The sequence below is a fragment of the Anser cygnoides genome, chromosome 1 (genome assembly GCF_040182565.1).
Source record: "Anser cygnoides isolate HZ-2024a breed goose chromosome 1, Taihu_goose_T2T_genome, whole genome shotgun sequence".
In the NCBI taxonomy this organism is placed as follows: Eukaryota; Metazoa; Chordata; class Aves; order Anseriformes; family Anatidae; genus Anser; species Anser cygnoides.
The window spans coordinates 75,041,581-75,185,759 of record NC_089873.1 but is presented as its reverse complement, the minus strand read 5'-3'; the positions used below and the strand labels follow the sequence as shown (position 1 = coordinate 75,185,759).

General features: G+C 40.4%; 1 protein-coding gene and 1 long non-coding RNA gene across 36 annotated transcripts; one reads left to right on the top strand and one right to left on the bottom strand.

Annotated features, from left to right (window-relative positions):
- Nucleotides 1-36,892: 36,892 nt before the first annotated feature.
- SHISAL1 (shisa like 1) lies at nucleotides 36,893-119,512 on the bottom strand. 34 transcript variants are annotated; one of them, XM_067000291.1, is made up of 14 exons: nucleotides 119,050-119,278; nucleotides 118,044-118,106; nucleotides 117,154-117,237; nucleotides 115,724-115,795; nucleotides 109,848-109,926; nucleotides 83,455-83,553; nucleotides 80,515-80,913; nucleotides 75,192-75,405; nucleotides 72,357-72,522; nucleotides 69,502-69,609; nucleotides 68,977-69,094; nucleotides 67,955-68,284; nucleotides 52,271-52,437; nucleotides 40,664-41,278 (listed from the first exon to the last, which is right to left on the bottom strand). In XM_067000291.1, exons 11-13 carry the CDS (start codon nucleotides 69,051-69,053, stop codon nucleotides 52,290-52,292), a joined length of 555 nt encoding a protein of 184 aa, XP_066856392.1. In that variant the 5' UTR covers nucleotides 69,054-69,094; nucleotides 69,502-69,609; nucleotides 72,357-72,522; nucleotides 75,192-75,405; nucleotides 80,515-80,913; nucleotides 83,455-83,553; nucleotides 109,848-109,926; nucleotides 115,724-115,795; nucleotides 117,154-117,237; nucleotides 118,044-118,106; nucleotides 119,050-119,278; the 3' UTR covers nucleotides 40,664-41,278; nucleotides 52,271-52,289. The 34 variants fall into 34 exon arrangements, 29 of the variants coding, with proteins under 29 accessions (XP_066856279.1, XP_047910524.1, XP_066856392.1 ...); XM_067000296.1 differs by having other exon boundaries at nucleotides 69,502-69,593; XM_067000267.1 differs by lacking the exon at nucleotides 69,502-69,609 and having other exon boundaries at nucleotides 119,050-119,279.
- On the top strand, nucleotides 51,456-58,816 carry LOC136791217 (uncharacterized). 2 transcript variants are annotated; one of them, XR_010832708.1, is made up of 6 exons: nucleotides 51,456-51,844; nucleotides 53,575-53,723; nucleotides 53,925-54,020; nucleotides 54,140-54,261; nucleotides 57,648-57,781; nucleotides 58,700-58,816. It is a non-coding gene; the product is annotated as an uncharacterized lncRNA (long non-coding RNA). The 2 variants fall into 2 exon arrangements; XR_010832709.1 differs by lacking the exons at nucleotides 53,925-54,020; nucleotides 54,140-54,261.
- Nucleotides 119,513-144,179: the final 24,667 nt, after the last annotated feature.

Genomic DNA, 144,179 nt, shown 5'->3' with positions numbered 1-144,179 from the left:
GAGAATGGGAAATTAATTCTATTTTTTTTTTTTAAAAAAGAAGTTAAAAAGCACATTATCTCAAACCTGAAAAGATGTTTATAGAAAACTCTTTCAGAGCATTGCTTTTAGATAGTAATTTCAATTTACAGGACTGCTCTTCATCCCAGGTACAGGCTAAGAGGGAAATACAGATGAAAAATTATTTTAAGTATTAAATCAGAATTTCATTTCCCAATTTTTAATTGGTAGTTAAATAAAACTTTGCCAACAGCCTCAGCACCAGATTTTCAAATCCCTTTTCGAGTAACACCTTTACCAGGGAGACTTATTTAGCACAAACTGTCATTATGGAACAATATGAATTTCATTTTTCCACCTTTTGCTTTTAATACCCACTGCTGCTAACACAGATGGCACCCATGTGACATAATAACTTTATATACAGTTTAATAAACAGAAGACTTCTTTTTTTTTTTGTGCTTTCTCCTGCACATCCACCTTGAGTTCACACAAAAGAAGACAAAGGCTGCATGGCAAAGCCTCAGTGAATGTAAAGCTCCACCAGGTTTCAGTCTGTCTCAACTGAAGGATGGTGCTGGTGGAGCTAGGACAAATCTTGCTCATCTCCAAGCTGGAATGCAAAAGCATTGAAAGCTCGCATGGATACATTTGCTCCAAGCTGTCAGTGCTTCGGTGCCAAGCTTGCCTGGCTGCTGGGCTTCATGCTTCACTGCTCCTGCTCAGCTTGTGTCCCCAAGGACTCTGCCTTCCCAAAACACCTTTTCCTCCTGTCCTTTCCACAGGAAGTGAGTCCTGATGAGGCAACAGTGACAGCTCACCACTGCAGTATAGGCAGCGCACTTCCTCTCCACTTACCTTCATTGCTGCTGATGGTTAATTAGCAAATCCTATCCATGGTTTGTCTACTAACTTTCCTGGCTTTTTTACACTCATAATTTTCTTTTAATATATGCCATCCTTCATATCTTGGCATGCATATCCCCATCCTAAAAGGAGCTAGAAGAGCTGAACTCATCTGCTTGTCTCCCCTTGTACAGCTTCTCTGCAGGGGTAGGAACAGTGCACAGCAATGCTGTGCATATAGCCCTATGTGTATACCTTCTTCTGTAGGAGAGATGGTCACCTCTTAAAAACATTTGCTTCCTAAGCTAGCCAAAAGAGGATGATTATAAAACCTTAAGTACCTCTGATGCTCATATAGCACAGAAGAGGATGGTTTCTTGCTTGCTTAGTAAATTTCTTGTCTCATTTTAAAAGATGATTATTTTGATAGAGAGATATTAGGTCCAGTTCAAAATATTTCTTAGCAAATATGGATAAACCTTAATTTTTCAGGTGAGATGAATTATGTTTTTAATGAAGTAAGAGAGGTAAGATGAAAAACACATAGGAATTAATAACTTTTTTTTTTTTTGCTAAAAGCAGGGGACAACAAGTTAATGGGAGGTGAGAAGTGGATCTGGATGTATTGGTTAACCAGAGGTTGTTGTAGCTGACTGTGCTAAAAACGATCCAAAGAACACAGAAATACCAGTATTCTCCTTCAAGGCCATTGAAGACTCATTTGAAATATCGTGTTTAGTCCTGGTTCCTCATGTTCCAGAAAGATGCACTTGAACTGAGACAAGCGTGAAGAAAAAATTAATACGGAGCAAGGTCCTAGGCTGACAAAAGCTGTTGTGCATTTAGCTTGGGCAAAGAAATGCTGCAAAGGGTTGTGATGCGTAGTACTAAGACATTCAAATACACTGTGAGCATCAAAAGTGATGAAGAGCTCTAAGTTGTTACAGACAAGCAGCAAACTTGAAAAGTTAAGGTAAATTTTAAATTAATGGTTTTATTGAGTACAATTTTGGTCAGAGGCTATAGACAATGAGGTGGTTGGACCAGTTACTTGAGACTAGAGCCTGACTGCAGCAGATTTAGCAAGATTTCCTAGATTTTCCCCTCTGGGAAAAGGACATGAGTGGATGGGCAAGAAGATCACTTTCAGCCTCAGAGGCTCTGACTTGTGCTTCTTCAGCTTAAACTTGTCTAATGTGCACAGAGCTTATGTCGGAGACAGCACACGTGTTCAGCAGTGTTACATGCCAAGTGTTCTCTAGCATGTTATGTGAATTTCATCACTTTTAGAAATATTTGTAGCTGGCTATTAACAATTTTGGACTGTTTGGGTTCCTACTGAAATTTCTGTTATTTTCAGCCATCAATCAACAGGTCATTCACAAGTGAACAATTGTGTTTGCTCTTTGTTGCACTTGGATCACTTTGTCTGGATCCTCCTGACTGAGCTGTTTCGGGTGTGCTCTGCTTTAGGGAATGGCTGCAGCAGCCTACTGGGGATTCTGCTCCTTGCTCCGATTTTCTTTATTGTCTGCATCAGTAAGAAAGATAGTTTCCAGCACTCTAAGAGATGGACTTGTGGGCAAAAAAACCCACACTGTAAATCTCTGAGAACAATGACCCAAGCTAAAGCTTCACAACCTTACAGAATGGATTTTGTAAGACAACAGCAGAATTCATGCAAGCAGAAAATAGAGCTTGTGGTTCACATATAGGTATTTCTAAGGGTCTTTAGAAGGAGACTGGGTTGCTGGTTGCATCATGTTGTTATGATACTAATCTTGTGCCTCAGGGCTTCAAATGGCTGCTTGCCAAAACTAAAAAGGAATTTTTCTTATTTGGCTATAACTAAATGCAGGAGATGGTGGTGGTTTTACATCTTGCTCAGTGAGTCAGAGTGAAATACATCACTGCCTTCAGAAACTGAAAGGCTAGTTTTCTCAGGTGAGTCTGTCAAAGACTACACAGATCGCTTTTTGGCTTTCATTTCTAAAATGGAGTGTGGTTCATCTTGCTTGTTCTGTGTTGTTCTTTTCCTACTATTACAGAGACTTAGGATATTGGTAACATTATTGAGATTGCCTAATCTCTCTCATATCTGCGCAAAGTAAATGGGTGCTTTCAATCCTTTGCTACAAGCCTTAAGCTTATTTATTGCCAGGCACTGCTGTTTATTCCAGCCAAGTGTTCGGATGCTCTCATGCTATGTTTTTCTCGGCTCTCTGTGCTCCCATAGCTGAGCCTACATCACTCTTTACTATTCTTTTTCAGTCATACAACTATCTTTGGATTTCCCTTCATGAGACCTTTATGCATGACCTGCACTGGGTTTTGTATGTGGGAGAACAGAGAGACTTTGTATAGGAGGATTTTCATGATGCTAATAGGAATACTATTAGTATTACTGTACTGTGCTATTATAGGAGCTGTTGACTCTGGAGCCACCTTAATGTTTTGTTTCAAATTGCACTTAAAGCCTCTTGCTATTCACTTGAGGGAAGAAATGCCATGCTTCAAACATAAGCTGATTAAACTTCAAAATGGGGATGATGATTCTGTTGATTCACGGTCTGATAATTTACAATGGATTTTGTAAGCACCTGTGGCTTTCTAGGATGCTGCACACAACATTTATAGGGCCTTTGTCTTAAGGCAACAGAGAAGGCTGAAGCTGAGATTTGGCAGTATGTAAACTCTGTGTGTCTCTGGGGCAGTTGAAACACACAGATTCTTGGATGCCTTCATCTCTTTGGCTTTTGTGATTTTGTACCAGTAATATTGTTATGTGCAGCCTTTTGACAGCCAAGCTTGTGTACGGGCCCCTGAGCTGTGCTTTGCCGTGTCTGTTGCAGTGTGTCTGCTGGGCTCCTGCTGATCTCATCGGCTGATCTCAGATATAGGTTTTTCTCTATGACTGAAACAAAATCCTGTTGGAAAAGGGCTGAGCCCCAAACCTGGGATACCAGTGCAGCTATGACCCAGTCATATAGATGCTCCTTCTCTGTCATGTCTGTGATAAACTCTTGGTCCACAGACCTATTGAGAATTCAAGGTTTGATCTGAGTGTGAAGGCTTAGGCCATCCTTAATTTTTCTTCTAGGTTTAAAAGCAACAAATTATATTCCCAGCATTTACATTAGCTAGCACAGTGACTGCTTTTTTGTTGTTGTTGTTGTATTGGTTGTGGAATGCATGCAGCTGTAGATGGATTTCTGAGTCTAATAAAAATCCTCCCAAATAATGGCCAAATGAGGATGATTTAACCCATGATCTGCAATAGCACTGCAGACCAAGACTTAGAATGATGCAAGGAACAACAGGATAACTGTGAAGGTTGTCCTGGTTCCAGTTAGGACAGAGTTAAGTAGCTCATAGTAGCTGGTAGGGTGCTATGTTTTGGATTAGGATGAGAAGAGCGCTGATAACATGCTGATGTTTTAATTGTTGCAGAGCAGTGTTTACACCAGGCCAAGGACTTTTCAGCTTCTCGCTCTGTCCTGCCAGCGAGCAGGCTGGGGGTGCAGCAGGAGCTGGGAGGGGACAGACCCAGGACAGCTGACCCAAACTGGCCAAAGGGGTATTCCATACCATCTGACGTCATGCTAAACAATATATAGGGGTGGCTGGCCGGGGTGGGGGGGCCGGCTGCTCGGGAATAGGCTGGGCATCGGTCAGCGGGTGGTGAGCAATTGCATTGTGCATCACTTGTTTCTTACACATTATTATTGTTAATACTATTACCATTATCACTATTATTATTATTATTGTTATTATTATTTTCCTGTCTTAATAAACTGTCTTTATCTCAACTCACAGGCTTCACTTTCCCGTTTCTCTCCCCCATCCCAGAGAGGGAGGGGGGAGGGTGAGCGAACGGCTGTGTGGTGTTTAGCTGCCAGCCGGGTTAAACCACAACAGTCCTTTTGGCGCCCAGCGTGGGGCACGAAGGGTTGAGATATCGACAAATCTGACCAGAGTGTGTTAAACTAAAATTGGTATAAGTATTGGACCTGCTTAATAGTTGCTAGTCACGATGTTGATTGCCTTAATCTCCAGTCTGCTGTACCTGTATTCCAAATTAAGTTTTATGGTGCGTTACTTTCTGTATGTGCTCCCTGTTGCACTGTTTATCCTTTCCGGGCCCTGGTTTAAGATTGTTATGATACTGTGCGGTGTAACAATGGCTTATGAAATGATGAAATATCTGGTCACGACTTTAACCTGGTATTTGTACTCAGCACTGACGTCGACTCTATACTTTGGAAACCATATCTCGGAAACTATTAGCAATTACACCTATTGCCTGTTTTCGTTAGGGAGCCAATCTGTGAAGGGGACAGGGGAAGACATGTTTCCCTACCTGTTCACTCTCCCTTTCTCCTTCACCACCACCCTCTTATCCCCCGAGCTAGTTACGGTGGTTCTCCGAGATGTTGAATATCCTTGGGATACTCAGACCAGCCTGCTCTTGTTGTTATGTCTCCTGAATGCGCTTCAGGTTTTGTTGAGGGTTAAACAACTACTTAGGAATCTCATCCGGAGATCTGTCTTGAGGCGGGATAGTTGCGAGTGGCAGGGAGTGTGGGAGGATATGGGCAGGTTTCTAGAGCAGTGGTCACCTCCAGTGTTTTGGACATTCACCCCTGAACAACTGCAAAATCCTAAAAAGCTGGCAGAATGCTTGAAAAAAAGGTGTCATGACTCTGGCAGTTCCAAAGTGACACAAATCACTGTAGCGTGCTGGGGTCTGGCTTGTGCCTATCGAGCTGCAATTGATGCTACTAGCAACCTAGCTCCAGCTCCTGCAGCCGCTCCTGCTCCTGCAGCCGTTCCAGTTCCAGCTCCTGCAGCCGCTCCAGCTCCTGCAGCCGCTCCAGCTCCAGCTCCTGCAGCCACTCCAGCCCCTGCAGCCGCTCCAGCTCCTGCAGCTGCTCCCACTCCTGTGTCTGGGTCAGAGAAACGAGCTGTAGCAGTGCAAGTTGACCCCGCAGAGGGTATTCCAACCCCTGTGGCAGACCCTGTGTCTGGGTCAGAGAAACGAGCTGTAGCAGTGCAAGTTGACCCCGCAGAGGGTATTCCAACCCCTGTGGCAGACCCTGTGTCTGGGTCAGAGAAACGAGCTGTAGCAGTGCAAGTTGCCCCTGTAGACAAGGTGAAGAAATGGTATAGAGGCTCAGGTCGTTTAGAACGCAAACAGTCTTCTGCTAAGTCTGGGCATAGTGAAGACGAGACTGGGCCATCAAAGGTGCAGGAGACTGAAGATGAGGATGGGGATGTCGAAAAATCAACAGTAACTACCCGGACTCTATACCAGCGTGAGCTACGAGATGTGCGAAAAGATTTTGGTTGCTGTATAGGTGAGCAGCTTGTCACCTGGCTGCTCCGGTGCTGGGACACTGGAGCCAATTATGTGGAATTAGAGGGCAAGGAAGCCAGGCGGCTGGGATCCCTTGCTAGGGACGCATGCATTGACAAAGCAATTGGAGATGGAGCACGATCTCGCAGTCTCTGGAGGCGTCTCCTGTCAGCTGTGCAGGAAAGGTATCCCTTCAAGGAAGAACTTGTATGTCTACCAGGCAAATGGACCACCATGGAGAAGGGAATTCAGTACCTGAGGGAATTGGCCATACGGGAAGTAATTTATAAGGACCTAGACGATGCACAAACATCCGCAGATCCAGATGCAGTCTGGTGTACACCACCCATGTGGCGGAAGTTTGTACGGAGTGCACCATCATCATATGCCAGCTCATTGGCAATACTAGCCTGGAAAGCGGAGGAGAATCCCCCAGTGAATGAAGTGGCTAAATTACTCCGGCAGTACGAAGGAAATCTCTCCTCTTCCCTACAGGCCTGTGTCTCGGCTGTGGAGAAACTCTCTGAAGAGGTCCACCAACTTAAAGAGAATTTATCTTCCCCTCCACCTGAACGAACCAGTGTCCACCAGCTAAAAGAGAATGCTTTGGAGAAACTTTCTGAAAAGATCCACCAACTTGAAGAAAGATTATCTTCCCCTCCACCTGAACGAAACAGTGTCCACCAGCTAAAAGAGAATACTTTGGAGAAACTTTCTGAAAAGATCCACCAACTTGAAGAGAGATTATTTTCCTCCCCACCTGTACAAACCAGTGTCTCAGCTATTAGGGGTAAACGTTCATCTATGCAAGGAAGACAATATGGTGGGCACACACACCGCGCCACCCTGTGGTTTTACCTACGTGACCATGGAGAGGACATGAGAAAATGGGATGGAAAATCTACCTCAACCCTAGAGGCACGGGTACGTGAATTGCAAAGGAAAACAATTCGGAAAAAGGAATTCTCTGAAAAGTTTGCTGCTCCAACTTCCAGCAGGAAGTCCTTTAGACATAGAAACGAAGATTCTGACCAGGACTAGAGGGGCCCTGCCTCCAGCCAGGGGGAGGAAAGGGACAATCGAGTTTATTGGACTGTATGGATTCGATGGCCTGGCACGTCAGACGCACAGAAGTATAAGGCTTTGGTAGACACCGGTGCACAATGTACTTTAATGCCATCAAGCTATAAAGGGCCAGAGCCCATCTGTATTTATGGTGTGACGGGGGGATCCCAGCAGTTAACTGTATTGGAGGCTGAAGTCTAACCGGCAATGAGTGGCAAAAGCACCGTATTGTGACTGGCCCAGATGCTCCGTGCATCCTTGGCATAGACTATCTTAGAAGAGGATATTTCAAGGACCCAAAAGGGTTCCGCTGGGCTTTTGGCATAGCTGCCTTGGAGACAGAGGACATTAAACAGTTGTCTACCTTGCCTGGTCTCTCAGAGGACCCTTCTGTTGTGGGGTTGCTGAGGGTTGAAGAACAGCAAGTGCCGATCGCTACCACAACTGTGCACCGGCGGCAATATCGCACCAACCGAGACTCCCTGAGTCCCATCCATAAGCTAATTCGTCAACTGGAGAGCCAAGGAGTGATCAGCAAGACTCATTCACCTTTTAATAGTCCCATATGGCCAGTGCGAAAGTCTAATGGTGAGTGGAGACTAACAGTGGACTATCGTGGCCTGAACGAAGTCACGCCACCACTGAGTGCTGCAGTGCCGGACATGCTAAAACTCCAGTATGAACTGGAATCAAAGGCAGCCAAGTGGTATGCCACAACTGATATCGCTAATGCATTTTTCTCCATCCCTCTAGCAGCACAATGCAGGCCACAGTTTGCTTTCACTTGGAGGGGAGTCCAATATACTTGGAATCGGCTGCCCCAGGGGTGGAAACACAGCCCTACCATTTGCCATGGACTGATCCAGTCTGCGCTGGAGCAGGGGGAAGCTCCTGAACACCTGCAGTACATCGATGACATCATTGTGTGGGGTGACACGTCAGAGGAATTTTCGAGAAAGGGAAGAAAATAGTCCAAATTCTTCTGAAGGCCGGTTTTGCCATAAAACAGAATAAAGTTAAAGGACCTGCACGAGAGATCCAGTTTTTAGGAAAAAAATGGCAAGATGGATGTCGTCAAATCCCAATGGATGTGATCAACAAAATAACAGCTATGTCTCCACCAACTAGCAAAAAAGAAACACAAACTTTCCTAGGTGTCGTGGGGTTTTGGAGAATGCATATTCCAAATTACAGTCTGATTGTAAACCCGCTCTACCAAGTAACCCGTAAGAAGAATGCTTTTGAATGGGGCCCTGAGCAACGACAAGCCTTTGAACAAATTAAGCAGGAAATAGTTCATGCAGTAGCCCTCGGGCCAGTCCGAACAGGACCAGATGTAAAGAATGTGCTCTACACCGCAGCCGGGGAGAATGGTCCCACCTGGAGCCTCTGGCAGAAAGAACCTGGGGAAACTCGAGGTCGACCCCTGGGGTTTTGGAGTCGGGGATACAGAGGATCTGAAGCCCGCTATACTCCAACTGAAAAGGAGATATTGGCAGCATATGAAGGAGTTCGATCTGCTTCGGAAGTGGTCGGTACTGAAGCGCAGCTCCTCCTGGCACCCCGACTGCCGGTACTAGGCTGGATGTTCAAAGGAAGGGTCCCCTCTACACATCATGCAACTGATGCTACATGGAGCAAGTGGGTTGCACTGATTACTCAGCGGGCTCGAATAGGAAACCCCAGTCGCCCAGGAATCTTGGAGGTGATTATGGACTGGCCAGAAGGCAAATACTTTGGGATATCATCAGAGGAGGAGGTGGTTCGTGCTGAAGAAGCCCCACTGTACAACAAGGTCCAGATTCCCTCTGCACTCAAAATGACAACAGTCTTTTTTTTAACTCGGCACATCTTATGATTTACAAAAGGAAAACTGCATTGATGAACACAGAGGCTGTTTGAAAAGCTTTGAGGCAGACACAGATGCATATCAAGGGTCTGAGAAGGGATAAAGATGCCAATGCATAAGGCTTGTCAAGCTTTTGCAGATATCCTGAACAGAAGTAATTAACTCTTCATGAATAGTTAAATTTGGGGAGCTAAGAGGTGACTGCGTTCCACAGCCTGCTTAGCAAAATAACTGCATCATGTGGGCTTTGCCACAAAGTTAGCTGAATTTGGAAAACAAGTCCCACAGTTCTAGTCAAGCTGTGCAAATACTCTGAGCACATTTAATATATGGCAATTAAATTAATGTTAAATCACCGTGTCTCTGTGGTAGTGAATAATACAGAAAAAACAAATGGGATGCACAGCAAATGGCAGTGATCCAGCTCTCAGATCATGCACACAAAGATTTCCCCAAACTCTTCTCTAAATGGAGAGATTACAAAAGTGCAATTTTACTTAAAAGAACAAATATTTAATAAAATCAAAATTGGTGACATTATTATGTTTCTTTCCGCTCAGTCCTGCAGTGCTCCGGCTTGAGCTTTAATGTTTGAGCTTGATAATTTAGTTTTCTAAAAATAGGCTGCCAGAGTATGCCTTACATTTCATTATTTTATGAATACTCCTTTGGACATTCCAGGCCATAAAAGTCAGCCCCCAAACTTGCACTGTCAAGCAAATATTGTTCTTTCCTTGGGTGGATGAATTATTAATTGAGGCTGGGCTTTTTTGTGGCAGGAAGTTCTGATGAGTTCAGTTTTGCAACAAGGGGTTTAATCTTGTATCTCCAAGCTCTTAGTGCAAGCAAGTATACATAAAAATGATTAATTATAAATATTTTTTACTTATGCTGCCAAACTCTGAGCTAAAGGAAAAGGTGTCTGTTCAGCAGGACATGTACCTTGGGTCCCTGAGGGCCTGGTGCACAGGTTGAAGCCCTGGTCAGGGCTGCGCCTTTGCCCTGGGTTTTGTCAGCAACAGAAAGAGGCTCAGTTTTTGTCAGGGTTGGCTGTAGGTGTTTTCTGTGTGTTTTTTTTTCCCCATTTATTTATTGTCTTAAAACCAGTTGATACTTTAATATTGAAGCTCTCATGGGCTTTTAATGGAAGTGGGTATAGAAACGAGAGCATGAATACAAATGATTCCCTTTTGTTGCTTCATAGAGAAGGCATATTAAGCTAGTGTTGAATAGAATGAAAAATAATGCTGTCTCCAGGATAATTTTTAAAAATAATGTGTAGCGTTGCTGTTTTACGCATTTAGATGGAAGGGAATTATTGAAGTGTGCAAATGTTATTGTAACCGAAGGCCAGCAGTAATCAAGCTCTGAAGGGCTTTTTCCCCTAGAAACTTATTTGTGGTGCTTCCATGTTTTAAAGAAAAACTGTCGGACAACAGAGAGTATACATAAAAAAACAAACAAACAAAAAAAACTTTTACGTATCTTTCTTGTCCTGCAGATACACGGTAGGACTGTTCAGGGAAGGAGTGGTGTTTCTGCTGGGCCCAAGAATTGTTTGAACTTTTGTGTGTCTGTGTGGTCTCTTTGGATCTGCCTCATGTTGGGGGCAGCCCCTGGACCTTTCAGCACAGTGTGGAACTTCGGGAGGCAGGAGCTGATAAATAACATTTTACGAAGCTGTTTGGGTAAAAGTTGTGGTCTTTGTTGTCCGGTGCCCTCTGCTTTCCTATCCCTATCAGGGATGACTCCAACAGACTTCCATGACCGCATGCTTCAGCACCTAAGGTACTGGGAAGAGTGGTGAGGAGGGTAGAGGGGAAGGAAGAGGGATGAAGCCGTAGAGGAGACATTGACTCAGTCTGCATGCCTGGAGGACACACTGTAATTCAAGGCAAGTCGAATGGCATGGAGATTTTAGAGCCAGTGACATGCAGCTCGTCTTTGCACAGAAAGGCTCTCCCCTTCCCCTCGCTGCAGAGCTGATGTGTCTCTGCATCTCAGAAGTGAATTAAACCCAGACTGGCAAATTATGGGATGACAACACGGCTCTGGGTTGCACAGACAGTGCAGCAGCCTAGGGAAGCAGCCCCACATTGCTGCTTTAACCAGATACCCTTGAAATACTTTGCAGCCAAGTCTGCTGAAAATGTCAAAGCTGAGATAGGCCCCAGTTTACATCCAGAGCAAAAAAACCCTCCCAGTTTCTGCAGCTGCTGCCCAGCTTCCATGCTTTTGGCTGTTATCACTTTTTGTATCATGCTGCCACACAGCTATTGTTCTTCAGTGAAATGGCGTGTGCTGATGAATAATGCTTTCATTACTCCTAACAGCATCATGCCCATTCACAGAGCCAGGAGACATTCATTGTCTGTCAATTGTTTATTAGGTGACTAGTATACATAAACGAGATGTTTTTGTAAATGTGTCCAGTACAAATCTATGCCCAAATGATCTTTGTTACAATAGTTGCCAAGGGACTTCAACTGCAGTGAGAGCTCCCCAAAGTCAAGTGCAACCCAGGACTGTAATGAGGCAAGAAGGATGCCTCCATGGTTAATTTAAATAAATTAGAGAAGAGGGAAGGGAAAGAGATAAAATGGGCTGTTTGACCTGGTGTCACAGCAGAGACTATCAAAGGAACTGCTTTCTCTCAGAACATGCAGTTTTGTGAGGTTCAGATTTTCTTGGGGTTATGCCAGCCTTTGTCAGCAGGAGCAGAGGAATTAAATCCAGTGACACCTGTGTGTTTGCTATGCTCACCTGTTCAGGAATGATTGTACTGAAAAAGTTTGGCATGCAAACATCAAATTACTTGGAAGTTTGTGTTTTACAAGGACATTTTGTGTATTTCAAAGATAACACTAGAAAACGAAGTAGAATCTAAAATCTGCAGCTTTCTCCCTTGGGTGAGCCACACTTTTTTCTCATCAGGTTGTTGGTAAATCACAGAAGTATGAGCCCAGGTTCTTCAAAACTTAGCCCTTCACATGGGAACAAAAGCCTTTTTAATCCTTAGCTTTGCTGAGTGCCCATTTGTTATTGCTGATATCAGGCAGATACACTTTTAAGTCAAAAACACTGTGTGCAGGCATGCTATGAGACCAACCATTTCGGTAGAAAACCCTGTCTTGGTTTTCTGACTCTGATATAAAAAGTCAGAACACAAGAAATGTGCATGGTGAGGAAGGCAGAGCCAGTGTTGCTGCTGACACTAACTGCCCCTGAAGTGGGGAGATGTGTCTGGATCCCCGTTCTGGTGTGGGATGGTGGGTGAACAACTCACCCGGATCAGGGATATGTCACAGAAATGCTGGTGCGTTCTGGCCCTTGATGAGCTGGGGCTCCCACTGAGCATCTCCCAGCCTAGATTTCGCCTGGTGCCTCCAGCTTCCCTACTGTCCTGTGGTCAGAGGGGCTGTGCCACATCACCCTGAAGAAACAAGGTGCAAGGTGAATGATGTTGGTGACTTTTTAAGGCCAAGGAGAGCATTTCACCATAGAACGCCTCTTGAAATTTCTAGGTATTTTTGTTTTGATTTGCTTTTGTTTGAATTGTAAAATACATATTTTAAAATTGTAAAATGCAATTATTATTTTTTTTCTCCTGAGGTCCTAATGTCCATTTCCTAGGGTGGATCTTCCCCAGCATGATGGATGCTGTGGGAGCAGTGGTAATACCAGTGGGGAGATCTCCTTTGCTGACCTGAGCATCAGTACCAGACCTGCTGGCAGCCATCTCATCACATGGTTACTGGTGTCAGTGAGTGAGAGGCTTGGGATATTTCTCCCCCTTCAGGCTTTGAGGACTGTTTGTGTGTGTGGAAAACCACTTCTTTTCATGAGCTATCATTGCTTGGTTGTCCAGCCCTTTCTGAACAGCTGGTGCTGCTCTGGCTGCTGAGGACCTTTGCTTTGAGCTGGCAGTGATCATGAAACCTGGTTTTGGCAACCTTCTAGCTTAGCTGGAATGGAAGATGCCCTGGGGTTTGGTTATTTTAGTTCTGTGGACTATATGCAACATGGGTGGGAAAGCAGTTAGACCTCAAGAGAACCCACTTTTTTGATGCTTGAAGCAAATAAATAAAATTTGAGGTACTCTGTCACTTTCCTTCCTCCTTTCTGCTATCTAAGTATAACTGCACTTGAAAGGCTTGTGTGACATAAGAGCAAACAGCAAATTTTTCCTTTCAGAAATGGGAGAAGGTACTTAAATGTATTTTTAAGTTGTGTCCAGATTCATTCCTTTGATCATGAATTGCAGCCTGTCTGTTACCAGTATTATTTCATACTTTATCTTTTCTCATCTAGTTTCCTTTTGATCTTGCTCTGTTACTTCTGCCAGTTGCGCTACGTGAGGAGAATATGTATACTTTAGATCTGAGCTGGCGCTGAAAGGCACATCTCTCTAGCGAGTAAATTACTTGTGTTGGACGCCTTGGAAGTTTTACTGGGATGCAAAAGCTTAGCAGCTGTGCTGGATGGCAAAATGAAAAGTTTGGCATCATCTGTGGAGCATTCCTGGTGCACTTGGCTTGGTTTGGTCTGGTGTGCTGCAGTGCACATCAGGCACACACATACACAAAACCTGAGCTCTCAGGAGCTAATCCCAGGGAAGACTGGGGGACTGGGGAATTTGGTGACTTTTTTTTTTTTTCCCCCTCAGGGTCTCTGGAAGTCTGAAGGTATAGATTCTTCTAACTTAGAGATTAGAGAAAAAAAGTTAAATGTTTCTCTGTGAAACCCGGAAGTCAGAAAGAGTAAGACTATGAAGGCTCTTCTTCCTCCGCACTGATTCTGCAAATAAACCAACTTGGCCTCTTGAGGAGAGGGAAGAGCTTGCAGCTGCACGGAGCGGATGAAAAGAGCTGGGAGGCCCATCAACCTTGCTTGGCTCAGTGATGTTCCTGATGGACATCTTTCAGAAGCTTTTCCAAGCTCTCCCTTCACTGGCCACAGGGTGTCTGGAAGCATATCCTTTCAGGGTGAACCCTATCCCATTTCTCCAGGTGTCCTGGTTTCAGTTAGGACAGAGTTAATTTTCCTCCTAGTAGCTGGTAGGGTGCTATGTTTTGGATTAGGATGAGAAGAGCGCTGATAACATGCTGATGTTTTAATTGTTGCAGAGCAGTGCTTACACCAGGCCAAGGACTTTTCAGCTTCTCGCTCTGTCCTGCCAGCGAGCAGGCTAGGGGTGCAGCAGGAGCTGGGAGGGGACAGACCCAGGACAGCTGACCCAAACTGGCCAAAGGGGTATTCCATACCATCTGACGTCATGCTAAACAATATATAGGGGTGGCTGGCCGGGGTGGGGGGGCCGGCTGCTCGGGAATAGGCTGGGCATCGGTCAGCGGGTGGTGAGCAATTGCATTGTGCATCACTTGTTTTCTTACACATTATTATTGTTAATACTATTATCATTATCACTATTATTATTATTGTTATTATTATATTCCTGTCTTAATAAACTGTCTTTATCTCAACTCACCGGCTTCACTTTCCCGTTTCTCTCCCCCATCCCAGAGAGGGAGGGGGGAGGGTGAGCGAACGGCTGTGTGGTGTTTAGCTGCCAGCCGGGTTAAACCACAACACCAGGCCAGCACACTGGTAATGCCTGTCCTGTCCTCTGGTCCTGTGGCAGGGGACCACATGTGTAGAGCACAGTCCCAAAAGCCTGTGGCTCAGCAACCATCTGAAACACAAAAACCCTAAACACAGGATGGCATTTGACTTGTCTGACTTTAAAGAGGTTAAAGGGCCATTCCTGCCTAGACTTGCTGGTGCTTTTTTCTTTTTCTTTTTTTTTTTTTTTTCATTTTCTTTAATTTTTAAATCTCTCATCTCTTTTTGTGCTCCCTTCTCCCCATTCAGGTCACAGACTGGGAAGGAACAGATGCATTTCTGTGCATTTCAGAGCCACTGCAGTGCTTAGGTGTATTGATTTACATTCAGAGGAATTTCCAGATGTATGTTGGTAACATATTGTATGAAGCAATGACATATATTTGCAAATCTATTTGGGCATAAATGTACCATGAACTACTGAAACTTTTATCATATAACTCAATCGGTTCAACAGTAGTTTTTTCTCCTTCACCTGCTTTTTGAAGTCCCATCAGCCAAGTGACTGCTTGAGAACTTCAGCTTTCATTTATTAAAAAGAATTCTTCAACTCTCATAATCATAGGTGGACGTTTGAGAAACGTCTCCTAAAGGATCCAGGAAGATAAAAGCTTAAGAGGAACTGAACATTGTTTGCTCACAAGTAATTACTTTCAAAAGTAATCTTCTGACTAGCTGGATTTAGCTTTTTTAGGTTTCAGAGTGCCACAGGCTGTCAATACCTGTCTCCATTGAGAAACTTTTCCTAATACAAGCAATTTTGACTGCTGTCGTTTTTAAGCCTAATCAGTCTAATGCTAACCTAGTTTTCAATTCATTTTGCCCTTGTTTATGCAAGATAACAAGATGTGTTCCACGTTATGCTACTAGTAATCTGCAGTTGTTGCATTTTCCCCTTCATGTGTTAAGAGTTGCTCAGCGTAGACAGGAGGGCTGAGATACGTGTATATTGCATGGGGTTCGCAGTGCCTGGAGTGTCCATAACAGGCTGCTGTGCCTTCTGTCTTTACAATTCTGGTTCAGGTCTGGCCTCCAGTCTGTGGTGACTGAAGTGCCCTGCTGATTTCTTTTACTCTTTCAAGCCAGTGTGATGATGAGACTTGATGATACATGGACACCATTTTTGCAGTCTTGTTTTTTTTTTTTTTTTTTTTTAACCCCAAAACCACCAAAAATCCTGGCTGGAGTGGATTTCTTTACTTCCCATCAGATAGTGTTTGACCCCATCTGGCCCAGGTTTTTGAGGGACCTTGCTTGGCTGCTGTGACGCAGTGAAAACTCAATAACCGAAGTTATTAAGCAGGTATTCTTTATTATGGTGCCGGGTGTGTGGGGGAACACTCCGCCTAACACACACACCAAGGGTTACTGGCAGTGTGCTTATATTAGTGGGACAGATACATATTCATTTCATTTCCCATAAGTCTCTTGCATATTCATCAAGTCTCCGAAGAATCATTAACATAGTTTCCCGCACCTATTTGCACGCATAATGTAGTCCTTGGGTGGTCGTCTGGTGTACTCTGGTGGTCTTTTGCTGAAGGCCAGGAGTCTTCTAAATTCCTGACCCTTCCTTTCTTTGACAGACTTCAGCAGTCAAGCCAGTTCTTTCTGGTTCCATTATCTATGCATACAGACTTTTACTCCCTTATCTTTGGGGTCGTTAACATACAGTTGTGCTAGCTAAGACCTATGGAATCAACATCCTTTATCTTGTTCCCTGTCTGAGCTGCACGCCATGCAGCTTGAACTGGGTGCTGCATGCAGGCAGCATTTTGTGCCTCTGGCAGCATAGCAGATGGCTAACGCATGGTGACTTCCTCTGTGTGAGGCTGTGAGTCACCATAGGGCCCAAACCTTCAGGAATGAGTAATGGAAAAGTGTGGCAGGGGCTGAAAGGAAGGTTTGACAGAGGGAAGCGTGAACTTTTCTGCTTCGTCTTTAAAAAGTAGTTTTGTTTGTTTGTTTGTTTTTAACAGGCAGTGGCTTAACATCTTTAAACAGACTTATTTTCTCTCCTGCTTGTGGAGTGTCACTATCTGTTGGCGGTAACTGTGAATTTGCACTGTACCAAAAGGGACTCTTTTGCCTGGCTCATTCAAATGCAGTAGTCATCCTTTGGAGTGTCTGATGTGAGCATCTCCATCCTGCACTTGTCTTCTTCACAGCTGTGCAGTACTCCCCTGGCAGTGGTGGAAATCTCTTGTAATGTTGTGTTGTGGTTTAACCCGGCTGGCAGCTAAACACCACACAGCCGTTCGCTCACTCTCCCCCCTCCCTCTCTGGGATGGGGGAGAGAAACAGGAAAGTGAAGCCTGTGAGCTGAGATAAAGACAGTTTATTAAGACAGGAATATAATAATAACAATAATAATAATAGCGATAATGATAATAGTATTACTAATAATAATGTGTAAGAAACAAGTGATGCACAATGCAATTGCTCACCACCCGCTGACCGATGCCCAGCCTATCCCTGAGCAGCCGCCCCCCCACCCCGGCTAGCCACCCCTATATATTGTTTAACATGACGCCATATGGTATGGAATACCCCTTTGGCCAGTTTGGGTCAGCTGTCCTGGGTCTGTCCCCTCCCAGCTCCTGCTGCACCCCTAGCCTGCCCGCTGGCAGGACAGAGCGAGAAGCTGAAAAGTCCTTGGCTTGGTGTAAGCACTGCTCTGCAACAATTAAAACATCAGCATGTTATCAGCGCTCTTCTCATCCTAATCCAAAACATAGCACCCTACCAGCTACTAGGAGGAAAATTACCTCTGTCCTAACTGGAACCAGGACATGTTGGTTGCAGCCAAGTGTTGGAAAAACATTTTACTGATGGCCTTTGCAGCTGCGGGAGGCACTGGCCAACAGCGGTGTCAGACCAGCCTGGTTCCCTGGGTTTCTCCAAAGTTGTTCACTGCCCATCATGGTTGTCCCAGGACCCTTGTGGGAAGTCTTAGATAAGATTTTCTCACTGGCATTTGGTACTTGGCGACATTTTTGGTCTTCAAAATATATGTTGGGCTTTGCTGCTCAGAAACTTATTCCAGATTTGATATTTTTAAGAAAGGTGACACATAAACCTGCCCTTTCTTATAGGTGTTTTAGCTTCACAGCTGTCTCTTTGCTGGGATAACAATTTGCAAGAGTTGTCCTTTGCCCCATGATGATTATTAATATGGAGCACGCCAGGTCTCTGCAGAGCAATATGGATATGACTGACGCGGGGTGGGTAAGAAAAGCAGAGGTTGGGGCCTCACAGGTTAGCATGAACAGTGCTAGTCATCTGCAGACAGAAATGGGTTTGAATGAAAATTGCACGGCATTTGAAATGAGCCTCCTCTCTACTGTGAATTTATACTTCTGAAAACAAAAACAAAACAACAACAACAAAAAAACAGCCCTGGACTACATTTGCCAGCTGTTTGATTGATTTAGCTGAGCCTTCACAAGTGTTACCACTCAGTGTCTGTTTGGGGAAGCCTTTTGAGCATGCTGGACTTCTCATTTGTGTTTGGAGACAGGCTGATGAACACCAGCAGACAGCTCTGCTCGCCTTGCCTGGCCAGCGGGATTAAAGAGTGAGTGGCTCGTGAAGCTCACACTTGGTAGGGTTTTGCTTTTTGAAAAGAGAGCCCTGGCTGATGGCTGCTCAGCAGACTTAAATGCAAACACTTAAAAGAGCCAAAGTTAATGTGTGAAGACCATCACTCTTCTGTTTTTATAAAGCTTCTGTTGTTGTCCTAAGCAAAAGCATGCCCCTTTGCACAGTGGTAAAGTGGTAAGCAGTGGGGCTGTAGCATTCCTGTGAAGGCTGTGAGGTTTTCTGATTAGTGATGATTACAAAAAGGAGCTGCTGTCTCTAGTCCCAGGTAGAGCTCTGCAGGTTGCTAAACAACAAAAAATAAATATGCAAATAGAAAAGTTCAATTGCAATATATATCTATTTGGAATCAGGGAACTTTCTGAACAATCTCATAGGTGCAAAAGAAAGTCCTTGGGCTATTTTTGCTGGGGTGGGTGAGCATGACAATAGCAAACCTGGGAGACCGAGGCTGCTCCACAACTGGAAGTCTGTAAGCACAGGTTAGGGCAGCTCAGCAGCTTCTTGGTCCTGCTTTGTGCCCTGGAAATGGATGAGGCAACCACTGGGGTTTCTGCTAGCACTGCTTCTTGTGATTTGATAGTTTATTAATGTTCTGGGTAATCTGGGCATCTACAGTCGACGAGACAGAAAGACAAATAGGGTTTCTTTGCAGATCTGCCTGCATGTAAGCCTGCTGGAACCTAATTGTGTTACAGTGGAAGCAGAACAAAGCAAACAGAACAAAACAGGGTGCATGTAACTCTTTTAATGCTGAGAGGGGACAAATCTATTCCTTTTGTGTAAGCAGTTTAGAAGCTGCAGCTGATCTGTATTGTGTTTTTTATTGTTATTCTGGGGCAATAGTAATTTATGTGTCTTTAGCCTGATGCCTTATTTTTCCTTTAAAATGTAATATAATCCTTTAAAAGCTTTGATACAGCTATGTAATTGAGGAAAGAAGGTAATAAAGGGGAAAAAAATGAAAAAATGAGTAAAGTTGAAATCAAGTAGATAGGAAAGCGAAGGAGATGACTTATTTCCTAACTCTGTCAGCAACCTGGTATGGAAAGTCAGAGGAGATGGCCACAGCTCCCTGGCAAATGGAAACCCACACCTGTGGGCACCTTTGTACCCCTCCCAGGTCTGAAAAACCCTCAGGAGCTGGGGTATTGCTTCCACCCCAAGTGATGTGGGTGCCACTGGCAACCCCTAAGAGGACATGGGTGAATTCTCTTCAGTCTCTTTTCTCAGGTGACAAGTGACAGGCCGTGAGGAAACGGTCTCAAGTTGTGCCGGGCAGGTTTAGATTGGACATTAGGAATAATTTCTTCATGGAGAAGGTGGTTCAGCTTTGGAACAGGCAGCCCAGGGGAGTGGTGGAGTCCCCATCCCTGGAGGTATTCAAGAGATGTGGATGTGGCACTAAAGACCATGGTTTAGAGATGGGAATCAGTAGGTCAGGTTGGTGGTTGGGCTTGGTGATCTTGAAGGTCTTTTCCAACTTAGATGATTCAATGATTCTGTGAACTGAGGAGGACAGCTTCCACTGCTGCTGCTGCAGCTGGGCTGCTGGCCAAACTTGTGCACCACTGAAGGCAACAAACGTGGTGGTGGCCAGGCCACCACTCAGGCGTTTCTGAGTGCCACAAGCTTCTCAACAGCTTGCTTGTTTGGCAGCATCTTATTTTCATGATATGAGGCTTTTGCTGTGCAAGTGAGCACCACACCAGCCTCTGAGGCAAACGCCGCAGAAGGTTCTCTATGTTGCTGGAAAATAGCCCTACAAAATAAACAGATGCTGTCAATAAAAATAAAGCAGAAGGAAAGCCTGCTAAATAGAGCTGCCTCTGAGTAAAAGAAAATGTCTCATGCAGCATACATTGTATTTGTTGGGTTTTATTTTGGTAATTTTGACCTGCTTGAGGTAGGGTTACTGAAGCCCCAGTCATGTGCTTGCTGCTGCCATGCTGGGGAGGGCTGTGGACCCCACGCTTTGAAAATGCAGTGCCTGAATTTTTCAGTGATACCTCAACGTTGGCAGAGTGCATGCTCTGACTTTTTAGAGGAGCTGTCTCTTCAGTTTTACATGCAACGAAAAATAGTTGAGGCATTATATAGTTTGAACTCAGGAGACCCCAACTATTATTTTTTTAACTCTTATTGGAAGAGAAGGAAGCTGCTCCTTATGGAGCAGAAAACTTGCCAAGATGAAATTGGTAGAAGATGTTGAGAGTAGGCCAGTTGCAGGGGGAATGCTGAAATGGAAACTCTTCTGCTTTGGGGCAGCCTCAACTCTCTGGAAGTAAAAAGGGATGAGGACAGCATCAGCCTGTGATACTTCCCGAGGATGAATGTTATGGTAGTTCAGAGGAGACAGTAGAAATGCCTCCACAGACTTGGGAACAGTTTCTCAAGGGAAGTCAAGAAGAGCGGTAATCGTCCTTTGCTCAGTGGTCTACTGACACAAGCCAGACTTCAGTGTTATTGAGAAGACAGCAAATGATTTAGTTCATATTAAACCTGCCAGTTTTATGGCTATGTGGCTGAATTACTGCTTTCCCTGAGGGATGCAACAGGGACTATTAATGAGCAGACAGGGAGGAGGTAAAGTTGGTATGGTAGCAGGGATCCAGGAACAGCACTAATAGCTGAGCCTATTTTCAACCCCCTCATATCATGTCATTCCTAGTTTTAGCTTTGCTGACATCTTATTTTGTCCAAGACATTCCCATTTTAAGGTCTTGCACTCTGTGTAATTGCTTTTTTTTTCGGAGGGGGGGGGGGGGGGCGGAATTTTTTTTTTGTTACTTTCTAAAACAGATTTCGTAAGATAGACTGCGGTTAGCAGTCTATTTGCCAATGAGGTGCTTGGATACTGCAGTGCTCTGGCACATCTGGGAATGTGTTTACCTCTTTGCACAGCTTTTTGAATAGTTCCTTACGAGAGGCTGGTTTGGATGTGGTTGGGCTTGTGCTTTCATAGTTATCCTACAGGGAAACTTGATCAGGCCCAAAGTCCAGCAAACAAATTCATGTTTTAAGGTTTCTCTGATAATTGCTTTTCCAGATGTTAGGGGAATTCGTTCCATAACTTCTGTGAAGTTTGAATTTCCCATTCCTTGTCAGCACTTCAACCTCTTCAGAAGTTTTTGATCCTCCTGAACAATTTTCCTAGTAAGCTGATGTTGGAAAATCTTTCCCTCATTATTTTAAAGAAAAATGAATTAATAAACAAAAGCGTCGTATGCTATAACGTTGAAGGCTCATCTTTTCACAACTCCACAAAAGCAAGGAAATGGAAAATGGCACGCCATCGTGGTTCATGTTCTAGTTACTAACAGAGGGAACTCCCAACCTGAGAGTATGAACTTCTTCAGCTGGAGTTAAGCTTCCCTTTACCTCTGACAGATGTTTGTTTTCTATGGATCAGGGCAGAGAAGGACCTGAGCAGCTAAGGGTGTATCTGTGCTAGTAGCTCTGATCAGAGAACAGATCATTTGATCCTGAAAAAAGCATTGAAATTTTGAGGGAGCTCCCCCTCCTCACTACAAATTAAGCATTTCCAGAGACTGTGCAAGTGACAATGACTGACATGTGACAATGCATTTTATTTCCATTTTAGACTTTAGAAGAAAATGTAATATAGTACATACAGCTTGAAACTGAAACTGTATGGTTTATTTAAATTCATGTTGGAATATTTTTTTCTGAAACATTTGTGTCAGAATAGGGTCCAGCTTCATTTTCATGAGGTTATTTCTCTATACTTTCTTCCAGTTTTGGTAGAATTGAAGTGGCATTTCCCACTGAAAAGCTGTTAGTAAAGAAACCATCATGTTTCTGGCCACTTCCTGTGTGTGCCCCTACCTGTGGACCTCCTGGGAGTTGTGGAAGAGGTGCTCCTTACTTGGTGGACTCAGCCTTGTCCTCAGGCAGGGCAGCATTCCTTCATGGCCTTCCTTGAACCATGCACAAACCTTCTCTGTTGTTCTTGGTGTTCCTCTGGACAACTAGCCTTGCCTCTGTATGTTTTCCATAAAGATGGAAGCAGGTTCACTGTAATCTCAAAATGTGAAATACCTTTTATCATGGGGCCTTTGTGGATGTTGTGACTACTGCCAATGAAAAAGTTGTTGTTGTTGGTTAATCAAACATGGAAGGACCGTAACTCTGCTATTAAAAGTATATTTCTTTTTCATGAAGAAGAGTGATACTTATAGTTACCATTGCCTAGCTATGTATTATGAAATTCGTTTGCACTGAAAAAAAAAATCTATATAACGAGTACATAAATAAAAGGTTATAAAAAAAAGTTATAATTAAGTTTATTTAAGTTATAAATGAAAGGTTATAAGTAAAAAAATATTAAGTTAAATACACTTAAATTATGTTTGACAGTGCATCAAGGAATCCAGGAAGGCTTAGAAAGACACCTTAAAAACTGGCATGTCGAGGCCAGATCAAAGTATATTTTTGGTGCCATCTTGATGTTTTTTATGCTCTTTGTTCTGGCTAAGGATGTTCTTCCTTAACTTTTTAGCTTGGATATTTGCATGTTTATTTGTTGTTCTTTTTTTCTTTTCTTTTCTTTTGGAGAATATATATATATATATATATTTCCTAGATATATTTTCTTGCATTAACCTTCTACAAGGTTCCTCCAGTTCAGCTCAAGGGATAGCAAACATCTGTGTCGTGTTTGCTGGAGCTCATAGCAGCGCTCCTTGCTTCTAGTACCCATAGAGAGGAAAGTGCCACCTGAATATCATTTTTCATCTTGGCCTTTTATTGGGATGTAAAGAATTCTGTTGTTACTATTTTATATGCTGAGCAGATGGCCTCGCTGAAGCATGCACTGGGGAAAAAGTCATTTTTTTACAAAGTTGCTGTGGGATTTAGGGGGGTTACTTTGATTCTCTGGTCCCCAGATCAATAAACAAACATCTACTTTCACAGTGGCAATCATTTCGAAATGGCCAGGACCCCAAATGAAGGTGGCAAGGTGGTCGGCTTGTTTCAGTGGTGGGAAGCAAGTCTGGATCCCCCTGGCTGCCCAGAAGCTCCTGCAAGCCAAGCCCCTGCCTGAAACCTTGTCATCAGAGCGAGATGCTTCCCAGACATGGAGGGGGTACCATGCTGTGTCCCTTCCCATTTTCTGCTGGAGGAGAGGAAGCCTGGCACAGAGGTGCTGGGTGTCACCTGGGTACCAACATGCGTAACCCCTGGGGGTGAGGAAGGCAGGCATGGGCAGCAAGATCCACTCTGCAGCTCCACATCGCCTCCCACCAGGGCCATAAGGAGATCATTGCCCTGCCTCAGCACTCACAGATAGAAATGCAGGCCCAGTGATTCAACAGACTGAAGCGAAGTGTGCAGGTGTCTATGGCAGGGTCCGAGAGGGCTGCTGGTACGAGGTGAAACCTTCACTGCTATTGGTAACATCACCTACAACACTGATGCTATCGCTGCCAATACCACACAGGCTATCAGCAACCTTAAGCTTCCAGACATTAAGCCTTTTAACCTCTTTGTATTTTAAGCAATGTTACAAGTTAGCAGAGTTCCTTTTTTTTTTTTCTTTTTTTTTCTCTCATCTCATCTCATTTTCCTTTGGCAAACAAATTCGATTCACTTTATTCTTCTCAAATGAAAGGCAATGCCATGGGAATTGTGTCAGGATTGAAATGGTGCTTTTCTGCTAATATGTTTTTGCCACTAGTTGTTTGCTCAGTGTGTTTTAATTTTTGGATAAAAAAGAAAAGTCCAGAGACAGCTGGATATACATTAAACTTAGCTAGAAGCTTGTTAGCAGATTAACCCTGGAAGGCAGAAAGGATGTGAACACAGCTGGAATGAATGATTGTTTTTTTATTTCAAAGGAATATCCATAAACCTCTTTATTTTGGGGTCTCACTAATAGTATTACAAAATTCTCTCTTTTCCTTTCTTCAGACTTCCCTTTAGAATTGTCCCAAGACTGACTTACTATATACATTTATTTCCCTTGAGCTGTTGAAATACTTTCCCAGAATCCTCCCAATCCCTCTTCCACACTATCAGTGCTAGCTACAATTTCTTAAGGATTTTTATCTGTTTATGGTAAACTTGTTGTGAATCCATTAGCTGTAAGACTAAAATCTAGTATCACCAAGCATACGCATAGCTTGGTGCTTGTGTCACACTACTGTATTAGTAATCTAGTTTCCTAAAAAGTGCATCTGTCAGTGTTTTTGCCTGGAGGGCAGCCAGAGTCCTCTCTGGGGTACGAGCTTCAACTACTAACCATCTACCACCACCAAAGAGTCAGAAGTAAGATGCCAGAATTTCATCTTGGAGGCAGAAACTGAAAATAGATAAGAAGAATAGTGTGAGGGATTAAAAAACAACAACAACAAAACTTTAATATTTGAACAAAACCTTTTGCTCTCCAGGTGTCATGATATGCATGTGCAGATGTACTATCCCACCCAAGCACTTGAGGAGAGAAGAGAAGGGTCTGATTCCTCTGCCATGCGGCGTCTGCCCAATACCCTGCCTCCACCAGGCAGGAGATGATCTTGCTTTCATGTTGACTTTATATTGGTGAATTGGACCAGAAACCAAACCCAGATTCACTCAACCCCAAGCTACCTTTCTGATTGTTTGGTTGGTTTTGGCAAGTACAAGCTCTTGTTTGCACTAAAGTTTGCACTGTGCTTATGGGCAGACGATCCCTCCTTCTGTGCTCAGTTCTCCTCCTGCAAGCTGGGGGCACAGCAATGCTTCCTTTGGCCCTTTCATATCACCAGCTGTCTGGTATCGAAGCTCACACTGTGCCCAGTGCTAACTGTGGTGGGACAGGTGAAGAATTGCTGCAGTGATATCCATGAACATGCAACCTTGCAGAGACTGCCACGTTGCAGTCACTGCCATGTTGCCACTTTGATCCTGAATTTTTCTACCTCCCCTTTACACGGAAGTGGCTTCTGCATTTGAGTTGGCTTTCAAAAAAAAAAAAAATTTGGGTTGGCTTTCAGAAAAAAAAAAAAAGCTCATCGCAAAGGAGCAATTCAGTTTGTCTGGAAAGGGCAGGTTTCAAGTGTCAGCTAATGACACTGGACTCTAACTGCTGCTGTGCAGGCAAAGTGCGCCGAGTACAGTTACAATGATGTATGGACTATGTTTTTGCCATGACTGACGGATGCAGCACTGAAACATGAATGTCGCAGTTCGGCTTGGGGACACTTTGCAAGTGGAAGGGGAGCAGACACTCAAAAAGGGCACGCCACCTACAGAGACAGTTGCTCCTTTAGCAACTGTATGATATGGGGGCCCTGAAATGGTAGGAGAGGTGAACCAGGGAGCCCAAGGGCTTGCAGACAGCCACTAACAGCCAAAACCTGACCTGACCTCCCACTGCATGCAGACATCAGAGCCATAACACCTGCCTGCATCATTCATGATGGCAGATTGAATCCTGAGAAAATATTGCAGGGTGGATTTGGAGACGGTAATTTAGATGAAAGTGGTATTAAGGAGTATTCTGAGGCAAACATCCAGTGGTGACTTTTGACAAATCGTTTATTAACCTGCAATTTTTTTTCTACTTTTCATTTGGGGAAAAAACAAAACAAACAAACAAACAAACAAAAACAGGATAATCCAAACCTCTAAAATTTTCAGTGCCCGTATGACATCAAATTTCCTGTTAAGCTAAGGGTTTTGATGAGAAAATATTGCAATTACATTTTATCTGATTCTTTAGCGTCATTTTGGTAGGGGTTTACCACTGTTGCTGGCTGAGGATGCATGTGCTTGAGCTCCCTGCTTTCTAACAGAGCTGTAGCCACTGCAGCTCATAGGGGAGGAAAAGTTCCTCTGTTTCTGACAATTGGAGCACTCTTTGTTATTCTAGGGCTGAAAAATTATGAGAAAGACTGATGGCAGCAGCACCGTGGGTATCCCTGCAGCATCCTCCCATTGCCATGGCTGCTGCCTTCCAGGCAGAGTACACCAGGCACCTCAGCTGGCTGCGTCAGTGCCTGGGGCTGGAGGCACAGGTGCTGCAAACTCCGTACTGAATTTCTGGCAAAGAAAGAAGCCTTCCCTCTTGTTCATTTATCAACATTATAAGGGATAACTCAAGCTCCATGGGGAGGGGGACCTTAGTACGCTTCTATAATAATGTAAGCTCATAATGAAATTTTGGCTTTGGTTTCACGGTAGGCATTTATCTCCTTTGTGCATTTCAATTTGGGGGAAAAAATGGAGAAAAATCTCAGACAATCTATTTTATTCTTTCCTGGGGTTTATTAATGACCAGAAAGCAAGCAATACTTTCTATAGAAAGTGGTTATTATTGTTTTGTTTTTGCTTATCATATACATTTTTGTGAGGTGTCCCAATCTTCTGAATATGTTTGCACTAAATCAGTAGTTCTATTTTGTTTATTAAAATGAAGCTCTTCCTTATTGTCTATTGTTGTAGAATTAATTACCACCCTTTTATTAAGTTCCTTTCTTTTTCAACAAGGGAGCATTTAAGCAGTAGACACTGAGGGTACATAAACTACAATGGTTTTCATAGAGTTCTGACTTGAATTGTCCATTTTGTTGTGCACATGAGTTGACCTACAAATTTTATGCATCAAGGTGTTAGAAGAAAACCCTTATATTTACATTCAGTAAGGCCCTTCTAGGATGACCTGAGAAGAAGACAGTGCAATATTTTGCAGAGCAGGCATTTTCTCTGTTTCCTCCCTCTGATACGGCTGATGGCAAGAAGTAGCTTAACCTTTTTCTTTTTACTCTCTTCTGTGAAAGTCCCATGAACTGCAGCACCATGCTGACCTGTTGTGTCTGGTTGACACCAATGTGGTACACCCAAGCTGTCTGCATTATTGTCACACCCTGCTTTGGCTTTTTGGGACCAGACAGCACGTAGAAACCCATGTGTACTTCTGCTAAAGCCAATGGTTTGGGGTAAACCAGGGTATGTTTTTTTGGCTGAGAAACCTGGCTACTTCCCTGAAATGGCAAACCTTGCAGCTGCTTTGGCAAAAGCCTCTTGTTTTTGCAGAAGCCCCACCAATGCCATCTATGTTTTCCTGTGACTTCTGATATTTAGCAATTCAGGAGGTATTTCTGATATGCAGGTTGGAACAGCAGGGCAGAGCGGGTGGCTCACACTGAGAGCTGGCACAGAGGAGGTGAGTCCAAGCCTTGCAGACCCAAGCCAAGCAGACTGAAACTCTTCGTCCTCTACAGGCTTGCGTCAGATCACTCTTAATGCTTTCAGATGCATCCCTGGTATGTGCTGACACATACCAAGTGAGTGGGTATACCTTTTGATCCGAGGCAGCCTCTGAATATTTGACTTTGCAGTGGGAAAAGGAGCGTGGCTGAGGTATACCGCTGTTACTTACATACATGTAAATAACCATGCTAACAAGAGGAGTTTGGGTTCCCTCTAGCTTAAAGGGTCTCAGTTCATAGTGAGTAGACATGCAGTTTGGCCTTCCTTCAGACTCCACTATTTTTACTCTGCTCTTCTCCAAAGTTTATTTGCCAGTTGCCAGCTCACTGAGATTTGTCTCCTCGATTCATCTCTGCAGAGCCTGGGCAGTAACAAACCCACAACTTTGGTATAAATGGGGTAGCATTTGGGTGGTAGAGCCTGGTTTTGAGCTGCAAATGCAAGACATGAACTTGAAAGTGTTTTCTGTATGAACAACTGCTTGCTTCCTTTGTATATGCACATGTTTCTGTCCTAAAGAATAAACAAGGGAATTGCATTGCTGCCTGCTGATACAGCAAGGTCCACAAGCCGTGGTGGGGTGAGTGAGGGCTGAGGGCTGGAAAAAACAACCTGCAACAAGGGGGGGACCTGGCCAAGGCAACTGTAGAGTTTCAGGAATAGGGCCTTTGGGGAGACGACAGCACTAGGGGACCCTGGACCAAACCACAACAAGCAGTGTAGAAATACAGCCCAAGCATACAGCTGCAAGAGCTCATCACAGCTCTGGCAGAGTCTCTTTTGGGAAATGCTTGGTCCAGAAGCATGCTAGACCTGCAGCACTGGTCCTGTGCTGCAGGCTCATGCAGGAGGTCTTTGCATCCAGTGACTGCAGATGTGGGCTTGCAAGGACTGTAGGGGAGAGCAGGCTTTTAGCACCAGCTGGAGAGAGATGGTGAGTGCAGACCATGATCTAGCCAATGTATCCTTCATTTAACTGTCAGGGAGGAGAAATGAAGTAGAAAATTAATTTGCCCAATTTGTCCATTCCTGCTGAAAAGGAATGTGTGTCTGTGCATAATGATGATGGAAGATTTAATGCATACTTCATTTGTGGGGCTAGAAAGAAGAAGAGGGGATAAGAAAAGAAGATTTCTTAATACTGGTTATTCTGCCCTGCAATACCATGACCTGATTTCCTGTTGTCTAAGCACTGGGAAATGGGAGGAGGAGTTAAGAGGAAGTTGCAGTGTTCAAGTAGTCCAAGTATTCCTATTTTATTTCAGCCCTGAATCAGTTCCATTTTCAGGCACTTCTGAGTGTCTGTGGTACCTGTTCCCTCGCTGTGAGGTTGAAGTTCTTTGGGAAAAGGAACAGGACTGCAAACAAGTCCAACAGCAGTTGATGTCCTGGCTGGAAAGGGTTCACATGCAGCTGAGGAGGGAAAATGTTTTAGCAGACAAGGTGGTTGGTTCTTGCAGCTATGTGTGTAGTTGTTCAGCACTAGGAGGCATGGCTCTGCCTTGTGGAGGGTGGGGAGGTTGGCAGCATCTGCAGGTGGGTTTTCACCCCCCTCCCCAAAAAAAGCACTTACTGCTACAGTTAGAGCAGGAGCTCATTGTATACAGGCAGTGCTGGAAAAAGATGTGGAATAGAGGAATAATGACTACACAGCATGAACAACCAGAGTCACCTACCGTGCAGCTTGGCTGCAGCCTGGGGACTCAATAAAAACTTGACTGTCGGCCTATGTGGTGCTTTTTATTCATCTGGCATTTGTACAAGTAGTGTTACAAAATATAAAGTCTGTAAGACTGCCCGTGTTGCATGTTTCCTTCTCCTAGGGCTTGGGGCTTTTTAGTTACTCTTTTTAATTTTTTCTTTTCTTTTCTTTTTTATTTTTTTAATTAGCTAGAGATAAGGTGCTTTTAGAACCATCCAAGTGGTTAGCAAACACAGAAAAGGGAAAGGATGTGAAACGTCTTGGAGCTCCTATATCAGCATAATAATAGCAGATATAGCACAGGGATGCTGTGTCTCTTTGCCAGATAAATTCCCAATTGACTTTTTCTGGTGGGGTTCATTCAGGGAAGAGGAGGTGTACTATGTGGTTACAGTGATGTGGGAACTTGTATAGCAAGTCGTAGCTATCACATACTCACCAGGGGTGGTACTTCCTGCCAGGTTGCCACCTACCCAAGCAGCACTCTGCAGCATAGAATTTCCTAACAAAATTGGTAATGCTAAATGTAATATATGGAGTAATAATTCGTGTCAAGAAGATGGTTGATGTTAATAAAGAAGGGGGAGATGTAGGAGTGTGGCCATGGGGGTCGACAGGCCCCATGGTTGGTGATAACATCAGACTCTTAACGATGAGGCCATCAGGAATGTAAAGAGTTTAGAGGGAACAAAGAAGGGTGATTCAGGAGACGCCATGCCGTCACGGGTTGCTTGTTCTCCAGCCGTTAAGGCATGGAAGTTGCTGGGGGTTTGCTGGTTGCCGGGCAAAGTTGTTTGACCAATGAAGAGTTAGCGGAAAAGGACTGCTGTGGGGCGAATGGTATAAAAAGGGAAGCCTGTCCTCAAGATGAAAATGCAACATGATATAATGAAGTTATGTCATCAATGAAGAAGTAGAAAAAAGGAATGAATAGGGAATGGCTAGAAGAACAGGGACCAGGACAGGAACAGGGACATTGATCGCCTCATGAAGATACGTTCGGCCAAACTCAGCAAACCACTCAAAGAAGCTCGTATAGAAAGTTGCTAGAAATAGGCGTACTGGAGCTGGAAGGAAGCTCCAGCTGAGAGAAGCGGACCCGTGCACACAACTGCCCCTCGCTGGCTGAAGGTAAGCAGTTGCGCATTATGGGGAATCATACGTCCTTAGAAACAAAGACTGTCCTGGTAACCTTACAGCTTATTCAGACAGTTTATGATCCTGAAACATGGGACCAAGGTCAAGGTGTGGGACTCTGCTACTAGAGACGACGGGGTTGCGGTGGGATTTCTTGGCCCCTGGCGAGCAATCTCTGAGGCCTTAAAGAGCCATGTGCGACCACAATCAGAAACGTGTGGTTTGCCAGATAGTGAGGGAGCTGTGGGCTCGTTCACTGATCCACCTGCTACACCATCGGCCCCCCCCGCCGCTACTGGCATCGCAGGCCTTTGCTGTTATGCCCCCTGGTGACCTGGGCGTTCCTTTTGATCCAAGCCCTATAGGCCCTGAAAAGGAGCCAGATCTGTTTCCCTTAGATCCGGGAGGAATAGGATACATAAGGCCCGAAGGCTGAGTTGCTTAACAACTTAAAGCGAGACATATTGTACCCATGACTAGCCCTGGAATTCTCCGGTGTTTGCAATCAAGAAAAGGAATGGAAAATGGAGACTGTTATATGATCTGAGAAAAATTAATGAAGTCATGGAAGATATGGGAGCACTTCAACCAGGATTACCAACTCCAACTATGCTCCCTAGTCATGGACATTAATACTTAATAGACTTAAAGGATTGTTTGTTAAACACTTGCCAGAATTCAGAAAACTTTGCCATGTTTATGTTTCAATTGATACCTTTTCTGATTGTACATATGTATAAGCGTACTCGGGTTTCTTATGAATATGTAAAAGCAATGTTCTATATATTTAGAAAGTTCAACGGTTGTGTGTGCGTGTTGGTAGAGCGTAGTCTCCCCGCGTACCCAGCGCTGTTTACTTGCCTTTTATAAATATTACTAAATTCAGATTGAGTTGTATCTTCATTTATAATGCTAGAGGAAGCTGAGTTCACAGTGCACAGTTTGATATTGTGTAGTATTAATTATCAATGACATAATATAACTAATTTCTAGGCCAGCAAATACTGGAGAAAGAAGCTAGTATATCCTCTTTTTTTCTTTGGTCTCCAGCAGGTGTCAAATGAAACATAGCTTTTTAGTTGCTTAGATAAAGAAGCAGAGAGATGGTCGAGAAGTATTACGTTCATATCCCTAGCTTAATAAATAAATAGAAAAAAAATGGCTTGCACGATAGTAGAGGCAAGTATGCAGGCACACACCTCACATTAAAGTGTGTTGTTTTAGTTTTTGTGATGAGCACAACTCACTGGGGAGATGTGAACTGCATTCCTGCTGAAAAGCTGGGAGAGTGTGTGCTTCAGGAAAGATTTAGTCCTAAGAGTACTGTCCTGCAAAGTGGGGATGCAAAAGGGAAGTACAGGTATCTCTAATGGTAGGCTTTGTCTGTAGCAGAGCAAATCACTTTATATTTTTGTTGGAAAAGTACATAAAAAGAAAGGTGCAAAGGCTAGCTGATGAAAATATATTGAAGAGAGCCACAAGAGTTTCCCTCTCTTTAGGTGACCTTTCAGTTCTTCATAAAATCATTTTGATTTCTCATTATCCTCACAAATAAAAAACAGTGATGGGATTGCACTTAAGGATGGGATGATGAGCAGAAAATTTAGAAAAGCTTGAGGCTCTGTACAGTCCAGCAAAGAACGGTCAGAATTCTGATTCAGAAATTCAAGACATTATATGCTTACACATGAATGCCCACACATGCCTAAAATATTAGTGTCTCCCCCACAATCTCCCTTTTATGCACATATTATAGTAAGTGTTGAGAACATCTTGAGTGAGATGGACAGGAGTGTGTGTTCCTGGAAGTAAATATCAACATTGAGATAGGGTTTCTCTCCTTGTCCTTTGGTATGTGTGAATGACAAGCAGCTCAACACCATCTTTGCTAAGATTGATCTCTTAATTTAAAGGAACTGAAGCTCCTGTTTGTTTGTGTGTCAGTGATAATGGCTTGGTAATGTCAGTCTCTAAGTCACTATCAACATCCTAACATCTTCTGTGGCATTTTCAGAGATACTTAATTTGCTTGCTTGGTATATAAAAGCTGTTCCTGCTGAGCATAATGTGTTGAATATAATGCTTACTCAATTACCAGAAACATGCTGTAAAAAATGCTGAAATTTGGTAAGGGAGCCATAACACACCCAATGTATCAATTTATTTTTTTCTTCTCATTTGTCTGACATTGTAAATGTATTTATGTTCATAATTGTAAATACAGTTTGAGAAGGGAAGTGGGTTGTGATTGTTTGTAGCTATTTTTAAAGTTGTCTTTTGTCCTCTCTTTCATTCTGCAATATGTCTCCATAACTCTTAGCACAGTGGGATGTAATGGTAGTCTCTTACAGTTGCAAGTAAACTAAGAATTATCGAAGTGTTGCTTTAATGAAAATGATCTTTCTCCATTTTTGAGCTGACGTGTGTAGTTACAGAAGCTGCAGGAATGATCTGTGTTGCATGCAGTAACTGGCATTACAAAGGATTTCTCATATATACACATACTTTATTTTGCTTTAAAATTCCTCTACATTTTTGATCTTTTAGTTGTATTCCTGCAACCTAGTCTCTAGTCTGGGGCTAGTTACTACCTGATACTATAAACATTATTTTTTGTTATAAGTGAGACCATACAAATTTCTTGGTCTATCAGAAATATTTTATTAGTTAAGTAAGCAGGCACAAGCAAAACAGCGCCGGGCGGCTGGGGAGTCTCCGCTCCACCACAGCACGCAACTTTCCCTTTTCAGTGTCGCCGTTTTATAGCATCCAAGTTTCGGCTTGTCAGGACTTGTTGAACCTTCTGAAGCTGCGCAGTTCGTTGTTGGGGGTCGTTGTTTTTCTTTCAATGATCATGCGTTGTGCTCGTGTTCAAGGGGGAGGGTAGTGAAGCAGGAAACAGTATTTCACAGAGTCTTTGTTTTACCAAGGATGTTTATCCAACACCCCCTCCCCACTATCTACTTGCTTAGTCTTCCAGGCTAGACAGAGGACAACAGCTTAGGAAAACCTACACTTGGGAGCTGTAGGACAGAGAAGAGCAAGAACAGCTTCTGCCTAGGGAACCAGAGGCAAGAAGGCCCCCATGACTCTCCCTCCTGTCCATGTGTTGTGCTAGGACCTAGGCTCACTGTGAATGTTACTGCAGATACCAGTGAAATTTCTTGAGGATTGGGTGGATGAAGGAGAAACTTTACAAGGCTACCAACACAAAACAGCCGTTGCATTTCTATTGGTGTGTTTGTGGAATCCAGGTGTCACAAGTGTCCCATTTTACTAGTTCAAAAGCTGAAATTTCAGCTAGGCATGTGGAAGATTTTTTTGGAATATTGTCAGTGATGCTTCTGAAATTGTCTGTTACAAAGGGACTTGAGAGCACCGTGTGTTTAGTAGGTCTAAGCCTTTCTGGAAAACACTGTTGCCTTCAGCCCATCAGAAGAAGAAAAATATAAGTCCTGCCTTTGTGAGCTGTTGATCCTACCTTTTTACAAAGCAAGCTGAACTGTATTTGCCCCTGCCTCAGCTGGGTAGGTGGAGCTGCCATCACATACATGTGTGACACTGCATCATGTATGGAAAGCAAAATGTTGCATTCTTTCTTTCTCCTTAGTTGCACATTTGGCCTTCTCAGCTAATATTGAGAAGTGGAAAGGTGATGTTTATTTCTAGCAGTCTTTGTTCAGCATCCCACATTTCCCTCTTAAGTATCCGGTATTAGCATCTGGTGGAAATGTGATGCAGACTAAATGGGCCATGTGTTTGTTGGCAAATAGTACCTGTGACACCAATCCAATGACCTTAGCCTTTTTTTTTTTTTTTCCTTTTCTTTTCTTTTTCTGGTTCTTCAGGTCCAAGCATCATTCTTTGCACTGAATATACTTTCTTTCTTTCCACCTGTATGAACTATAGAGTATTGGTATCTAGGGATTTCCCTGCAGATGGAAAAGGAAGACAAGAAGTCTGAAGCTACTGAAAGAAGTTGGAAACTCAGATCTATAAAGCTATTCCAGAAGGTCTTGAAACATTAAAGCAAGTTTTATTACAGATATTGGTTTATGTTACACTCATTTATTAAAACCTAAGGACATCTTTATAAAAACTACTGTATATAAAGACAAGAGCAGTGCAATAGCAGTGTAAAACACATTTTTGGTTTACTTGGCAATCACTTTAGAAAGACAACATGACTCATAATATGAAGTTAGAGTATGCTGCAAAAAATAGGACAGGATTAGATCAAAAACTAGATTAGCAAATCACTGGACACTGGCACGTATTGATTTTAAACATCGAGTGTTATGTAAACAGTATTATTGTCAATGCATCAATAAAGAGTGAGTAATCACTGTAACCCTAGAATTTCTAGTTAGCTTAATTAGCCTAAAATTTGATTACAGACTATTAAAATAGACTATCATACTGCATATCTTAGCTTCTTAGTTATTTACTACTTATGTAAAAGGAGGACTAGATGAAATGCCTCTTTTACAAGAGGATTTTCAAGGGTGAGAAAAGATGTTTCTTCCCAGCAAGTTGGTAGGGTTTTGTTTTTGTTGCCCTAATTTTCATACACCATCACTGGTAGTTAAATAGAACTGAGTTTAAAAATCACTTTGATGTATTACTTCAATGCTTCTGCAAGTGGACAGTCCTCATATAGAAATTACAGCCATAATAAAACTATTAAAAACAGTTATCTAAAATAGCTGCTACAATACGCTGATGTGTACATTAAGAGGCCAGGTTGTTTTCACTTTGTGTTCTTGTAAGATCTATAACCAGGCACAACAGATGGTTAATGACAACACCAAGTCCTGCACAAGCTTTATAACTTATGAACTTATAACTTTTAGAACTTATGTTCTATGTTATACACAGCAATTATTAAGAAGTTGGATACTCAGTTCTTAGTAAAACATGGGAGAGAAAATGAGTTGGACAGGGAAGGAGGTTTCTGGAGTACAAATGTCATTAATAGCCACTGAAATAGTTGCTATTGGTGAATGGGATGCACAATGAAATTATGCGCTTTCATTAATGTTAATTTTATATCCCTTATTTTTCCAACTATATCAGGATGGACATAGAGAAATATATCTATTTTAGTCCAAGTCTTTTCTTTTAGAAAGAGATTGCATTTGAACCAGGCTCTTTCTGCAGAAATAATTGAGTGATTCATTGCTGTTCATCTGGTTCACAATAATTACTTTTGATCAGGTGAATGCATAAGGATATCAGAGCACTGCTATACAGATGGTTGGGATGTTCAGCCAGCACTCTTCTGCAATGTCTCATCAATAAGGGAGAAGGGCTGATAGCAATGGTGGTAGGGAAGTACATGTGGTGCAATGTTTCCCTTTAGTTTGAGGCCCAGCAAGCATTAGTCTTATTCAAGATCTTATATTCTGCTAAATTAGGTAGGCTATCAGATGATTATAACAACACAATTGATGAACATCATCAGCTACGATGTGAATTATGCGTAAGTTAATTGGTATGCAAAATCAGAATTTCAGCCAGAGAGTATCTACCTTATATAGCTGGCTCTGTATAGAAAATCAAAAGAAAACAAACAAACAAAAAGCACATCGATTACAAGGTATACATGTACTAGAAGTAAAGCATAAAACTGCTCATTAATAACGCACAGTTCCCAAAGGGAAAAAAAAACCTTTACAAAATACAGTAAGTAACACAAACCAGTATCTAATACAAATTCCTTCATGAACATAAGCTTTTTACAAAGCTCTCTGTGGTGGTCACCACCTCACAATGAAAGTAGGTGCTGATAGAAGGTAAAAGGAGCAAAGCGCCAACGTAAGACTGATTACTGGAGTTATATACTTTGGTGGCTGTATGCAAGGGTTACGGATCTTGGAGCCAAAGTGGGAGTGGGGAGAAGACATGATGCCTGTAGAGGCATTGATGGCATTGTTCCCAGCTACTTGCGTTCCTTTGCTTTTCTTGCAAGTTGGCACCACTTTATGTCCTCATTGGCATAGGTCTCCCAGCACCAGGAGATCCGACCCTTTCCCTGCTGAAGTGCTAATCTCCGAGGAGAGAGCAGCCAGGACTGTTTGCCACTATCTGCAAGCTCCTTACAGTGCTTGTTTGCTGGAGGTCCTTTTTGTGCCCAGCCGAAGTGCTTTAAATGGTTCTGCAATGCTCTAATTAAATGTTCTTGTTAGAAAACTAAAGTCTCTTATGTTTATAGTGAAACAAGGTTTAAAAAATACTGTCTGCTTTTTATTTGAAATGCTGCATTTCTTTCAGTGTCAAACACCCCAGTTGCACTATGACAGCTCTGCAAGCAGGGTTGCATTCAGAGGAGCATGCACAGGAGCTTCTGTGAAGATAAAGAGTGGGCCAGGCGTATGCTTACCTAGAACAGGTTGGAGCCTAATGCCTGGAGGGTGACACACTTATCTGTGGCATTTGAATTCTTGCTAGTTAACTGTTGCCTGCCCTTACACAGTGATACTCTGCTTTTATTTATTTATTTATTTTACTATTTGGATTGCAAAGAAAAGGGGCATGAGCATATTAATAAGCCACTCAGATTGGGTCTTCTTTGGAGACTGGACATTCCTATGCCCTCCAGTCTTGGCTCCCCCAACAGTATTTATTCCTGGGTGGGTTTGGTCATGTACCATCATACACTACAATAACTATAAATTAGCTCATATCACACTCAGTAGTCTATTCCTGTTGAGTTCAATGGAAGGCTAAAATGCACTCATATCAAAGAGGTACAAAAAACCACCCCAACTTGATTGTTCACTAACAAGGTGTTTCTTAATACTCATTGGCAAGGTGTTCCTCACACTGGTTGTACAATAAAATATAACATTATTATAAAATTACTGATTTGCGGCATGCCTCAAAATATGAGGCATGAGGAATTAATTTGGCATTAGCATGGCACTGTGCTACACCTTCTAGATGAACTACTCTGTTTAGCTGTCATTGCCAGGTTCTCCATTTCTCTTTCTCTCTCTTAATCAATGACTAAATTTCACAGGGTCTGCTCATATAATTGATACTGTATGATTTTAAAATAAACCTGTCCTGTGGAAAGTTAAGTCAAGCTATCACAACTTAGTGACCAAGTACTCCACGTGCTTCCGTGGTAGCATCATTGCCCTTTTGGCTTACAAATGAATTCTTAGATTTGTGAGGGATAAACTCTGATGCCAGTCAGTGGATGAGGGAATTGGATTATTGCCTTGTAAAGCAGAGGGACAATGGTATTATTGCTTTTGTAATATAAAGTTTGTTGCTTTTCTTCTGATTTTCTTTCAGCTTCAAGGAGTATGGGGGAGGAATGGGGTATCTGTTTTGCTTTTTAATAAAAGTTCCCCTCCTCAGGAAAGCATGCAAAGCTGAAGCTGAGCTGTGCTCAGATGTTTGATGTTTTATCAGAATCACTGCCAATGATCCTAAAATGTGTACTAAGGCTGAACCAGTTGCTACCCTGCAGTTTGATTGGGTGGGAAGGCTTTACTCATCTTGTAGTTCATGACAACATGGGTAGCAGTGACGGGGATTGCCAGCATCTACCCCATTGTGACAAAATATTCATCAGAGAACTTTGGAAAAACTCACATTCAGTATTCTGACACTTAGATTAGGCTCAAATGGCAATAGACGGATGAGGAGGCAAAGAAAAGTTATCTACCAAAGGTTTGTCTTGTGATCATTTTCCACCTTCGTGTGGATTTGCCAGAGCAACTTAATTTTCTTCCTACTGAGCATTTTCTCAAGCATGATGATTCCTTTGAAAGATAATATTGTCGGTCAAAAATTAAAATATTGCTTACAGACTAGTTTCTTCTGGAAACTCTTATCATTTGCCTACAGAAGTTGTCTGAAAGGTGTTTCTCTTCAGGTGACTTGATCAATCTCCATCCTGTAGTTTTTCTCTCTCTGCTGCTTATCAACCATTTTTAAGTCTTTGTCATTTAATTGGTTTTCTTGAAAGCTGCTCCGTGGAGTCTGATCTTACCTCTCCCATCTTGAGGCACATCAATATATTTTTCTGGAAGACATAAAACACACATGTTCCTGTAATGTTTCATAAGCATTCAACATCAAAGCATTTTCTGTAAAGATACATGTGTCATTTTCTGAGATGTGGATTTGATCTGTGGAGAAAACAGGTGAGAAAGAAAGGTGTTGGGAGGCCTTTACCTTCCTTCATTAGCTTTATTTAGCCTAGTGTGAGCTCATGTGCTATGGATGGTTGCATTCCCCTTCTTTTTTTTTTTTTTTTTGTTTTGTTTGTTTATTGTTTTGTTTTGTTTTTACAGTCAGAGTGGGAGGCTAACCCTGTTTCTCCTTATTCATTACAAATCGGTCCTGGTCCTGGACATCAACCACATATTAGGTGTGCAAGTTGCATGTGCTCACCTGAGCAGGGCTCAGGTGTAGGCTACTGAGCACCCTCGGCCCACGGAGACGTGGGTAACAATCAAACCTACAGATATGGCTGGAATCTGAGACAGAGATAAAAATCAGATTTTATTCCAAATACCTTTTTCTGTGCGTATACCAGCATACTGTTCCATGTTGCTGAGCTGTCTACTACCTGTGAGATAAAATGATCAAATATTTGCCTGAAAAGGTGAAAGAGGAAATGCAAACAACTGCTAAACTCTTCATTTCTACTGCATGAAGTCTATTTTGAAAGTGCAAAGTGCAGAGGACTTCCTTCTGCAACCATAAATTTACTTTGAAGCAAATTTTATTTGCTTATACAGTCTCACCAGGGCTGTTTGCCTGAGTAAAGTGTATTCCCGTGACCATATGGTAAAGCCTTTATCAAATGTCACAGAGTCTTCTTGTTGCACTGGTTACCAAGGTGAGCATCAGACCAAACATGGACTGCTTACTCTAACCCCGATTCCTTTCCCATGATGAGAAAATGCATTTCTGTTTCCACGTATGTAAATGAGTAAATATATTCATGTGCTTTCCTCACAGAAGTGTTTTATTTATTTATTTATTTATTGCAACTCGTCTGGAACATAACAAATGTGTTAAATCTGCCCATCTTCACCTTGTGCAGAGAGGGCATGTGTACCTGGCTATGTTGATCCTTTTTTATGTGAGCTATGGTAGCGTGAGTTAGACCAGGTTTATTAATCATAATAATAAATTAAAGTGATCCATCTGTTTCCTGGAGTAGGAAAGCATAGCGGTATAAACACAAGCTGCTGGAGGCACAATTTGGTATCCTAGTAGCAGCGACACTTAATTAACTTTTCCAAACAGTGTTCTTTACATGTTGGGTATTCGCAAGTCTGTGCACTACATTATACATATTGCATTCCACTAATGTATAAAATATAAAGAAACACCTGGTTCAGACACCAGGATATCTGTGGGAATCAGCATGTCTGAGGTTATCTAGTGTTTCCCATCAAACCCACTGAGTATATGAGGCTCGATCTCCAACCTTTGCCTCAGTGTCATGCCACTGAAATGGCAGGGGTGGGCTTGCAGGGATGTGCAAGTCTGCCGGGCGACCGCCTCGGATGCAGCTGAAGTATGCTGCCTTTGGCCAGGTTCAGGTCCTCCTCGCAGCGCTGCTGGTCAGGGAGGACTGCTACAGAAATACGCTGTCCTCCCTCTAGCTCACGCGGAGGATCTAAGCCTTTATCCAGTACTCACTCAAAGTAAACCTACATCAAGGTTTTACTGATAATTGCTTTCTAATAATTGAATATCCTAGTCAGCCTTATTTGCCTTAGAAATACAGCAAAATTACTTTGGATTTTGTTCTTTCGCTGTCCTTTTTTGACCTTGGTAGAAATTGGCACTAAAGAAACATGCACATGTGCCTCTCGTAAGGTCTGCAGACAGAAGAAGTTTAATGCAAGTTTGTTTGTATCTAGAAGAGAACCTCCTGAGACCTTGCTATAAGTAATTAAAAAAACAAAACAAACAAAAAAAAACCTTGAGAGAGGGGAACGAGAAGAGTAAGAGCACGTCATGGCTTAGAGCCACTCATGTCCTTTGCAGCACCTTCAGTTGTTTCTTTTCACTCTTCTGTACAGTGCTACACGTGCTTTAGCTCAGATGAAGTGTTTTACAGATCTGCAGTCTGCATAGTTTAAATTCCTTCCTCCCTCCCTCCCTCTCTCCCTCCCTTCCTTCCTTCCTCCCTCCGTCCCTCCCCTCCCCTCCCCTCCCCTCCCCTCCCCTCCCCTCCCCTCCCCTCCCCTCCCCCTTTTCCTTTTTTCCTTTTTTCCTTTTTCAAAGTATTCACCCTCTGTTCTCTCAGCTCTTGGCTAAGGCTGGTGCCAAATCAGTTGCTTCGGACTGAAACCAAACCTTGGCAGCACAGGTAGGTGCCAGGTAAAAGCTGCCAAGCAGTGCTCACTAAATGGGTGACAAGCTGTTGAATAACAAAAAGGCCCAACAGAGACCACTTTCTGCACGTGTTCTCCTTCCTCTCAGCGTGATCCACTTCTTATAGTTAGGAGTGAGCATGGATGGTGAACAACAGATTGACTGATGATGGATCAGTAAAACTGGGAGGTTCTGCTTTAGATTAATTGCTCTGCAACAGTGGGATCATCGAAAATACTTGCATTTCCTAAGAAAAAGAAATGCCGATTTCCACATGTGGTCAGCCAGAGTGCACCTGGCAACAGAAACCCCATGTTTGTCACTTCTGGTCACTTCTTCTGGACTTTTATGTATCAAGAGAGTAGAAGTGTGTGCTCTGGAGGTGGCTCAGCTTGCTCCTACTCACTGGCAAGGGTTACCACCAATGTGGCACCCCAGACTGTATCGATTTTCATTGCCCGACGAGGAAGTAGCTAACTAAAAGATTGCCTCTTTTTTCACATCAATGACTTTGCTAGGCGGCTTAGTTCCACTGAAAAAAAAAAAAAAAAAGACATCCATTAATAACAAAGGAATGATTCAGAGCCTCTGCAGACAAGATATTTTTTCAGGAACTTCTGTCATTTTCTGACAAATGAAGTAAACAGTTGCCACACTCACAGTTCCAGGGAATCTTGCTAAGTTAGTGTTCACATAAAAGCGCTATCAATCACCACAGCCCCTTCAGACCTGAGATAACACAGTAAGCAGTCTCTGCAAATGTCCAGATCCTCTCTCTGGTATAAAATTGCATTACGCTGATCTAACAGACCAACCCTAATCTACGGCTGCTGAGGGTCTGCAATGCCTTCAACTCTGTTCATACTGGGAGTGGAAGAAAGGCTTTTGCTCTCTCTTGTCATAGGAAGAGCTCGGCTACCAGGCTAACAGACAGCTTTCTGCTGCAAGTAGCCCTTGGCGGACACACTGATTATTATAGGCAAGAGGAAAGTCCTCCTTTCCCATACTCGGAAGGACAAGGGAGGACAATGCACAATGCACTAGATTTAAAAAAAAAAAAAAAAAAAAAAAGCCTCACGAGTTTGAAAGGAAAGGATGCAAGAAATGAATTGCAGGACAAGTACCAAATGAAAAGCCATTCAGTTGTCTAAATATATTGCAAACCAGAAAGAAATAGAGCATAATCTAATCCCTCTGCCTGCAGAGTCTGCCAAAGAGCAGGGAAATAATTTTCATAGCTTGGCATCTGTACAGTGCAATGGTTGTATTATACATAGCATATAACATTGCATCTAAAATGCATGCTGAAAGACTGCTCAGGTTACTCAGTCTTAAAAACTATGAAATACACAAATGAACACTGCCTGTGTGATCTTAATTTGAACATCTAGTTTGTGTGAAAGAAAGCAGAAAGTTTTAGTCTTTAAATAGGCCTTGTTTGTCTTTTTATTTTATTTTATTTTGTTTTATTTTATTTTATTTTATTTTATTTTATTTTATTTTATTTTATTTTATTTTATTTTATTTTATTTTATTTTATTTTATTTTATTTTATTTTATTTTATTTTATTTTATTTTATTTTATTTTATTTTTTCCTTAGAGAAATCTTTTCTTTCATTGGGAGAACATCAAAATAGCTGAATGATGCAGGGGAAACACTTCAGACACAACTAAAATTTGTTTCAGGTTCGCTCAGTAACTTGAAGAGGTTGCAAATCTTGTTCTTTTGAATTGATTATGAACATTTCAACACTAAGCAGTCGCATGGGATGTTGCTATCTTGCCAAAAAGAAGCAGCAGCATGGCCCCCAGGCTGAGTGATCGTTCTCCTCTGGTGCCACACAATTTCCCCTCTGTTCTAGTGAAATGGGTCATGACACATGCAGGAGGTCAGATGAAAGGAGTGCCTTAACTGGTGGCAAATCAGTTTTGTTGCAATCCTCATGTAAAATTACCATCGTCACTGGTAGCCATTGCTAATGTTTCTAATATATTCGTTGGCTCAGGGAAGATAGACATCTGGTGCTTAAGAGTTTAAACAAAAAACAGGCTCTGGAATTTTTCAACCTGAGAAACAGACTCTGAATTTTCAACTCGTGTGTTATTTCCACTTTAGCTGACAATTCTGCAAAGGTGGAGAGAAATGTCTAAATGTGTTTGAAAGCAAATACCTCAGGAAGGTGTTAGGGATCAAACTGAATGAATGTGTAGTGAATGTCAGATTGATCAGATTTAATCTTATTCCTTAGCTGCAGACCTAAGAAAAGGAGGCAGAAATATCAGGGTATGTGAAGAACAAACCCAGGAGCTTCTGCTCTGATAGGTGTGCTCTTGGCAGGTGGGGGGACACATAAATGGGGCCAACTGAGAGACCCCTTTGCTAGGTAGTCAGAAATGTCTGAGACATTTGTATCAGTTGTTAAGAAACACCAAGGGTCTTATGCCCAGGGCAGGCATGGGACTAATGGATATACTGAATTTTGCTCATATTCTGCAGGAGTATTTTGGGGGGGTGGTCCTATTTGTGGGCAGCTACCAAATGTATTAAGCTGGTGGCCCATTGGTTACTCAATGCATGTGTGAATGGCAACTAGAAATGTTATTACATGCTCTGAATTAAGCACCAATGGAGAAATGTGAACTCCAGCTTGTGTGCCACGGTTCTGAGGCGTAGCATCAAAGTGGTCAGGAAATCACAGTAGCTCATGAATCACGATCATATGAAAGAGGCTGTCTGCTCATAATGTTTCTTCGCTGGTGGAAAAGAAACAAAAAACAAAACAAAACAAAACAGTTTCCTTTGGATTGTTCTTGCAGCAATGTATTTATTTGCTCATGCTGCAGTGCTCTACCATCAATACAGTGGAGTACTTGATGAGGAACAAGTCAGACAGACGGCATGAATGGGACTAACTCAAGAGTGCAGGTGGAATAGGCCATACCTACCACTTACTGGAAATGGGGCTGCATGTCACCTCTGACAATCTCTTCTCCTCCCTTCCACCTGGAAAGCAGGTAGGTGGGAAAATAGGCCTGTGCTTACTTCCATCATGGGGCATGATGCTGGGCTTATTTCTCAGCCCTGAATTGTCCAGTGTCTGATGCAGGAGATGGTAAAAAGAGTCCCTGCGGAGAGCTCATTTATGGTCAGTGTCTTCTTCTACTTGAGGGACTCTGCCACCGTATTGTGTAGCACTTTACTCTCGACTGCTCCTGTACATGTCCTGCAGCCAGTTATGCCCAATTCTTCTCCTGTTGCTTAGCTTATTTTTCAGAATCCTCTTCACAGAGGTCCAAACTGGAATTGTTTGGCAAGGACAATTTAAAAGTACACTTTTTTTTTTTTTTCATCCAGAGGTAGGAAAGGAAGATTTCTTCTCCTTGTGTTTTGGGTCAGAGTACTACTACAAGCTGCAACTTTATTTCCTATATGACTGCTTTCATACCATCTCTCTTTACTTACCTCCCAGGTCATTTTGAGTGCAAATCACACTTTTTGAGACCACAACATGTAATTTATTTTAAAAATTCAGCAGAGATAATGGTCTGTGTAAGTGGAAAAGGTAGAAGAATGGAAGTAAGTGACAGTTTAGGTGCATTTTTTTTTGGAAGATATTGGTGACAAAGAATTGAGAGTGCAAGGAATAATCTTTCAAACCTCAGCTAGAAAAATATCTATCCATGTCAAGGAATCATTTATTTGCCAATAATTAGCAATAAATCTACATGTGGGGAGGGCAAATAATATGTTTGGGAATAAGGTGCAAAGGAAATTGACTTTAAATCTGAGGAAGTACCTTGAGTTTCTCCTGAATGGGGTGTTTCCATCACCAAAGTGTAGAGGCAAAAGGGATGGTGACCTGAGATACAGCAGCAAACCTTCATTTTGTGCCAATTTCTGAAAGACTGAGCTGCTAACCTAACAATCTTTATGAAATACTTTTCAATTAATACAATGCAATATGATAATCAGCACTGAACAGTATTTAAATGAAAGTGCTGGTGTGAAGAAAAACACTGCTGTGCATCAGCTTAAAATGCACACACAAATTCTCATTTTACACATTTTGATAACTTCATGCTGTAATATGAAAGTGCAAACTATGCACACCTAAGCAAATCACTGATAGCCATCTTTTCCCTGTGCTGGAATCCATTTTGGTGACTTTGATCTGGAGCTAGCATGGAAATAGTCAAGGAAAAGGCAAAATTTTCACCCTCAGTTGAAGCCATTCATCCCTAAAATATATTCCATGATAATAAATGGATAGATCAATAATTGGCTAAACTGTTTCATGACCTGATAATAGAGATGGCAGGAATCCTTCACCAGCAGCAGCTCTGAGGTTCCTTTGCCCCCACAAGTCCCTCTTCTGAACCAGTCACTGGACTGAGCATTGAGGCTGTCCACCACTTTTGCTCAAGGTGCATATTCTTCTGTTGACCCTGGACACTGGAGTTTTTTCCCAGTCTGGTACTCCCTATGACCTTGTCCCACCTGATTTCAGAAATTTACCCAGCACAACCCTATGCTCTGAAATTGAATTGCAGGGAAGAAGTTTGGTTGAGATGTTAGAGCAGCGAGTTGATGAGGTGTCGGCTGAAATCTGTTGAAGCACTACCCCGAGCACTAGGCGCCACTCAGCCACAACTGGCATGGGAAATGCTGGTTTTGCACAATCTTGTGTGTGAATGTGAGGGTACACACCAGTCCCTGTACAGACAAGAGGAAACAGCTGGAAAAGCAGATGGACACAGACACTGAAAGGTACTCAGCACCTGCAATCAGAACTGAATCTCCTCTAATGTGCAAAAGAAGTGAGCGACAACACATAAAGAAGCAGAATTTGATGTTGTGTGGAAAGCATATATGTGCCTGTGATATTCTCCTGTGGGGAGAAGGTGGTGGTGGTAGAGTATCTACCTTTTAAAAGCAGATCTAGCCATTGGGTCAATCTGATTTTCAAGTGCCACAGTGTTGTCACAGGAAGGCTTTAAGAAATAATGATGATGTTTTCAGAGACTCCACAGATAAAATAAGGAGGATTAGTACAAAGGAACTGTAGAATATCAGTATGTAAAAACTCAAATCAAGGAGACTGGTAATAAGATTTCTTTTCGTATATAACATAAATTCACTAGTAGTGGATTATTTAGAGTATTTAAGAACAGTATGCTTTTATATCCTGGGGATGATGGTCTCATGAAAAATTATATTTTTTTAAATTTTATTATATTTGTGCAGAATATTTCCTAAGAGACAGTGGCTTAAAATTCAAGACTTTTTTGCTGATTACTGGGAAGAGAAAGTACATTGAGCTGAATTGATGGTACTTTATGTATGTATATATATATATATATATTTAAATATAGCTACAGAAAATTCTCAGTTTCTAGTCAGGAAAGTGTTAGAGCTTGGAGTTTTTCATTATCTGTAGCTATGGGAAACATTAAATAAGATAATCACTTAACAGTTATTTTCATAAATTAAACTGATCAAGCAGGAGGAATGTTTAGGATGTACTTGCTAGTTGGTTTTAAATATCCTTATTTTACATACAAGTTAGCTACGCGCTTTCAGGGCAGAATTGCCTGTCTGTATTACGTAAGGTAATTCTCATGTATAGGCTTAATATGTTGTAAAAGTGAATGCTGTGTCAGCTGTCTTAGAGATTGGAGCATTGTAACAATACATTCAAGAGTAGCAATGACCATTTACAATACTTGAGAAAGGGTTACTCAAAAAAGTTCAAGTGCATGAGTTATGAAAGTGCAAAAATGAAAAAAAAAGAAAAAGAAATTTTAATAATTTAGGTTATGAGTGTTGGTAAACCTGGACTATAAATTGCTCTTTCCACATGTTAAGAATCGTGCCTGTTTTAGTCTAGATTGAGAGTGTGCAAGTCCTTTAAAGACTGGGGGCTACAAAATAAACTGCTTTTCACATCACTGCTGAGAGCTGCTCCTTGCCTTTAAAGGCGCTTTAGGGAAGATGTGCTCCCGGGGCTTGGGCCCTTGCATGGGAGAAGGAGCTGCTGGTGGATGGCCAACCCTGCTGGCCAGGCCTTGGCTGTGCTCCTGCCCCACGGAGGAAAGGCCTCGGGGTCAGGGGAGGAGCGGGGCTGCAGACAACCTGGCTGCTTCCTTGGTATCCTTAGTACGTGGAGCTCAGGATCTGCTTGGGAGCTCAGGATCTGCTTGGGACGGAGACGAGGCTTTTGGGGCGCAGCTGGAGCTGCAGGGGCAGGGACCTGCCTCCCCTGCCGCCTTCCCCAGCATGGCGGGTGCTGGAACAGCAGCTGGCTTTGCTTCTGTTATTAACATGGTGCCTGGCTAACACACCAAAACTAAAGGAGAAGAGACAAGTTTCCTGCAGAGGTTCTGCAATATCCGTAATTGTACAAATTAAATACATCTTTTGTCCCATCAGCTGGGTTGGATGGGAGAAGAATGAAACCACACAGGATACAATTTTCTCTATATTTTACTGAAGGCCATATTTTACAATTCTCACAAAGCACAGTGTACTGAAATCAATAGGGTGGCTAACATAAATAACTAATTCTGAGTAATGGCTCTGAAGTAATCCTACGCTTCTAAAGGCAAGTATTTTTCAATTAGTAGCAATGTTTTTCATTTGATAGCTCCTGAAATGGTAGATACTCCTGAACACAGTTCTGGAGACTGAAACCATCCAGTTCTCTTAAGAGAAATGTTGAGTATTTTTAAAGGAAATACGGAACATTCTAACTTCTGATTTATGTGTTGAACAGAGAAACAGATGAAGGTTTGAGGACATAAATTGAAACATGATCACTCAAAAGCTGTATGCATCTTCCCTCACTGAAGCATACCAGGCTGATTTTTTAATGACTTGAAATGTTTTATTCTTTCTGTTAAGGTTATTTAAAATAAATAGTCAAAACTCCTGGGACTCCCAAAGCATCTTAAAAGAGTGGCTAGCCAACTATAAGTAAAACTGAAAGTAGGCTGGACTTCCTGATTTGCTAGACATCCATGAAACACTCAAGTCTTCCCCACAGTGTCCGAATCAGCTGCATGAATTGAGGTTGAAATTCATCTGGCTGATTGCTGCCAAATTTTCCTGCAGGCTATTGTGTGGCAGCCATTAAATTACTGATACACTTGAAAGCCAATTAATCTGCATGGTTTACAAGAAAAACTGGTTTTATTATATATAGTTTGAACTACTTTAAAATTTTTTTCGAGACTTCTAGGAATTCTGATGATAAACTCAGTAGGGATATCATATGATGAACTCAGGCTTCTTCGTCCTTTTTTTTTTATTATTTTTTTTCCTGCTTCTTTGAGCTCTGGGGCAGGCATGCTGCTTCAGAAAATGGCTAGATGCCTTCATTTTGAGGGAGTCACCTTGGGCCTCTTTATTGTCACTGGAAATCAACAGGCGCCTCTGCAGAGTGGTTTTCCTCCTGTGATGGGCATCAAGTTGGGCAAGTGGTGCTGTGGAGATTCCCTTTGTCCCCACCAGCTCTACAACAAGTTGCTGGGTGATTAGTTCAGGTGCAGGTATCCAGAAGTAGGATGTCTAACCTAGGGCATCAGAAGACCCACTCTGCTGAAAACTGAATTATAAAAATTTATAATGCCAGGGTGGATTTCTGTTACCATCATGTTCAATCTCTTGCTCTTACAGGCAATTATAGAATTTTCTAAGTAAATATACCCAACTGTGCTATTTACAATCCAGTATTACTAAGTGGAAGCTGTTCTGTAGTCTCCATGTTCTGGTTAGAAACGTTTTTGCCTCAGGTTTATTCACGAGCAGTTCTGATGCATGTGTTTAAGACCTACAACATACTAAAAGATTTTGATGGAAAAACCAGGCCATGTGGGTATTTCCTCACATATAGCTACATCTGGTAAAGAAAAGCAGCTTCTTACACCAGATGTGCATGTGCAGCCCCAAACATTTTTCCCCCTCCCTCTTGAACTTCTAGTGGTTCAGGTGCAGCCCTGAGGCTTGTGACTGCAGCAGCCTGGTGACAGTCATGCTGCAGTCCTGCCTGCTCCTGTGGATGGGGCAATAGATGGGCACTCTTTGGAGCTGGGCTCAACATGCTTTTTTGTGTGTGTGTGTGTGTGTGTGTGTGTGTGGTTTTGCAGTCAATGCTCTTGATATTGCTGTCAAACCTTTACAAATAAAAAATCTGTGAACCTTTGAATATTTCTACATCAGTGGTAAGGACTGATTATCTGAATGTCTCCAATTTCAGCTCATCCCAGTTTCCCAGAAGCTGATGTTACAGGCTTTCAAGATCTGTTTCCACAAAGGGACTCTGACATACCTAAGATATTCAAGTATTTTTCACATTTGCTGAGCTCTTACATAGCAGTGTCAACCACACATCTAAAATCCAAGAGAGCACACTGAAAAGTACAATAAAATCCAAGAGAGCACACCGAAAAGTACAAGAGTCTTTACAAGAGCATGCCCTTCTATGTAAAACTGAAGTACATGATATGAGGAAAAGGCTCCTTCCTTGCTGGCTGACAATTTGAATTTAACAGATCCACATTTTTTATAAGATACTACTTGCTGTAAATGCAAAGCCAGGTTGAAAAAGCAGACAGTAAAACTTGCTGTGTGATATATGATGTTGCTTGCTACTACACAGCCATTCTCTGTTTGTACAACCTCTTAACGTACCCCAGAACAATACGATGGATACTTTAAAAAGCTCACAGAAGAAAAAAACAAAACAAACTTGCTTATGACATTAGTGTTTGATTCAGAAAGATGAGCAGTTATGGAGTGTGTTATTTTATTAAGTATAGTAACTTTTTTTTCTTCTTCTCCTCTGTAAGTCTTTGGCCACACAGTGGCCAATAATTTATTTATAAGTGAAGGACAAAATTTAAAAAGACATTTATCAAGGCTATACTCAGTGTATCTTTACTCAGGTGGATGGTCAATACTAAGTGTTGTAATTGGTCTTTGCCACTTAGAGCTGAGGCCAAATGCTGGCTTTAAAATACAGGACAAAGTGTATGGTTTTCAACTTGAAGTTAATTGAGCTGTGCAGAAAACATACCATGTGAAGGAAAAACGTGGCCATGTGGAAGTGTGTAGGTATGCGCATAGGGGTGCAAGTGCATGCATGTATTTGTATATACAGCTGTGTATCACGTTACATTTTTACCTATTATTTATAATTCATATTTGTTGGGCCCTCAGTTTCTGTATATACTCCACCAGATTCTACACATAACTGTACACAGACAGGATAGAAATTGTAGCTTAGTTTCTTTGTAAAATTCAAGAAAGATGGACTGAGCTAAACCAAAGTGAGCTAACCTTCGTCAGGTGAATAGCCTGCTCCTTATATTACAGCTCTTTTTGCCTCAGTGCTCTTTGCCACCTTGGCATCAGCCAAATATCTCCTTTTAAAATTGCTGCCTAGCATGTCCTGAAGACCAACAGAGGATAACACCACATACATTCCTGGAAATGGAACAGTTGAAGTCTGCTGAAGGCGTGAAGGCAGCTATCCAAACATTACATCTGAATGGGCTGGTACCATTTGCAGAGCTGCAAGGTGCTGACTTCTTTCAGGTCCCAGAGAGGTCAATAAGACTGAAAAGACTGAATATTCTGAGGAATTACTTTAGAAGAAGGAGATTTTTTTTCTGTATTCCACTGGAAAGATGGCACCAAAGTTGGTTTCCAAAGCAGATCAGATGAATGCCTGGCTTGAACTGGATCTCAGCTGGGTCACCCACCATCATTCCTGATGCTGCAGAAGGGTCCAGGCTCAGCCTGCCCAGCCCCTGCACTTTTTTCTCCTTATTAATTCCTCCCCTTTCTCTCTTTCCATTTTTTTTTTCTCTCCTCTGCATTAAAGGCCTTCTAGAATAGCTGCTTCTTCCTCCAGGAGAGTTGAAACAATGTGCCTATGCTACTTCCTGTAGCCTTGCCAGAGGCTGAACTTGCTCCAGCCGCAGAACGGTCAATTTAGGGGGGAAAAGTCTATTTCAGCACTTGAATTTCAATCCCCAAACCTGTGGTTTAACCCAGGGTCTTATATCTACTCTCAATTAAATCAGATTTTTTAATTCCCTCAGCATCATGCAGGAAATTCTTTCATTTCTGGAAAGAAAAGGCTTATTAATGGCGTATGGAAAAAACTGTATTTCTTGAAATAGTTATTTCTTTTACCAAAAAGCCTTGTTTTCTGCTTTTACTTTTCAGTACTAAGAAGGCTAGCCTTCTGATTCAGAGCTCAAGAAAAAATACGTAGTAATTTCTGTGTTGAGAGATGGATTTCCATGTAGGATGAAACATCGTGTCATCATGTTGCCTGTAACTGTTCTTTTTCTGTAAGATTTTTCTTTTCTTCAGCCATTTGTGTGGCTTTTCCAGCAGTATGAAACCTAAAACTATTTTTTTTAATAAATGTCTGAAGACACTTCAAAACAAGAACACAGAACAGCTTTTTAACATTAATGGAACAATTGTGGCAACAATTAAAAAAAAATAAAAGCAAAGCTGTTGCAGTTAACATGGTTATGTGTTTGGCTTCCTGTTGCAGTTCTAGTATATATTTCTCTACACATAACGACCCAAGCAATAAATAATTTTTAACTTCATTTGTAGTTAGGAGCAGAGGTGTAACACCTGCAAGGCCCACACCAGAACAGTACCACATGCTGGAAGGAACGTTAGAAAGAGAATTTTGTGCAGAATGTCTCCTCCCACATAAAAAGCCATGGGAGAAGTGGAGGTGTGGAAAGAGAAGAAGCCAAGGAGCCTGGCTAATTTTAGCAGAGTGAAGGAGGGAAGAAAACAACAACTCTTTTCTGGTTACCTGAGATGTATTGCCAGCTTCACAAAGAAACATGCTTTGGCTCCAGTGCTAGAACTGTGACTGGTTTATTATTTTTGTATTGTCCCAGGGCTGCATCTAGACGCTGGGCTGCAAAGCTTCCTTTAGCTGCAACAGGCACCTTGTGCATGGATTGGTGGCAGTGTGTGAGCCCTGCTGAGGAGCATTTCTTGAGTGCGGAGAAAGAAAAACAGTGCATCCTTGGCATCATCTGGAGGAGGTATCCTACTTGGTATGGCTTGGTTTGAATGATAATTTATGAATCTTGGAGATTTTTGTTTTGAGCAATTATGAAGGCCAGCTGGTGGTTATTCTCTGTTAGTTCCATGTTTTTTTTATGTTAGTTCCATTATTTATTCGTTTGTGGATGCGCATGTTTGTATTGCGGATCCAATGCATGCTCATTTTTTCATGACAGATATTTATGCGTTTTGCAGTTGCCCGATGATAACTGTGGTTTTCAGTTGTGCACTTTAATATTAGATGAGAGGTGGAAAGAAAGTAATAATTCACAATGAATAATTCAACTACAAGTATCACATGCACGCACTGCAACAGAGAATCCTGATGCGGTGTCAATGTTCTTGTGTCCACTACAATCTTACAACACTTGTAAATAAAAAATTGTAAGCCAGCTACACACAAAAATAATCCTCACCTTCTCAGCCCTCCTATGATCATCGGCCTTCTGTGCCCACAGAACAGTAGAGATGAGGATTTCGCAGGTGATGCTGAGATGAGAATTTGCCCAGAGATTTCCATTCTTTGGTCTGATAATGCAACCACCACGTAGTCCCACTGGCATCAGCAGCTATTATGCAGCAGCTGCATAATCAAGTATTTATTGGAAGAGGTGGAGAGAAGGAAGGACACGTTTGTCCCCCGTGTTCCCAAATGGTGGAGGCAACCATTGGAAAAAGCAGTGTGATTCTGATGTGCAGCTGTGGCCCCCTGTTTTCTGACTACTCTCTAAGTCTGATGAGAATGCAATGCCATGATAGAAAAACTGATATTGGTGCGAGTCTTTTGGGAACCCAGCTTCACATATTCCCCAGCTAACCCAGATTTCAAAGAACAGTTCTGCTTAGGGTCCTCTGCTTGGCCTCCTCTGCAGACCTACATTCCCAGCCTGTGGTTCTTGCTTATATTCCACAAGCCATCGTGCCTAGTTCTACAATGACACATAAAGAGTATTCTGGTGCATCTCAAGACATTTCCTTGGACTATGACCAACCTTGAAAAAAAACTTACACTTCAGTACAATGAACACACACACACACACAAACTTCAGCTGGTTCAATGTCAGTGATGTGTATAAGGTCACCTTCAACATACTGACCAACAACAAAACCAAGAGAGCGAGGAATCCAAGGGATTCAATCCATCCTAACAGAGGTGGTTTGAATAGCCCTCTGGAAACGCTTCTCTCAGTGTGTTAGTGAGGATGTCTAAATAACTAGCTTGGAGTACATGCCTGAATTTCAGATGGCTAAATTGACAGAGGTTAACCCTACTCTTTATCGCCCGTCTAGATTTGTATAAATCGATGTACCAGGTTTTGGATTTTTTTTTATTTCTTTGTTTGCTACAGTCCTCCATTATCTAAAATCTCCTCACAGAGAATTTACAGACTGGGATCAAATTGCTTTTTAATGTTCTTCTAGCCTTGAGCTTCTTAAACTTCTCACAGTTTATCAGACTTTCCAGAAGTCAAATAAGCTCTGCAGCTCTTTTCTGAATGCCTTTGCATCTGCCAGTGTTTTCTGCTACAGGCACTAGTGAAGGTGATGTTTCCCTCCAGCATTATCACCACTGCTAGTGAGATAACAGCTCACTAATTAGCATCTCTTCTAACTAGCATCTCCATCTTTATATACTCAATAATATAATTAGCTTGCTTAGCTATCACACAGTGTAGGAAATACATGGTGTGTAGTTGCCTAATGTATTCCGTTATCTTAGATGGTTCCAGGACACTCTACCAGCAGTGCCTACAACTGAACAGTCAGGCAGGTGATGTGCTTTTACCGTGGACCTTATCTCCCCTGTTTATACTACGTAATACAAAATATGTGACCTCGGAGCTGTGAGGCAGGAGCGCTGCTGCCCAGGTAAGGTGTTCTAAATTTCAGATACCAAAGCAGAGAGCAGTATGCTCTGTCTTTAAGAGCCTTGTTATAGTTTGTCATATGGCTAATCTTTGTAACACATTTGCAAGTCTTTATGGAACTAAGGGAGTGACAGGTAGAAACTGCATGGAGTGGTAGCAGTTTGTAAATCCTTTAATGACCCCTTTGTCTCCTCTCTGGCAGTCTCTTAGAACCTCGCCAAAGCACTCGATCATGTACTGCACTGCACAAGCAAACCTACTCAGTGTGCTGCCATGTCATTTCCTCACATTATGTCAGGTGAGGAACAAAACCCAAATGGAAAAATCAGCGTTCACTTATGTTTGTGTGTAGAGCACATTGCACTCAGACTGTTGGAGCCCTAATCTACAGCCTTCTGTTCACCTCCACTATCCCAGGCTTACTGCCTCCCAATTTTCAAGGAGGTCTGATCCCCTGGAAACTGCAGCCTGTGGGGAGGGGGCTGGCCCAGCAGTTTCTTGCTCTTGTCAAATACTTCCAGCAGGGCCCTCTGCAACAGGTAAGCTTTTCTGCCTCATCTCTCAAACTGAAATAACAGAACGCACAAAAGCACTGTGAGGATAAATACATCTCAGACTATCAAGTATTCATTTACTTCTCTAACATATAGGAGCAGAATGTAACTCTAGCTATAGCCAGTGGTCATGAGAACTGACTTTAAGAAAGATAGGATAAATGCTAGCCAGTTCCTTAGTTTTCCATTATTTTTGTTTTCTAAAGCTTTCCAGACCACGTTTGCACTAATCTAAATGGAATATAGGAACTAAGAAAATGAGGCAGAGATTTCCCATGCAACAAACACTGGAAGATCGGGACTTAAATGGGAAGATGTGGATTACTTTTGTCACTACCCTAATGCTGAGCAAGCCCTTCTTCTGTTACTTTACTTGTCTGTAACCCCTCCAAAACCTGCCCCATTTCAGCTAACATCATCTTGTGGATATACTCGAGTTAAGTATTTGGAATAATTGTTGGACTGCTTCAGGCACTTTCACTCTGAGTTCCTTTTACTTTATGTATTTCCAAGGAAAATAGAAGAGTCAACCTGAGCGACAGCTGGCAACTGATGAAACAAATTTTTTTTTGGTTTCAATAGCATCACAATTTGTTTGTATTTTTAACACATTTACAAAAAATCATCCACATTTTTATCTTCTTTTAGTAGTGCAAGCAAACAGTGGGGCTCTTTTTAGCTGGAACGCCGTTCTTACTCTGAGCGTTGAGAGGCTTCACTGACCAGTAAAAAAGAAAAAGTCAACCCCCAGCCCCTCACATAATTTTCTTTAAAATGTCTAAAAGAAAATAAATTAAGCAAGCATTTTTTTAGATGGTATCAGTTATTAACTTCAGCCACTGTTTGAGAGTTTTTTGGTGATCAGAAAGGGTGAATTCTGGCTGCTTTCCAATCAGAATTTCTTTAGAATATTTTAGGTGGAACTGTGACTGAGATGACCTGCTAGCATAAGACTGATAAAAGGTACTGTGCTCAGCAGCTCCCAATGATGTATCACATCCAAGAGCTGAGAAGTTGGGAATGCAATGGCAAATAACTTGCCGCCCTTGTCTGCATGACTGATTAAAATCTGTATCACTAATCAACCTAGAATATACTTAATGACTTTAATTAATTTACTGTAATTTTTGATGAAACTCACTGCAACTACTTTTCCACATGCTGCTACTTGATAGTAATGATTTTCAACAGGAAGGAGGCGGGCTGTTCACTGTGTTTCAGCTCTCAGAACAGCATCACTTTAATGACTGCAAAGAATTGCTCTAATGCAAATCCACCTCAGTGGTATGATTCGCCACTATTAACACAGACAAAGTTCCCTTAACTATGAAGACTCCGTTGTGCATAAACTACTCAGCTATGTACTAGAGCACCCATCCTTCAGAAAAATTGCAGGCAGACCTTACACCGTTTTAGATTTAAGCCCATCAATCACTGTTCTGCAAAGCGATTGTACGAACCTCTGAGCAAACACCTTTCCATCGCTGCTTTTAATGTTTGCTGTAAATGGCCATGTCTCCACCACTATTCCATCCTTCAGGCTCTTTGGAGCCTAAGTAAAGGTTACCAGTACGCACAAACAACAGGAAACAGATTACCCTACCGGGACGTCAAGTGAACTGGTCTATTTATTTTCCACATAGCTACTTTTTACATAGGTTCCTGTAGTTTAAGATGTGTGCCCACTTTCCACCAATTATTCCTGTGATGCTGCTCTGTGTAGGCTACGTAATTGTGCTGACTATCCTGTCTTCTCTGATGTTTAAAGTACTATCTCTCAGGCTTGCCTACTTGTTCTGTTTTGGGATCATGTCATCACCTGCCATTGGACATTGCCATTAGTGGCATTTTTAATTGTTTGAGCTGCATTTGTCATCTTCCTGCTGTTTAATGTCTTAAACTTGGGTTCACCTCCCTAGCATTTGTGATTTCCAAGAAACATTTTACAGTGGACTTCAAAGTTTTTTCAGAGGCATTTTTTTTTTCAGTGAATAGATTTTCTTTACAATTATGGTTATAGATACCTGTGTACATGTATTTACGACAATGTTGGTCACATAACTTCTCCAAAACATTTTCAGTTCTTGAAAATGGTTTCCTGACTGGCATGTGTTCTCTCCTGACCTAATGGACAGTAAAACAACTCTAATGTTCCCCAAATTTCCATGCTTTTTGATCTATTTTGCTTTTGAGACTTAAACAACCATTTATCTGATACTTTCCTAATGATGAACAAACTGACTGTGTCTAATTTCTGGCCTTTTCTTGAACTGTGCAGTGAAAGATCATTATAAAACCAAGGTCATACAAACATGCTTTATCACTTTTCTGATGAAATGCCTAATTGCTTGCATCATGATCTAATCGGGGAACAGTAACAATTAAAGTAATGATGTGGGAGATCCGTGACCTCTGCTGTCACTGCAAATAATTGTCTGACACTGTTACCATTTAAGGTCACAGATTCAGCATCATCACATCAGCTTTTTATGATTATTGTTTGGAATTCTACAGTGTGCCATTATTTCATGCAGAAGTGTTAGCATACTTGAGCAGATCTTCTGCAACCCTATAACAGAATTATTACATACAGCTGTTGTTGAGTAGTAACTGAGAATAATGAACTGGTCTGTACATGACCTTCAGCTGTACTACCTGCTTGTTCCTCCTTGAGTTAGGAGGTAAGTTATCTGTTTCTTCATAACCAAAATACATGCTGGAGTTGACTTTCCCAGACATTGACAGCAATGGGATTTTAATTCATAGGCTCTTATTTCCACTGGATTTTTGCTTTCTTCTTCTTCATTCTCACTTCTGTTAAAAACACACAGTGTACATAGATAGTCATTTTGCAGGTTTTTAGTAGTTTTCTGGGGTGTAGCCTATTTAAGATGGACAATATTCTGTCCATCATTTCCTTTTTTTCCCCCTTCTTTAATTTTTCAAGATATATTTTCTTTCAGTTCTGGAATCTGGTAAGTTATGCTAAATTTCCTACTCAGAAATCCTGCTGCAACTTTCCATGAATGCAGGAGGGCTTGCCTGTTTGGATCAGTATCGCCAGCTCCTTGCCACTTTCCCTTTCATCTCTTCTGCCACCTGCAAAGTCATTGGCTGAAGCTATTGATTATCCGTCTCACTTCCTTGTCCATCTGCCTTATTTAGATTCTAGAAAACTAAAAGCAATTAATTGCATTTTAGTAGTAATAATTTTTGGTCCCTGCCAGTTAAAGTTTAACTCGGCTGAGGCTGCATAATTCAATACAAAGTATGGGAGCAACTCTCTCATTCTTGCGTTTGCCAGATACAGCTGCTCTTAACAATATGTCAGATGCAGCTAAGCTTATTTGCAGCTACATTTGTATTTACAGATCTAAATCAAGGGTGACTGTGAGCAGCTGACTTGGATTTTTAAATGCAGATATGAAGTTCAAATCACCCAGCCTGGACACCTTTAAAGTGCTATTAAGAGAAATGGACAGACTGCTGCATGAATATATTATATGTGAGTACTTTTCCTTGAAGCTCAGCAGTTGCACTCAGCTTATTTGAAAAGCGCTTGGGGATGCTTTAAAGTTTCTCTGTGATGCTTCAGAATCTATGTGAGGAGCTTCAGAACAACCTAGTCATTTTATTTCTCAGTGCATATATAAAATGTATGAAAAGTGTATGTGCTGTTGAGCATCTGACTCCAAGGTGAAGGTAAGGGGTAGGAGAAAGAACTATCCAAATAGCTCTAACTGTCTTTAAAATTAAGTGGTGTTTGCTGCAAGAGAAATTATGGGTTTTGTTGATAAAACTTGTGATGTCACACTCATTCCTGTGTATGACACTATAGTGTTGTTACATTATACAGTAAAATTGCAGTCTTAATTGATTTCTTCTGATTTCACATGAATTGCATGCTGCTATCTGCTACTTCAGCAGTGTTACACTCTTGATTTGTTATTATCTAGATAAGCTAAGGATCTGGCTGCAAGAAAATCTACTCAAAATATACGAGAAAATTTAAATATGGAAGTTGTTCAGAATTGGTTTCCAGTATTTTGACTAGCTTTCATTTCTCAGCATGCAGAGTTCATTTATCAATAACTTTCAGATATCCATTTAACTACTCACTTTTCTACTAATTGCTGTTTTCTGACAATTCATTACCATATTTAAGATAGTTAAATCCCTTTAACTGTACAGTCAATTTAAAGGGAAGACTTTCATAAAGTTGATGAATATGACGGTCCCAGATTGATGGATAGGCTGAGAAGTAACTACATAGGGAATATCGATCATCTCATATCCAATGAATCTGCAGTTTATACAAACGTGAAGAAATAAATGTTGCATTATTGGGTCTATAACTTACAGAACAAAAGCAAAAAGAGAATAGGCATGAAATGAACCGTATGTATTATTTATGTATCAACAGAAGAAGCAGTGTCTATCAACATATAGAAGGATTGCTGGGATTCAGACTGAAGTGGTCAGAAGCCTTGCATATTGTCTTCATGTCAGTAGTGAATTTCTAAAAACAACAAAAAAAGCACTCATTTATGTATCTTGAATTGTTTAAATAAAAACTATGAAATTCAAAATAAAACCTTTCCATTTAGTTGCATAATTATAGCGTGGTGGCAAGTAAACAAGAATTGGAGCATTAAGGAATTTGAGGTGCTTGCTTCCAAGTCTCCCACCCATTTTGCTGGTCTCCTGCCCTGACATCACATAGGAGTCCAGGCAAGAGAAGGGATACGCAATGCAAAACCAGTTTCATGATCTGGCTCTTCCAGGAGCAGAAAGTGATTTCCCTAGTTTTGTTTTAGTTTTTAAGCTTCTTATGTTTTTACAGCTATGCGGGTCCTAGCAAACAGGCAAGAATATTGAGAAGAAAATTATTTAACAATATCTGTTATTCTAAATTAATGTCTTTTGAAGGGAATGTAAGTGCACGTGTAATTGTAGATGTTGTCTGATACCCTTAATGTTTCTTACTAGATAGATACTCCAGGATGTTAACTCTTAAGTAGTTTTCTCATAAAAGCTCTCATAAAACAAACTATAGTGCTTTGGTTTGCCATACTTAGTCTTGAGTGTAGTTCAACAGTCTAGCTAGGGGATGTAAATAAAAACAGTGCCTTGAATGGGGCAGATTTTGTTCACTCTGTTCCTGTAAATATTTTCTATCAAGAGCAGTCTCTTCACAGAATCCCCCTGCCACACTGCTGCAGAGTGCTTTTTCTGGATGGTGGCCATGGTCACACCGCACAGCTGACCCACTTCAGAGCCAGTGTCCCAAGCTAGGTGACACTGGCATGATTGTGCAGCTCTTTGAAATTGCTGAAGCACAGCACCTATCAAATGTGGGTATTTAGCTCCAGTGATAACACGTATTCTGTTTCAAGATATATTATCAAACGGAATTATTTCACATAGACGTTTACCCACCAGCACAGTCTTTATTCCACATCTGTGGGTTTTTTAAAAATTATTATTATTATTTTTTTTTTTTGCACAGCTACTGTGGACATGCTTAGCTACTTGCTAGCCTTTAAACATACTGGCAGAGTTTGTTTTTATCCCCCTCTTTTTAAGTGATTAGATAGTCACTTGAAGAGGCATGGAGTAGTGGTGTGCTACAAACGATTCTATTTGGTGTCTGAAAGACTCAGAGGAATTCACAGCAAAAGCAGACTGCAAAATCTAATAAGGAGAAGTAAAATAGACTTGCCTTTGTCTAGCCCATTCCAACTGCATAAAGAAAAAAAGCACAGGCTCACCCTGCTGGGCTGGTAGCTTTCCTGATCCTGGACAAGCAGCAGATTTCTGAAACTGTGACTCCTGTAGCTTAACATACTCAGTGCAGACATTGCCTCTGTGTTGTGTTGTGCAGACAGGCAGGGATGACAGAGGCAAAAGATAGCGTTGAAGACTGTATGCCCTTTGATATGCCTCTGTGATGGGTGTGAGGTTTAGGATCAGCAGAACAAGGTAGAGAGATGATCAACAGTTCTGCTCCCACAGCTAGAACACAGTGCAGCCATGGTATGTCTGGAAAGCTCTGCCAGGCTCCCCCTCCTCAAACTTCCTCTTAATGCAGTCTTCCTTGCTAGCTTGACCTTTTTTTAGCCATTATTAACTAACAATATTCCTGTGGTAGTGAGAACAATTTTTTTCAGTGGTCTGGATTTTGATTCCTCAACTTAGAATATTCCATTTTACTGCTCCCCGGCTCATGCTTTGTTGAGCAGCAGGAATTCCTTGCTGCTTGTTGCTGTTTGATGTCCAGCTGTTAAAGCCTGCCCAGGCTAATTGGACTGCAGGTTCTTACACGGACCAGTAAGCGTGGAAGGGCCTGGCTCATGCACCTCAGTGATGGCCCAGACGGAGCACCATGAGGCAAACCACAGCGGTTTAAGCTCAGTCACTTGCAGGCCTCTTTTCTGAGTCTGTGATGGTGTTTGGACTGCGGAAGGTACATCCACCAGGACCCGGACTCAGACCACACAGGCCTTTGTACAGCCCTCAGATGGTTTCCATGCTAAAGAAGAAATCAACATCAGTTGGGCCACAAAATCCATACACTACATGATGAAGCAACGTTATTCTAAATCAGGGTCGATGTTTCTGAGATTAATGGTTTTCCTTTCTGTCCTTACACAACACTGCGAGCCCTCTGCAGCTCAGCCAGAAGCATGTATAATGTATTCCAGACTTCTTTAGAAATAATAATATTATGACTGTTCATGGCCCTCTTTGTCTCAAGTAAATAACAAAGTGGTCTGCTAAGACAAGATGTTTAAACATCTTGGGGATGGTTCTAAACACTATATACTATGACTTGCTTGATTGTTTGCTCTGACATCTCTGTTTCAGTCATTGGTTTCCTAGCCAATTCACAGAATCACAGAATCATCTAGGTTGGAAGAGACCTCCAAGATCACCTAGTCCAACCCCTGACCTAACACTAACAAGTCCTCCACTAAACCACTAAACCATATCACTAAGCTCTACATCTAAATGTCTTTTAAAGACCTCCAGGGATGGTGACTCAACCACTTCCCTGGGCATTCCAATGCCTAACAACCCTTTCAGTAAAGAAGTTCTTCCTAATATCCAACCTAAACCTCCCCTGGCGCAACTTTAGCCCATTCCCCCTCGTCCTGTCACCAGGCACATGGGAGAAAATACAAACCCCCCACCTTGCTACAGCCTCCTTTAAGGTACCTATAGAGAGCGATAAGGTCGCCCCTGAGCCTCCTCTTCTCCAGGCTGAACAATCCCAGCTCCCTCAGCCGCTCCTCATAAGACTTGTTCTCCAGACCCCTCACCAGCTTCGTTGCCCTTCTCTGGACTCGCTTGAGCACCTCGATGTCCTTCCTGTAGTGAGGGGCCCAAAACTGAACACAGTACTCGAGGTGTGGCCTCACCAGAGCCGAGTACAGGGGGACAATCACTTCCCTAGCCCTGCTGGCCACACTGTTTCTTATACAAGCCAGGATGCTGTTGGCCTTCTTGGCCACCTGAGCACACTGCTGGCTCATATTCAGCTGACTATCAACCAATACTCCCAGGTCCTTCTCTGCCAGGCAGCTTTCCAGCCACTCATCTCCTATCCTGTAGCTCTGCTTGGGGTTGTTGTGCCCCAGGTGCAGGACCTGGCACTTGGCCTTGTTGAGCTTCATACAGTTGGCCTCAGCCCATCGGTCCAGCCTATCCAGATCCTCCTGCAGAGCCTTCCTACGCTCGAGCAGATCGACACACACACCTAACTTGGTGTCATCTGCAAACTTACTGAGGGTGCACTCGATCCCCTCATCCAGATCATCGATAAAGATATTAAAGAGAACTGGCCCTAGTACTGAGCCCTGGGGGACTCCACTGGTGACCGGCCTCCAACTGGATTTAACTCCATTAACCACAACTCTTTGGCCTCAGCTACCCAGCCAGTTTTTAACCCAATGAAGCGTACACCAGTCCAAGCCATGAGCCAGTTTCTTGAGGAGAATGCTGTGGGAAACGTTGTCCAAAGCCTTACTGAAGTCAAGGTAGACCACATCCACAGCCTTTCCCTCATCCACTAAGCATGTCACTTTGTCATAGAAGGAGACCAGATTCATCAAGCAGGACCTGCCTTTCATAAACCCATGCTGACTGGGCCTTATCACCTGCTTGCCCTGCAAGTGCCGCGTGATGACACTCAAGATAATCTGCTCCATGAGCTTCCCTGGCACTTAGGTCAAACTAACAGGTCTATAGTTTCCCGGTTCTACCTTCCGGCCCTTCTTGTAGATGGGCGTCACATTTGCTAGCTGCCACAGCATTTAAACTAGAACAAGAAAATGATGAAATATTTAGCACTTACATCAACTTTTTAATCCAGGAAGTTCCCAAACTACTTTACAAATCATAGGTTAATCCTGACATTGTTCTTGGGATGCTTTCTTACACTTTCAGTCCTCTGCAATAGGAGACTGCAATAGGGAGTGCTGCTTTGATTCCTGATATACAAGAATCACTTCCCCATTATCACAATGTACCATCTTCTAGAATGTTTTTTTTCTAACTCTATTATGATAAATGTAGTACAGGAAGCTAATAACTTTGACAACTTTTGTTGTCATGAAAACTTGTGAACTTTTTTGCAAAATGTTTTAAACAGTATTCAAGTTTTTGTGCCCTGGGATATATGCATATCTCACAGGATTAAAAAATCTTTTTTCTATTTTCCTGTTTTTTGAGTTGAAAGAAAGCCCATCTGCAAACTGGAGCTGCTCTTATGGCATGACACCACCCATATATATGTAAATGTGTTTGTGAGGTGCTGAAGAAAAACACTCATTTTCTCTGTGACTGGAAAAGCAGGGATAAGTTTAAGACACTTCAAAAATGTGAACACAAACTGAGAAGTTGATTTTATAACTGGAATCTTGCTGTTACCAAAGCAGTTCAAGGGGCTGGTGTCATCATCTGCAATAATGGAAATTCAAGTATAAAATGGAAAACAAAAAGATGTGAATAATTGAGCAATCTTGAAGACAGTGGTGGAAATGATAAATCCTTTAACTCCATTGCACTTCTTCACTAACAGCATGATTAAATTTTGAGAAGACAGTACTAAGGTTGTTCATCAAATATAGACTGCAGCAGAAACAGACTCTAAATGGAAGCTAAACTTAATTTATATATATATTGCAAAATTACCATATTTTCCATGTGTATAACCTGCAGATTATCTAATGGAGAAATAAATAGCCAGGGAAACTACTCTTACTCCCTACTGTCTTACCACTTGCTGTAGTACACAAGTCTATTTTTCTGAAAGACCTCTTTACTCAAAAGCTTCTTCCATATGCTAATGCCCTGCCTACCGTGTTTGTGAGACACCTGTGCTGGGTCTGGCTAGGATGGAGTTAATTTCCCCCACAGCAGCCCATATAGGAATGCAGTGCTCTGCACCTGTAGCTAGAACAGCACTGGTATCAAACCACAAACAGCCCTGATATTGCACCAGTGTTTTGTCTATTGCTGTGCTGTGCACCACAGCACCAAGAGTCCCTCCAGCCCCCAAAGCCAGCAGGCTGGGGATGGGCAAGGGGCGAGGAGGGGACATCACCAGGGCAGCTCACCTAAACCAACCAAAGGGATATGCCATACCATGTGGTGCCACACAGCAATAAAAGCTGGGGAAGGGGAAGGAGAGGGGAGGCTCTTGTTATGAAGATGTCTCTCCTCCCAAACAACCACTACATGTATGGAGGCCCTGCTTCCTGGGACATAGCCAAATGTCGCTCGTTGATGGGAAGTAGAGAATTTTTTTTTTCTCTGTGCTTCCGTGTGGCTTTTTTTTCCTCTTTCTTTTCCCTTTAATTAAATTACCCTTACCTCAATCCATAAGCCTTTTATTATGATTTTTTTAAATCTGTCCCGCATGTTTTTCTCTCCCCTTCTTCTCCTGAGCAGGGGGAGTGAGAGGGCGCTTGTGGTGGAGCTCAGCTGCCCAGCAGCGTAAAAACACCACAACATCTATGCACTTAGTTGAAGGGTTGTAAGTTTCAAAAAAGTAGCAGGTTATAAACTTGAAAATATGGCATTTCCTGCAGTATTTTATGTGCTGGAATACAAGGGATAAACATGGATTTGCTAAGGAAACATCTACTTATTTCTTTCATTGGGCAATGAAAGGATTTAGAAAAAAAAATAATGTTATGGGAGCTGATGGGATCATACGCACACAGTGCAGTGGGGAAGGGGTGAGGGTTACAACAGCGATTTATCAAGGCTCATCTCCTGCAAACACAGGAAAAGGAGCATGTGTGATATGCTCACCTGATCCTAACATACAATCCCCGCTTAATGCTTCAAAAAAAGCAAAGAAAAAGAACAACAAAAGTCAGTAATGGAAATTGATTAAGAATCCTTCAAAAATTACTGGACAGTTTCCTTTGATTTGTAAAAGTATGGCAGAACAACCAACTAGTATAGCCAGGCCTAATATTTTAAATATATAAATACAGATATAAAATAGTTATTGCATTTTTGTATACATACACAAGTATGAAGCTAAACCACCAATACTGTATTACAAACGTTGGTTTTAAGCTGTATGGCAATTCCAACTAAAGACTGGGAATTTCATGTGCAAAAAAGCTGCAGGGACTGGAAGAAGGAAAAAAGAAGGGAAGAGGAAGAAGAGGAAAAGGAGAATGCTTATAACTAAGTACAAGGAAGTATCTCTCTTATGGAGCATTATTGGGACTCTTCCATTTAGACACCATCTGCTGTAATATAATGGTCCTTTAAGTCTGAGCTGCACTGAATATATTCAGTCAGTACTGACTGCTACACCAAATGAGCTCCTCTCTCACTGATCCTTTTCCTTGGTCATACTATTGTTACCTTTTCTATCACAGAAATCTTCAACCCTTTTTGCTCTCGATTTTCTTTTAAAACTAAAGAGCAAGTTATGAAATAAAAGGACTGCTGCTGATATCATCCTTTTTTCAAAAGAGTGCTATCCAAAGGTTTCAGATCAAGACCAACACTGTGTCTTTATATGCTCTACAGCTTCAGGAACTGCCGTCATCTTTTTCACCCTGCTCATTCTTGGATCACTTTATTTTGCCAAAACTCGGTGTCTAGCCCTCTGGAACACTTCTAAATTGCACTGGTGGCTCTGCACCCTTTCCTTTCAGGACAAGTCTAGAAAACTCTTGCCATGAAAAAAATCACCTGCCTCTTTTGACACCTCATTCAGAGTATTGGTTTATTCATCTCTCTTCCTTTAATTCTGTTTTCTTTGGTAAAAACAAAAATCATTCAATGACATGTTGTCCCGTGGTTATCAGTCCTTAGTTTCTTCTGTTTGTATTTTCTGTTCTTGCTACTCCTGAATCTGTCTCCCATTGGGCATGTTTTTTTTCTTTTGTTTTGTTTTGGTTGCATTTAACTTTACAGTAGCCTACTTGTGTCACCCTGTCAAATGAGATTAAGGTATGCTTTTTCAGCTATGCATATAGAAAACTAACCTGGTTTTCACATTGCTTCTGTATCTCATGCCACAAATGGTGTGGATTGGTGATATCTCACATTGAAGTTATTGCACTGTTGCTATTTATACAGTCTTTTAAAACCAGACCAACAGACATGTAGATACACACAGCAAATTGTCTTTGGTACCAGATGAAAATTAACTTTATAATGGTTGATGCAGAAACAAAGATTTGTAATTTATTTGTACCACAGAGCAGAATCACAGAATGGTTTGAGTTGAAAGGGACCTTTAGGACCACCTAATTCCAACCTCCCTGCCATGAGCAGGGACATCTCCCACCAGACCAGGTTGCCCAAAGTCCCATCCAACCCCGCCTTGAACACCTCCAGGAATGGGGCATCCACAGATTCTCTGGGAAGTCTCTGCTAGTGCCTTGCCATCCTCTGAGTGAAGAATTTCTTCCTTATACTTAAACTAAATGTCCTGGTTTCAGCTAGGACAGAGTTGTTTTTCCTCCTGGTAGCTGGTAGGGTACTGTGTTTTGGATTTAGGATGAGTGTGTTGATAACACACTGATGTTTTAATTGTTGCACAGCAGCTCGTACACCAGGCCAAGGACTTTTCAGCTTCTCGCTCTGTCCTGCCAGCGAGCAGGCTAGGGGTGCAGCAGGAGCTGGGAGGGGACAGACCCAGGACAGCTGACCCAAACTGGCCAAAGGGGTATTCCATACCATATGGTGTCACGCTGAACAATATATAGGGGTGGCTGGCTGGGGTGGGGGGACTGGCTGCTCGGAGATAGGCTGGGCATCGGTCAGTGGGTGGTGAGCAATTGCATTGTGCATCACTTGTTTGTACGCGTTATTATTAGTATTACTATTATCACTATTATTATTATTTTCCTTTCTTTTCTGTCCTAATAAACTGTCTCTATCTCAACCCACAGGCTTCATTTTCCTGATTCTCTCCCCCATCCCAGAGAGGGAGTGGGGAGGGTAAGCGAATGGCTGTGCGGTGCTTAGCTGCCAGCCTGGTTAAACCACAATGCTAAACCTCCCCTCTTTTAGTTTAAAACCAATACCCCTTGTCCTATCACTACATGCCCTTGTAAAAAGTCTGTCTTATAAGCTCCCTTTTAAGGGGGCAAGGAGATCCCCCTGGAGCCTTCTCTTCTCCAGGCTGAACATCCCCAACTCTCTCAGCCTTCTTCATATGAGTGGTGATCCAGTCCTCTGATTATCCTTGTGGCCCTCCTCTGGACCTACTCTAATGGGTCGATGTCTTTCTTGTGCTGGGGGCCACAGAGCTGGATGCAGTATTTCTAGATGGGACCTCATGAGGGCAGAGTAGAAGGGGAGAATCACCTCCCTCCACCTGCTGGCCATTCCTCTGATGTTGCAGTCCAGGATACAGTTGGCCTTCAGGACTACAAGTGCACACTGCCAGCTCATGTCCAGTGTTTCATCCAACAGTACCCCCAGGTCCCTCTCCATAGGGCTGCTCTCAATTAATTCATCCCGCAGTCTGTACTTATGTTAGGGATTGTCCCAACCCAGATGCAGCACCTTCCAATTGGCCTTGTTGAACTTCATGAGGTTCATGTGTGCTCACTTCTCAAGTCTATCCAGGTCCTTCTAGATGGCATCCCTTACCTATATAGTGCCAACTGCACCACTCAGCTGGGTGTCATCTGCGAATGAGCTGAGTGTGCTTGATCCCACTGCCTATGTCGTTTATGAAGACGTCAAACACTACCAGTCCCAAGATGGACTCCTGAGGGACACCACTTGTCACTGGCCTCCACCTGGACAGAGAGACGTTGACCACCACTCTCTGGGTGTGGCCATCCAGCCAATTCCTTATCCACTGAACTGTCCACCCTTTAAAATCACTTCTCTTCAATTTAGAGACAAGGATGTTGTCTAGGAGTAGTAAAACTATTTACCACTGAAAAATGGCAGCATCTGTTTCTCTGAGAGAATAATATTAAAAGATAATTTAAAATACTCCAGAATAAGAAATCACTCCTAAGCAGTAATTATGTAAGACAATTCACAATATAAAGAATTATGTGCTACGTTCTCAAATGGTGTCACTCAGCCTGAATTTGCAGAAACTTCCAAATGCAGATGATTGTTCAAACTACAAAACGAGAGTCAAAAAATACATCACAGAATGGCTTAACATACTTACCAGGCAGATGTACTCTGAAAAGACATCAGAGGTGGGCTTAAAGCATCTCCTTTTAAAGTATGTACTGTCTGTGACGTTTGAGGCTGTGGCTGAGGCTGAGTTTGAGGCTGTGTCTCTGGCTGAGGCTTTGTCTGTACTTGGCTTGGATCCTGAGCAGGGTTAATCCATCGGCTCTGTCCTTGTGTCATCCACTTTCCCTGGATTCCCCACCGTGCCAGGTAAAATTTGCAAATATCATAGTTCATTGAAGAGTAATATAAAAGGTCCAGTACCAGCAAGATCACCACAAAAAAGCCATAGATCCACACCCCTAACAGTGCACTGTAGTTGCTGTGAAAGTAAAAAAGGCAAAACAAAAAAGTCATGTAATATGTGTAGTGGTCATTGTAGTAAAGGTTTTTTGTTCCATTAATTATGTAAAAATAATATACAGATGAATGATACCAAAATTTTGTTTGAAAGAATGTCGTAAAATATTATCTATTATTTTAATCTGTCTAAATACTGCTGTATGCATGACATGGGAGGCTTTTAAAAATTAAGGCCCCCATCCTGCAAACATTTTTATTTCTCTCTCATCTGTGTACATATACCAGTATATAAACGTAGTATGTGATTAACTTTGATGCTTTAAGTGATACCATTGATATACAAATGTTTGATGGGTCTTATTCTGTCTTATTCTGCAAATTCTCTCTCAGAGAGCCACCCTTCTGGAAGCAACAGGGCATTTATACGAGTGAGGATTAACAATATGAAAATATGCTGTAATCATTGAACCCAAGGGTGCCTCTACTATTGAAACATTCACTGCTGACAAGCATTATAAACCCCTTGTCTTAAAAGCTGTTTAACGTGTTTGGACTTGCTCTGAATTTTATGACTAATAATTGTTGGCTGCAGAAGAGGCTTTCAAGAGCAACTGCTAAAGATCCATTAGTTAGCTTATGCTCAATTTAGGAAGGAAGAATATGGACAAGATTGTATTATATAATGCATTCAATAAGAAAGAAAATACGTACTATGTTTGCACGTTCATGTTGGTGTAGCTGTAAGGTACATATGGGTAAAGGCAGTGAAAATTATCAGCTGCCGGCATGATGCATGGAGCTTTGTAGCTAAGACAGGTGAGTAAAGTTACTAGAGGGCAAAGAAAGGAAGAAAAGGTATAAGGGATCAACAGTACAGAGATCAAACAGGGGAAAAAAGCTAAAGCTCTGCTGGCGATGCAATATTCTTAAAAGAAAAAAAAAAAAAAGATTACCAGTTATAAATGTAGTTTGAATTGGAAACTCTGTGAGTGGGGAAGACAAGACCAGAACAGAGATGGGAAGAAACAAGTAAGAATGAAATTGTTAGGTACGCAGAGAAAGAAGGCCGATCTAGACCTAAGAGCTTATGTGGAAATAATGTGTAGTAGAGACTATAAAAACAAGAGCAAGCAGAAAGGATACTAGTAAAAAGTATCATTAGGAAGACAATCTTGGGGGAAAATGACATCTAAGCATATCAGCAGGCAGCCCCCATCTATTCGAACCTGAACTTACGTGAATACAACTGAACACATGTTCAACGCTGCTCTCTTTCACAGACTTTGAGGGAATTGTTGTATCAGAACATTGATCAAAACTAAAGTGCTCTGAGAGGAAAAAAGCCTGAGAACACACATTATAGACACAAGCCAGAAAGATATATTGACAATTTAAAAATATGTCCCAAACCTTTTCAAACCTAAAACTTTTCAAGTCTCTGCTTCGAACTTTCACTTCCATTTAAACTTTTGTACAGATCTTCCATTTTATAAATAAAATCAGCATTTGAAGATAGAGATCAGATAAGAAAACAGAATTTTAATTTGTGTTGCTGCCTGTCAGCAATTACTGAGACTGATTTTCCTCTCCAGTAAATGATTCTTCCACTACACTGATATAAAATGCTTAGATTAAATGGGGTTCCATAGCAAACAACTGTGAGTAATGAGAGCTGTTAATGGGCCCTTTCTGTCTAACTTTATGATCATTCATTCTAGCCTAGGATTTTTAAACTTTTCAGTAAGTTTCTAGGAGGATCAGAAATAGACAAAATGTAGTGATTCTGAAAACTCTTAACTCAATAGTCTTTGCCTCTGCTAAAGACCTGTACCCGTATGCCTAAATTCAAAAAACAGTGGGTAGGCTTCTGTAATGCATTGAAATCATTGCAGTCCAAAGCACTTGGAACTGTAAGTGGATTTGGTTAAGCTAGGCTTCTCAGCAGTGGTACTCTTCATTTTCAGTGGGTTTATCCCTATTGGAGTAAAATTCTCTATTTTCTGCCAATATAAATAAAAGGGAAGTGAAGGCCGGAGAAGTCAGGAAGAAATCCACTGTGACAAATCCTGTTCCTATTCATTACTAGTACCAATGCATGTTAGGAATAGGTGTGCTGTATTTGATCCATAGTAAGAATGGAAATGTTAGAAAACATGTTATTTTTGTTTTGGCAGCAATTTGAGAGGCAGAAACATTTCTTTCAGTTACCTCAGAAGAATTCTTTTGTATTTTAGGCATTTACTTTTACCCAATGAACTTTAGTTAGTGAAAATTTGAGCTATTTTGAGAGTTCCAATTTAAAGCAACAATTTATTAATCATGCCATGTGAGAGCTCTCCATCTGCTCCTTCTAAATAACATCTGTTTCTCACAAGTACAAAAATGAAAGACTTCTTTATTTAAAATAACACAGTGGGACTATAGCTCTATCAAAGGGGCCTTGTGACAAATCGCAAGCAAAATTAATACGTAGTATGCTTTGTACACAGAGGGAAATGCCATACTTTGATATATTTTGTTTCTCAAACTATTAAGATGGTAGAAAATACTAATTTTGCTGATGCTTACTAATCACATTAAAAATTAAAACTTACCTACAAATTATGAAGATGCCGTAATTAGAAAATAAACAACCTTACTTCTGTATCACTGAGTAACAGTAGGGCCAGAGACATGGCAAAGAACTGGGAATCAAAACACCTAGGACATGCTCTCATTTCATTGAACTGAATAATTTAACAGTAAAAGTTTCATCTTACAGTCCAATTTTTCTGTACTTCTGTGCAGAAGTTTAATTTCAATTAAAAATAAAGTGTGAGTGGATTCCAAATCTGTCGAGATTCAAATTATTGGGGTTTGCTCCTTCACTGGGACAAATATATTACGATTTTTTTGGTGTGGTTGTGTATCCTCCTCCCCTTCCCCAGCTGAAAAGCATGGCCTCGCCTCCCAATTCTCCTGCCCTCTCAGTCAGTCACTTTGGAGCTTCTCTTTAGGTTCAACACAATGCTTTGCAATGTAACACTGAAAACTACTTCCACAGCCATGTTGCCCAGTCCTCTGCTGTTGCAGGACCAACAATACAAAAGCAAAATCTGGAGTAGAGTTGCGAGATAATTTTCTTCTAGCTTCTGTGTGAGAGAGGATAATCCATAGGTATGTCAGAAAAGCTTAGTGGCTCATTATTTCAAGATACTTCAGCTTTTACAAAAATATAGTGTATATATGGTATACACTTGACACAGAGCCTACTTGTGTAAATGTCAAGATTTGCTCTGACTTCAGGAAGCCTTGAATTGGGCTCTTGGAGAAATACATGTTCTACCCATCTCATCCTATTCCATATACAGAATCCTAATCAGATTTCTCTGACACCTCTACAAACAAATGAAAGCGGATAGATTATTTTATTATTATTTTTACCCATGTGACTCCTTCCATCTAATTCATTGACTTTTTGATAGAGATGACAAGCTGGTTAGGACTAAGCTTTGTTTTGGAAGAGTTTGCTGGTTTTTTATATGCTGTATATGAACAGAAAATAATTCATTTGGGAATTCAGGCTTTTAAAAAAAAACACAAAAAAACAATAACAACAAATCAAAACAATTGCGAGCAAAATTCTACAGCTGCAGTTTAAATGCGGGCAGATGGCCATGGAAACTGCTTCTTTCCCTACTCTCCTCAAATGGGGCTGTTACTTACAGTAGTAATACATTTTAAGTGTTGCCCCAAGCAAATATGAGCTTACATCCTTGGAAATGCATTGGTACTTCTATCACTGAGGAAACCTTTATATTTTTTACATGTATACTTTAATTAGAATTTTTCTCTATTTTATTTTTATTAAAATAGAAAATACCTAAAGATCTTTGCCCCATCTTACATTTTCCTGTAGAATCCACTACTGTAGTACCTAACAAGTCTTCCCAACTAAATTACATCTTTTTGGAACAGTTGGTAGTGGAATTGAAAAAAATATTTATTTATTTAGCTTTGCTTTCTTGTAAAGCTGATTTTCTGGGAGATAGTTAAGCAAACATCGGCTCTGCAGAGGACATGCTATATATGGAGAAAGATTCTGTCCTTACATTGCTTTTGGTACAATGTTGTAATGTGATGTGCAAAAGCCATTCAACCCTGGAAAACTTAGCGATAGCTTAGTGATATGGTTTAGTGGAGGACTTGTTAGTGTTAGGTCAGACGTTGGACTAGGTGATCTTGGAGGTCTCTTCCAACCTAAATGATTCTGTGATTCTGTGAAAACAGGAATGAGAGATAAGGAAAAACATGGATGTATTACAGACTGCCATAATGTTTTTCCAGTATCAGATTAAGGATCCCTGCTGATACCCATCAGATCTGCTGATACCAATCAGAACTTGCATAATAGAAAAACAGAGAGAATATGAATACAATATTCAAGTAAATACTATTTTTAAGACTGATTAAGTAACTTATTAGACAAAGTTTTATGGAAAAATACTTTCAATGGCAGAACTCTTTTTTAGTCTGTTGGATATCATTAGCATTTCTATATTTAATACTAAATGAATTGCTCACATTCAAAAATATTATAAGCTGATTAGTATGCATGATTGCAAAGATATAATAGCCCAGTATTCTGCAGTTACCAAAACAGAGGAATCTTTAGTTATGGTAATGGAAATAATGTAAATAAATCTGGCTACAGTTACACTGTATGACTGTAGAAAGGAATGTGTTTCATCTGCACTGTGACAAAGAAGTTACCTGTGACTTCATTAATTTTTTCCATCAACTGTATGATAAAACAAGAGGTGTGTTTTGATGATCACAAGAATGACTATGGAGAAAAATAAATCAAATAATGATATTGAATCACTCTTCCCTTAAAACTATATATATTTTTTCAGTTCAATGCTATTCCCATATCCTAAATTATTCTCCCCGGCCACAGTGCAACCACAGCCACAGTTTCACTAGAAGCTTTTTTTCAGTGGTGTGTTAAATTAGATCTAAATAAATAGCTGACTTTCTAACAGTAAAGTGAACCCTAGATGTATTAGAATCCAGATGAAATTAAATTATCACACATGTTAAATAAAGTCAGAGTGTATTAAGATGTTTATTACAATGGTCTTAATGTAGGCATCTAGGCTTCTCATTTTTCTGCCCCTCCACAGCATATTAACATTATTAGGAAGTCTTCTGCCAACCTCAGTGAGCTCAGGATGATGATATCTCCCTCTCACTACACTGGAGGAGTTTTAAATAGAAAGTTAGCTTCCCCTCATTTTCCTGGCCCTGATGGAACTATCAGAGGTAATATTTCAGGAACTTACACAAAGGGAATACTGGTTCCACTCTGGCACTTCTCTAAACTACATCTCCAAAAGCTTTTTATTGTATTTAACATGTTTTCACCTATATTCGCAAAAGATCAGCATGTAGCTAATGTCCACAGGAAATTCTGGTCTGAAGACATATGTGGAAAGAAATCTGAAGGTGGTTCTCAACAATGACTCTTGCCAATAAACACATATACATAAGTAGCTTTCTCTTTTGCTTAAGACGACTTAAAAAAATGATTGCTAGATTATAACTAAAATAACACATACATTAGGCTCTAAGTATTTTAATTAAAATGAGACACTGTAGCCCATAGAATACCAAATAGCCTTCTTTCCCATTGATGAACTGCTCACACACCACAGCCCTATAATATGAACAGCTCTACATGTTTACTTTTGTGGGTGCAGGTGCATGTGTGTACATGTACACGAGTGGGCACACAAACAGAAAAAGCAGGAGGCAGGGAAAGGTGCTACATGCCAGGGGATATTTTGCAATCATAACTCTTTTATACTACACATGATACAGGCTTCTTTATACTACGTGATTGCCACTAACACCTGTGAAGTTAGGGTATGTGATTTTTACATTTATACAAGATTCAAACTTTGCTAGGCAGAGCTGTATGAGAGGTGGTTGTTAAGGAAGACAACAGTTTGCTGACATTGGGTTGGCTGCTGCTGGCTGCAGCTGCACACAGTGAGCTGAAGAGCCAACATCAGTATGCCAGCACCATAGTCTCCTAGCAGACTTGCACCTTGTCTCATACGAATGAATGACAACACACTGACCAAGTTTTGCTCCAGAGAAGAAAACACTGAAATCCCTGTAGTAACCAAAAAAATCAATAGACTGGAGTTCCAGTTGTCTTTAATCAACCCCTTTCTTGCCCTGGAGGGGCTGGATACAAGAATAAACTGTCAGGGGAAAGCAGATAGATCAGAACTTGACCCTGGAGGTTTACATCAGCTGGAATTTGTCCTCTGAACCAAAAGAAGTAACAGTGGATTACTGTGGCCAGAATATCAAATAAGAAGTAGGATACAGATCACAAGTGAATATTTAGCCATTATAAATAGGTAATCAGTAACAAACATCTCCTTGCTACATATTAGTTCCTCAGGAAAAAAATCAGTGATATTTAACTTGGTGGATAGGTCTCAGAACAACATGAAAGTATCTCAAGTAACAGGCAAGAAGACGACACGGTGTTGGCATATAAGCAAATACTTTTCATTATTTAGTTTTTTTTTTTTTTTTTAACTGATATTCATTTAAATATAGTTTGGATAAGACTGAGGTTGGGGAGAGACATTTAGTTTGTAACTTTTATATGTAACTCTCTATTTCTTACATTTAAATGCAACTTTTACATACATACTGTCCTGGCGATGTTTATAGTAGGTGTCAAAGCAACAAAAGCAAAGCTAAATATGCTTTTCTTTTAGGAGTTCTGTAAGCAAAAACCTTTTAGCAATGTTTCTGTGTGTACACAATTATTCTAATTGCTTCCATCATTAAGTACACCTCACACTATGTTACTAGACCAGGAACAGTTTAGTGAAGAGCACTTTAAAAACTCATGTACTTACTTATGCATATATCCATCTGCATTCCCTGTTAAGTTCATCTGCATAACAGTCTGAAATTCTGTCTCATTGCAGCAGTATTTAAATACTGTGTTGTTATGGTGACAGCAAAAGATGTAAGATTTATTGTCAGAAAGACGGGGGCAGTGAAAACCGAAGTGGTAGCGACCTTTGTAGTCTGTATATGGCTCGCAGACCCGAAAATGTGCAGACAACACTATAAAACAAAGAAAAATATTGGCTTTGTAAGTTACTTGTGTTATATGTAGGCAATAAACTGTAATTTTTCATTGGTTAAGCTTAAACATTTTTCTTTGATTTCTGAAAAATGTTAACATTTCAGAACTTTCAACTTTGTATCATTTAATACTAAAACATTTAGCATGTTTTCATGTTTTTTGACTGTTATTATTGCTGCGGTTCTGATTATTATTTCTTTTAAGGGATGAGAAGAAATGCTCTTCATGCAAGAAACCCAAAATTATCCAGGGAAACATTTTCATACTGCACACACTAAATATACAGATAACCACAAAGACCTAACAATGTTCATGTTTGATTTTACTGTGATGACTTCATAAAAACAAAAAAACTATGTAAAAACTGCAATAAAAGTTTGAAGACACTTGATATACAGTCACAGTTACTGACAAAAAATTGCTCTTCCACTGTAAAGGTAATTCTTTGATAAGGATTATTCTGCCATAAATAGTAAGTACAAAACAGTATAACAGATCTGAACAACTCCAAATTTGCAATGATATAGAACTAATAGAAATGTAGCTACTCCTGGGAGTTCTTACAGGTCTTCTTTATTAAATTTTCATGTGAAGTGTTTATTACATCTCTGAGAACATTTTTTTTCTGAAGAATGTCACAATGATTTCACCATCATTTTCCCTGAAAATAAATAAACAAATAAATAGAAATGCTCTCCATATATATCCTTAGAATGCAGACTCGAGGCTGCTTGCTGTGTGGTGCCTGGCACACCACGGTTACATCTATGTGGTAAGACTGCAGGCAGCCTAATGGTTACAAACAGCTCTGAACTAGAAGCTTTGCAAGCATCTCAGTTTGCCAGAGCTAATCAAGCATGCAGAGGAGCAGCACAGGAATCCCTTCCAGCATGGTCCTTAACCACCTGCATGTGACTTCCTGGTACATCTGAAAAGGCTTGCAAAGGAAAAGCCTATAGCCAATATTTGGCTCCACACACTGCCAACATTTTAACTGATTTATAATTTTTGTTGCAGTAGGCCCTGTGGCGTTGTTTAAGATTACATGTACCATACAGAGCCTCTCACTTGAAGGAAAGCAAAATGTTGAAGTCAAGAGTCTGAGTACAGAACTAGCAGTATAATGTTTTCACTCTCATTAGAGAACAGAGGCACAGCAATGCTGTGGGCAGCTGCACTTTGTAAGGCTACACAAGTTAAAGATACTCACTTTAGACTGACGGAATTAACTCTTGTAACTTGGTGTATGATTTTTCTATCAGTTTACCAGTACAAGTGGATACAGATAATGACTTGTACGGATTTAGCTTAACTGTGCTGTATCTCTCCACACACAGTCCCCATTGATCTGAAATTGCATTTTCTCAATTTTCTAAAGTAAATATATTATTTTCAAGTTTCTCCCACTCTTTTTTTCTGTGGGCCTAGTCACATTTGAAGGATTATTGCAGTGGAGATTATTTCTCTATGTGTATAGAGGGAGCACAAAACAAATAACAGAGCGCTACAATGAGGAGAAAACAAGGTAACTTGTACTCCCCTCTGAGTGAAGGAAAACCACTCTAAACATTTTACAGCTTAAAGTACTTAAGTATTTTGTTTATTATAGCTAAAGTAAGGCCTAAACAAATTGCTTGAGGATCTCATGACGTCTACAGCAGTGCAGGAATCCATTTCCATCTTCTCATGCCAAGTTCAGTTTCTTAGCTACCTGACATGCAGTCTGCCTTGGTAATAGGACATACATGTTTAGGGTGAAAACTCAGTTTTTGTAATCACAATTGTCTTTAAAAACAAATAGATGAGTACCTCCAGAGGACGATCAAACCTATATAAAATATGAATCACCCTCTATAACTTCCTCTCTCTACTTGCCTCTATCTCTATGGTTTGTAGACCCTACGGCAGCTATCCTCCTTTCTCATACCTCAGCTTCATTCCTAAAATTAGTTGAGATGAACCTAAGCCCTAATATTAGGAAAGCACAGTATATATATAAGCACAGAAGTAAGTAATTTCAGCTGATTGGTACGATAATGCGTCTATTGTTCATGTTATATATATATATACATGCATATGCATGCCTGTCATCATTACTCTAACAACAGAGAAGATCCCTTTGTAGATGATGTCAGTCAAAAACTGAGGTGCTAGAAGAATGCTATTATTTCAAAAGGAACACAGATAATAGGAAAACTGATTGTGTATCTGCTCTTGCCCTGCTTGGGAAAAATCTGCGTTCCAAATCCAATGACACTATAACCTGTAAATAAATTTTCTTTCCTTAGACCTAGGTGAGCCTCTGTAACTCTTACAACAAATATGCATGTTCAAATTCTGTCGCAACATCCACAAAGCAGGTAATTGCATGACCATGTATTTGTTTGAACATATACTAACTTCCCTGTCCCCTCCCCATTTAATTAACACAACAATGATGTAAGTGTTCCAGGATTGATTAAGTTTAGAAAGATCACCATGGCTGAGGTTGGAACAAAGACCACCTGGTCCAATCCCTGCTCTAGCAGGGCCACCCAGAACAGGTTGCCCAGGACCTGGTGGCTTCTAAAGATCTCCAAGGAGAAGACTCCACAACCTCTCTGGGCAACCTGTGCCAGTGCTCCCTCACCTGCACAGCACAGAGGGGTTCCTGATGTTCGGAGGGAACCTCCTGTCTGCCAGTTTGTGCCCACTGCCTCTTCTCCTGGCACTGGGCACAAAGCCTGGCTCTGTCCTCTTTGCATTTCCCATTCAGGTATTTACATACATTAAAATTCCCACCTGAGCCTTCAGTTCTCTGTACTAAATAACCCCAGCTTTCTCATCCTTTCCTCATATGAGATGCTCCAGTCATTTCATCTTAATGACCTTTTGTTGGATTCTTTCCAGCATGTCCAATTCTCTTGTACTGGGGAGCCCAGAGCTGGACACAGCGCTCCAGGTGTGGTCTCACCAGTGCTGAGGAGAGGGGAAGGACCCCCTCCTTTGACCCACTGGCAATACTTTACCTAATGCAGTACTGGATACCATTACCTTCTTCGTGGCAAATGCACACTGCTGGCTCACATCCAGCTTGGTATCTACCAGGACACCCAGGTCCTTTTCTGCCAAGATGCTCTCCAGCTGGGCAGCCCCAGCATGTACATGTACATGGGGTTGTTCCTCCTTAGGGACAAGACTTTACACTTTCCCTTATCAAACTGCATGAGGTTCCTGTCAGCCCATTTCTCCAGCCTGTCCAGGTCCCTCTGGATGGCAGCAACATGACCCTCTGGCCTATCAGCCACTCCTTCCACATCTGTATTATCAACAGACTTGCTGAGGGTGCACTCTGTTCCATCATCATATTAGTTTTTATCTATGCATTATTTATTTATTTGAAAATCTGAGACATGTGGCAGGAAATAAATTCATAAACCAAACAGAGCTTTTAGCTAATTATTTGTTTCCTAGAAAGAATGGCAGCTTGATTCAGTTCCTTAAATACAGGACTCCAGTGCCAGCTAAGATTTCCCTAGCCTGTCTCCAGCTTTCAGTGGAGGAGGTAGAGGTCTCTCATAGGTCCAGTGCACACATGGATGATCTAGGGCAAGCCAAATGGTATTAAATGCACATGGTTAAGCATTCGTAAAGGGCCCTAAGTGTTTGGTACCAGCTTGCAAGGGTGCATTACATGCACTACATTGCGTATAGTAACATTAGTCACTGTTCCTAGTAAAAAAAAAAAGGAAAGGAAGTTGACCCATTTCTAGTAGTCATACAAAGTAGCATGTCAAGGTAATGCTTGCCTAGTGTTTTACTGTAAGTCTCTTCAAAATCAGGAAGCTATCTTCTAAGTCATATTATTATTGTGCCTAATAAATTTGAGTGAAGTGGTAGCCTTCATAGCATAGCACTGCACTTCAGTAGTGATGTTTATTCACAGCATTTTTATTTTCAGTATTGAGCAGGAGAGCACCCATCTAATCCTTCTCTGATAAATGGCTAGCTTCAGATGCTTCAAAGGAAGATACATGTGCCTTATTGAAAAAGCTGTGCAAAAAAAATGTAGTAAGACACATACACTTATCTCATTATACCTGCTTTTCACTTGTATATTTTATTTATAGATATCTATATTGCAATATATATACAATAAAAAATGCAGGCATAATTATTTTTGGTATAATGCCTTTTAAGGCTTAAGATATATTAACTTATTTTTCCTTTTAAAATGTTATATTACAACTAATTACACATTAGTAATTTTTGAAGTGTTTAGTATAGATTGTTGTTTCAAGTTTGGGACATTTTAAGGAAAAATGCCAGAACTGGTTTTGAAAATAAAAGGATAGCAAAAATACTATTTTTCATGTTATTACTACAACTTACCTTGGGTGAATTACACCCAGGTTAAACTACCACAAGAGAACAGCAGCCCTGTGAGGCTATACCTGACTTGTGCATGCATTTAGTGCATGTTGTTAGAATTTAAAATTGTTCTTTACGTTTCACAAGCAATTGAATACTTCCATGCTTCTGAAATTATTCAGTGCTGTGACAGAAACTGAATAGTGAGAATGCATTAGAAGGCTATAGAACTTTGAGAGGTTTAGATTACTCCTCACTGAAAAGTAGTTTATTTATCCACATATGTGAAATATTCCCCGATCCCTAGACAGGTTCTCAGTTCATTTTAAAAGGAAAATTAAACCCAAACTTCTTTGGTGGTCAAAACTCGGGGAAGGGTGACTACAGAAAGGAGGGAGAATAGAAAGTAACAATCAGGTCAGATCATGAGTTATGCCTCTAATAAAATGTATTCCCAAACAAACCCCTAAATAGTAAAATGTGTATCAGTGATTAAAATAAATAGACAAGAAAAAGCATAAAGTGATGTATTAATTCAGGTCTGAATCTGATAGTCACTGTGCTAAACCCAGTATGCAGCTGATCACCACAGAGCCGCTCACTCACTCCTCCCCCCAAGGGAGATGGGGGAGAGGATCCGAAGGGCAAAGCAAAAAAAGTGTGGGTCAAGATAAAGGAAGTTTAATAAGTGAAGAAGAAGAAAGAAAAAAATAGGTGATGTGAAAGCAATCACTCACCACTAGCAGACCAATGCCTAAGCAGTCCCCAGGCAATGGCAATTTTCAAAAAAACTCTCGCTCCAGTTTTATGGCTGGGCACGACATTATCTGCTCTGGAGTATCACTTTGGTCAGTTGGGTTCAGGGGCATCAGCAATGTGCCCCTGCAGCCTCCTTGCTGGTGAGAGGGACGGGAGCAATGAGAATCAGAGAAGGCCTTGATGGCGCTCAGCCACAGCTATGACACTGGTGTGTTACTGATGCTGTTTGGTCACCAGTCTATAACAGGGTATCACGGGGGCTGTTGTGAAGAAAATTAATCCCATGCCAGCCAAATCCAGTACACAGTGAAAAACCTTTATCAATTTATTACAATCTGTGTAATTTCAGTTGCTGTCTTTATTGGATCTCCGATTTCCTGAGAAAACAAAGCACAATATTTTACAAAGTATTCTTCTGGAAAATAACTTAAATCCTGAGCATGAAAGAGCCTTACCTCTGCTGATATCATTATGATAAAACTGGGGCAACTGCAAGGCTTTAAGCTGTCTGTTGCAAAGATTGCAGCTGTTACTGAAGTGGAATTGCTTGTGCAAATTCTCATCCTAGTTTTGAAATGTATTATTGAACAGGTTAGTGATATAGATGCTCTTATCTCTTCCTAATAATTTCTGGAGAATGGTCTGTCATGCTTCAAATGACTGTTTTGAGCTCATCTTAAAATGCATCTACCATAAAAAGTAAACAACCAGTGTACATCAAGTTACTACTGCACTACCTGTTAACAGTTAATCTGTGTATTTTTTAATTTAGCTACCAAATTTGTAAAGTACCAAGTTTTGAGAATGGTTGATCTTTATAAGCTTTCTGTATGAATCTATACAAATGTTCATATATATACATTTTATTTAGCACAATGACAATAATTTGAAAGCCTCTGACAATTTTGATAAACAGACATTAATTTTTTCCTTGAAAGGATAATTACTGTAATGTGCAAATAATCCCTCACTTTTTGCTTTGCTGCCATCCCTGATTTTATAAATGTGTTTCAATCTCCTACATGAGTTTAAGCATCAACATTCCTGCAAAATAAATCTAGGAGTTAAGTAGCCTGAAAGAATATTCTTATGGTATGACTGCATGCCAGTCCTCCCTTTATTAGGCAGTCCCTATCAGGTTAGTAAAATTAATAAATGTCCACAAATCCTAAAATTGTGTGCATTGTGATCTTGATAACATTGAAATAACGTTAGTCTGAAGTCTCGGTATTCCCAATCTGATTTTATACTCCCTTCTTCCCTACACAGAGCCACAGCCTACCTACTCCAAACTAAACCCTTTCTTTTCAGAATTATTTCTCCTTGCTCTGAGAGCTTTTTGCCCACACTGGGCAACTGCATCTTCTTCCTAGCCACATGGGTAAAGCTGCCAAACTTTATCCTCATTCTGAGTCACCACCTTAACACCTAACCTAAGTTTGTTCCACTGCCACTGCTTCTCTCCTTTTCTGACAAAACAAAGACTGGGCCCTGAGAACAGCTGCTCTGAGAGCCTGCCTGTCACTTGTGCCTATACTTTCCTTCCATTGACAGTTACATTTCCAATTCTTAACTGCAGTTTTCAGCCATGCATATAGACTTGAGAACTTCAGTATTAAGATTGCACAACTTAATATATCAGACTTGGAAGTAAAGAATGATCTTAGAGACAGAAGTCTGTAAATCTAGGGAACTCAAAAGGACTTTTGCATTTAGATTTTGATTTCAGCTCAGTTTAAAGGAGTGTGTCAGTTATAGCTAGAGAATAAACTGTCATTAGTAAGAATCAGCTTGAACACTTGCAAACAAGCATTGAGATTGTAGGCAAGAAAATGCATGATTCAACTAATTGATGAGGATATTACACTCGATATTACACTCGATATTACAGGCATTACATAGATACAGTACCGTAACAACTCTTACTGGAGCACAAAGATAACTTTAAGATATATAATACCCGGTGAAGTTTTAAGTATGGTGATTATGGATGCGTACTACAAGGGAGTATGAAGCAATGATGACAAAAATCTCCTTTTGAATTAAAAAGCAGTTCAAGAATGGAGGGTAAAAGAGGTTGTATGTACTCAGAGTTTGAAATACGTAGAACCAAACATATTTGGACTGTGAATATCCTTCTCCCCCCTTCTCCTCTTTTTTAAAATCATCCATCACTACAAAAAACTTTAATGCTATAGATAACTCCTGAAGAACAAATGCAACTAGTAATCATAGCACTCAACTAATTCTCAGTCTAACAGCTGACAGATTTCTGCACAAAACATCTCTGTGTGCTAGTAGCAAACATCTAGGGCAGATCTAACAAGCACCTAGAGAAAAAAACATGTGCCTACTCCCTGGAACAGTCAATTCTTCAGATTCAGAAAAATAACACAATACTCGCATACTGCAACGTCATGCACTTTTATTTAAGAATCTATGTATTTAAAATAAATAACATCATATCTAACTTATACTCATCTCAAAAACAGCTTACGTTTCATATTCAATGCTTCACATGCTCATATAGTCTTGTGTACACTTATAAAAATCTGGAACCCAACTTACTCTTTTTCTAAGAAATGGTCGTTTAGCAAGATGGTTGCAGATGGATGGTTGCAGAGGTTGCTTTTTTTCTTTTAGATGAGCTGAAAAACTAGTATATCTAAACAGTAGTTTTGTTTCTTCTAAATTTTCAGTCTGCTTTACCATGTCTGTGCCCACCACCTTTGATATCTTGAACTAAATTTTCAGTTACATTTCAAATTTCAGCTTTAGTTATTAAATGCAAAGATGCTTTATGCTATTCAATTAACAATCCATTTGATCTTGTTTTGTAGGAATTCAGTATTAAACTGAAATTAATTTTTCCCTGTGACATATATCAGTGAAAGATAAATTCAAGGTACAAAAGTTACCTGCTGACAAGAGCAATGAAAGCAGAACCATCAGCACATTCAAGGGCTGCTGACCACAACTTGTCATCGTTGGCTTTCATTGGTCCATTACAGAATCACCTGTTTGACAAGATGCAACAATATGGTTAAGTGTCTGTTTCATCTCATTTTCATTTGTTCAAACATGTGCTTCCCCACAAAGCTTTGGTTGACTGAGATTGTTTCACACAATAAGAAAAAAAAAATCATATGTCTTTCTGGACCGGGTTTTAGAAGAGAAATAAATTCTTGTTCATTCCTTTCTCATTTTACCCTGAATGTATACAGCTATTTATATACTTTTCATTAACCCAGGGTAAAGATAAATTTAATTTAAATTAAGTCTTTTTTGGATGTTCACACTTCCTCTGTAATCTAAGTTCAGCACGATTGCGCTTAGTTTATTGTTTCATGAATGGGCTGTTGTATTTTGCCTATAAGAACTAGAAGGATATAAACAATATAAAAGTAAATTGTCTGGTTTGAAAGTCAATCTGTTTTACCCCATTAGAGGGTGCAGTCGTTCAGAAAGTGAGATGGTTGGAAACATTTCAAAAAATGTTTTTTCATTAAAATCAAAGCATTTCATGGGATTATTCTTATTTCTTGTTTGGCTGGCAGGTGTTCATAAAAAGGCTCTCCTAGTCTTTTTGTAAAACAGCTCCACAACTGGTGGAATCCACACATCTTACATCCACCTTGATTCAACATCACCAGCTGTAGATCACGTAGCTATGGTGGAGGTTCTATCCCAGTGCAAACATCATCATCAATACCAGTAGGAACATCTGGTACCCTATCCTCTTGTCATTGCTAATGCAGACTAACACTGGTCTTCAGCATCCTGAACGCACATGGACATTGGAGAATAATGAAGAAGTAATTTGTTGATCTGTATAACACTAGGAGCTCAGGCTATAAACCAGACAGATGAGGTGATTCTGATGAAGGTTGGTGGGACACATCAAATACTTGGGTGTTTGTACCTCCCCCCACCAAAAAAAAAAAAAATAAGGTGTTTATAAAGGAGCAGCTTGGAAAAATGAGAGGAAAATGGCAATTTATGTCAACAATTAAATTGTTTCTGACATCTCAAGAGAAACATGATACCAAATGCTTACGAAATCAGTACCGTATAACAGATAAATAAAATATAGTTTACTAATTGATGCCTACTATAGACTACAGCAGCAAATTAAATACCGAGGCAACTGCACCCGTATTTTAAAAAAGGGAGAAAATATTAGCATTATTATCATAAATAACTGCATTCTGAGTAACATTTGTTGGCACAGGAGGAGGGGAGACACAGTGCTATTTACAAAGTGTTTAGGGACAACAGATTTCTCAGTAATAAAAAAATACATGTTCAGCACAAGTAAATTCTGTAAGAAGGCATCTTAGCAGATGAAGAGAACAGATCACAAACCTAAAAATCAGTGCTAACTTCTGTACAAGAAATCATGATAGATTACACTGTAATCTGCAAGTGCGACTAAAGTCCAAACCACTATAATGCTTGTAGCTTTAAAATAAATCAATTCCTCAAACGGGAAAACTATTAGAGGCCATAACACTATGAAGGGAAAAAATGGGACAGAAAATTATGAACGCTAAGTAGGAGCATATTAAGAATATTTCTCTAAGCACCAACTCTGTTTGAAAAAGCCGTCACCTTTTTCCGAAGGAATATCACATCAATTAAAATATCAATCAGATTTAAAGGTAGAATTTCATTAAAAAAAGAGTAACACTGAGTATAAGACAAAGGTTAAGAATGTGGAAGTTTAATCAAGCAAAACTGATTAAAAGAACAAGCTATTACCCATATTGTAAGGAATAAAGAGAATAAGATTTTTTTCCTGTGTAAACCAAAGCAGCAGGAATTCCAATAGTGATTCATTACAAGAAGAAAATCTTGGCTTTAGTAACAGTTAATTAAAAAGAGATCAATAAGCACTTATGTTGTGTATCTGGGGAGACACAGATGTTTGGTATAGCTGAGACTATTAAATAATTCCATACGAAGAATAATTTAGGATGACATTAATGAGTTAATACCAAAGTTCATAATTTTAAATCTGCAATTCTGTGTAATTTGTGTCCAGTTATTTCAGAAGAGATGGCTGGGGAGCATATATATCCTTTTCTTGTTACTTCTGTTGGTAAACTATGGTGGCTTTCAAAGGACATGAAGAAATCTAATGACATTTTAAGCAGTAAATTGGATAATCCAGGTAATTTTAAGCTTGTGAGAATGATAAGGAGAAAGTTAATAGAATGCTTAATATAGAACCCAATTAATAACTAGTTAAGGAGAGTAATATAATTAATGCATATCACAGTGGGCTTGTAGAAAGTAAATTGTATGTTTCAGTATTGATGTCGATGAAGGCTGCCTAATAAAGACAGTAATAACATCATAGATTTTTGTAAAATAGTTTATTAAGTAGTATGTAATTTGATCAGGAAATGAAAACGATGCAAAATAACAATATAGTGTGTCAGCTATGGAAGACTAACTCAGACTACAAATAAGATGCATATTTTTTAAAAAGTACAGTCTTACTGGCAATGGAGTGCAACTTTACTAGAAGAAAGAAATCTACAGAAACCTAGAAGCGTTTCAGGGAGGGGAAAATTTACCCAATTATGTCCAATAAAAAGTGGCAACAATGATTATGGCATTTTAATCCAAGTTTTGTGATGCTTGCCAGCTCAGAAGATCAGAGTGAGGAGACTTGAATGGTAGAGACATGTAAAAGAGGCCAGGAAAATGACACAGAGGGAGAGACAGACAGACAGACAGAGAGAGACAGAGAGAGAGAGAGAGAGAGAGAGATCTGGTGTATCATCCACCAATCAGTGTATATGTATACATACAGTGATATGGTGTATCATGACACCAGCCAGTGGATGTATGTATATATGTATATATACATACACATATAAATGTACATATAGAATCACAGAATGGTTTGAATTGAAAGGGACCTTTAGGACCACCTAATTCCAACCTCCCTGCCATGCGCAGGGACATCTCCCACCGGCCCAGGTTGCCCAAAGCCCCATCCAGCCTGGCCTTGAACACCTCCAGGGATGGGGCTTCCTCAACTCCTTTGGGCAGCCTGTTCACCGTTTTAATTTTTTAATTTTTATTTTTTAAAAAACAACAACATTTGAAGAAAGACAATTTTTTGTTGTTGTTTTCTTTTTATAAAATTCAAACAGCTTGTGACAAACCCAGTGGAAAAGGAAAAGGGCCTGGAAGCTAAGAGATTAGGTTTTCTTCCTTGTTCTGTACATTGGTGATTAGATGTGTGGTCTAATGCACCAATTTTAATTTTCAATGCAGCATTTCAAGCTTATTTGTGGTCAGTGTGGTAGAAAGGGGAACACCCATTCTTTTCCCTGTCCCTTGACAACCCATTCCTAGCCTTACACCACCTCCTCTTTTCTGCAATTGCAAGTGTCTCTGCAGCTACATCATAAATTAGGCTGAAGAAATAGCTTGGGAATCACAGTTTTAGAGGGTGGTGGTTCCCCTCCCTCCCTCCCCCCTCCCCCAGCATTTCAACATTTCTACTATGAGACAGAAGTAATGGTCCTTACATTTTTTTTTTTTTCCTAAGCGCTTTGCTGTCTTTTCACAAAACAAGGATTATGTTAGGAATATCGCTTTTGCTTGCAGAAGATGCAACAATGAATGATTCAAAGAGAACAAAATTCAAAAGAAAGGTGCTGTGATGTTATGATCAAGGAGAATAGACATTAATATGAGACAACATTGCTTTTTGTTCCAGCTGACAGAGCCTGTGGTTGCACTGCACCTTCTAATCTCACCACCACTAGAGAAACCAAACTCATTTGCGTTTAACCTCCCCCCTCACCGTGTGATCACTAGATGCAGTGATTAGATATATGTATCAGATCATTATACCGGACTTTACTCTTTAGTCACACACTGTGACATTCTAGCTCATTCTTTGCTGCTATGTACACTGCTTTGGTTATCCATATGTTTTTATCTAGCAGTGTTTTCTTGAAAGGAATCAGTGAATCATTTGAAAGAAAAGCTGCCAAGAGAAATAACCATTTCACGTGGCAAGATTTTATCCAGAAATATTTTTTCCCTTCACTCTGAAGGAAGGGTAAAGCTATATTTAGGTGAGGTGCTTGAAAGATATTGTACATTTTTGCTGTTGTTGTTATTAGAAAGAAAAAAAGGTGCTAGCAAGAGGATTATTAAATACATCAGCACAGTCTCATAAGTTAGCTCTCTGCACAGAATAACAGAAGATAAGGCTAGTAGCAATCCAAGAGATCATCTAACCCATCTTTCTGTCACAGGATTAAGTACACCTAAGTACATTCTTAGCAGAAGTTTACAGAATCATCACCACCAGAGGGGTTTTCCAGCCTCTGAGGGCGATACCCTTCCAGTGTTTGTCCAATCTCATTGCTAGAAAGTTTTCCTCTACCTAACTTGCAGCTCCTTTGCTTTTGTTCAAGCCCATCCTCTTGAGTCCAATGGACCTGGAGAACAATTTGCTCAGAGACACACTGGTTACACCTTTCTCTGTGTCAGCTTTCAATTAATACATACAAAAAGTGCCATCATACCCCCACTCAGTCTTCTCTTAGGCTCACAACTTCTACTTCTTGCAATCTTTCCTTTAAGAACACATTCTCTACACCTCTTCATAAATCTTGCGCTACAGTTTATGGTAAGGATATCACACACTTCTGTGGTGTGCCTGCAGCACTGTTTCAGCTTCAGTTGTTTAATTCATACTTTGTTAGTGCTCAGAAGGTTCTATTAAATACCCCTGTGCTTGCCAAGTTAGATAAAATTACAACATTGCAAATGTGCGGAGAGCCACAGGGCTTCTGCTAAATCTCACAGTTAGTCAAAAGATATGTAGGTATGTTATAATCAGATAGGAACATCTACATACAGACATAACAATATGCCATACAGACATAAAAACATGCCACCGCATGTGACATAATTAAGGACTCCTACTCCTTTTCACACCAATCTCCAACAGGTCTTCCAATTTTAGTGAGTACCAGCGACTGGCCCTGGGAAATCCTGTCACAATGGCAGCTGCAGTGATGGGCTTCCTTCCTCTTTGTCCACTGTACTCTTGGGACACAGAAGTCATCTTTCACAGTTCTGATTAAATGACAGCTTCAAAAGGCTCCAATTTCCATCTTCTCTTATTCCGCAGTCTCCTCCTGAGAAATGCCCTCACTAACCTCAGAGACATACTGGCTTTCCTCCACTTCATACATTACTGGGACAAGAAGAGTCCCTGTCAGGGAAATGGTCTCTCTCAACCTATTTGCTCATTTCAAGTCAACAGACAACACAGGCTGGATTGTGGCAGTGGTAAGGGGACTAAATATAATGGAGCCAAGGCCACAACCGCAGTGGTTGAGAAAACTGTTTATGATCAGATGGAAAAATAAGGCTGTGGTCTGAACCTAACTTCTAGCTCAGCTCTGTTAGCTTCTCACATTAACATGGGGTGAAAAATGCATCTTGAATGAGTTCATGCATGCTATTACAATGAAATTACAGTCTTACTACAAAGGCAGCAATGTAATTGGTATGAAATAAAACCTGATTATTAAGAAAATGTGGTTCCACACTGCAATAACCTCAAAAAATTATGAAAAGCAGATACTTAAATTTTAAGTTAACAGTTGTCTTACTTTAAATAACTAAAACAGACCTATGCAAAAGAATTGCTGATAGAAAACCTTTTGGATCAGAGTGGAGCATTAATATGACTTGTTACTTCCCTAAAAACATCTTAATACATATGCTTGAAGTATCTACACAACTGCAGATAAAGCACGCAGTTAGGGTTTAAGTACTGTGAAAGATGAACAAACTTATATTACACTTACTTGGTTATAAAATTCTTTCCCCTTATTTTTTTTAAAATTTGAACTGAAAATACGAATTAGTTCGTTTTATCCCTCCTACCCCTCCTCCTTCTCCCGTTTATTATTTCCTCCCTGCTAAATAGCTATAAAGAGACAACATACATGAAAAATACAGCTCTTAATGAAGGACAGCCTGGAGACCACCTTACGAGATTTAAGCAGTCTATAGTTGTTATTAGTAAGAGAAGGCCAAGAAACTCGTACATGCTACAACTGTCTATTACAACACCAAAGCTGCTCATTTATCTCCTTCCTCTTTATTCCCTTCCCTTTTCACCAATACATTTAGCCCTTTCCTACACCCTGAGAGACACATCATGTGCATGCAAATTGAAAATGAATTTTAGCAGTTCCTACCCTGACTGTGTAGTACATTGTGCTGCAGAGTGACAGAGAAGTCAAAGGATTCAATACAAAAGCATAATTAATTTGAGAGAATCAGTGGTACATTCAGACCTTTCCATCAAAAAAATTAACTGATGAGAAACTTTCCTATGCTAACATGAAATCTTTATTGACAGCCAAATTCCTCACCATCTCTGCAGCAAAAGTTAAGATATTAAAGGTATTGCTATAATGTAGCTGTATTGCAGCATTCCACAAAAATGTTAAGTGATCAATTTCTTGGTGCAAATTTTTCTGTTCTGCAACAGGCCCTTCACTGTATACATCAGATCTCATTTTGGGGAAAAAATACCTAAGTTACTTCAGTGAGACAGTCAGATGTGTAAAAGTAACAGCTACAGTTGTGTTGATTTAGCCTATGTTCTTATTTGTGTGTATTCAGCATAGATGGAGGCAGCTGACAGAGTCTTGTTATCGCCATCCAGGACTCTTATTTTTAATCAACTAAGCTCAGTCTTTTGAAGGCACACCTTAGATCAGATACACACCTGGACACATACCTGAGCTAAACAAAGCAGATGAGCAATTTTGTGCCACCGTGTTCTAGTTTCAGCTCACGCAGCTGGCAATCTGGCTGCTATATTAAATTAATTAATATATAAAACTCATCATGATGAAACTGTAAAGTCTGGTCTATTCACAGAACAAACAACATGAAACAAAATTTTGACTCTGAAATTATGAACGATCTTCTTGATATCCCATGAGGGAGGAATGACAACGAAACACGCAGCTTTGCAATTATTTTTTAAAAGAGCTAGAGAAAAGGACAGGTTTCATTTCAAGTCATTACAAATCTCTACTGTTAATCAAGATATCATTTCAGACTTTAAGAAATGCACAGCTCTTCTCTAAGGAAACTTAAGCTTGCATTTTGAGCTATCTCCATTTTGAGAATCTCCATGGTCTAATAGACAAGTATTTCTTATCTATGTATTACAGAATAATACTAGCACCTGAGAACGCCTTGCACACTCAGCAAGTTTGCAGCTGAGTGGTGCAGTCAATCGATACAAGAGAAGGAAGGGATGCTATCCAAAGGGACCTGGACAAGCTTGAGAAGTGGGCCCATGTGAGCCTAAGGAGGTTCAACAAGGCCAAGTGCAAGGTGCTGCGCCTACGTCGGGGCAATCCCACACATGAGCACAGACTGGGAGAAAAACTCATTGAGAGCAGCCCTGCGGAGAGGACTTGGGGGTTCTGGTGGACCAAAAGCTTGGCATGAGTCAGCAGTGCGCACCTGCAGCCCAGAAGGCCAACTGCATCCTGGGCTGCATCAGTAGAGGGGTGGCCAGTAGCAGGTTGAGGGAGGGGATTGTCCCCCTCTGCTCTGCCTTGTGAGGCCCCACTTGGAGTGCCACAGCCAGCTCTGGGGCCCGCAGCACCATAAGGATGTGGGGCTGTTGGAGCAGGTCCAGAGGAGGGCCACAAGGATGATCAGAGGGCTGGAGCACCTCTCCTGTGAAGAAAGGCTTAGAGAGCCGGGGATGGTCAGCCTGAAAAGAGAAGGTTCCGGGGAGACCTCCTTGTGGCTTTTCAGTACTTAAAAGAGGGCTTAAAAAAAGATGGAGGGCAACTTTTTGCTCAGGCAGATAATGAGAGGACAAGGGAGAATGGTTTTAAACTAAAAGAGGAGAGACTTAGACAGAGGTTAGGAGGAAATTTTTCATTCAGAGGATGGTAAGGCACTGGCACAGGCTGCCTAGAGAAGCTGTGTATGCCCCATCCACCATGGAGGTGTTCAAGGCCAGGCTGGATAGGGATTTGGGCAACCTGGTCTGATGGGAGGCATCCCTGACCATGGCAGGGGGGTTGGAAGTGGATGATCTTTAAGGTCTCTTCCAACCCAAGCCATTCAAACACGTACAAGTCAACATAGCAGTGACCCTGGCTAGTATATTTTTGCTATCCACCTGAGAAAAATGTAGTATCTCAAGAAATGATGTATCTGGTGTAAAATAAGTAAGTAAACTTTAGTTTCAGCAACATGGGGTCAGCTGTATATGTACCAAAACTAGGAACTACTTATAGTCTCTGCTGGATCACTTTTGACCCATTTTCAGTTCAAAATTGCCTCTCATGAAAAATAAACCTTTCTGGTAAAAGTCTGTTGGCATGAGAATTATATTTCATTCTCATATTCTTGAACATTGACAATTATTTTCTGTATCTAAGCAGATTTGTTTCTAACCTTTTGTTACTCTGGGTTTGTAAAATGGTTTAAAAAAAAATCTTTTGCTCAAAAGTGAAAACATACAAGCAGTAAGTTAAGCAAAAGTTAAAGTAGACCCAGAAAAACCTTCAATTTAGACATGTCACCTGAGGTAAACTGGGAACATTCTACACAATCTATTGTTGTGTGTTGTTGGTTTTGGGAAAATGATGTAAAATACCTGTCAGAAAATGAAGAACTGGCCCTCCTCGAGACATCTGTGATGGTATGTCCAAATGTTTCCTACGTTCTTCTCAGTGACATCACAAGTGAAGGCAGTTCTTAAAACAGACAGGAACAGGATAACGAGCTGTCACTGCACCAGCTGAGTAAAAAGGAAATCGTGTGGGAACCTTGAACCAGCAAATGTTGGAGAGAAAAGCTGTGTGGCAGAAGGTGAAAGTAACTTTTTTTCACCTCTTCTTCTGCCTCATTCCTGTTAAACACACCAACCTTGTTCTGCAGCTGAAAATGCACTCTTCACAGCTATACCTTGAATACTTTAAAAAACAAACAAAGCAAAACAAAAAAAAAACAGCTTTAGAGCATTATGTGCTGGTGTTACTGCAACCACACTAGCGTATAGCCACTCTAATTAAACAAACAAACAAACAAACCTCAAAATTTTGGAACCCTCACACTACTGAACTGTTAACAAGAATTTTGTTTTGAAAGTTCCAAGGCACCAGAACCATGAAAAATGCTAGTGAATCCATTCTCCTCTCCTCTTAGGCAGAAATACTTGCAGGACAAAAGAAAGGATGATTGTCAGTAGGTGTGGAGGCTGCCAAGCAGAAGGGTAAAAGGGATACAGAGCAACAGAAAAGTGATTTTTTTTTATCGATTTAACATTTTTTTGTGTGCACGCACTTTTGAAACTGAAATACCGGGTAAAACAAAGCTGTGTAGCTAGCTGATGGTGGCATCACAGGCTGCAACATTTGCTTCGCCTCTTTTGTTTTACTGAATGCATGAAGCGCTTCTTTAATGCATAGCTCGGGGTTTCTACAGATTTTCTGCTGTTCAGAGGTCTGTGTGAGAGAAGCTACTTGAAAAGACTTGTATAGAATTCCATAAAAATGCTGCTTCTTGATGGCACGTGGATCAAGCACTGAGAAACACCCGTCCCACTGAACCCACTGGAGCTAAGCAAAAAAACAGGAATCGGTCAGAAGTGTTAACTGCAGACAGGCCACAATTCATTCAGAAGGGGCTTTCTTTATTTAGCATTTATTTATATATTCCCAGTGGGCATCCATACCTTACATATACAGAGTATACTCCTTGGTGTTCAAGTACAGTAATACAGTGAAATCTAGTCATGAAGTGCAGGCATCAACAGCATGCTTTTCTCCATGCAGCCATGTACCTGTGAAATGGCTTCTACCCAAACACTTGCCATTTGTATGTCTAATAGTTTCAGCAATACACAGAGGACAATTTTTATAGAAAGAGACTCTGAAAGCCTAATATATAGGCTGGAATGGCCTGCAGCTCAGCTCGTGCCCAAAACAGGTTCTAACATGCTATTCTGGGTCATTCCTACAAAAAGCAACCACTGTTTACGTGATCCGTATGTACACTTCTCTCTGCATAGCTATTTGAATAGTTTGCTTTGTTGAAAAACTGGTAAGAATTAGTTTTGCATTTTTAAAATGGTGAAGCATAAATACAAAAATTGAATGCCTAAAGAATTTAATTGCATTTAAAGAACATTCATTGCCATTACAAAGATTGATGAATATACTTGGCTTCAGTCATAGGATTTAGCTGGGTGCAGAATTATGGCTCTACTGAGTTTTGTTGTCAACCACACTTGAAACACAATTTCACCTTTGTCTGGTACATGTGCATGTCTGAGAGGAAGTCAATGGGCTCACACCATATACTGGAGACTGTAATGCAATCACCCCATGACCCAGTCAACAGTAAAAGACCCTAAGCACACAGGCTCATGACTACAAAGCAACTGACAGGAATTACCACCCTGTGTATGTGTCAGCCCCTAAGCTGAAAACTGGCTCCATGGTGGAAAACAAAGCATTCCTACAAAACCATTCACCCATCTTTAAACCAGGATTTAATTTCTAGTTTCAACATCCTCCTAAACCCACCTTACATCAGCATGCAATAACAGGGAGCACACTGCAGATGGAAAGTGGTCTGAGTCATTCATAAAATAAACATGACCCATCCATGCATTTTTATTTGGATCAATTTGTTTAAGCTTCTTCAACACAGAAAAGGGCATTTATTTCTGCATATTGTGTAAAGTAACTTTTCCTCGGTGTTTTGATTAGCTCCTTAGGTAACTTATAATTTAAGTTCTAGGGTAAAATACTGGTTTTATTGAAGTAAGTGGGAGTTTTGTCTTGAAGTCAACAGGATCAGCTGCTCACATCTGCAGTAACAAACTATTACTTGTCTTTGGGTTGCAGTAGCCAATGTAGTTCCACGTGACAGAACTTTCTGAAATGGTCCCTCTGAATGTGACAATTGCTCTCCCTTCACCTTGTACACCAGCATACAGAAAATCATTGACAGAACATACCAACTCTAAATAACACACACAAAGTATAACATTTATCGTGTATGTTACACAGCAAAGATTATTAGCAAGCAGTACTGCAGTCATGCAGTCTATTTCTTCTCCTAGATACTTTAGAGTCCAAACAAATGAAAAAATAATAGTGGAGAGTGGGTACTATTTCTATTTTCCAGAGAGAAAATGATGCACGGAGAAGTTACAGTCATAAACGAAGAACATATCAAATTTGGGAACTGCACATCAAGTTTCTAGATCTGATGACTTAAACAGGAAACACTGATTAAAAATGCCATGCTCCTGTGAAAACTGACCAGGTTAGGGGAAACTGAAAAAAAAAAGGCTCATTCTCTATGAGAATATAAACTCATTTGATGTTTAAGTAATTTTCATACAGTTTACACACGAAAGACTGCCTGGCTAGGTAATTTTGCTTACCCTACTTATTAATAGTCAAATTTGAAGTCATTATAAGCCTCAGTGATGCCTTTGGTCTTAGTAAAGCTGGAAAGCGGAGTCAGAAGTCCAACTTAGGACAGGAACTAGATGCCTGCCATTGTCTCTGAGATACTCCTGCAAAATCTCTAACCCAAGGAACTCAAAGGAGAATTACTTAACCTGTGTATAATTAAATACACACCTTAATGTATGGAAAGATTGTGATGAAGGACACCAATAATGCTTTAAACCATCCTTGCAGATTTTTTTTTTTTTTAAATCACAGTTATGTATCTTAGAACAGCCATACCAACCTTCAAATTCAGAGACAGGGAGGAACAGGTCACAACTTAGATGTGCTAAAGAAGCCAAATAAGAATGTAGAGTTTTAAATCACTGGAATGATTTGAAAAAATAGATTTTTTTTTTCTGGAAATTATGGCTGATTAACTACATTTCCTATCTGCAGCAACACCACATTATATGCATTACTTCATCACGGGCTAAGTGAAGAATCCATTATCGGCACAGGGAACTGTTTCTCACAACCTAATCCCAATGATGCATTCTTTTGGGTATTTCAGAAAAATGAAATTGGTTAATTTATTAAGTGATAATTTTATTATCCTTTAATACCGATAGTGTTAGCTGTTCTATTTGAATCAGCAACAGAGAAAACTGGTCATAAAACCTAGCATATGACCAAAAAAAAGCTGGTGCTACAGCTTCTAAGGGAGCACACTATACATGCAGATTTTATAAGCAGAATATTACTCTAATCTTAATATCTCTATGGGCTTTCAAGGCCTGTTTGCAAACGTCCTATCTATTGTCACATAGTTTTTTGGACCCTCTTGTATAATAAAAATATAATCTTTTGGCAGGTACCACAAACACTCATTCTGCAGTGAGTTTCTTTTCACTAACCGTAAGACTTTTCATGCCCATCGTGTAATGCGTTTGTCAGTATGGATGAAGTCATATACCCCAGACAATCAATTGTGTCTTGGGACAGTAAATGACATCCAAAATACACTGAATTATGAAATCCTTAGAACTCAAGTATAGTTGCACTGAACCTAATGAGGTCTGTGAAGTGCAGAGAAGCTTTTTATTTAGGCTTAACTCACTTCAGCTGGAAGTTCTAAAACTGAATTCCAGCCTTCCCACAAAAGAAAAGGTCTTGTATTCAGAAAGAACTGAAATCTTCCTTCCTCATTTTACCAATGAATATCAACTCAGAGAGACATTTGTGGAAAATTCTGTGAAAAAAACCAAACAGTTAAGGTTTAAGAGGCAAAAGAGGAGATGAGATAGAAATTAATGAAAAGTGGGGTCTTCCAGGTAAGAAAACAGAAGCCAGATGCAGAGGTGATTGTCATGTGTCCCCGCCCCCCCCCCCCCCCCCCCCGTCTAACCCTATCCTTTTCCTTCCCATCTTCTACCCACTTCAGCTACCTGCATCATGGTTTGGTCCATACAGTCAAAATAATGGAAATAGAAACAACCAGAGGACTTCTGAAGAACACTTCTGAACACTTCCTTGAATTTTATTTTGGTTTTGGCTGCCTCCAAAATCCTGCTCTACCTACTCGTCATCTCTAAACTTACTGACATGATCTTTTCTAGCCACAAATTAAAGCCACCAGTCCATTCTTCAGCTTCCGTGGTAATCAACTATTTTCTACACTATTGAACATATTGCTTTGATTTGTGAAATTTGAACTACATTCATATATTAATTTGTCCTCTCCTGGTTGTGCTGTTCTCTCTTCCTCCACAAAAATCCTTATTTTGGTTAATCCCCTTACTCTTGAACTCTTTATGTTTTAATACCTGGTCTTCACATCAGTTATACGGGTGAGCGTAGACTGCAATATGTTCTGGTGCACTTTGTTGCATGTCATCACCCATCCAGGATTACCATCCTATTCCAATGATGCACTACAAGCACCACAGCAAAGGCGAAGAACCCTCTCTCTAGCCTTTTCCACAGGCTTTTGAATAGTAAGGGTGTCTGCCGTCATATCTACAGTAGGTCTTAAATACAAACACAAGTGAAACAAGCTTTTAAATATTTTGTCAGGAAGTTTTGCCTTAAGAAAATTATCTATTTTTGTGGTTATAACAAAACGTATCAGAAAAACACCAGCCTTCCCAAGAAGCCTTAGGGAATCCATGGTCTTTCACGCAAAGATTTAGTTCTTATTTAGCATCTTATCCATCCTATGGGAAAGTTCCTATCCTATCCAATGGAAAAGTTCCTATCCTATCCAGTGGAAAAGCTGAAAGTGTCCTGTCCGCAATAACAACAACAAAAAAAATCTACTCACTGAAATCTTACTGATTACAGGAAATCAGCTGCCCTAATAATAGTTTACACAGTTTTCAAAAGCCAGAATAATAAATACCTTATTCCATGTGCATGAATTCTGAGATTTTTTTCTGCTTCTCTACTGCATTGAGACACTGTTCATCTTGTTGCCTCATCCAAAAATGTGATATAAACAAATTTTCTGAAAATTATGTGTATTTGTTACACATTTAAACATAGCAGAAGTGAAAGATTAGCCTAATCACTGGAACTTCAAACTGTTGTAGCCTGTCCCCCACTTCCTTCCTTCCAGGTAGTATTATACCTTGCTACAACTGCTATAACTATAGTTTAAACATTCTAATTTTCTGTTTACTGGCCAGGCTGGTAGCACCATTACACAGCTATATTCTAGTTAGTTAAGTTCACCTCTATCTTTTCAATCCAGTTCTCTATATTTCTTTCCTGTGTAATTTAACTCGTAAGAGTTTATACAAGTTCTTGTTCTTAAGAAGTCTTCTTTGAGCAAAAGAGCCTATCTCCTAGTTTCCTACTTGACTGTAGCATAAACCGGAATAGGTCATTTTGTCTACACTGCATGCACCAAAGCATCCATAAAGTCAGCTAAAAAGGGCTGTTTTTTAAAAATGTGAAATGTTTCACATTCTAAATGCAGACACTGAAGAATAAAAACAGGAAAAAACACCAAATGTTGCTCTAGAAATGCCTAAGTGCTTTTTTTATTTCTCTTTAATTTATAGAGAAAGAGAAATATATGTTGTCTTGGGTCAAGTGAAACATTCTTTGGTTGACTTGACAGTTTTTTCTTCCTTCCTTGAAAAAGCAAAAATATTTCTGTTTAACCCTATTTAATGTCACTCTGTTCCCCACACAGTATACTTTATTTTTTCCATATGGCCACCCAGAAACCTACATTTAATGACAACTTCATTACATTGAAATCAATGACAGGATTTTCAATAAAAGAACAAAAACTGTAAGTTTTGTTTCTTAACACTAGATTTTTAGTAGTATTCCTGTAGGTTAGAAAGAGGCTACAACTAAATTCGTATTAAAAACTTGGCTGTCATACCAGTCACAGGTCAAATTCATTTTTCCTTTTCCAGAACAGACTGCTAGATATTTGAAAATGGACATTAGCAAAAATTTATCTTAGAGGTAAATTTCTTCTATATCCCTATAATTAGAAGCTCTGGAATGTCTGGAATTAAAACAAACAAACGAACAAAACAAAACACTGAAAACTCTTTAGTTACTGGAACAGTGAATTACTACACAGTTATTTCGTTGTGTCTGTTAAGTGCCTACTCTTCTCTGGAGCTCTTGTTGGCACAGATACCTTTTACCTCAATGACTTCTACTGATTAGTTGTTGTAAATAAATAGTAAAGGCTATTTGACCAGTTTAACATTCTCTTCGCTTGATCACCTCTAATTTTTTAGAGGAGGTCCGTTTGAATCCCACTTCCCAATAAAGAGTTTCAATCTTCTCAGTATTCTTTCTGGAGCAAGTTTAGTGTCACATGTCATGTGAGGAATATGGGAGAAATTCAAGAGTCCTTGATTATGAAACTAGGACTGTTTTAATAAAACTTGGATCATAATGCTTATTACAAATACATGCTTAGAAAATGGAAGGGTATTGAAACATGCTTAGAAAATGGAAGGGTATTGAAACATCAATTAATTTGAAGAAGTAGGGAAATGATTTTGAAATGGTTTAAATTAGATTGATGTTTACATAGCTTAAAAACTGTGTTTTCTTCAAGAAGTTGCATCATAAGCAGTTCAGAAACCCTACCTATTAGAAATACTACCCAGGGAATATCAAAAAGTCAGTTAAAAGGAGGCCTTGTTCTTAACCTAATATATTCCTAGCTAGGAGCTATTTGTTCTCTCTGGATACTTTGGATCTGTATCCCCATCCCAAAACCCACCCCTATCTTTACACCAGTTGTATACTGAAAATACCAAACTAGCATGGTTTAAATGCAATTTCACCTTGCTTCTAATCTCTAGGAATAGCAGCTTCTGAAGGTGATTTTAAACAGATGAATTTCCAAAGCAAGTCATGCAATTCATTATCTTCCTCATAAGGTAATTAAAACTAATTGGGAAGCCCATTCCAACTTATACGAATCACAAATCTCTCTCAGTCTAAAAAGAAAACGTGTCTTGTGGTATAGCACTGATTAAGAAAGGATTTGTCTTAAGAAAATCACAGTTTGGAAAACATTTCCCAGTTAATCAGGCTTGCAGCTTGAAATTGCACCAAGACCAAGCTCTACTTAATCCTTCACAGAAAGGTTCACATAACCAAGTTAATCATCTGCACTGGAACTGTATTCTAATGTCATAAACCTTGTCACAAAGGAGCTCTTCAAATGAAAACTATAGCCAACTGTGCACAGAGATGAGACCAAAGCTCACCTGAAGAAGTAGTAATTTTTTCAGGGAAGCCAAGAGGCAGCAATTAGAACTTAAACATCACAGTTTCCTTCTTTGCAGGGCAGTCACTTGATAATTTATAAAGGTAAAAGTTGCAAAAAGCACACATCTAAGAATCACTGATGCATATCAAAGTGTAAGTGGATCTGTTTATCTACTAGAAAAATATTTGTGATCTTCAATTGGATGAAGCAAGTCATAAAGAAATCCAGGGAGCACTGTTTATTAAGTAAGCGGAAAGCAAAACTGTATAGGAATGAAGACAAATATGACTGTTAGTGTTTATAACCCAACAAGCTATGAGAAGAATCAAAACAGCAGCTTATGTGATGGCAATACATAGATTTCTAAACTAAAGATCTCTGACCAACTGCTAAATGCCTGCAACACAAAATAAACTGATGCACTTAAGAAGAGACCTGTGGGGATATCAGCTCAATGAACTTGAAACAAGCTGATAATAAAGTGCTGTCTCAATTGCAGCCATATAACACCATCAGTTCAGACGAATATCCATGTGAATGGCTAACAAAGCATTCGCAATTAAAGTCATACATTTAAAATCTTGATAGTTGAATGGTATGACTACCCCCACGGACTTTTTTTTTTTTTGAAAGGCAGTATTTCAATTAAAAAGGCAGCTCTGCCACAGAAGTAGGTATGCAAGCTTTCAAAGCCAAACAGAGACCAAAGGTGTTGCCAGTTAACCTGAGGTGTTTGAGTTCTGTTATTTGTCTAACAGGTGGAGGAAGGCAACAGCCAACTAAATTCAGCCTTACACAGCATACCAGCACGTTAGTGGGTATCTGAAACTACTCACAGATCACAAACATCAGTACCACTAGGAACATAAGTGAAAACTTCCATCTTTGTCTCAAAACAAGGGAATAGCATCCCAATTATCTAGGTTTTCTCCAGAGTCAGGCCTCTTATCGCACAAATAAGCTATTAGCTCACTAGAAACCAGTATTTCCAAAAAGAAGAGATAAAAACAGAATGGGGAGCCAGCTGAGACGTGTATGCCTCCTACAGCATATCTCCTGGCTACATAGGCTGGTCTTTCAGCATGGGAGGAAGTTTCTTGCAAAGAGGTAGACAAAGGAAAATGTATGTGCATGTCTTTGTATTTAAGAAATAAAATGCAGTGTGAGAAGTCTAAAAGCCACTTGGTTTTATTACAAGAAGTTTCATAGTGGGCATTACAACAAAAGCGTTTCCACTAAAATGGATGTATCAACCTGTCAACACTACACCAGTGCACCAAAATAGCCTTCTACTTTTTATCCACCATCCATGGTATTTCAATTTGCCTCTGTAGTTGGAGCATGAAAAACATTCTGGAATGGTTTGTTGTACTCTAAAGAAAAAAAATAAATAATGAACCTTTAGTATTTATATTATACAACATACTGATGTCACACATTCTTACCACAAAAAGCCAAACTGCAGGCTTTTTGGCCTTCAATAAAATTTATTCTTGAAAACAAAAACTCTTTGTATATTCTGTATAATTCATATTGTTCTGTCATGCAAATCCATAATTCATGCTGTTCATTCATATGAAAATAAACATGTTTATTCTTCCATTGACTCAATGCTATAAGGAAATTAATGCAACCTAAAGCTACCCAAAATATAACTAAAAAAGTGAATAGTCAATGCTTCAGAACTTTCTTACTGGAAAAAGGTAATTGGATAATTAAGGAAAGCTGTTTTTCATCAGGAAAATCAGCAGTGTTGCCATACAAAATGTCTACTGGTACAAATACATTAATATTTTCTCCACTTGCAAACCTGATTCAATTTGAAAGTGTGCATCCAGATTATTTCCAAATATTTAGGTGCTGACTACAGACTGCTTAACAACCTCAAGTGGTACTCTCTATTTTATTTTTTTAGCTACACACAGGCTAAAAACCTATCCAGTTGCTTCAGCACTCCATGACCAACTGATAACTTAGGTCTCAAGCTTGACAATCAAGTACTACAGAAATACATGATAATTACAGCAGTGTTAACAGGTCAGTGTAAGCACACCTTAAGCACACCTTCTTTCCCTTATGTAAATACAGTTCTGTCACGATACTGCAGTATACAAGTACCAATGCAGTTTGATTTATTCAGGCTTTGCTAAGTGAGAGCTAGATTCGAAAAAAAAATCAAAGATCCTACTTTTCTCAATGGACTTGGACCTTTTTGACGTGTCACCTTTAAAAAATAAACTTTTTAAAGATAAAAAATGGTTCCTCTATTAACTACAAACAGAGTAACTTCTATTCAAATGCTAGAAGATTTTGCATCTGAAGAACGAGTGCATTATGTTAAAGTGATTTCCCCTCGTTCCCCTTTTGAAAAATTCCTGTAGCATTTTGGGACAATGTATTTTCAAGAATTCATCCTAAGTGACAGGGAATGCTCTTGGATATTAATGTTTTGTTTTGTTTTTATTTTTTTTCCACCAAAGTATTTCTGAAGGGTTTTTAAAATCTGTATATATTCATACTGACTTAACAAGAAAGCCCCCATTCGCATGTAGTAGATCAATTTTCACCCACTGGATTTTGCAAAGTTATTGTTACACTAGACCTTTTGGTCCTGGAGAAGGATTCTGTGTTGGAGAAAGTCAGAATACTCAATGCAAGCAACATGCAGGGGCAGAAATCGGTGCCAAATACTTGGCAACATTCTTGTTTTTTAATTAAATTACAAAAAACTTGCCTCTAGGAGTTTAATGTTACATGTACTTCACAGCACAATGGAAACTGTATTTCAGGCTTTTCTGCTTTAACATTTATCCTTAGTTGTTTGTGCTAAAGTGATTCAAAATCAGTTACCTAATTTTCTTAAATGATTATGGCTAGGAGCAAGCCATAATGCTGGGAACCCATACTCCCCCTCTGAGCAGCGCTACACCTGTACCAATAAGGCTTTGCAGGTGCCCACTCTACTGCAGCTCTGCCCTGTAATTTGCAAAGCAGGAGACACACTACCCTGTATGATTTGATATAATGGGGCCTTGTTTTTCGGCAGATTCTCATGAGATTTGTCATGTTCCACCAGAGTAACTTTTCCTGTTATCCAGACTTTTTCTGAAGTCTGAGAAAGGCACCAGACAGGCTCAGAAAACAGGAGCCAGTCAGAATACTGGGCAGTCCTGAACCTTGACTGATCAGCAAAGCAATGAATTACACTACTGTAATGCATATTATATATTCAGTGTAATAAAAACTTTTAATTTTGCTGAGTTTATGAAGATGTGTCCACTTACCAGCTGCTTGATCACTTGGAATCTCCATGAACTAAGCTAGAAATCATGGTACATTGTCACAAGCTGCTAGATATGACAAGCCAAGTTTTCAAACCTACTGAAAATATTTTAGAATTTACTCCGAAAACCTTTTTACGATCTTTCAATAGTATCACCTAATAACTATGTTGAAATATAGTGCACTACATAACAGAAAACAAAACAGTAATATGAGATAGGATATCAATAAAAATGAGTAGTGAGAAGATGGACCAATGAGCAAGGAAGTCTTAGCAATATGATGCATAATGAAAATGATGCTGCACATATAAACCAAGTTTACACAACACATAGACTAGTTTCCAACTGAACAAGTATCTATCTTCAGGTGATAAAAGCACATTTCTTTTAGATGTTTAGGAAAATGTACTTAGTTAAAAGTGTTAGCACTTATTTACTATTGATAAGTGAACTATGAGGTACAGGGAAACTGTTTTTGAACACTGTAATGGTTCAAAGAATTTTCTGCCCTAAATACACTTTGAAACCAGGACCAGTTGTGCAGGATGAAAATTCGAAGCCTGTTCCAATTCTTGTAAAAATCAATGCAGCCGAAAGACTTAAAATATCAACAGTAGTATTTTGTATTTCCATAGTAATCACCATAATATACTTCAACATTTAGCTATGTTTTAAATTGTCACTTTACAGACTATCTAAACGGAACAATTCCTATAGCACTGGAAACACTTTCAGAGTTTTGTTATCCGGTATTTCAGATCCAAATGACTCTGCTAACATCTGCTTCATTTTGGCATGCATCTTTTTAATCAGTACCATGCAACAGGCACCTGTGTGATTTTCACTGACTCATCTCTCATTTCCACAATATCCCATCTGCAAAGAATACTGTTAACAGCTATAACCAACCAAATAGAACAAGACACAGAATGTAAGACACTTAAAAGGAATAAACCAAATACTCGAGTATTATACTTAATACTTAAGTATTACTTATTAATTAACTAACTACACAATGCTGCACATACCTGTGAAGGTCTTGGATTTTCTACACACTAGAGCTCTATTGTCTCAGCTTGCTTTGCTTGTCCAAGATCAACTTCTTCAAAAAGATGGACTGAGTATTTATCCAGTATTAGATATTAAGAAGAGAGGGATACTGGGAGTAAGTCCTCTGGGTAAGCTTACATTATGTGAAGTAGAGACTGTCTACTATCTCATCATGATGGACTGACTACCTGTGACCATTGCTCTTGCTCCCCATCTCTAGACCCAGTTATTTCTGGTGCTCTTGTGGGAAGAACTGCTGTGCTCCATGCTTCAATTCTGAAATCAAGTACATAATAGTATTCTGAGAAGGAAAACAAAAATAAAACAAAAAACACACATGCAACAAAAAAAATACATTAGGACAAGAAATCTGTTCTGCTGTATATTTGATGCCTCTAGTAGAAGAAAGGTAAGTTAGGGATTCCTAAGCAGAAATCCCTCGGCAGATATTTAAACTGCTGGGATGCATCTCACCTATCTTTATAAAATGTTCTGCAGAACACAGATCTAGATCTATATTCAATTAATGGAGAAGAAAGCATTTTCAGCATGCAAATCAATATCAACATCTCTATTTGGAAGATATGGAACATGCTGTTGACTCCACTGAATGATGTCAGATGGAGAGAACTCCACTGTGCATGAATACATCCAGTTTAACGAATCACATCCTACCTACTAGCACCAAGAACCAACAAGTGTATGACAGGTTTAGAAAACCTCATTTCTGAAAGTACTTGATTGCCTTCTAAGTATTTTTAGTTCAATCCAGCAGATGGGACCAACTATAGAACATCCTAACAGATAAGTAAGGAATACTGCACAGACACCAGGCTGTAACTACAATATACAACAGGAAACCAAGAAAGACCACAGGAAGATGAAGGCTTGACCATTTGTAAATAAATGAGGATTTGTCAAGTGAAGCAAAGCTAAACACATGGTGGACAACCACATACAATTTGCAAAGAACCCAAGCTACTACAAGCAAAAGAATTCTGATACAGAAAGCTGCCCAAGGGCCTGTGATGAACTGATAACAATATATCTTCTTGCCTTATGAAGAAAGGATGCCGTGACTACAAGGGGATTGTCACTTATCAAGAGTATATAAAGCACCAGAACATGCATAACGTGAATGATAATCATACCAGTAATGTAATTAATTCAAAAGTATTCTAAGAGTCACAGACAAGGTTTTAGCAGAAGATAAACACGACAATCAGCCTGAAATTAAATGGGCTACTAACTACTGCTGTATTTGAAACATATGTAAAAGTTGTCATGGTTAGCCAAATCATGATATCAAAGCTTTCAAATAGTCTTCAAGAAAGGAAGTTGAGGTTCAAGAGTACTTTTCTATGGGAAAACATAGAATAAAATGCTTACATGGATAAATTGAGAAAGGTACAATTGATAATAATATGGTGGAGGAAGAATTACCCATCACTGAGCTTTACCACACTGCTCACTAGACAGGCCATTTCTGTGCATCTAAAACTGCTAATGAAGGATCCAAAACCACTGTTAATGTGATACAGGGAAGGACAGGAGAGTGCTCAGGAAGTTCAAGCACTCCGCAGCCCATGCCTTAAGACACAGATCTCAAAATAGGTCTTTTGTTGTTTGGCTGTTGGTTTAACAGATATTAAATAAATACACCTGCAGTAGAAAACAAGGTAGAACTTAGACATTGGGTAAGAAAAACCAATCAAATACATAAAAAGAGAAAGAGGAGAGAGATCTCGGGAGACAAATGATTTCAAGTATTTCCTATGCCTTAGGCAGTCCAACCTGCCATCTTCTTAAAGCTCTTAGAAAAACAGAATCTTTATGCCTTCTTGGTACCCCCATGAGGGAATGTTTTCTGTTGCTAGATCAGAGAAAAAAAAAAAAAAAAGAAGAACCACCATGACCACAGCACAAAGACTGCTTGAATATTTCTGCTGCTAACCAATCAAGCATCTGACTGTTGATATGCTGTTTTTCTGATGTAACAGATTTCTGGTAGAGTCCAACCTTAGTCCCTTTCTTTGTGACTCCAGGTCTTTTTTATTCTCCCTCTCAACCACCTACCTATCTCTTGCAATTGCATGTTCTCCAGCTGTTGCCCTTGATCCCGAAATTAGTAAGGCAGGCTTTGCACAATCCTGTTGTCACTCCTCCTTCACAACCTCATTTGGCTGTCAAGTCTTGCCCATTAACTCCTCCAAAGACTGTGGCAGAAGGGCAACAAATATGCAGGCTTAGTATGAGAATTTCTTGACCAGATTTATTTTATAGAACTTAGGAGTTCCAGCTCCACAAAATGGCATCAAGCCCTGAGACATACACTCCCTTATACGGAGCTGACTGCCTCTTCAAAGTATCCATGGCTAGGCAGAACACTTCCTTGCCTTCACCCAGAAATCATTCACATAGAGTCCACCACTCATGATACCAAGTCACTGGGGGATAAAATAGCAAATGAATTTCATGACAGTAAATGCAAAGCAATGCAGGGTTGAAACCTCCTCCCAACACTAGCTTTACACAGTGGTGGCCTCCAGCATAGCTACTGCATCTTAGAAAGGAAATATGAAGTCTGAAATAAATAATCTTATGCAAGTCAAATAATTCTACACAAACAGTGATTCTGTTCTCAGTAGCAGTCAGAAAGCAGACAATTTTAGAAGCTGCTGGGAAAAGAAAAAAAGAAAAGCTCATTATGTCATGGTATAAATTTATAGTTCATCTACGTATGTAGAGCTGGAAGGGGAACAGGAGAGAACGAGGACAGTAAAAGGTGTAAAAAATTTTCTGTACACATGTAATTAAATGGACTAGGAAGATTCAGCTGTGAAGGGAACTCATAAAGGTCTATAAAACCTACAACTGCCATGGGCAAGCTGAATAGGCAATAGCCATGCACCGCTTCTCATAATACAAGAACTGTAAGCCAAACAGTATTGTCAGACAGCAGTTCTAAAATAAACAAAAAGAGGTGTTTGCTTTTTTCCCCACACAACATGCAGTTTAACTGGATTTTGTAGATGACAACAGCTTATATTCTAAAAACTATTAAACAAATTTCCTCGGTAAAGCATCCACCAACAGCTATTAAACTCTAAGCTATGATCTCTAATGCAAAAAGGTACCTGTAATGCAGATGGCCAGAAGCTGGGAGAGTGTATCTATCTGTGGAAATGTCTGCTTTACATCATGTGATATCTACTCCAGCCAGCATCAGAGCTATGACAAGCTAGATGGATGTTTAATCTGACCCAAAATATCCATTCTTACATTTCTTTTCTGTGTCATCTACCCTATCCAAAAAAGCCACATAAAAGTCCAGTCCCCTCACCCTGTTCGCCATCCTTACAGAATGCCTACAAAAAACAAAACAAAACAAACAAACAAAAAAAGCATTACTCTGAAAGAATAGATTACGAGTTCAAAGTCATCTTTGACATGGTCCCAAAGATGCTGGTTTTCTGAAACCTCTTGGTACCAACGAAGTTGCAACCCAGGGTCAGAGCATGCAAGAGAACTCTTCAAACAGACTTTTACATCTAGAAAGTAGATTTTTTAGTAGTGATTTTTTAGAAACTTACTGTGTGTATAGGCAACTACTATCTAGATAATCAACTTAAAATTGCCCTATACCCTACACAGGGTACACAGCAGGCAAAAACTTCAGCAGACTCCTGTGAAGTGGTCATCTTGTACATTGCTTAGTTGTTAGCCTCTGCAGGAAAAACAAACAAACAAACAAACAGACTTGTGCAGTCCTTAACTTGCTTCTAAGAAAACAGCTGATCCCTTTTGTGATCGTAAGGAGACAGAAATGAGAATCTTTCCATGGTCTTTTGTTGTTTCCAATCTAAACCTCATATATCTATATCTATCTATATATATATATATTTATGCCTTACTGATCAGCTGTGTGTTTTGGGGGTTCTACTTTCTAATGCATTATTTATTTAATGACAGTGGGACTTCACCACTTCTGGCTTAAAGAAGCATATTCTTCAGACATTATTTCAGCCTTCTAATGGGAAAGATCCACAGCTAATTACTCAGACCATTACATTTTCAGAGATCCTTCACTCTTGTGATAGAACAAACTTCAGCATTGCTTAGCTGCTTATTTACTGATGTATTTTAATGCACTGACAGTCTTGCTGGAAAGTCTGGATTCCTTTCAGAGGTGGAGGACAGCCTGAGTTTCTGCCATCCCAATGAATTTCAGTTACATCCATCACCAATAAATGGTTCAAAATCCAGGCTCTGCATTTGTTGTATCATTACATTTGTTAGCAGTAATGAGCTGTGCAACAGATGGCTTACTTTATTGGGTCTGCTTTGTTACTAATAGCTAGGCAATTTAATTTAGGTGACATCCTCTTCCAGGCCCACTAACCCTCAAAAGGAAAAAAACCTTCATACTCATGGATTGCATTCAGATTGGATATATAAACTACATGTGAGATAATGCCACCATAGCACCCAATTATTATCTATCAAAAATGTTTTTACAGTTCATACTAACAGCACTTTTTTTGAATTGGATAAAAAAGTTTGTGATTCTACGGCAAGCATAGCCAACATGGGTATAAGATTCAAATTACAAAGTTCTTTATGGATCGCATCTTAGATTTGCTTTCAAGAAAAGGATATGTGTAATCTACTGTCTTAAAATGAGCTCTTTCCACCCTCCCTTCACCTCTCCCCCAATTCATGGTTTCTTACAGTCTTCACAAACTCTGAGTCTTTCTGGCTTCTCAGTCATGGAAAATACTCTTGTGCAAGAAGACAGGACTTCTGTTCCAGAAAAGAGGACTTGCTGTAATGACAACTCTGGAACCAGTCTGGTTGTACCATGTGCTCAGGATCTCAATTCACAAGAAAACATTTATTTTTTTTTGGGGGGGGGCGGGGGGGGGAAGGAAGGCATTCTGTGCCACATATAAATTCTCCAGTATAAGGCTATGCAACCAACTGGTTTTTGTTGTTTTGGCAGCTAAGTTGGAAAAAAATAGAGAAGACATTCATGGTGATATGGGATAAACAGTTGTTTGGTTTTGGTGCTTTAAACTAAAACAACCAGAACATTTACTTCATACCAGACAGAAAGGAAAAGCAAAGGAAATAGAAATTTGGCTCACAAAACAGGAAAAAGATTTTCCTTGTTCTAATCAGTATTGCATAAAACCAAAATCACCGCCACTTTTCCTAATACAATTACCTGGGCTAGATACAAAGAGAAAGAAGGCACAATGAATGATTTTTGAGACAGAAGTTGAGCAAATTTTGGAAGCTTGTAGGCAGCTGCTGGACACCATAACTTTATTTGCCAAGCCCATGCCATCAGTTTGCTGCAAAACACAGTCACGACTGACTTTGGACATTAAAACAAATGGCAAGAATCCCATTACTCTCCACCATGTGGCTGCCTAAACCCACCTGAAGAGGGATAGGTGAGATAACTTAGAAGGCAGAAGGAACAGAAAAGGAAGAGAAAGTTCAGCTTTGATTGTGAGAAGTGACAACAGTTTCATTTGCATTATTTAAATGTTACACACTGCTTTTAATTGTTTGGTGTAGATAAATATATTACGCAGAAAGTTGCAAAAGCAACTCTTGCTTTTAATGCCTAATTATCAAAACAGACACCGATATAAACACAGCCTGCTTAAGAAAGGTGCCGACTTCACTGAGAATATTGCTCCTCTTACCTCTCCTTAAGAAGCACCTAGCACCAAGAGTCTTCATTAAGACATCTGGATTCATGTTCATGACACTGCCAATCTTCCACTGCAGTCCAATGTCAGAAGATGTAGGGAGAGGGTAGGAGGAGTTGAGAAATAGTTATTATAAGGGTTACAAACTCTGGATCAAAATTTGCCATAAGCAGTAACCTTGTTGTACCTCTCATATTATCACTGAGAGATTAGAGCAATTACAAAATTACAAAATGAACAGACGTTATGCAAATTCATTTTAATGAAAGCTATGCATGTATGCCTATATGTGTCCATGTGGATATGTATTAATTTCTCTTATGTGTAACAGATTCTAGGAAAAAAAAAGGAAGGAGGCTTCGAACTACAGCCTTAGGGCTTAAAGTGACTAATGACGGATAGAACTTTCCCTGCTATGAATGTGTCACTATGAGAAAGAAGACAGAGACTCTCTAACAAAGACAATTACTAAACTGCACAGCTCTCTGCCAAGAATGACCCAAAAGCGTGGGAGGCTAGTGATAAAGAGTAGAAAGGCAAGGAAGTATTATTACTGCCAGTTCCCTTCCTCTTAAATTTTACATTGTTATATTTAGATTGCTGGCCAGGAGTGCATCCTGACTCCTGCATAGGGGACTCACAAGGGTTTCCTTTGTGTTCAGAATTGCATCCCTCACAGATACAGGGCTTGACCCTGCTTCCATTCAAATAAATAGGAATGTGTCCATGGACTTATAAAATTATAATGTATGTCTTGAAACATTTACTTCAAATTAAAGAAAAGTTTGAGCATTCGAACATTAATAAGATCCCCCCTACATTCTCAAGGCTGAACAGACCCAGGTCTCTCAGCCTTTCTTCATAGGGGAGGTGCTCCAGGCCCCGTATCATCTTTGTTGCCTTCTGCTGGACTCTTTCGAGAAGATCCCTGTCTTTTTTGTACCGGGGAGCCCAGAACTGGACACAGTACTCCAGGTGAGGCCTGACCAGGGCAGAGTAGAGGGGGAGGATCGCCTCCCTTGACCTGCTGGCCACGCTCCTTTTAATGCACACCAGGATCCCATTGGCCTTCTTGGCCACCAGGGCACACTGTTGGCTCATGGTCAACCTGTCGTCCACCAGGACCCCCAGGTCCTTCTCCGCAGAGCTCCTCTCCAGCAGGTCATCCCCCAGCCTGTACTGGATACATGCGGTTGTTCCTTCCCAGGTGCAGGACTCTGCACTTGCTCTTTTAAACTTCATTTGGTTTCTTCCTGAACTTCATTTGGTTTCTTCCTTAAATATGCTGACCATACAGCGATTTATACACCTTGCCACTTTTCTAGCAATAGAACAACTTGAAAGCTGTCACAAAACACAGATTGGAAGCAGAAGAGCACCAAGCCCAAAGGAACCTTTCCATTTGCCATGAGTCCTGGAAGGGTGACAGGGCAGGATGTGACCCAGTAACCATTGCACTGGCAAATGCCCCTGCACTGCTTACATGGCTACTGAGTTGCTTCACATGGGAATTCACAGATTTACCCAAACAGAGATGAGAGCCTGCAACAAAAAGCGATAATTAACAGTCTCTGACTTGTGTGTATAGAATCTCCTTGCATAGTTGGATTCAGTGATTGTTTATTCTCTGGCTAGAATCCAGCTTCCTAAATCACTGCCAATAGTATTTCTAAATATGAAAATTCAGCAATATGTTAATCAGGGAAATGCTGCTGTGTCACCATACTTTGCAACAGGATTGCAATGAATTACTCTTAAACTGTACACAATCAAAAAAGATAACAAGCATGATTATACCGAACTTACTTCACAAACACGTTTACACTATTGAGAACAGTCATGGACTAATTCCTCTCATGACTTTTCAATTCTAGCCCAATCTGTCAGTGAGCAAAAAGCCACATACGCATGTCAGAGCTTCTCTACCTCCATCTGTATAAAGAGAATTTATTTCAGGTGCAACTGAACACACTGCATTTAGAAGAATGAGCCTTAACATTTTTCACAAAACAGCATGAAGACTGTCCTGTAAAGATGTCATTGTTCTGCTTCCATTCACGCATGCTTGACTTTTTCATCATTTTGAATAGCTTAAGTTCTTCATGAAGCTTCATTGCTTCCACTGACACCACGTCTGCCTTTAGTTTTACGTTGTCTTTTATGGCTTTAGAGTAAATCAAACAGCTTTGTATTGAATTTCTGCATTTGGGGATATTTCATGTGAGTAACTTCTCATTTGGTCTACTCTGGAAGCTTTCTGTCCACATTACATGCCATGGTTATACTGAAAAGACAAGACAGGAACAAAAAAAACAAATCTCAGCTGTGTAAGAAAATGTCAGTACTTTGGATATTAATTTTTTTTGAAGATTCATATTTGCTATTTAAGATAAAGCATCTGAAGAGAACAGAATTTCCCTGGAAAAGTTTACCACTGTAGAATTTTTCCTATGTTTTTGAATGGCAAGATGAACCACCTGGGAAGTGACATAATGGGAAAAAATGTCAGCTACACACTTTCTAAGACAGTTTTTTTCTTTTTTTTTTTTTATGTTTAAGAATTGTTGGGCAGAGGAGTATGTTGATGGTGGATGCTGTCAGGATTCCACAGGAAAAAAAAGAAAAATGGATGCAATCTCCCAAACTCTCATCACATAAAGCAAACCAGTACAAGATGGGAGATTACCAGGTGAAGCATGGTTACCAAAGGAAGTGGTGTTCCAATTACCATAGGCTGAAAATTATGTGGAAAAATCAGCCCTGGCACTCTCATATTTGGGAATGCTACACAGATGACAAATGCACAATGTATACGACTCAAGCGACTACCTCCCTGCCCCCTCCTTGCACCTCAAAAGCTTTGTAACAGTAGCTCTCTATGGGCAAAAATAGTGAAATACAGGGACTTTGGAAAGCAAGCGCAGAGCTGCAGAGATCTACAAAATACATTCCTGGAACAGCCTACTTCCAACAGGCTCTATCTAGGTACTTCACTTGAACTTCTTTTAGAGAAAAAGCCTGTAATTGAAAAAGTTCCTCTGTTAAGGGAACCACAGGAACATCTACATGGTAATCACCAAGGGGAAAAAAAGTACAAAACTAAAAATAATACCCAGGGTATATAATATATACCCAGGGTATATAGAAAAATCAAATTGTTCTAGTTAGGAGTCAGTCTTTCTAAAGTATCACAATTCCCAGCAACAGGACGCAATCTGAAGTTTTCTGTGATAACTTCCAACTGTATCCTCATCAGCGTGGGAAAGGGCCTTTTGTTTCTCCAGGTGAATTGAAATCCCTCTGCCTTTTCTGCTTGAGGCAGTGAATCCTTTGTGTAATAGTTACTAAGTCACACTTCACTACTTCCAGACTATAGTAGGATTGGAATTCTAAGGGACTGAATAGTGCCCATTAGAATAAGTAGGATTTTATCAATGACATGATCAAGCCTCAATTGCTTCTCAGAGCAGGCAGAGCTGGCAATCCTCCACAGTCCTTCCAGGAATGCCCTGAGGTTTGTTGTTTGCAGTCCTCTGTCTGCAAGCATGTTACTGTTGAGAGGTTTGAGGCATAGAACAATGCCGGATGTTTGGTGTAGTGTTACAGTCCGGTTCTTTATTAGGAAGTTTCTTTCTAGCTACTGAAGTATGTTTAGGAACACAATTTGCTCCTGTGGCAATCTGCAAGAATTTTGCCCTTGACTCCGAATAGAGCAGGAACAGACTCCCTGTCTGCAACATCAGACATCCCAGCATTAAGTGACAAAATCGTGTGGGCCTGCTAAGCTTCACTAGAGTGAAAAGGTCAGCCCACAAATCAAGAGCCTCAAAGGGAGAAGCATGCAGATTGTTGCTGGGGCTGCTGCACATGCAGAGGCTAAGTCCCTCCCTGCCTTATCCCCAGAGAACATCACAGAACAGTACCTTAGCTTACACCCTGCGCAGACAGCCTGGCAGACCCACCAAGTAGTGTGCTCAGAGTGTATCTCTTGCTACTGAAAAAGCCTAGGCAAATCAGTCTTACCATAAAACAGTGTAATACTAGCCAGATGAAGGTAAGGCAGTTCAGATGTAGCATCAGCATCAAAAGGTTGAGATACCATCTGAACTCATATAAGTACTCAATGGCTCCTCTCTGTAGGCTTTATATACAGGCAAGGGATACTGAACCGTAAAATAGGGAACACTCTCTGTTTTGCTTGCTGTGTATCAGTTTCTTGGGGGTGTGTGGAGTTCATCTTCTTCACTTCTGTTTTGGTGAGCAGTGTTATGTGCGCCTAGGGTACCAATAAAAGCAGAAATCCTCTATCACAGGAACTGCTAATAGAGAAATCTGCCTACATTTTTCCCCACCATAATCAAAAAAAGAAAAAAAAACAGAGTTAAAGCACTGGAAGAAAAAATTAACTGCTCCAAAGGTAGCACTATGCTGCTTTTAGATCTTCAAGATGGCAGAGGCTTCTGAAGGCTGTTGGATATTACCTGGACCACAAAGCAAAGACACAATATGGCACAGATAAACAGTTTGTCTGTTTCTTGTCTTTTGCCCCTCTCTCTAGAGAAGTCAGTCCCTCTGAATTGAAATTACACCACAGACATTTCCAGTCACCAGAGGATGAACTCTTTATAATTGAAGCTACGTAAGGCACAGAGATAATGAAGACTTCGTACTGGGGAACCCACAGAGGCCAGCAAATAGCTTTGTCTTTGTTTTCAGAGCCTTTGAAAGGAATCCTTTTGTTCAGTATTTCTGAAGCAGTAAAGCAGTCTGGTCTGCTCCCTCTCAGATTTGATCCAAACTTCTGTGATTTGGCTTCTGCCTTTACTGGGCTTCTGGTGACTATTAACACCACTGTTTCTACCCAAGTTGCCAATATCTAGATAAATCTTTTGAAATGTCTGTCTTCACAGAGTGCCATATTTTTTCTTGCATTTTTAAGTCCTTATAAGCTTCCACGCATTCTTTTCCTTCATGCAGGAGGCCATACCATGTTCAGCAGGACTTTGTGAGAAGAAAGATTTGCTTTGCTCTTCAGACTTCCTATAGTCTGTATTGCAGAGATGTACAAATCGATCACTGGCTGGGCCCTACAACTGACTCCACTATTAGTCTGAGCAGTAAGATGATTTGAAAGTAACAAATTTGAGCTGGTGTCTCCTTTCATCCCTCTATTTTGTAAGTAGGAAACAGATCCAGGTCCAAAATTTCCAAACTCACCAGTGAATTTGTGCATGTCAACTTGCAGGTGTGCAACATCAGACATTTTAGAGACCTGGGCTTTTCCGCCTCCAGGTACATTTAAAAAAAAAATAAATCTTTGAGTTGTGTCAAATTCAGGCCCTAAAATTCTAAGTCACTTTGAAATCATTGTACAGAGTTGATTAAAAATAAGGCAAGTAAATGAAAGGATGGAAAAGAGGTTTCTGGATCTTCCCACGTAAGAGATCTCATCTGTAAGAGGAATAAAATACCTCAAACAGAAGAGCTTTATTTCACCTTCCAGTAATATGCAAAAATACTTTTTTAATCAGGATTTATCTGTCAAAGTAAGATAAAGCACAGAATGCAAGTCTACCATATAAAGCAGAAAAGTGGACAGTTTAATAAAAATCTGTTTTTCATCTGTAACCTTTCCTAGGAAAGAACCTTGCCTCGATCTAAAAGCCTCGTTTATCAGAAATCACCACTATCCATTTATAGGGTGATTTTGAAAAGTAAGACCAAACAAAAAACCATAGCTGGACTTACCACCAAGTACATCATATTTTGAAGTGTAAACATTTTTATAGTAGTTTATCACAAGCATAATTAAGCTCCTAGCTGGAACAATACAGAAACAGCTCTCACACCTTCCTAATGTCATTACTTACTGCTGCCAAATGTAGCTGCGTGCTTTATAAGATCAAAAAGGGTACTTGGAAACTCATCTGCCTTTCTCCTACCTACAAACACAAGAAAAGGAGAAAGAACAAATAAGTAGTTAAAAAAAAAAATTCCACTTTGTTTCTTTAGTGCTGGTTTGTGCCACTGACAAGCTCCTTCCCACTAACAGCACATTTTAAATTCATGATTACTCTATTTTTACATACAGCATATTAGTACACTCACCCTGACAGCAAGCATACGTGTTCAGGAAAAGCAGGAATGAGACATAATTTATTTTCTAGCCCTTGAAGGATAGATATGTGAACTTTTTCTCTAAGAGTCTTCTTTAAATATATTTAGCAAAATAAATTTTAAGGTACTAGCATTAGAAGCAATTCCTCCATTACCTCTTCACACTGATCTATAACAATCTTACTGCCTCTCAGACAGTGGCTAGAGATCATGCTAAGACCACAGTGACTGATACAGAAAAAATGCTGGCTATCATTTCTTGTTATTGTACCACAGTAGCATTTTGCTGCTCCAGCAGAGATCTCTCTGGGCACAACAGATTTTACACTGAAGATCCTACACTCCAAATAAACAAGACTGAATGATGAATAGGAGGATGACAAATGGGGGAATGATGAAATACAGAGGTAAAGCAACTTGTCCAAAGTAGATCTGTTACAGAGAAAGGAGCTCAGCCATCTCCACTAAATACTGGTCTTGCACATTATTCACCAAACCACCTGAGGGACTTCCAACACCAGAGAAACAAACAACACTTAAGTCTACTTCTACATGCCACCGAAGTTTAAGCAATACGTGGCTTGAGCAACACGTAGCTTCTTGAATATAAACACTGCCAGAAGCATTTTTGTTTTAGAAAAAAAGTGTACATTATATCAAAGTTATGTTGGTATAGTACTAAGTAAAATATAGCATAAACCCATATCATTCATACCTATGGATTTAGCCTTCATGTTTGCTTTTTTCTCTACTCCCTCAAACAGAACACCTTTATCAGTAGCAGCTCATACACTTAGGAATCTATTTACAAACCTAAGCAAATAATGTTCTGAAAAACAACTCTAAATACAGGCTTTTTATGAAATACCTTTCATAAGAGAGCCCTGCTATCAATATTAAAAAATGAAATTAAGACCGACCCCTCCCCCCCCAGCAACTAGCGTCAGAGAATTGAATTGGAATATCTGTTGTCCTTACTACCACAAGTAACAGATTGAACTTTGCAGAGGACATAAAGCACAGAATAAAGCCCAGTTCACTTTCTGTCTACCTATATAGACTGTGCAGCACTAAGTAGTACAAATTTAGTAATTCAGTATAAGAACATAATTCAATGACATCCAAAGGAGATGAGATATTAAGGTATCATTTCTTTTTCTTTCTTTGCATAGGGTTGTCATACATTTGCTTCACTAAGGCTGGTAACGGTCAGAAGGTCCTCAATTCCCAAGAAATATTTTCAGGCAGATGTTTCACTACTGAGCTGCTAAAAAGACCAGAATACAAAAGGTAAGGTCACAGGCTTTGATTCCTTAGAATGCTTAAATAAATGCTTGAAGCACAATTTGTCTACTGATATTAGAGAACACTAATGCATTTGGAATGAGGCATATATGTTTTAGCACTTTGCTCAGCTCAGCTTGGGATAGACTCTTCCTCAGAGTAGGAAGGAGATACTTAATTTAAAATAGATATGGTTTGTTCGCTTAAAAAGAGCGTTTAAACAAAGAAGAAAAATGTACGCTTCTTACTAAAGTTCCCCTACTGCTATAACTTTCTACTCATCTTAAGTGTTTATAATTGAACATCAATTAGACAGTATTTGGGTTTCGAACCGCATATTCTAAAACATTTCTTACACACTCCCTTCCAATGCTTCTATACAGAACAATACATATTAAAATGTTTTTTGGAAAACTATGAAAATTGGTAGAACAGTTTCAGATGTTTAACTTGACATACAGTTAAGTTAAAAGTGTGTGCTTGCTCATTCTCTCTCTTTGTCTCTCTCCCTCCCTGCCTCCCTCTCAAAAAAGCTTTTTAAGTCCTTCTCTGGTTGCAATACTAAGGCAAGTGATCAAGACTGTCATTCAATTTTACAGTCTTTTCTTTACTATTGTATAACCTTGCTAGATGTATACTCTTTGTCATAGTAGGCATTCCTACAAATTTAAAACTGCCGAAGAGTCACATTTTTACCTGAATCTGATGGAGTTAATCTGAGAAAGTAGTGACTGTTAGCATAAATAGGATTAGAATTATCGATTTCAGATGGATAACACTACACATTACCTGAAGAGCAAGCAGGACTGTGCTAGGTTGATTAAGACTGAAGCTAAAGAAGGGAATTTTCACCTAGATCATTACAGAAGAGGAACATAAAATATACATTTACTATTCATAACAGAAAACAACACATTCAAATTTAACAGTACTTCATCTCAGAAGAATTGCTTGATTAGCTTGGAACACTTCGCAGGTACGAGCGGGCAATGTTTCCTTTTTGAGACACGGTAGGATATAAAGAAGTTATGAGACCTGTCAAGGTCACACCACAAGAAGGTGACAAAGTTAAACAGTAAGTCACTCCTGACTCCCAGCCCTGTGCTCCACCACACAACTACAGAGAAGGCGACTCCCTGCCTCCAAGAGGGTCCTGTGCTCAGAACCAATAAGTAAAGATAACAAGCATCACACTTGCAGTACTAACATGGCTAAGGAGCACTTGCTTGAGCAAGTGACAGTTCAAACCGTATTTTGGTCCCAGCTTTATGGCCAGAGGAGATAAGCTGGTAAAGGAAAAGGTGAGGAATCTCGTACAACTCTCCACACGAGTCCCATCCGCGCATCGTTAAGGAAGGCAGGCAATTAGCCGGGTGGCAGAGGACCGCTGCACCGGGAGTGCAGGATCGGTCAGGTTTTATTTGCTCGCTTTTCTCCTCGGTGACAAAACACGGCATTAGCACGAACACATTTCACGAAATGGAAAAAAAAAAATAATAAAAAACGGGCAAAGAGACAACCCCGAAGGCTCGGAGGGGTCTCGTTGTCATGGAAACGAGTCACCAACGAGCTTTCTAAGACACGAGTGATTAATACCAGAACCCTGCTTCGATTCGAACCATCGATTCAGAACCCAAACACACACCCCAGCAGCCCGGACGAGCAAGGCAGCCGTCCCGGTGCCGCGCTACCGGGCTGGCAGGAGGCACGCAAAGTTTCCCAAAGGCGAGCTGGCACGGCTCGGCACGGCTCTCCCAGCCCCTTCCCCTCCCCAAGCCCACCTCAGCCCGCTGACCTCTCACCAAGCCGCTGCCGGGCACGGCCGCTTCCCCCAGCAGCCCCCCGGGACTGTGGGTCGAGCCGGGCGGGTGCCTCAGTGCCCAAGGCGGGGGACGAGGCGACGGCCCTGAGGATCCACCACCTCCGTCGCCATCTCCCTGCTCTGCGGCTGCCCCGTCCCCTCCTCTCCCCGCCCGCGTCCCCTCCCTCCCGCTCTGCTCTCCCCGCCCCGGCGAGCCGCTCCCCCTCCACCTGCCGCCGGCTCTCAGGTACCTCCTGGCTCCCTCTGGAGCCCAGCAGCGGCTGCTCCGCGTCAGCCCGCCCCGCTGTCCCTCACGGAAACTTCCCCGCCCGCCTCCCTCCTTCTCCTCCTCTCCTCTGGGGCTGTCGCCAGCGCCTCACGGGAGCCCTGAGGGGGCTGCGGGGCAGGACCGCTCCTCTCAGGGCCCTGGGTAACGGCCGGCCCTGGGGGTTAAACGGCCGGACCTTCGCTCCGGGCTCCCTAGGCAAACGCGGCTCCAAGCGAGGAAGGGAAGGAGGACGTGCGCCGATTTTGGGGCTCAATTGCCTAAAAATGGCAAAACTTCCTCCCCCCCCACCCCCGCGCTCTTGCGCCCGCGATCGCGGAGAAGCAGGCTGCTTTAGGCCGGCGCCCATAAACGATCTCCCTCGTGCGAATTTGTAATAAAAACTATTTTTCATTTACACGTTAATGCGTAAGCCGTGCAAAGCAGGGAGCTCCGCAGACCTTGTCGCAGGAGTGATGACTCATGCCCACCGCATGTATGTTATTTACTGTTTGGGAACACAGCTACATTTAAATAGGCCACTCGGTAACACAACGGTGATGTTGTAACCTGCCTCCCATCACTGGGATTTCACTCCTTGACATGTCTTAAGCAATGGTCTGGCATGGAGGTATGTTTTGAATATTCAAGCAACACTTTTTGCACAGGAGGTGCACATGGAAAGGAGCAATCACAGATGTACTTCTGAAATCAGGAGAGAATATAACTTTACATTACCAAATTTAGCCACTTGTTTAAAATCTGAGTTGAATGATTTCAAACAGAACTCAAGGTCCCCTGTCAGCTTGTGCCGGTTTCTTATGGTAGGATCTCTCATTACACAGCCACATAAAACGAGGCTATACTGTCCCATTGGGACTAATTCTTTTACAGACACCGAATAAAACTTACGACTAGGTGGGCTGCTGTTATTTTTTCGTAAAATAATTACAGAGCACAAGAATTGTGGACCACCAGTTAATCCATTTGTTTTCTTTTTTCCCCCTATATTCTGTAGTATCGCTGATTCCTCAATTTAACTCAACCCTGAAAAGACAAGAGCAACAAGCCATTCAATTTACTTTTTTTTTTTTTTTTTTTTTTTTTTTTTTAAGCAGACAGTTAGAAGGAAGCTCTCCCTACATGGACACAGAAATTTGAAGCCATGCTTGAGAGGGACTTGGGCTTCAGACACTCCTATTTTTTTCTGGGCTTCTCTTTCTATTAGAGTGATGCTCTTGCACTCTCTCTTGCATTTTATTGTTGTAAGTGACCAAAGGAAAAGCTGGAGTCTTCTTTAAATAAGACACAAATGGTTCTGTATTGTTCAAGCCTATTTCCTGAGGAGCAGACATGGTAGAGTGTGTACAAGTAGGAGGGGAAAGAGTAGGAGGCAAGGTGTGTATCTTTGTGTGACTTTTTTGAGGAAAGAAATACTGGACTTTTACCGGTATGAGCCTTCCTTCAGCTGGCTTTTTGGTCAGATCCCAAACCCACAGGGCTGAAATGCAGCAAACAGTAGTAGAAAATGCAAATTAGGACAAGAAATGAAAATTAAATCCTGATCAGTTGTTCTGCCATCCCATGCTAATGCCAGATATAGCAACCAAATGCTTGTGTCCCAATAGCCTCATCATCATCTGGTTGATGCTGTATGGCTCTCTTGCAGTAAGTATAAAAACAAATCTTACATTTTAGGTAGCTAGAGGAGACTTTCTGCTTTTTTCTTACATAGCTACAAGTCTTCCTGCTCTAACACTCTCATACAATAAAATCTGTTTAAAATCACAACTTTTACTGTTTAAAATCACTACTTCTACTGCTGTGTAGACTTAAAGTTCATGCCTTGGTATGGAGAGTGACAGTAAATAGAAAAGAGGAGAAGCGAGTGATTTATCTATCGACCCTGCCTAAAGCAGTGCTGGAACTGATATTAGGATCAGTGCTCCTAAGTCAGGTGACAGAGCTCCCGTTTAAGCCTGTACTACTTTAAGTTTTCAAATATGAAGTTCTGTATGAAAATACAAAAGATGGCTGCAATCCAGGCAGCAATTTCTTGCGTATTTGTGGTATAAAGAAGCCTTGAATGGGAACCTCATTTGGGCCTTGAGATGATGTCACCATAAATAGTATAATCACAAAAAAGCATAGCATCACTATTCATATATTCCTCCTCCCTTCTCCCCAGCCTCCCCCCCCCCCCAAAAAAATAATAAATTAGAGGAAACACTATGTTAAAGCTCACCACATCTGAGCACTTATTTTACTGTTTTAGCCACTTATGGACCAGTTAAGGGAAGGTGCCATTGACTCCAGGAATGGCAAGCTTGCACCCAAGTTTTTACATTACAGAACTTTGCACTGAAGCAGACAGGGCAGAGGCCAAATGTAACGATCTGCATGCATGAGTTATGCATAAAGATAAGCATATGTGTAAGCTCTTGTGGCACTGACCCCAGATTTCTCAGGTTTTCATCACTGAAGATCACGCCTTGCCAAATCCAACAAGGATGTATTGTTCCATCCTTGGAATTCCACACATTTTCGTCCTCTGTGTAACTGCAACATAGACACAGCTTTTTTTCCTGTGCCACGCAAGGGAGTCTTAGTAATGCATTATAAGTGCAGAAGTACAGCACATGTCAGTATCAGACTCACTCTTGAAGTGGCTGATTCACTTTTCCTAGTACTTTAAATGGCTTTAATTGGACTGTCAGGGCATGGAACACACAGTGTTTCCACGTAGTATTTGGAAAAGAGAGAGTTGTCAAGTATTGCTTCAGCCATCTTTCATAACTCATCTTTATCTAGGGGGAATTTCCATGGAATTTTTTGTGAGGCACTTGCATGCTAACCAGGTACACCCATGGCACTAGGTCTTACCAGACGAGAAGTGTTGACATCTGTAGAGAATTAATAGTAAGAGTGCTGACTGCCAACAGGGAAGTCCAAACTCAGGTGGTTTGGATGTGGCTCTGGCTACCACATGGTCCTGAAAGATTCCCAAGGATGTTTTTCAAAACCAAACATCAAGGAAATGACTCAGGGAGACACCTTGCTATAGCTGTCCAAACTGTGTATGTACATGTATATATGTACGTGTTATTTGCAGGAAGAAACTGATACTTAAAAAGTGGATGAGAATCAAAAATGCTGGCATATACTGTAGGTTTACTGGAGCCAAGAGTTTGGAAGACCTAGCTAAAGCAGAAACATTTTGCTATTGTTTTAATTTGCTTGGGTTTCCAGGAGGGAAAAAAAAAAAAAAAAAAAGTAAAACAATACTTAGTAATAGTAACACAAGCATATGCAGCTGTGTGATTTATACCACACACACACACATACACCACACAAACACATCATGTGCACATTCACACAAATATATGTGTGCTTTCAAGCCCTTATCCAGGGAAGCAGAATGGTTTGCAACATTACAGAGCGCTGATGGCCCTGCTGTGCTAGCTTGTGGTAAGGACTTGTACTGATTCACCTCAGAATTCACCTCAGAATACACACCAGTGCGTGGGATTGGCATTAATCCTGTTATCAAGGAGGGAAGGACATTTGCTCCTCCCACAGAGCAGTCGACTGTGAATTCAGGATGCGCTCTCCTCCATTTGATTGCTAAGCAAGTCAGACTGCAGCACCTCTCTCCCACTCGCATGCACCCCTGCCAGCTGCTGTTCAGCAGGCAAGGACAGGAGGGTAACTATTTTTGTGGAAGCAAATAAAAAATATTGGCTACTCCTTTGTGTGGACAGTGGGTTATGCTACAACACCTGATGTTTAAAGCCTATTAGCACTTGTCATAGAAATATTATGCAATGGGTTGGTTATGCCGCAGTAGCCATGTGAGGCCATCCCTAGCCTAGCTATCTCTCTTCTTTTCCTTAGATACTTTTGGCTCTTTCCCTTTCTACTGATTGCCTAGGAGAAAATGTACAATTTCCATTGTTCCCAAAAGGTTAATAGATCTGTGCTTTTTGATTGTGTTACAATGGACTTGTAGAGCAGAAGGGGGAGAGCTGGAGCAGTGTTCCTGTCTGACATTCAAAGCAAAAAGGGGTCTCTCTAGTTTTCTGAAAGGACACTTTTTTTTTTCTTTTTTTTTTTTTCTTTTCTTTTTTTTTCTTTTTTTCTTTTTTTCCCAGAGATAACCTACCCTTCTGAATTATTCTGCACGTGGCAGAGAAGGTACCAGTTCCAGAAGAGTCAGAACTGGACGGGATCACATAACTTTGTGCTGATGGAGAATGGAGGGAAGACGTGGAAAGAAACAGAGAGGATTTGGCTCTACAAAATCCCAGTAGGTATTTGTGGCCACAAGGTCCAGCCAAACATTCCAGTTCTGAAAAAAAAAGATGCAGCTAGATGCAGTATTAGGACTTGGATGTGGAATCCTTAATAAGAAAAAAAAAAAGTGATGGAGAACACTTGTAAGTAGAGTTATGCAAAACAAATGGGGAAGTGTGAAGAGAAAAGTCAGTAAATGCTGGGATGAATTTTATATTTTCCACAACTGACAGTTTAAATTACTGTTCAGTGCCTATCAGCTAATAGTTTTTCCACAAGTTTCATTTTGTCACTGTTCACTTCCTGTCAGGGATCATACAGACCTGGATTGCTAAACAGTGGCTACATTTCATTCCCAGTAAGATTACACTTAAGGGGTGGGATTGTTACTGCTGAGCAGTATCTTTTACAATTTTTAAAGGAGTCTGAAATCCTTGACATGGAAGAGCCACGCAGATATGTGATGACTAAATTTTACTGGGAAATACTAAACCAAAGCAGGGAGAATAGCAAATAGGATAGGTTTTCTTGTGGTTACAGCACAATCTTGGGAATCATTTTTTTCCCCTGATTCTGTGGCTACCCTTGACAATTGGGCAACATTTTAGTCTAGCTATCCTTAACATAACACAAAAATATGTGGTCTCCCAGATGTGTTGGGGGACACATTGTTTATAAGGTATTTTAAGATTCTCCAAAGGAGAAGGAATTGGCTTTGTTGTAATTTGCTTACTATAAGCCCGCAGGAGCTCTCTTGCAGCTAAACGCTGGCCTGCATGCTCACTTTATGGGATTTGGAGGGTGGTGGAGATGTGTGGCGCCAGTGAGAGGGGCTGCAGGCACATGGCACTGACTGCATGTCCTGATTTCTCAGCTGACATATGTAGCCTTTGCAGCGTGGATTGCTTAGGATTTTTGCTGGGAGTACAGGTTGGCTTCATGTTCACCAGTCTCCTTCAGTCCTGCTACAGCTATAGTACATTTAATAATCTGGTCCAATGAAGGAGAAAAGGACGGCTTTTCTTTGAGTCAGAAAAGGTTTTATTTTGATGGGTGCGCAAAATGAAATTCATTCACGTAATCTCTTCGTAGGCACATCGTATTAATCCCTGTTATTACACAGAGAGCCTAAAACATTAAAGTGTCAAAATATACTGCTCAACAGAAGAGGCCAAGATGTTGAATCTCCCTGCTCTTTCTACTATAATAAAGATTTACATTGTTCATGTGCTAGCATATCACTGGAGGTATTCCCTGAAGTTGGTATTCTCCGTGAAAAAAAAATAAAAAATTGAATGATACACATGTAGTATAAAATAAAGCAATGACAACAAAGGGATTTTTTTGCTGTAAGGTAATCAACTGCAAAAGCTGGCTCAAGGGGCTTTTAAGGGGTAAGCCAAATGCAGAGACTGAAGTACACTTTGCAAAGTTGCTTATGTTTACTTTTATATTCAATTTCCATGGAATCTATCAGTGCAGAGCACACACTCAGCAAAAATAAATTATAAAACCATCATGTATATAGAGTTCTCTTGCACAACGTTCCATGTTCACAGGTTTTAGATTGCCAGCCTTGGTCTAGGATTTCCATACAATAGATATGTCTTTACTGTTAACGGGAGTGGTTTGTAAGCTAAATCCCCTGTGGATTAGTAAGTGATTACATCCAGAAAAGTATTCCATCCTCCTGTTTCGGATTTGTTACTGATGGACTAGAAAAGGATTCAGAAGTTCATTTAACTCCACAGAATAATTTCTCTCCTGCCTGAAATGGAAACTGGGATAATTACCTTCCCTGTAATGGCTTGCTTCTCCCTCAAGATCCTGCTGAATCCTCTCTTCTACAGTTAACCTACTGCAACCATTCACAGAAATACGTGTGAAGAGACAGTAAACCAGACTGCACCAGTACTTTCACCAGTGCCCAGGTATTTCCTGGAAATTCTCAAGAGTTTGTACAGTGCTTTAATTTTTCTGTTATTTGCTGTACTATGCTCTCTTCAGTATTTTCTTCTTTGCAAAAATGAACACATTGACCACAGGCAGTTTAGAGGACAGACTTTTAGGTGTTCTTCTAAGTCACCTCTGCCCATATCCTTAAAATTATTTAGGCATCACAGTAAAACTACGTCCTAGATGATCTGCGTAACAGATTTATTAGAAAATGGTATCTTCACTTTGAAATACAACTTCAGTACAAATTTGCTTGCTTCATGCTGCTCCTTCCCTTCTTGCTTATTCATATCTGCAACCTTTTTTGTTAGTGAAAATAAACCAAAATAGTTTACTTGGTATTTCAATTCTTTAACCATGCATTCTTGAGGCACCGTGTTGATCTTGAGGAAAATGGTATTTTTTTTTTCTGTGTGACACCAAGACTAAGACACCACACATCATTAACAGAAAACAGAAGAAATCATTTTGACTGATAGACTGGGAGTCAAACCCAGGGAGAAAGCAAGCAGAGGTGACCCAAGTATATTAGAAATTCTTGCTCTTTCTGGAATCATAGGTTGAAACTCAGCCACATCTGTCTGAGCTAGATAAATGCTGCTCTGTGTGTCTTCTTGCATCAAGGGATTCTGAGTGAGACTTCAAAAAACTAAGGTCCTTTTCTGTTCAACACAACCTTAATAAGATGTTGCAGTTTTGCTGTCCTTTTCTAAATGATGGCTGCATAGCTATGGTGTTCTGCAGGCAATGACTCATGGAATATTTTCAGGATGAAATATATTAAACAGTATCAGTGTCTGGAAGTAGTAACTACTAGCCACTTGATGTCATAAAATATTATGATTATTCTTCCATTATTGTCATATAAATAGAGGACTGTTTTGCCTGCTGCTTTATTGGGGAAATTTTGCTTTATCTTGGCTAAAATAGTTTTTGCTTCTCATAGAAGAAACTCTGTAGGTTACCAGAAAGCATATTAGTTTGTATTCAGTCATACTCAGGTTGCCTAACCCACCAAGAAACGTCCACTGCACTGAGCTGCCCACTGTACATGAACAGGGAGAGCAATCTAGACTTTGGCTCAGTATGTGGTAGGGGAGAGGCTTGAGGAAAGAGAGAAATGTCAGGCTTCTGAAGAACAGAAGCTACTGGAGAACAGAGGTTGGAAAGATAAGGTGTATCAGAATGTCAGAAGAGAAGCGGATAAGGGGTTGCTGATGAAAAAGGGAAGAAATGTAGAAATAATAGAGAGAATCCAAGAAGACAGAAGAGAAGCGACTCAAGAAAACACATAAGGAACTATAAGGGCTAAAACTAAAACCAGCTCGCTACAGGGGCTGAAGGGCTCCTGTATGAAATGTGCAGAATTAGGGGGCTGGAATTCTTTAATAGTGACCATGGTGAAAGTGACCATGGTTGTTTCTTGTGCAAATGCATGGTGATATTTACATGTCAGGGTTTCTGAATCCTGTTGTGTTGGCTCTCACACTAAAGCCTTTTCAAGGTAGCCAATGCTACCAGCATGACTGGTCATGCCCACTGAAATTCCTGACATCCTCTTGAGGCAAAATACACTTGCAAAGGAAAATGTACACATAAGTAAATAAAAAGAAGTCACAAATATTTTCAGAGCTGTTTTTCAGTTGTGAAGGCAAACATTCACAAATACATCCCCCTCATCCCTCCCACATATCAAGTGCTTGTCCCAGTCTACTGAGGACCAGAACTGAGTATTAGAGGAATTGCAGAGTCCAGAACAAAATAATATCTTTTTTTCTTTATTTTACACAATTCCAATATTTGTCTGAATTTTCATATATTCTTATTGTGTTCTTGTATGTACCTAAAAGGATATGGTTTAATCATAAACTGCTTCTGCTTTAGCTATAATAGCAATATTTTTTCTACAAAGTTATGTAAATCTAGTAGTCTCACATTTCAATGTAACATTTCCACATTTCATTTATTTGCAATATTCTTAAGAATCTTGTGGGAATTATCTAAGGTGTCTCTGGTCTCCTCTGCTGAAGGAGAATTGAAGCCAGCTTGGCATTCTTCTCTTGGGCTATTCACCACTCAGTTTGAGATGCGGACAAGAACATAAGATTTTCTGGGAAACAGCGTCTACCTGTTCACTTTCACTGCACAACAGCAGGAAAAAAAAATCACACGTTATTTTGTGCTTTTTCCTTCATTGCCAAGACTTGCCCAGAGTCTGGGTGGATTAGGAAGAGCTGCTAGAAGAAATACAGATTCAGCTAACAATGCCTGCTGTGACTTGGGATCAGCCAGTAGGGACTGAAGAAGAGCCTTTTTGAAGGTGTTCAAGTGGCAGACAAAAAGGTAAGTATTAGTAGCAGATTCTAATAAATCTTCATGGGACAAGAATCAACATCCAACTGTTGCAGCCTTTTAAGCACATGCAGCTGTGGTAAATCTTGCAGTCCTGACAAAGAGAAAAGTCCCACTAGAATTAATAGGCATTTGCATGAACCAGGATTGAATGACCACAGACTTGCAGCCCAGCCTGACATGCCTTTTCTCATGACAGCATCCAACTAAAATTAATGAAGTAACTTGTTCAGGATCACTCAGGAACATGTTGGGAGAGGCAGGAGGGGAACTTGGATTACATGAGTCACTGCCAGGTTTTCTCGATGTTACAAAGTCAAAAACACATAAAAATGCTGAAGAATACTGAGAAATGCTACCCATTAGTTAAAGTGGCTCCCAGGCAATCTGTCTGGTGGAATCAGTTTGCTTATGTACTGAGGTAAAAAGTGCTGCTTTCTGACAATATTTCTCACTTGTAATCAGGTATTCTGTTTACAGTGTGAGAATTGTCTTAACTTGTCAGGTAGACTAGATCCCTACTCTCTTCATTTACATCATTTCAGCTTCCACTTGAGATTTCAGAGCAGCCTGGAGATGATGCTCTTTCAGATGTAGCTGGCTGTCACTGATTTTGCCCCTTGCCTATCTCAATATATTAAAATGTTATGTCCATGACCAACTCTCCTCTCTCCTCTAGCTGACTGTATACACTGGGTACAGCTGAAGGGTGATGATGTCCTTTGACAAGCTAGCTGGGAAGATATCAATTTAATGTCACCTGTGGTATTAGACTGCATGAGGGGATTGGGGAAGATGTAGGGATTTGGTGTGCTACTTATAGATAAACAAGTTTCCTTGCTTGTGTTGCAAATGCCACAAGGGAGTGACTAAAAACAGGAATAGTTTCAGAAATCTACTTTACTTTTCATTGTTTATGCTGCTTGATTACCTTGTACATTTCTGTTTGCAGTAAAAATTGTTACTATCCAGTCATTTTTATTTGAGATCTCTCTAGCACCCACACATGAATATAACATTTGAATTGCAAATACTGAAAGATTTATTAAAGATAGTAATTTCCTTTCAAATTTTATGTATATGTGCATATATATCTTCCTATTGTTTTCAGTTCATTTAATGTACTTTTTCAGAAAACTATTCAATCACAGTTTTTGCAAGAAACATTTGAGTATAGTGCAAGAACTTAAACGCTCAGAGAAAAGCCTCCTTGACTAGACGCTCAGTACCACTTTGTCTGACACCCATGCAATTTAAATGATCAAAGGAATTCAAGAATAAGATCCTAAATTGCATCCTCATCTATTTTTCCAGCTGCTTCTCCCTCTCCCGGCTTGCTTTACTCAAAAGGAAGAGCTTGCTTGCTGTGGTCTGTTGTACTCCAAAAAGAAGTAGAAAGAGTGTCTGAACCATAAATATAAAACATGTCAACACATGTCCACAAACACCATGCTGGTGTCATCCAAATCTCTGAACCCCTGAATTCAATATATTTCCTACAGTATGCTAACTGCCCTCCTAGAAACAGTACAAGAGGACTGAAAAAAATTCCCTAACATGCAGCAGAACAAATTAGCATAGGCCATTGATAAAAGCAAAACCGGTAAGTCTCCCGCGGGACAAAAACTTCTTCCCAAGCTTCTTTCAGGAAGAACTTGAAGTATTTTTCCCATTAGTGGGGACACTGTTAAGTTTTTCTGAAAAGGATCAAAGGCCACACTGGATTTTCATTCCCTTGAGCTGAAGTTGCAGAATTCTGTGTGGCTCTGCAGTTGCGATATGAAAATAAAAAAAAAAAGGAAAAAGGAAAATATGGACCCCTGAAATGAAACACTTATGTTATAGAAATAAGATCTAACAGTCTTAGCTTTCTGCTCAGCATTACGATGAGCATTTCAAAACAACTTATATTTGCTGCTCAGTGGATATCAATTCTTTTGGGAAACTGTTTATACTTTTTAGACTTTGATAGCAGAAACAGTTATTAAGGTAATACAGCAATACGTTAGTGATTTTTGTCTGTTCATAAGGTCTGGCTTATCTTTCATGGAAAGCAGTTGTAGATACATAACAACTGGTATAAAGTCAGGACCTTTCCTACTTTTGTAAGATCAGTGATTATAGTGGCATTGCCTGTGATATAGCCAGTATATCTCTCTGGTTTCAATGACTCATGACATTCATAAACATAAATAAGATTAGAAGAAGGCCCCTTGATTTCTCTCCATTCCTGTATTTTCTGTCTACTCCACTGGCAAACATGAGTTTCCATCTTTTTTCTTAAATAAGTTGGTAGAACATTGACAACTTAGGCACTTTATGCTTGATCAGTCGTAAACAATCACCTAAAAGGGAAGAGAATCAAGAATCCATATTTTTGTTTTAATGTGCCTAGAGCCATGTCTCCAACTGATATAACTCAGCACAGATCCATTGTTCTTAGACAGTGTCTTTGAGGAAGTTCTTTCTGCTTCAGATCTAAAGGAATGTGCTTTTTCCACTGAAAGTCATGAGAACACTGACACTGGTTTGAATAGATGCAGGATATAGGCCTTGAATAATCTGATTTTCACAAATTCTCCCCTCCAGCTTTTCCCATTGACCTCAGCTGAAATGGAGGAAGATAAACAATAAAATGCTGGTCCTAAGATAACAAGTCACCAATGCTTTGCACGGGTCATTCGCAATGGTGGAAAGGAGGTTTCCACTCATTCATGGCTATCCCACACTGGCTACAGGAGTGAGAACATCAAGCTTACGTTCTACAGGCAATATTCATGTTGCTGTCAACCCAGCTCATGTGTACTGTCTTTCAGAGTGTGCAATATTTTACATCGTATGGTAGGCTGTCCCATATATTAAATAGCAGGGTACTGCAGTGTAATACAGCAGAAAGCTAAACAGCAAGTTATATTAAAACATACTATTATCGTATAAAATACTATATAAAATAGTATATATAAAAATACACTAAATAGCAAGTTATATTAAAAAAATCTTTGAAATTGTTCACAGTGATACATAAAAGAAAAGTTAGAGATTCAAGTGAACAGAATATGCTATTTTCAACAAAGTCAATATATGAAGCACATTGCCACATTGCAACTTATAATTAACTCTGGCCATTCTTGGCACAATGACATGACAGTGCCTGGATCATGAAGCCAAAGAAAATTCCAGTGTCTTCAGTTTCCTGACAAGTGTTATTTTACCAGCAGGATGTCCTATTATCCTACTGTCTTACTGCATTCATAAACTGAAATCAATATTTTCAGTCTTATTTGCAGTCTAAATGATGATAAATGTTTTAATTTGGGGGTAGATGTATTGTATAGTGTCATTAGTGGAATTTTCCCCCTCTCTACCTCCTCTAAATAATGTCCCCATTTTCCCTTCCAAGATAGTCTCCTGACTACCTTTTCAACACTACCAGACAGAAATAAGCTTCTATTGTTTATTAAGAAATGTATTTTTAAAGTTAATTTCTTTCTTTTTCATAGCAGGAATATGTATTAAGCTGTTTCAGAGCAGTATCAACTGAAATATGATTTGAGATTGGAACAATATCATTACTAATGTAGAATCAGTGGGAAGACAGACTATACAAAATCTTTTTTTGGTAAGTCATGCTCATAACTCAGTGAGTCTAATGGATTAGCAATTTAGACCATATACTTCTTGTACAGGCAAATCTAGTTGCTGATTTCATTCTTCAAGCTTCTGCCACAGCTTCAGTTGGGATCCCCATGAAAACAGGGAAGTAAATTCAACTATGGCTTGTGTTGGGTCTTTCTTCCCCTGAAAAACGTACACATTGTTCACTATAAATTCAAGCTTGTAGCTCACCTCATCTATGACAGAAAATTGCTAAGATGCTTTATTCCTTCCTTCATAAGAAAACAATTGCTTTGCCAGCTTACTATATGTCAGCTATGATTAATTGCTATGTCAGCTTACTATAGCCTGGAAGAATGAACGCTCTGCACTGGTGGATGAACATAAACCTCAGTGTCAGTCATAGAGGACAGAAGGCAGAGAGGCAGTTTTTGTTGAGGCCACAAGGTGAACATGTGGTATTTGAAACAACTTTCCATTTTCATTCTGCCACGTATGCCCAGTTAGAGAGAAGACAGAAGAAGTTAGGGTATGTTGGTGATGCTTGTCTGAATGAATTGAAGCTTTCTTTCACTTACAGAGACAAAATAATACAATTTATTTCAGTCACTTTCTCTTCTGTAAGGTGCATGTGCACATTACCTCAACCTCTGGCAGAAACTGGATGATGTGTGTGAGTATCCTTGATGTTTTTGCTTACGCTATTGACAGAGCACAGAGGAGGACATTACTGTAAGACACAGCCAATGTAGCCTTCATGCTTGCCCAGGAAATAAGACACTAAAAAGATGTACTGGGAGAATCATCTCTCTGACCATGCTGCCATGGCGTTTAGGTAACATTTATGTAATTTCTGCTGACTTGCATTCCATAATGTCTTCTGCCATTAAGATCAATAAAAGCCTGTTAAAATGCATTGGGCCATGTTTTGGCAATAGAAGGAGCCTGTTATTTGGTTGAAGTGTACCAAGCCTTTCAATTCTGACTGAATGGCAGTACAGCTTGATACACTAGGCACTGGCAAACATAATTAAAGAGTCAGAAAGAGAAATACTGATACTCTAGAGTGGAATACTAAAACAACCTGTGATATCACATTTTTACCAGCTTGTCTTTTATAGGGACCATGACATTATAGAGACTTTATAAGAATCCAATTCACTTTATATAAGAATCCAATTCACTTTTGATTCTAACCATATCCTATCAAATAGATGAATACCAAAAAAATAATTAAAAAAAAAGGTGAATTATAAATGTGGACAATAGCACAGCTCCTTATACATTTTGAGGCATACTGTTGTTTATTTGAGAAAGTTGATTTTGTTCTTGACATTTGCTCTTATATTCATGGCAATAAAGCTCTAGAAATCTGTAGAGGCAGTTTCTTAATAGATTAGCTTATAAAAAATCCAAAAATATCCAGCCAGCTAGATAGTCCAACCAACAACATATGCCAGCTTCACTGTTAATTGCCTGTTTTAAGCCAGACCAGCTGAGTGTCTGCTACCTTACATTTTCAGTGGGCTAAATCCAATTTTATTTTTATTTTTTTCAGTAACAGATTGTAAAATAAATCATTTGAAGTTACTAAATATTTTGGCTGACCAGAACAGAAGTGTTACCCTTCATTTTTAATCCCCCCTTTTTTTTTTCATGTTGGCAACTTTAAACTGATTTTGAAGGCAAAAATGGAAACATCTTGTTTGAAAACATTGAATTGCAGCATTTTTATACTTCCAATATTTTTTTCCATGTTTAAGCTATCAGCCAAATCAGTGAAGAATTGCGACTATTGAACATATGCATTTTTAGTAAATAAATCATTAGTAAAATTTATCAGTCTGAGTCACTCCACTTGAGACACTGTGCCATAATTTTCTAAGATCATTCCTTGCTTAGAAATATGTCTCAATTTGATCCATTTGTAAAGCACTGAGTGCTGATTACTAGAAGACAATCCTTCTTGGAATGAAAAGACAAACCACACTTTTTATTTCATTATTTGCTAAGCTCCAAATGTGGTGAAGCTGCTAGGCCAAGACCTCTGTCTCTGTGAGTGTGACATTAACTGCTCAGATCTGGTGCAGAGTAGGGTGAAAGTCTTAAGTCTCATGTGAACTGAGTGGTTTTCTCATTATTATTCATTATGTGTATTGGTATATTGTCTTTGAGTCTAAGCCATTGATCCACATCAGATTGCGGTAGGCACTGTACAGTCAAGGACCAAATAAAATAGCACTTTTCTCAAAGAGTTCATAGTTTAAGCACTGCTGGTACTTACAGTACCTATGGTGCTCATGATCACAAATGAAATTAGGAGTGTATAGTCATGACATATGCAAGACTTCACTGCTTTTATCAATAATGACAGGCTGAGAGACATATGAGGATCTGAGTTTTAATATGCTGGTGAAAGATTCTGTGTTCATATTCTCATAAAATGAAGTATCTTTGGAAGACATTTATCATAACAGAAAGTTCTTCTTTTCTCTTGGTTGGAATGTTTTATTCTTTGGGAGACTTCAAGTCTTGATTTGAAATAAAATTTCCAGAAGAAAAAGACAAAAGGAGAAAAGATGATTTTTTAATAGAGAAATTAACAGTAAATATGAAAGGGAGGAAAGATAGCTATTTTTCTTCTAACTGGCATGCAAATGAAATAGATGAAGTTGTCTTTAAGAAAGCTTATTTGCTAATAGTAGTGTAGCTATTTATGAGAAAAGAAAAAAAAGATCATGAGAAAAAAAAGATTCAAATGAAGGAAAAAAAGAAAGAATTCTTTCCTTTTTTTTTTTTTTTTTTTAAACTCTTCCTTTTAATTAAGGAGGAAATAATCTGGTAAGATAATGCTTTTTAGATTCTGAATCCAAGGACACCAAAAAGATGAAATTCTGAAATAGCTGCTGGTAGCATGGATTGTGTATAAATACATTTAAATTAGAACATGTTTACCTCTTTCTTGAGCAAACTAACTTTTAAATTCTTATTTGTTATTATTAGATAATTATAATGAGCTGAACCATATCAGAGAATCACCCAGCAAGAGTTTCACTCAGGTTGAAAAGCTGTTTCAAGAAAGCAGATACTGTTATGTTATGGCTTTTCACTCTTTATGCAAAAACTTCCTTATGCAACAATTGTACCTCAGTGGCAAAACAAGACCTTCAGCAACAGACTCAGTAGAACAAGGGTCTTCTTCCAGGAAGAAGCAGGAGACATATCCCTTTAATGGTCAATAATGTTTGACACCATAGATCAACTTTGTTTAAAATTTTCTTACATTCTCAGTGGAAAGTTTCTTACAGACTATTAAAAAGCTGGCATCATCTTAAGCAAATGGACTGGAATAAATCCTTCACTTCCCATTAGTCTAGCAAAGAATGGTTACTTTTACATGGGAAGTGTCTCTGTATGATTGCAAAAGAACAGTCAAGTTTCTAAAGAGAGGGAAGTGGGTGAAACAGGAGCATCAGAATAACCAGGGACTGAAAGAGTTTTTAATAACCTCTTCAGCTTCTGTTAAAATACCTGATTTTCATCATTGTAAAACATAAAAAATACTTACCAAGAAAATTGCAGTTTTCAGCCCAGTGGTCTGAATGCACAGTGATCTGACTTTATAGAAAAAGTTTTTTAAGGAATATGTGAGAACCAGCAACTTATCGGTGCTTGATTTACCACCTTGCAAAAATCACCAGGTTTGAATCTTTATTTGCAATGGTAAGAGATTTCAAAGAAAGTTTCTTTCGTGTAGGAAGGCAAGTTGTATGTCTGAAAATCATCACTGAATTTTTTTCAGAACAGGTTGCACTACCATTTGTTTTGAATTATGTGAATACAGTTGATTTTTCCTTGGGAGAGTGTGATAAACTAAATGACATCCTGTGGTCTTTTTCAGGCTCCATTTTTGTTGTTTCAGGCTTTGCTGGTGTCTCCCTTCCAGGAATAAGAACATGTGTTTCTCTTGGTGTTCACACAAGATTCCATATCATGCTAAGAGCAGTCGGCATTATTCCCAGGCCATGGATGAACTGTTGTCAGGCCTTACAATTAAAGCTCAGTAAGGCTGAGTTGGAGCTGAAAAAGAAGACCTTTGAAGAACATCAAGTTGCTGAGAAACAGTAGAAAAGTTGGAAAATGACAGAACTGCTGTCTTTTGCATGAGACAGAGCATCACAGTCGCAGTCTCTTCCAACTATTGTTCAGGATATTACCATAGTGGCTTGATGGTATGTGAATATCCTGGCCATACTTACAGCTGGCCAAACATTTCTTGTTTCCTAAGCTCCCTTTGTGGTTTAATAAATAATAAGGCTGTTCACTCTTTCTGTCCCAGCTCTATGCCAAATACGTGATCCCCGACGGCCAGGAAGGAAGTTCCACAAGAAACTCTGGGGGAATCAGAGCTGTTCCTCTTTTTTATGGCTTACCAGGAGAGGCTTTTTCTGTTGACAGGTTGGAGCTGTACCACACAACACTATATAGGTGTGCCTCAGTTCTCTCCAAATTAACTGGTAAAGCTTCCAAGTGAAGTACCAGGCTAAAGAATCTACATTGCTTGTAGCACAGAAACAGCTATCTACTTCAGGTATCTTTTTATACTACTGTATTGATGTATATTAACTTATGTGATGAACAGTCAAGGTTGAGATTTATTGGTCTTGTGTTGGGGTCCACTGTTAAACTGAAGCTGTACCCCCTTTCATGACTGAAATTACTTCTGGGATGAAAAGTCTCTACTACACATTAGAAAAGTTTATTTTGGAGGGACTGGAGTGGACTCTAACACAGCCTTCCCAGACAAATATTATTGCATGGCCACTTGTATTTATATGAAGATCTGTGCTACTTGGTGCTTTGTGACAATCTCAAGAGAAATGATCAGTATCAATGAAGAAACAGAGATGAGCCTCTGTGGATACTCTGAGGTCACTCAAGCAGGAGTCTTCTCATCTGCAAAATGAGAATACTTGGGCATTCCAGACAAAAGAAACTTGAAAGCATCACTGAAAAAAATACATTTTGATAAACCACCTATGAAAACAGTGCACAAAGTTATTTATGAATTATCCCTTCATAAAATTAAAACTAAATTGGTAAAATCTTGAGAATCAGCATTTTACCCTCATACTCTGTGTGGGTATTACCAAAACTGAGACCTCAAAACTACTCTTACTCCTCTAATAAAATTCTTCAGGAAAAAAAAAAAAAAAAAAGGTTTCTAGAGTTCTGCTGCTTGTGGTAGAAGCAATACTGTACATTTTCACATGCTTCCAAAGGAAGGCTATGGTAACTGCGTGTCTGTGTGTATTACTAATAAGAATTTTTAAGTGTTAATTTTTAAGAATTGCATTCCAGTATATTGCTTACAGGAAACCTCATTTATGCACTGCTTCTTTTTTCCTAGGGAAATGCAAAATTAAGCTATCGTGACATTTTATTGCATACAAAATTAGCTTGATTACTAAATTAAAAAGGAATTCCAACAGAAACAGATATAACAATAGTATGGCAAATAAAATCCTTATGGGTCTTTCTTATCGTATTTGGAAAATGAAGAACGATTAGCCACATATTATAGCAGGACCTGTATTGTTGGATGGATAGGAAAAATGTTGATTTTACATGGTGTTATGTGTGCTCTATCCTGCTTATTAAATTTGTTCGGTTTTATCCTGATAATGTTCTTTGTCTGTGTATGAAAACTGTCTGGAAATGAAGGACTCTGAGCAGCTGACCTTCATTTTTGTTTATTGTATATTTTGATTTTACATTCATGTCACAACACTTGTTCTATGGTTTCTGTGGATTAGAAGTTTGAAAGAGCAAATGACTTTTCACTACACATGCACATAATAAATCTAGAATGCAGGTACAACGACAGCAAACACTGTTCCTAGCTAACTTGAGGACTTGACAATTTAGTTACTTAGCTGATGTGCTTAAATGCTTAAATTAGAAACAAGGTCATGTTAGGCTTTTACATAGCTAATTCATGCTTCCTGAGGGAGATGCACCCCAACTATGCTATGAATCACCCGTGGAACTGCCTAGCATTCTTCACTGACTGCAGAGGGACCCTACAGTGACCTTGATCCAAATATAGATTCTTTAGCTTGGTACTTGAAGCTAGGTTAAAGGAATCCAGGACTCTCTAAATAGTTAGGTAAGTTTAGATTAGATAGGGAAAAAAAGAAAGATGATATGGGAAAACATGATGATTTTAAAGAACCAAGTACATTTTGTACTGAAGTTTTGATAAGAAAAAACAACAACAACAACAAAACAACAACAACAACAAAAAAACACCTTACAGAAGAACTTCCAAGCTCAGGATCAGTGCATTGGTGCATCCCTAAGACTAGGAAATCGGGGAAGGGGGGCAGGAGACCTGCGTGGATGAGCAAGGAGCTCATCAACAAGATCAAAAGGAAGAGGAAGATCTACGAAATGTGGAAAGAGGGCCTGTCCTCTTGGGAGGAGTATAGGAGTGTTGTCAGGGCCTGCAGGGACGTGAAGAGGAAGGCTAAAGCCCACGTGGAGATGAAGCTTGCAAAAGAGATAAAGGATAATAAGAAGTTTTTTTTTAAAATATGTAAACAGTAAAAGGAAGACTAGAGATAACGTGGGTCCCCTGCTGAATGAGGGGGGTGTCCTGGTAACGGGGGACAGTGAGAAGGCAGAGATATTGAATGCCTTCTTTGCTTTGGTATTTGCTTCAAAGACTCCCCCGTAGGACTCCTGGACCCTGGAGGGAGGAGAAAGAGTCTGGGAAATGGAGAGCTCCCCCCTGGTGGATGAAGGAGTTGTTCAGGAGAGTCGGAGTAGGATCAACACACGCATATCCATAGGCCCTGATGGGATGCATCCACGCGTGCTGAGGGAGTCAGCGGAGGTGATCACCGAACCGTTCTCTATCATCTTTGAAAGGTCCTGGAGAACAGGAGAGGTGCCTGAAGACTGGAGGATAGCCAATGTCACTCCGGTCTTCAAGAAGGGCAAGAAGGAGGATCCGGGAAACTACAGGCCAGTCAGTCTCACCTCTGTCCCTCGAAAGGTGTTGGAACAGCTTGTTCTGGATGCCATCTCCAAGCAATTGGAAGAGAAGAATGTTATGAGGAGTAGTCAGCATGGATTCACCAAGGGGAATTTGTGCTTGACCAACCTCGTCGCCTTCTATGATGGCATCACCAGCTGGGTATATGGGGGGAGAGTAGTGATGTCATCTACCTTTACTTTAGCAAGGCTTTCGATACTGTCTCCCATGACATCCTGCTAGCAAAGCTGAAAAAGTGTGAGCTAGATGAGTGGACAGTAAGGTGGGTTGAGAACTGGCTGACTGGCCAAGCTCAGAGGGTGGTGATCGGCGGCGCAGAGTCCGGCTGGAGACCTATGACAAGCGGTGTTCCCCAGGGGTCGGTGCTGGGTCTGGTCTTGTTCAACATCTTCATCGACGACCTTGATGAGGGAATTGTGTCCACCCTCAGCAAGTATGCCGATGATACAAAGCCGGGAGGAGTGGCCAACATGCCAGAAGGCTGTGCTACCATTCAGCGAGACCTGGACAGGCTGGAGAGCTGAGCAGGAAGAAACCAAATTAAGTTTAGCAAAAGCAAGTGTAGAGTTTTGCACCTGGGAAGGAACAACCGCATGTATCAGTACAGGCTGGGGAATGACCTGCTGGAGAGGAGCTCTGCGGAGAAGGACCTGGGGGTCCTGGTGGACGACAGGTTGACCATGAGCCAACAGTGTGCCCTGGTGGCCAAGAAGGCCAATGGGATCCTGGTGTGCATTAAAAGGAGCGTGGCCAGCAGGTCAAGGGAGGTGATCCTCCCCCTCTACTCTGCCCTGGTCAGGCCTCACCTGGAGTACTGTGTCCAGTTCTGGGCTCCCCGGTACAAAAAAGACAGGGATCTTCTCGAAAGAGTCCAGCAGAAGGCAACAAAGATGATACGGGGCCTGGAGCATCTCCCCTATGAGGAACGGCTGAGAGACCTGGGTCTGTTCAGCCTGGAGAAAAGAAGACTGAGAGGGGATCTTATTAATGTTTATAAATATCTCAAGTGTGGGAGACAGAGGGATTTGGCCAACCTCTTTTCAGTGGTTTGTGGGGACAGGACAAGGGGCAATGGCCACAAAGTGGAACACAGGAAGTTCTGCACCAACATGTGAAAGAACTTCTTCACGGTAAGGGTGACAGAGCACTGGAACAGGCTGCCCAGGGAGGTTGTGGAGTCTCCTTCTCTGGAGATATTCAAGGCCCATCTGGATGCCTACCTGGGCAACCTGCTCTAGGGAACCTGCTTTGGCAGAGGGGTTGGACCTGATGATCTCTTCAGGTCCCTTCCAACCCCTACAGTTCTGTGATTCTGTGATTCTCTCCCCCAATCTCAGTGTCCCATTTTGGCCTCTGACATGCCATCCCAGAAAAGAACCCAAGCCAGAAATACCTCCCTCCACCCCAGTTAAGTGGTTACTTGCACAGGAATGTAAGAAGACCTGCCCTGGGTCAAACTAAAGGTCTATCTCTGCCAGTATCCCATCTCCAGCAAGAGACAGAAATACCTGTCTGAGGGGGAGTAGAAGTATTAGAACAGACAAAGCACGACATTTTCCAGTAATATTCTTCCAGTTTCTAACAGTCTGTGTCTCAGGGGCATCCACTGTATTTAACAACCTTCAATTGTATTTCTCTTATATTAACCTGTCAAATGTCCTTTTAAGTTGTGTAAACTGTTGTCACCCACAATTTCCTGGGGCAAGAAATTCCACTGCTTAACTGAATGCTGTTTTAAGACTTTGTCCTTTTGATTTTGTGGTGTTCTCTGTACTGCATCCTCTTCCACTCAGCACCAGGAATTCTTGATGGTCCTTTCCTCCTTCAAAACCTCTGAAAGGTGAGTAGGTTAACTATTTGTTGTAAACTGACAAGTGACTGAAATACATGAGAAACAGCGTCTCATTTTCGTGTATTGCCAGGTTCATATCTTGTGAACACTAATATTAAGGAAGAGGGAGGATGCTAGTGATGCATCAGGTTCAAGATCTTTGAAGCCAGCTGAAGAGAAACATTCAAAGATATGTCAAATCTAAATGGGAGAACTTCACAGGAGGTTATTCTGCAATAGGAGTTCCTGATGGGACAGAGAATATCAGTCTCTGAAACCACACCCCCTGACCCTTTAAAAGATTTTCACCCAGATGGATGAAAATAAATTTAATTTTGATAGGTTACAGGCTTCTAAAACAACATTGAAAGCTAAACGTCAGGAACTGATTGGTACATTTTTCAAATTCTCCTTGAAAAAAAAAAAAAAAGATTGCAGCTAGCCTATGAGCCTGTGATTAAAACAAAAACAAAAAAAAATAAACTGTGTTAAGGAAGTGTATAATATGATAATTATTTTTCAAGATTTAGGCAAAAGACAAGGAAGAAGAGAGATGAGACTTTTCATCTATACGGTAAGCAGGGGAGTCCATGTTTTTTTCAGCCCAGCTTTACTTCAAGATTCCTTTTCAGAAAACAGAAATAAGATTAAATATTTGTACTAATTCTTTTTTCCACACTAAATTCTTTCTAGTTGTTAGAGTTGTCTATCCTACTTGCGTACAAAAATTTAACCAGTGGCTGTGAATAATAAATCTAGTAACTTTTTCAGCTCCAAGCATGCCAAGCACGTGCTTTATAATCTCCTACAATAGGGTATAGCATGTTTACTAAATGTCTGAATCTGAAATGGTCCAGGATTAAATAATTAAAAGGAGTATCTAATTCCACGGGGTTCTTAGGGGAATGAAATATCTGCAGGAAGAATGCATTTAAATGGTGTTATCAGCTACCTGAGGTGTCTTTTGCTCCTCTAGCTGTAGAAGGGAGTTAATGACGTTGGCAGACACACCTAGTTGGACAGATCAATACAGATAATTTGTTTGCAGATAGTACAATGTTATCTCAGCACTGAAGTACACCAAAGAGATTGTTTCCCTGCAGGAAAGCGCTAACTTCACTTTTGAGAAGCAGTGCCCACAGAAACCTCCTCTTTGCCATCGTGTCTGGCTTCTCAGAGGTCACAGAAGCTTGTGACTCCATGTGTTGGAAGTACAGACAAAAGCTGCTCTTGCAAAATGGTACAATGTGATGTGTGAATAACCTGAGTGATGCACTGATGGGGCAGCTGAAAGAAAATAAAGGTAATACAGGTTGCTGAGCTATGGAGTACAGTGACTTCTATCCATCTAGAGTTTTTCTTCTGTCTTTCTTTTGTTTCTTTTGACTTTTTTTTTTCCCCTTAAATGTTCCCCCTTTGCTCCTAACCAGTCCCCTCTCTTCCACAGGCCCAGTCCCTTCCCCTGTTTTCCCACCCTTGCTCATCCGATATCTGAGATTTTCTGTCCCTATCATTTAGTCAGAGCCCCTCAAAAATGCTCAGACCCTGACTATAGCAACCTGGTGTATGAGATGTACCATCGGAACCTTAATACAAAAGTTTATGATTAGTGGCAATCAACTTATTTTTCTCCAGTCATTTCTATCTGCCTTTAATACAGGAAAAGGAAATAATCTTTGCATGTAAAGTCTCTTTGTGAGGATGTAGAGCTCACACAGTGTCAAAGGTGCCAGTTCAATCCCAAGTCACTGTGACAAGTACTGCTGTGCTATGTTAGGCAAATATATTCAGATGAAGCAATAATAGGCAGGAATATTTGACATCAGTTAAAAAACACCGTATTTTCTAAGTTTCCATTTTCTATGTCCCCATAAAGTGCTTACTGTCCTGTCATATGGGGGGAACCAAATGATCTGAGAAGGTACTAAATGTTGGAAAAACTCCTGACCAGAATGTCACATCTTCTCACCATGTCCCACCCCCTTCTCCATCTCAAATACACAGTTTAGTAAGCTTGTTTGAAATGCTAACTGTTGTTTTTATCATAATTTGATATTTAGCTGATGAATGAAAATATATTAACAAAAGTCAAGGAACAGCAAGGCAGACTGCAAGGAGCTGAAGGCAACTGCAAGACAGGCTGGGGCGGTGTCCTCACCAACAAGGGGTCAGACCCATTATTAGCAGTGGAAGGGGAGCAGACAGGGTCTGGTGATGTTGATCAGGGTCAGCCAAGATTCCTATGATTTCCAGATATGTCTGCAGTGATGGGGCAGCTCTGAGGCACCAGCCTGGGAAGTCAAGTCTTGAAGACAGTCAGGATCAGCAAGGTGCATGGCCAGGCAGAGCATGCCTGCAGAACAGCTAAAGCAAGGACCAAGGCTGAGGCTTGATTGAAACACGGAACTCAAGACAGAAGGGGAGGTCACTGGCAAGATTTCTCACAGCTCTTTCTCCTGAGCTAGCTGGCTTCCCTGCAGCCTGGCATGTGTCTGCATCACATCAGCCAAACCCCCAGCGTGGGAGAAGAGGTTGCAGAGCTTGGCAGTATCCTTCCCCAGGACCCTGACACCAAGGTGAAAATGAATCTAATGAATCACTGCTGGTCTGTTTGTATGAGCCCAGCCTCAGGGATTATGATGCCTTTCCAGCTCTTTTTTTTTTTTCTTTTTTTTTTTTTTTTTGGGGGGGGGGTGTTATATTAAATTACACACATGGATGCGATGGTTGCTTTGGTATTTTGATTCCCTTTAGGGGTACATCTAGCCCCCAAAGTCATAAGCCAGACAAAAGTACAGTGGTGCTAGAATTACATTTCAAAGATGTAGAGGTAAGTAATATCTGGAAGTTCATATATCCTAAAGACAGATATTATTCATACTTTTGCTGTTATCTGTGTCCTGTGCTTGGGCAGATTTCTTTCTGCTTTGCAAGAAAGCTTGTTAATTTTCTAGTTGACTTGTGTATTGCTACAACTGTTTTCTCTGACTGAGCATTTACAATGCTATGGTCATATAATATATGGTCATAATACGTATGGTAATGGATCCAAGGAATACACATGGGAAATAGATACAAAATCCAAACATTTTATGGAGGAAAATAAACTTGCTAGTGAAAAATAAAGAAACAACGCCCCCCCTCAACCTCTAACACATACACATACATATGTCCTGTTGAAATTATTACTATTATGGAGAATTCTTCAGATACCTTGAGAAAAAAATGCAAATTATTTCAATTTAACTGATGTTGTAGACTGTTTCCAGATCTGTAGCAATCTCTGGCTAATAGCAATGTGAATGCCAAAAAGTACACTCACATCAGACTAAATTTCTCTTTCATGGACATGCATTATTTCTGGGAATTAGTTGAAGACACAGGCATTTCTCAGGTGATTAAAGCTGAAAGGTTTTATTACTTTAAATAGTCCTTTTGCATAGAATAGCAGACCTCTATAACAAGAAACAGTAAATTATTAACATAATCTAAGGATATCTGATAATATGTAAGAATCATTTCAGTTCTCAGAACATGAGGTCTCATTGGGTGTAAGCACACCAGCACAGTGGGGCTACTTACTCAAAAATTGCCAGGGGCTATGGCAGTCCAGCAGAGCTTTCATCATGCTATGGGCAGGGACACCTGCCACCAGACCAGGTTGCTCACAGCCCCATCCAACTTGGCCTTGAACACCTCCAGGGATGGGGCATCCACAGCTTCTCTGGGCAGCCTGTTTCGCTGCCTCACCA

Bases quoted from the DNA above. Each gene is read 5' to 3' on its own strand.
- SHISAL1 (XM_067000220.1), bottom strand. From the start codon at position 83,521: ATGACAAGTTGTGGTCAGCAGCCCTTGAATGTGCTGATGGTTCTGCTT. The intron at 75,406-83,454 runs GTAACTTTTGTA...TTTGTTTTATAG, and splicing joins TTCATTGCTCTTGTCAGCAG to TGTTGTCTGCACATTTTCGG. The intron at 68,285-75,191 runs GTAAGTACATGA...TTACTTTCACAG, and splicing joins GCAGATGGATATATGCATAA to CAACTACAGTGCACTGTTAG.